This window comes from Eurosta solidaginis, chromosome 4, assembly GCF_040869045.1.
Source record: "Eurosta solidaginis isolate ZX-2024a chromosome 4, ASM4086904v1, whole genome shotgun sequence".
Taxonomy (NCBI): domain Eukaryota; kingdom Metazoa; phylum Arthropoda; class Insecta; order Diptera; family Tephritidae; genus Eurosta; species Eurosta solidaginis.
In genome coordinates, this window is record NC_090322.1 from 65,722,537 (window position 1) to 65,866,715 (window position 144,179).

A 144,179-nucleotide genomic window follows, 5' to 3' on the forward strand; every position below is an offset into this window, starting at 1 on the left:
AAAGTGGGCGTGGTTTTGGTCCTATCTCGTTCCTTTTAAATAGCGATCTGAGAGGAGTGCCCAGGAACCTACATACCAAATTTTATTAAGATACCTCAAAATTTACTCAAGTTATCGTATTTATGGACAGATGGACGGACGGACGGGCATGGCTCAATGAATTTCTTTTTTCACCCAGATCATTTTGATATATAGAAGTCTATATCAATCTCGATTAGTTTATGCCGTTACGGGGTACCATTATGCGAACAAAGTTAATATACTCTCTGAGCTCTGCTCAGCTGAGTATAAAAATAAGGTACAAGAGAGGTACATAAATAATACTGTTTTTATACCCAGCTGTATTTTTAAACAGGTTATTATAACTTTGATTGGATAACGATTGGTTGTACAGGTATAAAGGAATCGAGATAGGTACAGACTTCCATTACAAAATCATCAGTATCGAAAAAAATTTGATTGAGCCATGTCCGTCCGTCCGTTAACACGATAACTTGAGTAAATATTGAGATATCTTCACCAAATTTGGTACGCGGGCTTATCTGGACCCAGAATAGATTGGTATTGAAAATTAGCGAAATCGGACGACCACTTTTTATATATATAACATTTTGGAAAACACAAAAAACCTGATTATTTAATAAATAATACACATAGAATGTTGAAATTTGACGTGTGGACTGATATTGAGACTCTTAATAAAAATTTGTGATAAAATCAATTTTACAAATATTATTAATCATAAATCAAAAATCGTAAAACCTATAGTAACAAAATTCGGCAGAGAGGTTGCCTCTACTATAAGGACTACTTCGAAGAAAAATTAACGAAATCGGTTAAGAATCACGCCCACTTTTATATAAAAGATTTTTAAAAGGGTCGTGGGCGAATAAAATAAGCTATATCTTTGCAAAAAATAGCTTTATATCAATGGTATTTCATTTCCCTAGTGGATTTATAACAATAAATAGGAAAAACTTCAAATTTCAAAAAAATGGGCGTGGCACCGCCCATTTTATGACTGAGCAATTTTCTATGTTTCGGGAGCCATAACACGAAAAAAAATTAGTTTAGAATAGAACCATATGTACATATATGTATTATTGCGCTGCCTTGTAACACTATTCAGCACACGAAACAAACAACAACAGCATTTCACAGCAGTTATGCCATGTTCGGTTTCACCCGAACTTAGACTTCCTTACTTGTTATAGTTCATTTTATATTTTTTAATAACAAAAATCCTTTTTTGTAACTTTGGTTTTGCCATTTGACGGTAAGGTATCGTTAAAAAGTAACAAGCCAACCTAATATAAACGCACGCAAGTCATTTTCTGTCAAAAATTTCTCATGCACATACAACTTGTATGAGAGCAACCCAAATTGAATTTGCTGCGTGAAAACCTAACCCGATTTCCAATTTTTGTTCTGCGTGACATTTAGATTTGACGTTTGTGCACTGCCTTAAATTGTCGCAACGCATGCTTATTTGGGTTGGGGCAAAAACGCCGGTTGTTTGCGTGCGCTAAAAAACGCAGTGCGGTTTTATTAGGTTGGCTTGTAAGCAGTATTTTTCACACTGCTACGATGACGGCACCGCTATAGGTTCGCCAAAAATATGACTTGCCAAAATGTTGGCCGATGAAAATTAACTTAATTTTTTCCAATTTTTTTATTCAATTTTAACGTCTTACGGGTGTACGAATCACCATTAAAATACACGTGTGTGATATTCAAGTTTGTGTTGGGACGAGATATATTTGAAGAGCCTTAGACTGCAAAATATATGATTTCGTCCTCAGAAGATGAATTATTATTTTTGCTACACTCATGAATATTTTTTGTGTTCATTAATTTTAAGAAATCGTTGTTTATTTCAAAGTTATGACAGAATTGATTCAGATCACTTCTTATTGTCAGAAGCGAATTCAACATAACTAAACTCATTGGCCCGTAATCATAGTCGAAATAAAATAGAGTTTTATTGGTTTAAACATGATTCTAAATTAAATATAATTTTAAGTATGTTATAATCCACTTAAACACTATTTTATCTCTAAAAAAGTATTTTAAATTTAAAATAACATGCGCCCGATTTAATTTTTTTTTAAATGGGTTTTAAGTTGGTGGTCTGCTGTCAAAGGTTGCGAGATATTAAACAATTTGCTATTTAAAAGCGATGAACTTAAAAACTTAAAAAGGCTTCCCCGACAAGACAATATATGTCAGGCGCTAATTTAGTATACCTAGAATGCGTATTAATATGTTTTTGAAGAAAATTGCACAATCTTAAAATGTGCGATGGTTACTTGGCTCCACATATGCGAAATCTTTAATTAAGACTATTCCGCATTCAAAGATATTTGTGAGTTTTGATAATTTAGTATCTTTTGAGGAAAAAGTAGCATCTTATACTGATTTTGGCATTAAATTTAGAAATAAATATTCAATGGAAGGAATTATTTACCACAGGCGTCGATTTTTATTGCATGTCAAAAAATTTCGGGAGAGGTGTCAAAGACGCGTTTTAATTTCGGAAGCAATAATCCGAAGGCGGCAAAGTAATACTTTTACTCTGTCAAGATAGTTTTGCAAAAAAAAGTTTAAGACTACATGTGGTCGATGTAATTTTGGTAATATTGTTGTACACAGAAAATAATTAACTAAAAAGGCGTTTTTCGCTGATAAAATTTTCACCAGTTTCGCAGCCGTTTGAGGGTAAGTATTCGGTTTTTTTGTGAATATCTATTAATAAAAGAACAATTTCTTATTTTCGACTTCTGATTATTGAATTACATTACAGAATTCTTGAATTCAATTCTGATGGCATTTCCTTTTGCGTCTTCTATTCCCCTTTACGTTTGCCAATTCCTCTTAAAAGAAAGCGTGAAATAAAACACGGAATAAAACAATAATTAGCAACAAAAATTTTAAGAACTGCTTGGTATGGGTGCTGCTGAACTACTTCCCCCTTTATCACCCTCTCAGTCTATGTCATGATCGACTTTGCAGGTCCATGTACAATGGTTCAACATTCTAGGCCACCTCTTTCCTATGGAAAACTATACTAAACACATTTAACCTGATTATCATTGAATGTCCTGCATACTCATCGAGGTTAGAGATATCCCTATTCGGTTTCGGGTCGATTAAATTAAACGGCTTTAACGGTTAGGGCCACCTAACATTTAAGGTTTGCATCATTTTGGCCGTCACATCTGTCTTAATGAATACAACTTTTCTTTACAACATTCTTACAAACTATATAAACTATTCAACATGAATACGAGTGTATGAGTGAATACCCTTGTTGCTTCCTTTGGTTTAATAAGCCCAAATCCGCTTAAACTTTCTATTCCTTTATGTTGCGAGATTTAAATAATTTTTTAAGAACGAAATTAAGTAAATTTTCTTTAACCCTCCGATGAGTGACAGTTCTGAACTTCACAGCCGTGTGAAAAGGTCCCTACGGACCTTTTTTTGTAAATCATGTTTTTATACTCAGTTGAGCAGAGCTCACAGAGTATATTAACTTTGATTGGATAACGGTTGGTTGTACAGGTATAAAGGAATCGAGATAGATATAGACTTCCATATATCAAAATCATCAGTATCGAAAAAAAATTCGATTGAGCCATGTCCGTCCGTCTGTCCGTTAACACGATAACTTGAGTAAATTTTGAGGTATCTTGATGAAATTTGGTACGTAGGTTCCTGGGCACTCATCTCAGATCGCTATTTAAAATGAACGATATCGGACAATAACCACGCCCACTTTTTCGATATCGAAAATTTCGAAAAATTGAAAAAGTGCGATAATTCATTACCAAATACGGATTAAGCGATGAAATTTGGTAAGTTAGTTGAACTTATGACGCAGAATAGAAAAAAAGTAAAACTTTGGACAATGGTCGTGGCACCGCCCACTTTTAAAAGAAGGTAATTTAGAAGTTTTGCAAGCTGTTATTTGGCAGTCGTTGAAGATATCATGATGGGATTTGGCAGGAACGTTACTTTTATTACTATATATCTGCTTACTAAAAATGAGCAAAATCGGAGAACGACCACGCCCACTTTAAAAAAATTTTTTTTTTTAAATTCAAATTTTAAAAGAAAAGTTAATATCTTTACAGTATATAAGTAAATTATGCCAATATTCAACTCCAGTAATGATATGGTGCAACAAAATACGAAAATAAAAGAAAATTTCAAAATGGGCGTGGCTCCGCCCTTTTTCATTTAATTTGTCTAGGATACTTTTAATGCCATAAGTCGACCAAAAATTTACCAATCCTTGTGAAATTTGGTAGGGGCTTAGATTCTAGGACGATAACTATTTTCTGTGAAAAAGGGCGAAATCGGTTGAAGCCGCGCCCAGTTTTTATACACAGTCGACCGTCTGTCCTTCCGCTCGGCCTTTAACACGATAACTTGAGCAAAAATCGATATATCTTTACTAAACTTAGTTCACGTACTTATCTGAAGTCACTTTGTATTGGTGTAAAAAATGGCCGAAATCCGACTATGACCACGCCCACTTTTTCGATATCGAAAATTACGAAAAATGAAAAAAATGCCATAATTATATACCAAATACGAAAAAAGGGATGAAACATGATAATTGGATTGGTTTATTGACGCAAAATATAACCTTAGAAAAAAACTTGGTAAAATGGGAGTGACACCTAACATATTAAGTAGAAGAAACTGAAAAAGTTTTGCAGGGCGAAATCAAAAGCCCTTGAAATCTTGGAAAGAATACTGTTCGTGGTATTACACATATAAATAAATTAGCGGTACCCGACAGATGAAGTTCTGGATCACTCTGGTCCACATTTTGGTCGATATCTCGAAAACGCCTTCACATATACAACTAAGGGCCACTCCCTTTTAAAACCCTCATTAATACCTTTAATTTGATACCCATATCATACAAACACATTCTAGAGTCACCCCGGGTCCACGTTTATGGCGGTATCTCGAAAAGGCGTCCACATATAGAACTAAGGCCCACTCCTTTTAAAATATTCATTAACACCTTTCATTTGATACCCATATTGTACAAAAAAAAATCTAGAGTCACCCCTAGCCCACCTTTATGGCGATATCTCGAAAAGGCATCCACCTATGGAACTAAGGCCCACTCCCTTTTAAAATACTCATTAACGCCTTTCATTTGATACCCATATCGTACAAAAAAATTCTAGAGTCACCCCTGGTCCACGTTTATGGCGATATCCCGAAAAGGCGTCCACCCATAGAACTAAGGCCCACTCCCTTTTAAAACACTTATTAACACCTTTCGTTTGATACCCATATCGTACAAACAAATTCTAGAGTCACCCCTGGTCCACCTTTATGGCGATATCTCGAAAAGGCGTCCACCTATAGAACTAAGGCCCACGCCGTTTTAAAATACTTATTAACACCTTTCATTTGACACCCATATTGTACAAACGCATTCTAGAGTCACCCCTGGTCCACGTTTAAGGCGATATCCCGAAAAGGCGTCCACCCATAGAACTAAGGCCCACTCCCTTTTAAAACACTTATTAACACCTTTCGTTTGATACCCATATTGTACAAACGAATTTTAGAGTCAACCCTGGTCCACTTTTATAACGATATTCCGAAAAGGCGTCCAGATGTAGAACTAGGGCCCACGCCCTCTTAAAATACTCATTAGTACCTTTCGTTTGACACCCATATTGTACAAACACATTCTAGAGTCACCCCTGGTCTCCTTTATGGCAATATCACGAAACGGCGTCCACCTATGGAAATAAGGATCACTCCCTTTTAAAATACGCATTCACACCTTCCATTTGATACCCATATCGTACAAACAAATTCTAGAATCAACCCTGATCCACCTTTATGGCGATATCCCTAAATGGCGTCCACCTATAGAGCTATGGCCCACTCCCTCTTAAAATACTCTTTAATACCTTTCATTTGATACACATGTCATACAAACACATTCCAGGGTTACCCTCGGTTCATTTTCCTACATGGTTATTTTCCCTTATGTTGCCACCATAGCTCTCAACTGAGTATGTAATGTTCGGTTACACCCGAACTTAACCTTCCTTACTTGTGTACATATAAAAAGTTTTTTTTTTATTTTTTTTTTGTTGTTTTTATTGTTTATACAAAATTCTACATACAAAAATAATTTTTTCAATTTTTTTGTTTTTTTTTTTTGCTTGAATTTTCTTAAGACTATTATAAAAGAGTTTAAAAATTATTGTTGTTGAGCGTGTACTTCTTGTCCCCCGCCCTGTGCGCAAGTGTTGCAGCGATGTAAAAGGTGTGCTATGTTCTCCGCAAACAGCGTTGCCGCAGCCGAAGTAGTATGCCCGCGTTTTCCGCTGCCGCCCGTACTCAGAACGGCAAAGGCGACATGACGGTCTACTTGACCTAGCCGCAAACGACGGTGCATGGCCTTCCATCGGTCTTGATAATACCTGAAATGAAAAGAAAAATAAAAAACAAATAAATATATATTCTATTCTTGAATTTGAAGATGTTTTTCTTACCCTGACATCGAATGCATCCATCGCATTGCGTATCCTTGGATATGAGGTTATATGGTTGTTCAGGGCACGTTCTTCGATATTTGGTGCGGCCAATTGTTTCGTTAGCAGTAACAAGAACGACCGCCGTCTGTCACTCCTTTTTATAGGCTTCATTTTGTTTTAAATCGTAAAAGCAGCCAATGCAGCATATTATAAAACATGGCCAACGGCCATCGTTGTGTTGCTCTATTGCAGCTGTAAGTGCCTAGCATTTTATCCACGGTATCAACGCCGCATTTGTTGGCGTTGTAATCTAATATGGCATAGGGCTTCCGATTCTCGGTTTGCTCGTCAACGCGGCAGGTGTAGTGCATTGTGGAGAGAACGTTCACCACTTTATTTTTTTTCGGCACGTATGAGCATAACGCTATATCCCCTTCGTTGAACCCAAATAATGGACTATTGATGGTGCGCTTCAGGTTCTTCTTGAACTCCTGTGGAACGAATTTTTGGTTGTAGTGCACTGTACCAACATATGCGGTCTTCCTCCTCATCAAAATACGCGCCAAGTCAAGAGTGGTAAAGAAATTATCCGCGTATATAGTACGGCCAGCATCTAAATATAATGTGTGAAGTGGGTGCGGCCTCTGTAAGGGAACAACTGCTCATCAACTGTTAGTGCTTCATGAGGAGTGTAAGCTGCTGCCAAGTTATGTTGCAACATTTGCCAAATATCGTCAATAGCCGCAGTTTTGCTGTTGATGACTTGCTGTTGTCGAGTATTTCCATTGCCGAATCGAATAAATTGCTTTATATACATGAAGCGATCGTACGACAATGCAGCTTTGTATATTGGGCAACGCGTCGCGCCCCATAATTCCATAGCTGGTTCATGGTTTGATCTTGTGAGTCCAGCATAAAAAATAATAGCTACAAAGGCGTCAAACTCTTTCACTGTCACTGGCTTCCACTCCTTTTTTTTCGTGGGATTCGCCAAAGTGGCCGAAGTAGGAGTAATTTCAGTTTGAAAAGGCAAAAAGGTCCCTAGGGAGCTTTCCACTCATCGGAGAGTTAAATAAGTATGTTCATGTTCGCCCAAAAGATTGTGCACTCATTTCTAAATTAACGGCTGATAAAAAACAGCGAATTTTTACAAAACGTTTGCTAATAACTTTTAAAGAGAATTGAATGATAATTATCCGCCACCGGATTATGATCAAAACGCGTTTTCAGGTACTCCTGTGACAATTTTTGTGGTATTGTAAGAGTTTTTTGTAATTTTTTATACTTGGAGTCAAGTAACCACAGTTGTAAGGAACAGGGTGAAATTTTAAAATTTCTAAAAAATTTCTTATTAGCGCCAATCAATAACTTGTTTTCATGCGGATACCCTGTCCATGCTTATTTTAGCTGAAAACTGTGTTTAATATGTCTATGACAGACCAAAATTTTAAATCCCATTTTTAATTTAGGTAAGATTTTAACTAGAGAGTATTTTAGTCAGCGACTATGATTACGGGCCATTTTGTTTCCGTATTTGCTTTTAATCAAACTCATGTTTGAAAACGTTCTTGCAACTGTATTACAATAGGGACATTTTTGAGTAGGGTTGCCATTTAAGGTTGGGATAGTTAGACGAAATAGTACTCTACTTACACATATTCTGTTAAAGCTTTAAAGGAGAACATTCAAGTTAAAAATCTTCGTAAAAAATCTTACACATGATTCGACTTAATTTTCTTAATTTCAAACACGCTAATAAAATTGAAATGCAATATCAAGGCACCGTGGAAAATTCTAGCAAAATATATTTAAATGCATATTTTCGGCAAATATGTAATGAAAATTGCAATTTCTCAAAGATTACTATTAGAAAAATTTCTCACCATAGCAAAAATATGTATATCTCACCATAGTAATTTGCTACCGTTGAACACTAGAGGCATATGTTCAATTTGAAAACGAAATCTAACCATTTAACTACTTACCAACAGATGGCGCTTAGGGAAGTAAGTTGACATTTAATTAAACTAACTGATAGTTGTCATTCGTGAAATTTACAAGTTTTTGGAATGTAATAAAATTGTGAGCCTTTCACAGTGTATAACTAAAAAATTTTTGAAACTAATAATTCGGCGCATGAAGATACTCGACCTAAATAACTTAGTTCTCGATTTCACTAATTGTCACAACAATCCCTTATGCTATGGGTTGGAATTATACACCACTCTGTGCAATATCATATATTTGATCCCGACATCGGCCGCAGGGACAGTGTCTTAGAACATAGAGGCCTATCTGTCCGGTCAGGCGATGCAAACCTAGAAATCTCTAACATCTACATCCCTCCTGCCACCTGTTGCCCCAGTGGATACCGCCCTAATATTAGTGCCTTATTCACCGGCAACAATCGCACTATCTTGGGCGATTTCAATGCCCACTTGCGTGCGGAAAGTAGGGGTGAGATGTTGGCGGATGAAATAGAAGAAACGACATTCTGCACAATAAACGGGGACGCCCCCACACGTATGGTAGGAAGCTGTCACAGTTCGCCGGATATATCAATCGTGAGCGCAGAACTCGTAAACTGGGTCAACTGGCAACCGATGGTAACATTGGCATCCGACCACCTGCCTATACTTATTTCACTCGAGCGTACCGCAGACTTCATCGTCACAGAAAAACGCACTTTCATAAACTTTACAAAAGGAAAGTGGGACGAATACAAATCCTTTACAGACAACCGCTTTGCTGCACTCCCTATGCCGACTGATGCCCGCCCAAGGTCATTGAATCCGCCTCGGCTCGCTTCATTCCCGCCAGTAGAATTCCCGAAATTCGGCACCACTTTCCGGCGGAGGCCGCAAATTTAGTGAGAGAAAGTGACCTTATAAGACAGCTCGATCCCGGCGACCCCCAAATAAGGGATATAAATCAACGCATCAGATTGCTTGTGGATGAACACAAGCGGGCGAAATGGGAAGAGCACCTAAGCTGTTGTAACCTCTCTGCCGGCGTAGGTAAACTTTGGTCCACCTTAAGGTCCCTATCGAATCCGTCTAGGCACAATGACAAAGTTTCCATCGCCTTTGGCGATAAATTGCTGTCGGATGCGAAAAAATGCGCGGGCGCTTTCTGCCGACAATATATAATGCATTCTACGGTCGACAAAGATAGGCGGAGGGCCAACAGACACGCTTATAAACATAAATTCAGCGCGTCACCAATTACCATCACCGCCAAAGAGGTTGAGGATGCCAGCGGTCATGCTAAACCATCCAAAGCAGTGGGCCCAGACGGCATAGCCATGCCGATGCTTAAAAGCCTAGGTAAAGAGGGTTTCAAATATCTACCGCATGTCTTCAACTTGTCTCTTTCCACCTTTGTCATTCCCGAAAAGTGGAAAATCGCCAAGGTTTTCCCGCTACTAAAGCCTGGGAAACCAGCTAACATAGGAGAGTCATATCGCCAGTAGCCAAGACGCTTGAAACCATTCTGCTGCCCTTCTTCAAAGCGAATTTGCAGCTAGCCTGTCATCAGCATGGCTTCAGAAAACTCCATAGCACCACCACCGCGCTAAATGCCATTAGCACCCAGATAAATTGTGGTTTAAATCAAAACCCCCACCACAGAACTCGTTACGCTAAACCCATTAAAAGCTTTTGATACGGTCAACCATGGCACGTTACTACCCTTCCCCCAAGTCTTAAAAGGTGGACCTCAAATTATCTATGTGGTCGGCAGGCATCGGTGCAATTTAGAAACGAAACATCAAAACCAAGAAGAATTAAACAAGGTGTGCCACAGGGTGGTGTCCTATCCCCACTTTTGTTTAATTTCTACATATCTAAGCTACCTTCGCCACCAGAAGGAGTTACTATCGTTTCCTACGCCGATAACTGCACAATAATAGCCACAGGCCCAGGCCCACAGATCGATGAGCTTTGCAACAGAATAAACGGCTACCTATCTGATCTCCCCAGTTTTTTCGCCTCGCCAAACCTGGCATTATCACCGACTAAATCCTCCCCGACCTTATTTACAACATGGAGGTCCCAAATGTCGACTATTTTGAACATCCACGTGGATGGCACTACGCTACCGACTGTCCTACACCCCAAAATCTTGGGTGTGACGGTTGATCAGGATCTAGATTTTGGTGAGCATGCAGCCGCAATTGTACCGAAAATCCATAGCAGTAATAAAATCCACAAATCCCTTGGTGGAAGTACTTGGGGAAAAGACAAAGAAACGCTCATTACCACATACAAAGCAATTGACCAACCGATTGCATGCTACGCGTCCCCTATATGGTCGCCAAGCATAAAAACTACTCACTGGAAGAAGCTACAGGCCTGCCAAAATACTGCTCTCAGAACCGCCACGGGCTGTCTTCTTATGTCACCAGAACACCATCTACATAATGAGGCGAGAATACTCCCCATCAGGGAGAGAAATGAGATGTTAACCAACCAGTTCCTGTTAAATACCCAGAAACCTGGGCATCCCAAAAGGCACTGATTGATGAGCCAACACCGCCCAGGGGCTTAAGGAGTAATCTCCGTAAGCATTATCAGGAAATGTGGCACCTGGGAACTCAGCCGTATGAAGCAAAAACACAAGCTGGTCCTCAGTGAACTCCATAAACAGGCGTCGGCCCTTTATGCCAGGAATTGCCCGGTGAATCCAGTACCCAAAACTTGCGGAAGAGGAACGCATACTCCCCAGGGAAACGCGAGTCACCCTAGCTCAACTTCGTTCTGGATACTGTAACAGGCTAAACTCTTACCTTTCCAAAATCAACCCCGACATACAAAATGTATGCCCCGCTTGCAATGTGTCCCCATATGACACCAACCATCTCTTTAATTGTAATGTGGAACCAACGCCCCTCTCGTTATGGTCCAGCCTGTTGAAACTGCAAGTTTCCTTGGACTCCCGTTAGAGGACATTGATGGCAATTTTTGATCGGTCGCACCTATTAGGTGGGGCGAAGCACAGCTACAACAACAACAACATAGGCTGGAATTACCCATTTCTAATTTTTCATTCCAGTTCATTTTGCGGTTATGTTTGATATGGTTTTGAAACATATATTTAAGGAAATCAAATATTGGTATGTAAGTAAAAGTATATAATATATGTGCATATAAAAAAAGTTGAGCTTGATTAATGATGACATGTAGAACAAAGTATGTTCCGCGGTATACTCGAAGATTGCCGAGCAAAGCTCGGTCGCCCAGGTACTTAAAATTTAAGTAGCTTCCCGATAAGCTACAAGCTTGAAACTTGGAATATAGTTCATAACCCGATGACAATGCAATAGCAAGAAAAAATCGTCGATAGGTGGCGCAAGGATCGAGATATTCACAAAAATCGTATTTGTGGTCCGATTTGGTTCATATTTGGAACTCATAATACTGTAACGAATTTACTTGCAAATCCTCTTATTTGCAATCCTCTGCTAAGTTCGAATCACTAAACTGTTGAATAAATAACTCCAATATGTAATAATGCAAAATGGCCTTTACTAAAGTACTTCACTCAAACTGTGCACCGAATAGCTTGCTTAATAACCAAACTGATTGATAGCTCAAATGAAACTCTACTATTCAAAATAATACTGCTCTTTCTCGCTAGACAGCGTCTTAGTCAAAACTGCTTGACAGCTCAAATCAAACTGAATTCCAGCGCCTCTACACTTGTTGCCTTTTATACTCTTTGATTTCAACGTTCGCATCTTCTAGGCGCTTCCAGAATCTACTAGTCCATCAGCTCTCAAACTTCTCAGCTGTAACTACAATTGCACAATTTTATAGCTTTTCTCATTGCATATTTTCAGGAGTATCTCAGATATATACATGTGTTTGTGCATTGACTCTCCGCTGCCCGTATACGTACATGGTACATATGTGTAGACGCAATTATTGTTTCGTTTATGTAGATATGTACATAATGATTGAGTTATTGATGTGAATTCGCGTCACTGCTTAGCATCGGCTTAGAGATAGCAGCACCCCTTAGTTTTGCTAATATTCGTAACAATACATACAAGAATAGAAAGCGACCTATGAAAAATATCGCCGCTAGGTGGCGCAAGGATCGATATATTCACAAAAATCGTATTTGTGGACAGATTTGGATCATATTTAGAACACATAATACATACATGAATAAAAGCGACCTATGATGTCCGATTTGGCTCATATTTGGAACAAATATTACGTACAGTCCGGTAGAAGTGACATCAAAATATTTTGGAGTTGCAGGAGGGACAAGTATGCGAGGCGCAGAGTCGAGTAAAGTCTTTGGAAGGATTATGTATTGAGGACTTAGCTTGTAAAAAATTGCCAGAAAGAGTGCTTGTAATAATGAGTCACTAAATGAACTAAATAGAATGAGAAATAATAGGCAATAAAAACTAAAAACTTGAAAATAAAATAATTAAAAACAATTTTTTAAGTTAAACGGTTTTATTGAAAAAAATACTTACATGAAATAATAATAATACTAAAAGCTAGAAAATAATTAGGTAGGCCCTAGGTACTAGTCATCACACTCCTCATCAGTCTAGGTCGTTGATCAGACAATTAAATAAAAGCGTGGGACCCGTCAAATTTCTATTGATGGTCATATATAGGAACAGCTGAACCTTAATCAGGGCATGCTACGCCTCACATTTTTATAAATTTGACGCGCCCAACGCTTTTAGTTAATTGTCTGATCAACGCCCTAGATTGATTTAGAGTGTGATGACTAGTACCTATGACCTACCTAATTATTTTCTAACTTGTGAACTTCGAAGTTGGGTTACCTGCCTGCGACTGCCTCCTGGGTGTTATTTGGAGGGCGCCGCCTCTAAAGTATCGCCGTATTATCCACCTTAACCACTTGTTACTATCGTGGCGGTAGTTTTCGCCACACTTTAGAATTAATTAAATTAAACCACGATCTTCCAATTAGGCACGTCTGGCCAGCTCAGTATCAAATTTATTATCTCTCATTTTTCTGTCAGTGACGGGGGCCGCAGTTTCCTATGACATGCGCGTCGCCAACTGCTCGCGCCTGTCAAATGCAACTAAAGCTCCACGCACATAGCTTATCTTATATTACGGATGTGAGGGTTAGTTTATCCTTACATCATCCTCCTTTAAAAAGAAGAATTTGGCAAATAGATCGATCACATTTCATTTGTCACATTCTTCTTTTCATGTTATCAATTGTTTCGAACGAACGAATATTAGGGTGCACCTTCCTTTTTTTCTAATTCGTTCGTTCGGACCAATTTTACATTTTTATGGCTAAGTAAACTTTCTTTTAGTATCTAATATTACATTGGTGCTTGTTTGTGTTTTTTGTTTTGTTGTTTTAATAGTTTTTGTGCCTTCTTGGCTATTTAACAAGGTGATTATGTTAGCAATAAAATTATTAGAAAATTTTGAATTTTTCTACGTTGATATGAAATGTTACTGTACTTTTATAAGTCGATTTTTGTGTACTTCTTTTTCTTTTTTTATTACCTCATCAAAGATTTTAACATTAGGGCCGTTAATTTTAGTTACAGCAAAAGGACCCTGGTATATATGTTCATATTTGTGGCGTGGTTCTTTTTGCAAAAGAACTTTGTCGCCTATTTTAATAGCTAATGGACGAGCCATTTTATCATAAAAAGTTTTGCTTTGTATTTTATTTTTAATTATTAAATTTTTCGCCATTTCATGTGTTTTTTGCATTCTAAATTTAATCTCCTTAGCATAGTTTTCGGCATTATAAAGTGGGTCAATTTTTTCCTTTCGCAATTCATGAGGCAAAGTTGCCTTTTTACCAAATACTAACTCGAATGGAGAAAATTTATTGTCGAAAACTGTGCTAGTTGTTGTATTGTGTAGGAAAATAAAATATTTTAAGTAAATATCCCAATCATAAAAATTGTTGTTTAAATGTGCACGTAAGTATTCATTAAAAACTTTATGATTACGTTCAATTGTACCAATAGCTTCGTGATGGTATTCAGTTGAAAAATTATGTTTAATATTTAAGAGTTTAGTTGATTCTTCAAATAATTCATTTTTAAATTCTGTACCTTAATCTGATTTTATGGCATTCATTGTGCCGCATGTTAAAATGAATCCTTCAAAAATTGCTGAAGCGATTTTTTTTGCCGATTTGTCTGGCACAGCGACTGTTACCAGGTATTTAGTCATGTCGCAAATCATGGTAAGTGCGAACTTGTTACCATATTTGGACTCAGGGAGAGGTCGTATTGTATCTATAACTAGTAGATCAAATGGTTCACAAGAAGTTGGTGTTAAAACGAGTTTTTCTTTCGTTTTTGGTTTAGCCTTGTTTAAAAGATAATCATTACAACTTTTGATATATTTCGCTATATCACGAGTCATGTTCTTCCAATAAAATTTTGTTCGAAGTTTTGCGTAAAGTTGTTTCATTCCGCAATGTCCACCTGAAATTGGGTCGTTATGGTAAATTTTCGTTAGTTTTAGTTTTGTATCCTCGTCTGTGACTGTCTCCACTGGATCTGTTAGAATAATTTCTAATGATTCTAAAATCTTATTTCTAATATCATTGAAATTTGTAATTGTATAATGTTTGAATAAAGTATCGTTTTTAGGCCATTCAATTTGTATAATTTTGCGTTTGCTGGCTTCTAATTCAAGCCTCGAAAATAATTTTTCTAAACTCATTATTTCGTTAACAAACTCAAAACTAAGTAACTCGAGCTTTTTATGTTTTATATGCGCAATAATTCTCAATTTTGTTGATTTATTTTTTTATCGTAAGTAATTTCAGATTTTATCCGTGGTACTTTTTTTGAAGAATTAAATGAAAATTTGTCGTAGACATGTAAAGTGAGTTGTTTTTCGTCGTTTTTGTCTGTTTTCCTTGCTGTTCTTGACTCATCATAGCGCCACATCCAGTTGTGAAAGCATCAACCGTAATAAAGAATTGTTTTGTAAAATCTGGATATTGAAGTAATTTTGGTGAAAGTAACGCTGTTTTCAAAGATAAAAATGCTCTTTCGCACTCAACATTCCAAACGAATTCAACTCTTTTTCTGCTTAATCGGTTTACAGGCGCTGCCAGAGACGCAAAATTTGGTATAAACCTCCTGTAATAGTTTGCAAACGCGACGAATCGTCGTACCGCGTTTTCATCAGTCGGTTTTGTAAACTTTTTAATTGGGTTTATTTTGGAGTCGTCTGGCAACAAACCTTTGGCTGAACATTTGTGACCTAAAAATGTGACTTCTGGTCGTAAAAAGTTGCACTTATTTGGGTTAAGTTTGAGATTGAAAGACCTACAAGTATTGAAAACTTTTGAAAGATTTTTAATATGGTATGCTTCACTACAACCGATGACGATAATATCGTCGACGTATAAAAATACGACATTAAGTGGTATACCCGAAAAAGATATTGTCATCATTCGTGTGAATTAATTTGGTGCTATATTTAAGCCGAATGAAACAACCTTCCATCTAAATGCACGTCTGTCAGTGCTGAAAGAAGTAATGTCACGTGAGTCATGATGCAAGGGGATTTGATGAAATCCCGAAAAAAATCTAATGTGGAAAAGTACTTTGCCCTGCCAAGATTGTCTAAGATATCGTCAGCTCTAGCTAGTGGAAATTTATCAGCAATGAGTTTCTTGTTTACTGCCCAAAAATCTACGCATATACGATAAGCTTTTTGACCATTGGTATCTTTCTCTTGGACTTTTTTGTATTGAATGTAATGAAGTATATAATACAATTCTACATAGTAGTTTCTTATCACACAACGGATTTTTACTAATTTTTAATTTTTCTTGCTTTTTTACGTTATTATTACATATATTTAAAACATGTAAAGTATGTTTAAGAGAAAAGTTTGAAAATTTTAAATTTACGGTAATCTTACCTAAAGTCGAAACTGAATTTGAAGTGAAACCGGTAATGTAAATAATGTCGTTTGTATTTAATGAGATATTACTGTCTATACATGATAATTTTATTAAAGAAATGTCTGCTTGAGTGTACTAAGAAAGAACAAAATTTTTGTGACTCGTTAAGTTGTAATTCTATGAAATCTGAATAATTTAAATTTAAACAATAGATGCCTATTGGTGAGGGAAATTTGCTTACTCGCTTAGTTCGTCCTCCCTCAGTGTTCTCTCCTGAGGGGCACTCGCGTTTAAAGCGCGAACGTTTGCATCTCTACCTCTACCGTTTGATGATCTTGAATTGTTATTTCTATTGTTACTGCTATTTGTATTTGAATTGGAATTTGGACGTGTATTACTATTGTTGCTATTCGGGTATCTATTTCCGTTATAATTTCGATATCTCTGATTATTGTTACCGTTACGGTTGCTGTTGTATGCAAACGAACTATTGTTTCTATAACCAGTATAGCCGCGGTTTGGGTAAAAGCCACGGTAACTACCACCTGAATTTCTGAATGTATTGTTGCCACGCGATCGAAAAGCTAAAACCTGGCGCTCTGTTTCTTCGTTGTTTTGTTCTACAATTAATTTCGCTACTAAGTCTTTCGGATCAGTAAATGCCGTTGAGGCTAAAATGGTTTTGACTAAATTTGATTTTGCGTTTAAACGACACACGTTAACCGTTTGTTAGACTGCCATTTCATGAGCTTTCGCTTGAGTGATCCCTTCAATAATAACAGACCGCTCAAGAAAGTCAGCTAAATCTTCAACTTTTTTGGCAAAATCTGTATAATTGTTATTGTTAACGTGCAACGCCGCAATTTTCCCTGCTACAACTTTCTAGTTGTCTGGTTTGATCCTACACGTAGAGCTACTTTGATTTCATTAACTGAAGTTAATTGCCTTGGTATTGCTTCACGGGCTTTACCCTCTAGTTTTGATTTTAAAAATGCTATAACGGTATTAGTTAAATCTTCAGTAGCGAACTGTCTATAAAAGTCTCAAGTGCTAGAGGATCACCGCTGTAGTTTTCTGTAATAGAATTAGAACATGTGTTAATGAAAGTTTTCTTTTCGTCAAGTGTTGGCATGATTTGATAGTTAAGATCTGAAGCTGAATTAGAAGAAGGTGAGGCAACGTCTGTTCTAAGTGGATCGTTAAGATCTGATTTTACGTAAGAAGAAGAGGTAAATAAGTTTGCACTATTTGAGTCGTTAAGATCTGATTTTAAAGTAGGAGAAGTTGAAGTTAATTTTGCACTATTTGAATCGTTATGATTTGAATCTAAATTAGAAGTAAAATTTTTACTAGAAGAATCTTCGAAGCCTGGGAAATTTGTCGACATGGATAATTTATTTTTCTGATTTGTGACTGTTTCTGTCGAAGATGAAGTTAAACTTACGTAGCTTGAAGCTGATTTATCGGAATCGGATTCTGAATCTGAAGCTTTTTGCACTTGTTTACCACTTCTACGGTTGTACATATGTATCTATGAGAACAGCAAAAAGAATTCAGTTAAAACTATGAAATTAATGAAGCACTTGTTTGAATGTCTGAATTTATATTTGAAGCTGAGGTGTTGAGGAGAAGGGGAAACAAAATTTTGTAAAAGGGAACTAATTTACAGGTGAATAGTCGCTTAAGAAATATTTAACAATTTATTGGAAGAATTAATTGAAACTGCAGTATACTTGTATGAAAAATCTGTAAAAAGTAATTGAATTTAAAATGGCTCAAAAGTGTGTAAGTATGAATTGATAAAAATCTCAAAATGTGGTAATCATGGACGCATCGCTTTATTCAAAAAAATCTTAATTGGCTTTTCACGGACGCACCGCTTTATATCAAAAAAACAATCTTAATTGGTTTTTCACGGAACCACCGCTTATATCAAAAAATCGTTTGGTTCTTCACGGAACCACCGCTTATATCAAAAAATCGTTTGGTTTTTCACGGAACCACCGTTTTATATCAAAAAAATCGTTTGGTTTTTCACGGAACCACTGCTTTGTATCAAAAAAAATCTAATTTATAGGGTACCTGCAGACTGCTTATCTAGTTCACTCAGCCTTATATGGTGATATTTTGTCGGAAAATGTACGTATTAAAAAACTGAAGTAGAATGAAAATTTTGAAAAATGGAAATTCAGGCATGTGAAACTTTAAATGGAAGATTTGTGAAATGATTTGAAAATTTGAAAAATTAAAGCTTGAAAGTATGAGAATTTGTAAAATGAGCTGAGAAGTTTTAAAAATATGAAAAATTTGAAGAAATTGTAAATTCGTAAAAATGAGTTGAAAAATTTGAGAAAAACTAAAAATTGCAGACTTAAAAATGTTGATATTTATAAAATAGTTTGAAACTTTTAAAAATTGTTGAAAACTGAGGAAGTATTAGTGATGAAGTTTAGAATTTGGACGCACGCACCGTTTTAGTAAAAAAATCCAAGTGTTTTGTATAAACGCACGCACCGTTGTTATCAATAAATCCAAAATGTTTTACATAAACGGACGCGCCGTTGTAATCAAAAACATGTATCATAGTTAATGTGAACGCACCGCACTTAATAAAAATTGTAAATTTTTGTATACAATATATGTAAAAAAGCCCTTAGGAAAAATTTTATTAATCCATACATACATATATCATATACTTATTTTTCTGCTTCACTGCTGCTATGATGATGGCTGCAGCTGATGTTAATGCTGGCCTTCGCTGCCGAAGGTGGTTGCTGCTGCTGGGCTTTGCTGTAGATGTTCGCCTCTGCTGGTGTTCGCTGCCGCTGGCGGTGGTACAGTTTGTGGATCCGTCATCTGAGTGGCGTGGGTTTTAACATGCCGTTATTATGTATGTTAGTTAAATAATTGAAAATTTTGTAGAAAGTAGAATTTACTTATTTTTATTAACACCATAGTTTTAGTTTTTAGAAAATTTTTTGTATTGTTGTATTAACTTTTAGTAAAATCTAGTACCTCCGCTTTTTATTAGGAAGTTTTATTTGGTAGATTTGATTATGTTAATTTTGTAAAAAATTGTAATTGTATTTAACTCCGTATTTTATTATAAAATTTTACCGAAAATTGTATTAAAATTGTATTTAATTAGAAAAATTTCTATTTTCTCTGTATTTTATTTATTGAATTTGTGGCAAAATCGCGTTTACTTAGTTTTATAATCTCCGTTGTATTTGGTTTTTATACTCAGTTGAGCAGAGCTCACAGAGTATATTAACTTTGATTGCATAACGGTTGGTTGTACAGGTATAAAGGAATCGAGATAGATATAGACTTCCATATATCAAAATCATCAGTACCGAAAAAAAATTCGATTGAGCCATGTCCGTCCGTCCGTCCGTATGTCCGTTAACACGATAACTTGAGTAAATTTTGAGGTATCTTTATGAAATTTGGTACGTAGGTTCCTGGGCACTCATCTCAACTATATCGGTCAATAACCACGCCCACTATTTCGATATCGAAAATTTCGAAAAATCGAAAAAGTGCGATAATTCATTACCAAATACGCATTAAGCGATGAAACTTGGTAGGTGAGTTGAGCTTATGACGCAGAATAGAAAACTAGTAAAATTTTGGACAATGGGGGTGGCACCGCCCACTTTTAAATGAAGGTAATTTAGAAGTTTTGTAAGCTGTAATTTGGCAGTCGTTGAAGATATCATGATGAAATTTGGCAGGAACGTTACTCTTATTACTTTATGTCTGCTTAATAAAAATTAGCAAAATCGGAGAACGACCACGACCACTTTTTAAAAAAATTTTTTATTAAATTCAAATTTTAAAAGAAAAGTTAATATCTTTACAGCATATAAGTAAATTATGCCAACATTCAACTCCAGTAATAATATGGTGCAAAAAAATACAAAAATAAATGAAAATTTCAAAATGGGCGTGGCTTCGCCCTTTTTCATTTAATTTGTCTAGGATGCTTGTAATGCCATAACTCGAACAAAAATTAACCAATCCTTGTGAAATTTGGTAGAGGCTTAGCTTCTAGGATAATAACTGTTTTCTGTGAAAAAGGGCGAAATCGGTTAAAGCCACGCCCAGTTTTTATACACAGTCGACCGTATGTCCTTCCGCTCGGCCTTTAACACGATAACTTGAGCAAGAATCGATATATCTTTACTAAACTCAGTTCACGTACTTATCTGAACTCACTTTGTATTGGTATAAAAAATGGCCGAAATCCGACTATGACCACGCCCACTTTTTCGATATCGAAAATTACGAAAAATTAAAAAAATGCATAATTATATACCAAATACGAAAAAATGGATGAAACATGGTAATTGTATTGGTCTATTGACGCAAAATATAACTTTAGAAAAAAACTTGGTAAAATGGGTGTTACACCTACCATATTAAGTAGAAGAAAATAAAAAAGTTTTGCAGGGCGAAATCAAAAGCCCTTGGAATCTTGGAAGGAATACTGTACGTGGTATTACATATATAAATAAACTAGCGGTACCCGACAGATGATGTTCTGGATCACCCTGGTCCACATTTTGGTAGATATCTCGAAAACGCCTTCACATATACAACTAAGGGCCACTCCCTTTTAAAACCCTCATTAATACCTTTAATTTGATACCCATATCGTACAAACACATTCTAGAGTCACCCCTGGTCCACGTTTATGGCGATATCTCGAAAAGGCGTTCACATATAGAACTAAGGCCTACTCCTTTTTAAAATACTCATTAACACCTTTCATTTGATACCCATATCGTACAAACAAATTCTAGAGTCACCCCTGGTCCACCTTTATGTCGATATCTCGAAAAGGCGTCCACCTATAGAACTAAGGCCCACGCCTTTTTAAAATACTTATTAACACCTTTCATTTGATACTCATATCGTACAAAAAAATTCTAGAGTCACCCCTGGCCCACCTTTATGGCGATATCTCGAAAAGGCATCCACCTATAGAACTAAGGCCCACTCCCTTTTAAAATACTCATTAACACCTTTCATTTGATACCCATATCGTACAAACAAATTCTAGAGTCACCCCTGGTCTACCTTTATGGAGATATCTCGAAAAGGCGTCCACCTATAGAACTAAGACCCACGCCCTTTTAAAATAGTCATTAACACCTTTCATTTGATACCCATATCGTACAAACAAATTCTAGAGTCACCCCTGGTCCACCTTTATGGCGATATCTCGAAAAGGCGTCCACCTATAATACTAAGGCCCACACCCTTTGAAAATACTCATTAGCACCTTTCATTTGGTACCCATATTGTACAAACGCATTCTAGAGTCACCCCTGGTCCACGTTTATGGCGATATCCCGAAAAGGCGTCCACCCATAGAACAAAGGCCCACTCCCTTTTAAAGAACTTATTACACTTTTCGTTTGACACCCATATTATACAAACGCATTCTAGAGTCAACCCAGGTCCACTTTTATAACGATATTCCGAAAAGGCGTCCACCTATAGAGCTAAGGCCCACTCCCTTTTAAAATACTCATTAACACCTTTCATTTGATACCCATATAGTACAAACAAATTCTAGAGTCACCCCTGGTCCACGTTTATGGCGGTATCTCGAAAAGGCGTCCACATATAGAACTAAGGTCCACGCCCTCTTAAAATACTCATTAACACCTTTCATTTGATACCCATATAGTACAAACAAATTCTAGAGTCACTCCTGGTCCATCTTTATGGTGATATCTCGAAAAGGCGTCCATCTATAGTACTTAGGCCCACGCTCTTTTAAAATACTCATTAATACCTTTTATTTGATACCCATATCGTACACAATAAATTCTAGAGTCACCCCTGGTCCATCTTTATGGCGATATCTCGAAAAGACGTCCACCTATAGAACTTAGGCGCACTCCCTTTTAAAATTATCATTAACACATTTCATTTGATACCCATATCGTACAAACAAATTCTCGAGTCAGGCCTGGTCCACCTTTATGGCGATATCCCTAAATGGCGTTCATCTATAGATCTATGGCCCACTCCCTCTTAAAATACTCTTTAATACCTTCCATTTGATACACATGTCATACAAACACATTCCAGGGTTACCCTAGGTTCCTTTTACAACATGGTGATTTCCCTTACTTTGCCTCCACAGCTCTCAACTGAGTATGTAATGTTCGGTTACACCCGAACTTAGCCTTCCTTACTTGTTATTATTAAAAAATTTCTTTAACAAGTTATTTTGACACCACACGCACTCAACTCACCTGTACCACCACCAAAGACCATCATGGTCGCCATGTGAGCTTCGAAGTTAGGTTACCTGCCACTGTCTTAAACGCTGCCGAAGTCGAAATTGTTGCGACTGCCTCCTGGGTGTTATTTGGAGGGCGCCGCCTCCAAAGTATCGCCATATTATTCACCTTAACCACTTGTTACTACCGTGGCGGTAGTTTTCGCCACACTTTAGAATCACTTAAATTAGACCACGATCTACCAATTAGGCACGTCTGGCCAGCTCAATATCAAATTTATTATCTCTCATTTTTGTCAGTGACGTGGGCCACGCCTGTCATATGCAACTAAAGCTCCACGCACATAGCTTATCTTATATTATGGATATGAGGGTTAGCTTACAGTATTATTATTATTTCATCTAAGTATTGTTTTCAATAAAACCGTTTAAATTAAAATTTTTTTTTTAATTATTTTATTTTCTTTTGTGAAATTTTGAGAATTTACAATTCTCAATGTGTTTTCAACCGAAAAGAAATCTATTTTGCGTTCCTATATTGTGCGGGAAGCGTTGCCCTAATTGCTCTATTAATTTAATTATGAATTCGCGGCATATATTACGTATCTTTCTTTCAATGAATTCGTCTATAAATTTATTCTTCAAAGGTATAATGAAAATAAGGTACGGGAGACCAATATTTATTATAATCTGAAGTTAAAGGGTCGAAACTCTCAGAAGGTGACACTATGCTGTTGCACAAGCTGGAAAGCAAATATACAACCTCATGACACAGTTTATCAATTAAAGTTTTTGTTATCAGTTGAGTACCGAGTTGCCACATCTTACATAACGAAGCAAATAAAATAAAACTTCGACACACATAAAACACCTTACAAATTTCACAATACCTATTGCCGAAATAGATTTGGAGCCAAACAGGGGCAAATATTTTAAAAAGGGCCAAAAAAAGAGCTAGGGACTAAACCGGAATTTTTGGAGGCAAACGCAAAAAAAAAGAGCTAGATATGACTCCAAAAGCACCAAAATGGCAATACTGATTTACTTACTTCTTATTTATTTATTTATATCTTATTGGTATTTTTATATATTGGACAATTCACAAGAGTGTTGTATTCATTGTGAATTCCTGCAATTGAAGAATCTTTCTATTCCTCCATTGCCATACCTACCTGTCAGTTAAGGCTGACAGGAAGAATCGCTGTCATGAATTGTCAGATAAAAGAAGAAAGGTTCGCTTTTTGCCGCCGTAAAAAAATTCAATCCCCATGAATTGCCCATTTGTGTTTCTATCCAAATTTTATTTGAAATTTGTCTATAGAAAATCAGACTACATATAAATATTCGTTAATAGAGAAAATATAAGCTGGCAGTTAAACAAACATATTAAAATATATGTATAAGTAATACAATGTAGCAGCCGCTTACAAAAATGGTCGAAAAATATTAGTAAACAAATGATTTAAGTAACCGAACAGCCATTTTACAGGTGATCAATGCTGTTTACTATTGTGAACGTTTTTTTCAAAAATGCGTCAATTGTAGGAATTCACAATGGACTCAATTTAAAACGAAATTGCTTCAATTTACCTTTCTGTTTGAACATAGGCAGTATAAAATTTATTTTTCTTAATTGGCAGCACTTAAAATTCCAATCTTAATATAAGTGAAGTTAAATTAATTTGCATAAGTTTTAACAGACATACATATACACAAACATGTTTACTATTTGGCACATTTCTCTCCTAAACGTTCAATTATTTCAAATGCTACCACATAAGCGTTAGACATTACTATCACCGAAAAGCACTATTGAAAATTATGTAAATGAAGCAATTTGCTTTTGTATAAAAAATAAATAAGTGAAAGGTGTCCTTAAGCGCATACTTTTTTAAATTGGCTTTGGTCGAAATGACCATATCAGCTGGTTATCAAATAAAAGTGTTCCATTAAAAGCTGTTATATTCATATTGCAGTATGCAGATATGTATAAAGAGTGGATATTAAGAAAGATGGCACATTATACACATAAATACAAGCATATGCAAATGACCTCATTTTAACCAAATTAAGTATAATACCACCCTACTAGAGATGTGTCCTTAACCTGGTAATTTAAAGGAAATAGTTTAGTAGTGCACACGGTAGCGATTTTCTTTCGGCATGTAGAATTTTCTGTGCTCTGTGGTAAATTGCCACTGCAGAATTACAATTGGGTTGCAAAAAGCACACCAGCAGCAGGAGAATGGCTCGTCTATATTTAACTTGGTCGGTAATTTTTGCATTTTCTTCAAAAGAATTACAAGAAATTTGTTCGCCTCTGGCTGGTTTGTGATGACCTTTACAGATAGACTTATATATTTCCATATCGAAACTATCAGTATTAGAAAAATTATCGATCGACCCTTCTCGGTCAGTCAGTTTACCGAAATGTACCAACTAGGTTCAATCGTACTAAGTATTAATTATTATTGAAAATGAGTCTGGAAGACAAACTCCGACCACTATTTCTGTAGATGAATTACGAAAAATACAAGAAACTAAAGTACTCAGCAGAGTTTAAAAGTGGGCCTCCTCCCTATCACCTCTCTCTACTTATTTTCCTTCCCTCCTTTTGTTTTTTCTAAATGCGATTCATGTTTTTCAAATAATAAGCTTGTCAGGGAAGTACCTCTGTACCAAATTTCAAGGAAATCGCACTATACATTATTTGTTGTTTAGAATATATCGGCCTGGTCTACTTCTCGAGATATCCCTGTACCAAATTTCCAGCCAATCGCGGCATTAATAGGATTTTTGGAATGGGTCGGTTCCTGGTTCACTTCCCGGACCAAATGCTGAATGCTAAGCATCTTCAAATAATCTTGAACACACAAAATTTCATCAAAATCGTTCTATTCGATTAAGAGTAGTACAGTCACAAACACACGTCCCTGCAAAAATCCTTGGATCATGTCGTCCACTTGTGTCATACTCCAACACTCCATGGATTAATCTGATATAATGCTGAGCTGGAGTATATGGTCCAGTCCTAGAACATCGCAATGTTAATTGGACCATATTTTTTTAATGAATTGTGGTTAATTTTGGAGCACTCGCTTGGTCCATAGCGAGTACTCCATACATGCATGCATGGAGTACTCGCGATTTTTGCAGGGGTACAGAAAAAATATATATTATGATGTGGAGATTTTAAGTGATTATTTGACGAAATTTACTTCAATTTCAAAAATGGTGGGCCTGCTCTTATATCAAGGAACAAATTTCCATAACATTGACTATAATTTTGATGAAATTTTGTGTGTGTTTAAAGCAGGTATTCAATATTCGGTGAAGAAATCGAGGTGAGGCAAGTAGTGGAAGTGAGAGTGGGAATGGATGTGGGAGAAGAACTAGTAGCTTGTGGAAGTAGGGGTGAAAGTGGGACTGGAAATCCCAATGGGAGTGTTAGGGGAAGTAGGGGTGGTTATGAGAATAGGTCTGGGAGTCAAGAGAGATAAATGGAACCAGGGAGGAACAAGAATAAAAAAATGGCAATGTTAAACTTTAACTGGAGCTTAAACTCTCACTGAAAAACCAAAGTAAAGTACTTTTATTAAAAATACTATCAGATCTGGCAGGCGTTGCTCTGCCCTAGCATTGGTCTATCTGCATATATAACTTTCAAGCAATTTTTACCTCGTACTCTCACTTCCTCTCTCTCCCCTTTTCTTTATCTTTTTATTCACTCTTCCGTCTGCCTTTCTCTTTTCCGCTCCATCTATCCATATCTCTCTATCTACGTCTAACTCTATTCCTTTCTCCTTCTTTCTTTTCTCTTCTCTCTAGTTCTTCTTGTTCTTTTCCATCCCTTTTTCCCAGTCCCAGTCCCACTCTCAGTGCCACTCCCAGTGGCAGTCCTAGTCCCAGTCGGTCACTGCGCCATTTGCAGAAAAAAGTGTCATACATACTAATCTAGGCAAGACGCACACGGTGTGCAAATTGGATTGAAATCGGTTGAGTAGCTTAGGAGTCCATCGCGGACAAACAACGTAACACCAAATTTATATATACATATTAAGATTCCAGCTGGGAAACAATAATTTCGGTATCCTCAAAAGCGTTTTGGTCCGTTTTTTGATAAGAAGAAAAATATGTGAGCGGCAACACTGGTTGCATAGGAAATATTATAATATCACTTCTTATCATATTCCCTGCAAAAATTGTTGGATCATGTGGTCGACTTGTGTCATACTGGAGTACTCCATGGATTACTATGATGTATTGCTGAGCTGGAGTATATGGTCCATGCATGCATGCACGGAGTACTCGCTATGGACCAAGCGAGTGCTCCAAAAGTAACCACAATTCATACAAAAAATATGGTCCAATTAACATTGCGATGCCTAGGACTGGACCATATATTCCAGCTCAGCATTACATCAGAGTACTCCACGGAGTACCCAGTATGACGCAATTAACATTGCGATGTCCTAGGACTGGACCATACACTCTAGCTCAGCATTACATCAGAGTAATCCATGAAGTACTTCAGTATGACAAAAGTGGACCACATGATCCAACGATTTTTGCAGGGAAGGAGCTACTTCTTGGAGGACAGTTTTTGAAAGAAATGCCAGGCTTTGGTTCTGGAAAATCCTCGGCCGCCGACGATTTTGCAACAATTTCTTCAGTTTTAAGTCGACAATGTTTTTTTATATTAAAAAAGTGCTCTGCACCTAAATAAATTTTAATTAAAGGGCAACTGACACAGCACTCAATAAAACTTATTAAAACAAAATAACTGAGTCAACAACTTTTGCAATTTCACGGCAGAAAGCACAACTTTAGTTTTTAGTATTTTCATGTCAAATATTTGCATTTGCGCTGTGGTGGAGTGCCCACAGCAAATGTTTCATGTTGGTCAAACCAATTTTGATCTGCGATAAACATTGATATGTATTGCATGCTGTTGCGCCGAGCATTTTCGATGCTGAATCTACAAAGCAGACATAAATATTCGTTTATGTATTTGAGTTTCAAATGTATTGTATGTAGTTAGTAGGATTTTAATGAGATTTTGCCTTTAACTTTATGAGTGATATATTTGGGTGAGCTTGCAACTGGTGTTATATTTAAATTTTGTACACATCCAGCGTCCATCTACTATCTTCTTTATCACCGCAATGTATCATAGCTAATCACGACAAACTCTGGGCGTACTCGATATTTAGAAAAAAACATCGATAATCGCATCATGAACCTAGTACTCGATGTATCGATATTTATATCGATACTTTTGCAGCTCTATGGAGAATGTGCAAAACCCTAGCAACGTAACTATAAAGCAATATCTGAGGTCAGCAGCAAAGTTCTAAAAATTTTTGTTTTTATCCGCACGAGTAGCTTTCAACACTTTCCCCGTTTTACAACTCAACTTGAAGGAAGCAATTGAGAGCGCTAATATTTTATTAAAATGGAATTTATTCTTGAGCTATTTTAAATTATGATGAAAATCAATATTTTCAATATAAATAAAATGAAGGGAATTTTTATTTCCCGAGCCAATGAAACTACTGTTTATCTTATACTTTTAAATGACCCATTCTTGTATGCTTGAGTTTCGTTAATATTTATGCATCACTGAAGCGGCATGGACAATACTGTCAATCACAATGATATTTTTATACTCAGCTGAGCAGATTATATTAATTTTTTCGCATAACGGTACCCCGTAACGGCATAACCTAATCGAGATAGATATAGACTTCTATATATCAAAATGATCTGGACGAAAAAAGAAATTCATTTAGCCATGTCCGTCCGTCCTCTGTCAGTGAACACGATAACTTGAGTAAATTTTGAGGTATCTTAATGAAATTTGGTATGTAAATTCCTGTAAATTCATCTTAGATCGCGATTTAAAATGAACGAAATGGGGCAATAACCACGCCCACTTTTTCTATATCGAAAAATCGAAAAAGTGCGATAATTCGTTACCAAAGACGGATAAAGTGACGAAACTTGGTAGGTGGGTTGACCTTATGGTGCAGAATATAAAACTAGTAAAATTTTGGACAATGGGCGTGATACCGCCCACTTCTAAAAGAAGATAATTTAAAAGTTTTGCAACCTGAATTGGTAGGAACGTTACTCCTATTACTATATGTGTTCTAAATAAAAATTAGCAAAATCGGATGACGAACTTTAAAAAAAAAAATTTTAGAAGTCAAATTTTAACAAAAAATTGAATATCTTTGCAGTATTGTAACGTGAATTTAGTGAAATTCCGCTTATTTGCAACCTTCTACTGTTGAATAAATAACTCCAATATTAAATAATGCAAAATAGTCTTTATTATACTACTTTGAAAATACTTCACAATAACACTTATACTTCGCAACTGATAGCGTGCATAAATCAAACTGATTGCCCATGCCTCAGCTGGTGCTGCTTTTATAATCTTCGGTTTCCTCGTTCGCATACTTCTAAACCTTTCTCCTTCTAGAATTTACTACTTGTTTACCAGCTATAAACTACGGATGCACGTTTATAGCTTCTCATATGCGCGTGTATATGTGAGTGATACTTCGACCGATGATTGCATACCTTTTTGAACATCTCAGATATATGCATGTGTTTGTGTATATCTCTCCGCTTCTTTTATGTTGTTCGGCCTGAGTGCGTCGTAAACCGGCAGTGGGTAGGCGCACACGGGTCGATCTCGTTCAATGGGTGATTCACTCAAAAGGAAACAGAGAAGAACACAGGAGGATTTTCTTCGTTATAATAATGCACTTTATTAGGTTACAATAAACTAACGTGGGTATAATATTACCTGAATATTTTGGAACACGGCGGAGATCGCTGGCGGCAGATGTGTACGCGTTGGCTGTTGAAATCAAAGAGGCCGGTTGTATAGCAAGCTACAACCGTTGACCCGCAAAATCCTCCGTTTTGGAGGGGAAAGGCACCCACACATCAACCCCGACATGCATATGCATGAGTGCTGACAAAAAGCACACATACACGTGCATGTACATGCATGCACATGCATGAGGGTGATGGTGTGGGTGGTTATAAATTAATTCGAGTATCGAGTATCGATTTGCAGAGTTGCATTGGGGGGGTCGCAATCAGATGCGGAAAAGTTAGGCATCCTGCCTAAACATGCCGGCCCCCCTTGCGATACGCAACATCGTTTTCCGCCAATGACCTCCGCTGAAACGAGAAAAAATTAATATAAGACTTACATACTAAACTTAATCTAAATGAAGAGTTCGCCTGCGACGCAAAATGGCCGGGAATCCTTTCCGACTTGCTTAGCATGCCACCTGAGCTAAGATGAAAGAATTAGCGGTTATGAACAGTGAAGTGAATATTTCTTGCCATTGAATTATACATACTTCTTAAATATAGAAATTCAGAACGTAATATATCTATAGTCGATGGCCAGTAAGGCTGGACGAAGAGGCCGAGGTCTCCGTTCCAGAGTGGCACCATTTTTTGTTATTCTTTGGTTTTTGTCGTTTCGGATGGAGAGGCCGAGGTCTCCATTCCAGATTTGCGGTTTTTTTGTGTTGGTTGGACGAAGAGGAAGAGGTCTCCGTTCCAGACTCGAAGGTTTTTAAGTTTTTCTGGGCTGGACGAAGAGGCCGAGGTGTCCGTTCCAGCGTATAACGTGTCGTATCGCTCTCAAGGCAACTGTGGCATTTTTATGGATGTACCGGGGCGAGCGGCCGTGAGGTTGGTTGGGTGAAGAGGACGTGTTTTATTACAAAACGTATGTTAGGCTAGATAACTTAAGTGCATACGCGAAGCATATTATTAAATACAATCTTTACCAAGCAGAGATGCGTTATTTACGTTCACCTGACATAAATTTGCAGATTGACGATGCGTTCTCCGCGACGCGTTCTATCTGCGCGTACCATTATGCTAAATGTACCATGCAACTCTGTCGTGTATTTCTTGGTTAGCTGACAGCTGGTATGGTGAATTTGTGGTGTGCGAGTATATATATCCATATATGTGTTTGCTTGCCCTTGAAAAAAAACTAGGTCACTGGGGCAGTAGCACACTAGGCCGGTAGAAACAGTTGACTTTTTCTAATTTCGGGACTTGGTCTTGTCGGGATTCTTTAATTTCGGGACTCGGATTGTTTTTGTACCGAGCCCTTATAATGACTGTTTGTGATGTTTGTTGTCGAAAAACAACAAGTCCTGCCCCCAGCCAGAAAGCAGGCATTACCGACGGCAAAAAAAATCAAAAGGAAAAAAAAAATTTTTTTTTTTGGTCCCTTTTTTTTTTTTTGTTTGTAAATGCGAGCAATTAATTTTTAAGGAGGTGTTTGCCTTTATTTTTTTGTGTGTAAGTATTTTTTGGGACTGCCCGGTTCAAAACAGCCGATCCCGATTTTGTTCCTTTTGCGGGTTTTCGGTACCAGGGTGCGTCATTTGATGCAGCACTAATATGATATGCCGGACCAAGTAGGTATACATACATACATATGTACATACGTTGGTTACAAATATGCCAATGGCAAAAGACAAAAGAAACGAACATTCCAGTGGAGAGAATGTGAATTTCAAACGAATTGAAGCAAACGGTAAAATAAATCTTTCGATTCACTTTTTGTCGTTGCTTCATTCATTTGGTTTTCACGCGTTGCTGGAAAAAAAAGGTAAGTAGTGAAAATTTTTTGAATTAATTTTATTTCAATAACGAGACTTTTTTGAAATCTATAGTTAAATTCCAAACACCTACGTCTAACAACCGATAAAATGTGTGATGAACGTAAGTAACTCGCTCTTAAATTATATGAGATAAATGCTTTCAAATTTGATGATTTCAAGATGACGACCATAGTGTACCTATACAAGTGTGTTCACTAAGCGATAAACGTCAAAACTATAAACAGCCTCGCTCACCTGATGGAAATCTTAGGTCTAGAGTCGCATTTTTGGTCTCAACGACAACATTTTTGCCACCAATCGTCTCGACTTTTTCAATTTTTCAATGATTTGGCGCATTCGGTAATGGTATCCATTTTGAATTCGCTGTCATTCCGAATCCAGCGAGTGCCTGTCAGAATGCTTGACAGATAAGTCAACACACTTGTACTTGTACACTATGATGACGACGGGCATTAATTCACCTGTATATTTTGACTTGCGCGTGATAGTCAGTTACCCACATGTGATGAAAAATGTTGCCGATTTGGTTGCATCGCATATAAAAGAGCATCAACTGACGGCAAAGCATATATGCGGTTGCCAAATATATAGCAGCATCGCAAATAAGCAGTGATGTCTCGCTTTCAAATCTACAACAAAACGTTCCCACTGACTTCTCACGTACGAAACTATCATTTGAAAAACGCGCCACACTTACAAAAAGTGATGTAGCCAAAAAACTATTCAATTTAATAATGTCCAGTAAAAAGACAAATCTTTGTCTAGCCGCTGATCTAACGAAAGCCGAAGAAATTCTTAATATCGCTGATATTTGTGGACCTTACATTTGTGTGCTCAAAACACGTCGACATTATCGACGATTTCAATGATGCGTTCATCAAAAATTTACGTCTTCTTGCAGAAAAACACAATTTTCTACTTATGGAAGATCGCAAATTTGCTGATATTGGCAATACTGTGTCATTGCCAGGCATGCTTAACCAACTAAACGATATCATTTCGTTACGATAATCAACGTTAATAAACGAAACGAAGTCATTTCGTTTCGTTTATTAACGTTAAGATCGTCAAATTAACGAAATGATTTCGTTTCGTTTTCTGCCATATCAAAACGAAATCAAATCGTTTATGTTGATTATTAATTTCAAACTATGCTGGCAAAGCTGATTGATGGCGGAGTCATTAAAGGTGAAAGCATTATCCAAGCTGATTGCAACTTTTCTCATGAATTTTGACAGTACGAACATTTCTCAGAGTATTTTTGACATTACCACCAACGAATTACACAAACAAATTACATAGAGTTTGTGTGTGTATGTGCGCTCGTTGTTGCCACCTTACGGCTTCACCATGGCTATAGCATTGCCAGCATAATTCAAACATAAAGTATCAAGTTTTCGTTAACGTTTTTAACGTTAACGAAAGCTTTTCGTTTCGGTTAAAAACGAGATACAATTTATCTTGATAATTTCTTTATCGATAATATTTCGAAGTGTTTCAACGGAAACGGTGGAAATTTTTTGATAAACGATTAGCTTAACGTTAAGGTGCATCCCTGGTCATTGCAATATGGTAAAGGCATTTACAACATTGCCGATTGGGCTGATTTGGTTACCGCACATACACTCACCGGTCGTAGCATATTACAAGGTCTAAAAGCTGGCTTTGAAGATAGTGCTGCAGATGTTCAAAAACGTAGCGTTTTCTTGTTAGCCGAATTATCAAATTCGGGTAATTTAATCGATGATAAATATTCGGAAGCATTTAATAAAATAGCAACAGAAGGGGCAGATATTGATTTTATTGCCGCCGTAGTTTGCCAATCCGCGAAGTGTTTCAATTTTCCTGGTTTAGTGCAATTGACGCCTGGTGTAAAGATCGATGATAGTGCTGATCAGCTGGGTCAACAATATCAAACGCCCGAAAATGTGGTTAAGGAGCGTGGTGCTGATATTGGTGTAGTTGGACGTGGAATTATACAAGCAAAACTGTTGAAAAGGCAGCATCGTTATATCGAGATCGCTTATGGGCGGCCTATACTGATCATATAGCGTTAGAGAAATAGCAAAGTTTAATTTGGAATTGAAAATCCATATACTGTGTGCGCACGAGTTGCTACTTATAAAAGTAGACCTTAGCCTTCCTTAAGAAAATTTGACAGATGCAAATCTGAAGAAAAGTTTTTCAAAATAGATCCGATAAATACGATTTTCAGCCACAAAAAATATAACTCACTTTCATTTTGTGCGGCATTCCAAACATGGAACGCTCTTAAATTTGTTCTTTTCTTTTTTTTGTTTGTTATCATAGGATAAAGGATATGTACTGACTCAATATGATATGTAACGGCTCGCTGTAGATGTTTGAAAGCTTTCACTTATATTATCTAATGTAAACATAATATAGATACTATTACTCAACATTCCATATTAAGTTCCAAACATGCATTCAATAAAAAAAATTTTAAAAATTAGCTGCAGCAGCAAACATTAAAAGCTCGTTTTGGACAATATTAATACTGTGGTAGTGCATATTTTTATACTAATTAAGCTGAGATATTTGTTAGAAAGTGCGTGAAGCGTATGGCCCAGATTTTGATGATCAACTAATACGATTGGGGCGTGATAATCCGGCAGTTTACGATGTTAATCTTGAACACCAAAGGCGTTATGAAGTTAGGGTCGCCATCCGGGAACGTATTGCTGCCAAATTGCGTGTCGCATCGAAATTTCTTCAAACAAAATGGAAGGCCATAAGATGTAATTATTTGCAGGAAGTGAAAGGCTTGGAAACTGGAATTCGAAATGCTCACACTCGTCGGCGACGATGCACAGAAGATTCATCGTTCCTAGGTAATACCTCACAATTATACAGTAAGATAATGCAAATGAATACATCACTCCCGGCCGATGCTCCAAAGCTCTATCTGCGGTTAAACTCAGCCCAAACGGTGAGTGGTTGGCAAGCTCTTCAGCTGGTGAGTTAATCAAACTTTGGGGCGCATATGATGGCAAATTTGAGAACACTATATCCGGTCATAAGCTTGGTATAAGCGATGTTGCCTGGTCATCTGATTCACGTCTTTTGGTAAGCGCCAGTGACCATAAACGGTTAAAAAGAGGGGAGCTGAGTTCGGGCAGATGTTCTCTAAAAGGACATAGCAATTATGTCTTCTGTGGCCACATTCACCCGCAATCAAATTTGGTTGTGTCTGGCAGTCTTTGGGATGTGCGCACTGGCAAGAATTTAACACCTTTGCCAGCACATTCTGACCCTGTGCCAGCCGTTCATTTCAATCGTGATGGTTCATTGATTGTGAGTTCCAGTTATGACGGACGCTGTCGCATTTGGGATACAGCCAACGGACAATACTTGAAAACTCTGACTGATGACCATTAGCCTACAGGTCTCTATTATTCGATATTAAGTGGTTTTACTTTTACAATTTTATCTTTCCTTTGATTTTCGATTTCAGGAAGATCGCAATCGACTTTTTACCTGGTGGATTAAACTCATTACACCTCACTTTAAAAAAAACGCAAGGACTCAATCACAATTGGCACTGATGATGACTGCCAGGAATTGGAATGAGCTATTGGTGAGTGATATCCATAATTAGCGTGTGTTTATTCTTAGCCATAGAAATAAATCGCTTTATGAAAACTATATCCTTGGCCATTTATAGGGAATTGCAGGGTTTTCAGAAAAAGGCTTTTCTAACCATTTACAATTTTTTGAACATGGGGTTGGGTTGGTGATTTTGTACAATTGTGGTAAATTCCTTTTAAAATTGATTGACTTTCCGTTGTTCATCTTTGCTTCAATTGAAATCGGATCTTGTCTTCTGAACTTGAGAAGATCAGAATAGCTTTTTAAAATTGATGAAAACAAATAGAAATACTTGAAAAGTTAAACATGTCTTTGTCTGCCCTGTTTCAAAATGTTTCCGGTAAAAGAGATCTATTTTATTTTTTCCGTGAATTTTCGTAGACATGTATCTTTGGGAGTATATTAGTAGCGATAATAAATTTGGAAATGCCAATAATTCATTTGCTGCTAAAGATTTCGGGAATTGATAAAATCATGTTGTTTTGGTCATTCTTTCAGAAATTCTTTGAATAATGCCGTACGTTAGAATTTTATTCAAAAATGCACTATCTCAAATTTGTTGCCAAACCTCCCAATAGGAGCATGAGTGCAATGCATTTTGTCGTAAGAACTTTGTCAGCCGAGCAAACTTCTTGTGATTTTAATGGATTTCACTATGATACTTAAAGTGACGTAGTCACAAATACAACTTTTAGCAAACTTTTGAATCGGCTTATGCAATATCACCAACGTTGATGACGCCTCTTTTGTGTATATGCATTGCAGTACATATTGTCCAACTATTTCCAAATTAAGTTTGGAGCCATTTTAAATTATTTATTAGAAATCCAATAAGAGATGTTATGGCACATCTTCAGTATCTTAATTTTCGACTTTATTTCTATTTGAATATTTTTGGAATCGCTGGATATTCTGGTGACGATATGAATAAATTTCTTTGGGGGCGTAAAATGCAAACTTAATTGCAGATACTGTGGCAGATAACGAATCTGCGTTAGGTTATGTTGGCCTCGTTCGGGGGAACGATGCAGGGTTATACGGGTTGTTGGCCTCGCTCGGGGTGAACGAGAGCTGGGTTAAGCGGGTTGTTGGCCTCGTTCGGGGTGAACGAGAGCTGGGTTAAGCGGGTTGTTGGCCTCGTTCGGGGTGAACGAGAGCTGGGCATTAAGAAAGATAATGGGCTGAACGCCTTTAGGTTCCGTGGCAGATCGGTTCGCCCTTCTGTTGTAGATTTTTATGATGTCCTCGTTATGGGATAACGAGTGAATGGGATGGTTTCTGGTGTCCTCGCTCGGGGCGAGAGAGTGAATTTGGGGTGGTTTTTTGCAAGGGGCCCCCGGTTAGTATTATTATGAAGCCTCAGTTTTGCTTTTTGTTTTGCGAGCTTTTGGTAAGCTCCCGTGCGCCCTCGTGTCTCTAGCTCCCTTTCCCCATTGCCCACAAGTAGCTAGGTGTAGGATTCCCCCTCCGGCAGACCCGGTATGAGACCGGGGGTGAGAAAAAAAAAGAAAAATAAGATGTAGGATCGCCCTCCGGTAGACTCGCACCATCACGAGACCGGGGTGGTTGATTATAATTAGGGCCTCGGGATCGACGCAAGCTTAGGGATAGCGGGGCATCACGGCGCGTGGTTGAACGCGTCTTTATGTCCCGCGCTCCCTTTCGCCATTGCCATCGCGTAGTACGCCTTAGGTTTCCCCTCCGGTAGACTCGCACCCTCACGAGACCGGGGGGTTGATGATAATATATGGCTCGGGAGAAACACAAGCTTAGGGATAGAGAGACACGAAGACGTGGGTTCCTTAATATGCTTTCGATGCTATCACCAACCGTGGGCCTCTAATTGTAGGTAGTCGGGGGAAATAGTGTTGTGGTTTTCTGGGGTTTTGTGAGGCGGAATTTTGCCCCTTACATTTCCTCCTCCTTGTCGTGGGACGGAAGGAGTACCAATTTCGAAATTGGTCTAGTTATTTGTCCCTTGGTTGTCTGGACGTCAACAACACGAACACGGTTGTCAGAGCCTGGGTGTATGTTGACGATTCTCCACTCGTTAGGTTGGAGGTTATCCTCCTTGATAACGACCAGGTCTCCGGATTTTAAATTGGATTGTGGATGTTTCCACTTATATCGTTTCTGGATCTCGGTGAGATATTCCGATTTCCATCTTTGGCAGAAAGTATGATGCAAGGCCTTCATTTTTTGCCATCTGTTGACTATTGAGGCAGGATTCTCGTCACAGTCGAGTTCGGGTGGAGCTAACAGATGCCCACCCACGAGAAAATGGCCTGGAGTAAGCGGCTCCAGGTCGGAAGGTTCATTTGATGAGGGACTCAGTGGTCTAGAGTTAAGACATGCCTCTATTCGGCATAACAGGGTCGTAAACTCCTCGAAGGTATATTTATGGTCGGACGCGATTTTTTTATAATGGGTTTTAAAACTTTTTACCCCTGCCTCCCACAAGCCTCCCATGTGAGGAGCACCTGGGGGTATGAAATGCCATGCGAGGTTTTGGTGGCTATATTTATTCATGGTATCGTCCCTCGCTTCCCAAAGAAATGCCTTGAACTCCGATCGTAAGGATCGTGAAGCTCCGACAAAGTTTGTACCGTTGTCGGAGTAGACGTTTTTTGGGCATCCTCGTCGGGATACAAATCTGGAAAAGGCAGCCAAGAAGGACCCGGTACTAAGGTCGTTTGTCGCTTCAAGATGAATAGCTTTCGTTGAAAAGCAGACGAACAAACATACATATCCCTTTGAGGTCCGACACCCTCTCTGTGAAGGCCCTGGCAAAAGTGGTGCGCTCCTTGGGAAGGATGCCCATGAGTTGAGTTTGTGCCCGCTTCTTGTAAATAGTACACACTTTACATTTGTGGATGACAGACCTAATCATGGTTTTAACACGCGGTATCCAGTACTGAGTGCGAATAAAGCGCAGCATCAGCTGGTTTTCTCCATGGAGGGAGATCTTATGTATAAACTCAACTTGGAGTCTGGATAGCCTACAAGTGTACGGCAGGATAATTGGGTGTCGTTCGTTGTAGGGCATATCTTTGGATGAGTCAATCCTACCACCAGTTCTGATTATACCATCAGAATCGATAAATGGGTTTAAGGGTAAAATTTCACTCTTCCCATGAATTGGTTTCCCTGACTTCAAGTTGGCATACTCTGCTTGATAATATTTCCTTTGGCATATAGCTATCAATCGTTGTGACGTAGTTTCGATTTCATCAGGTCCGATTGTATGAGACTGCCTATTGAAGGAAACTCTAGTTTTGGGATGTGTTCTGCGGGCAAATCGAAAAATGTAAGATATAACCCGCAGCGCCCTTGAAAGGTCGGAGAACCTATCAAGGATGTTAGGGTTGTTGTTTACTGACGCTGCATGAACCTTTATCCACTTTTCCTCAATTGACGTGTTGTATTCGGTGTCTTGTGCTGGCCAGTGGGAATTGTCTTCTTGCAGCCAAGAAGGTCCCTGCCACCACAACGAATTGTTGACCAAATCTGACGCTAGTAGTCCTCTGCTCCCTAAGTCCGCTGGGTTAGATTCCGAGTCAACGTGAAGCCAGTCCTTATTACCTACCATATCGGGGATCTTGGTGATTCGATGTGCGACGAAGGTTGACCAAGTACAGGGCGGCTTGCGTATCCATGCGAGTACGATGGTTGAATCCGTCCAGAGGTGAACTTTTACTGGTCCCAAATGAATATTTCGGAATATTGATTCCATCATTTCTGCGAGAAGCACGGCGCCGCAGAGTTCTAAACGTGGTAGCGAGATGGTTTTCACTGGAGCTACTCTGGTTTTTGCTAAGAGTAAGTGTATGAAAACCTGATCGTCTCTTTTTACGCGCATATATATCGCTACAGCATATGCTTTCTCGGAAGCGTCACAGAAACCGTGGATTTCTATTTCGCCTTCCGGGGTAAAATTTACCCACCGCGGTATCCGTATGTTATCTATTTCGCCATAGTGTTGGGTGAAGGTTTTCCACCGTTCTAATGTATTTGTTGAGACAGGCTCATCCCATCCGGTGCCTTCTAACCAAATATTCTGCATTAATATTTTCGCCACTATGACCATTGGGGCGAGCCACCCTAATGGGTCGAACAGCTTGGCGATGGCTGACAATATTTCTCGCTTAGTTAGTTTTTCTGGATCCTCCAGTGGTCCTGCTTTAAAATAAAAGAGATCGGAGTGCGCATTCCATCTTATGCCCAATGCCTTCACGGTGCTGGTGTCTTCGAACGCCAGAAAGTCTTCGCTTAGTCGATCAGTTTTCGGGATGTCTTTTAGAACTGCCTCCGAGTTTGATGTCCATTTCCGAAGTGGAAAACCAGCTGACTGTAGTACCTGTCGTATTTCATCCCTTGCCTTAATGGTCGATGCGATGGTGTGTCCTCCCGCTAATACGTCGTCTACATACATGCACTCTCGCAGGATGCTCGATGGTGTTGGATGGGAATGTTCCACATCGTCAGCTAGCTGTAGAAGCGTTCTGATGGCCAGGTATGGAGCGCAGTTAACTCCGAACGTTACAGTCTTTAACTCGTAGAGGCCTATTGGTTCACTAATGTCCTTTCGGAAAACAATCCTCTGAAATTTGGTATGGTTGGCATCCATCCAAATTTGCCTATACATTTTCTCTATATCGCTATTAAAGACATATCGATAGAGTCTCCAACGTAGAATAAGAATTGGGAGATCTGCTTGTAGCATTAGACCAGGTAGGAGAATGTCGTTTAGACTGCTGCCATTAGCCGTCGGGCTTGAGGCATTGAAAACGACTCGGACTTTCGTCGTTATACTTTCTGCTTTGACAACGGCGTGGTGTGGCAGAAAGTAATTATTTGTTTCATCTGCTGCGACGACACTGCTGATTTTTTCCATATGTCCAAGAGTCTCGTATTCTGAGAGTACCCTAATATATTCTTTCCCTAAGTCCGGATTTTTTATTAACCGGGACTCGTTTCGGTAATATTGTGAGAATGCGCGCTTAAGGGATCCTCCTAAACTCAGCTCTTGTGAGTAGCCTTGCTTGAATGGGAGGGATACTATATACCTCCCATCTTCGTTTCTTCTTGTTGTTTCTTTATACAGCTGTTCCTCTGCATTAATGCTTTTGCCTTTTGGCAAATTTTCTAACTCCCAGAAAGCTTTTAGTTGGTTGTCCAGCGCGACTTCGTTGTAAAAGGACACTATGTTCTTTGTTGCATTCGGTGCTTCAATACGACCGGTTAGTATCCAACCGAACACTGTCTCTTGGGCCAGAAGTGTATTAAGTACATTCTTTTTTAGACCGCTTAGTATAATTTGGGGATATATATCGCCACCAAGTATGAGGTCTACATCTTCATTGACGTAGAACCTCTTGTCTGCCAAAACTAAGTCTGGGAACGCCTGCATCGTCATTGTTTCGATATGGCAGGATGGCAGATTCCCAGTTAGTTTGGCTAAAATTAGAACAGGAGTAGTCAAGCTAAAGCATGGGTCCACTGGTGAACGTAGCTCGATGGTGGATGCCTCTTTAACTTGAGCAGATACTGCGTTGGTGATGCCTGAAACTTGGGCATGCATTTTCCTTGCCGGCAAATTGATTCTGCGTTTTAGTCTTTCTGTCATGAAAGAGCATTCAGACCCTGAATCAATTAATGCCCGCGCGGAGAAGTCGGTACCATTATGATGAATGTGTACGCGAGCAGTTCCTAATAGTACGCCTGTGCTGGAATTAGCATGACAGGATTTTACATTCTGGTTCGCAGAAGAATTTGGTTGCCCCGATTCCTGTCTTCTTTGTGCTTGTGCTGAAGTCGACGGGATATTATCCGCGTCTTTGAATGGATTGCGCCTCATAGGTTGCTGAACTGTATCCGCATGCAGGAGCGTGTGGTGACGAGAGTGGCATTTGGCGCAGTTGTACGAACTGGTGCACCTCGTCACTGTGTGTCCTGGGGATAAACAGTACAGGCATCCCCCCGTGGATTTGATGAAGTTGATTCTCTCCACTGGGGTTAGATCACAGAATCGGGGACAATTCCGTAACCTGTGTTCAGCTTTGCACATTTTACAAAAAACTCTAGATGTTGATTTTGAAGTAGGTTTTGATACCTTCGTTTGGAAGGCACCAAGTCTTTTTATGGGGGTTTCGGTTGGATGCCGAGTATTTGATGGCTTTTGGCCCTTTTGGGCGTTAGTGCCAGTGAAGCTAGACACTGTTTCCAGTGTCTGAAACCTATTTGATAGAAATTTGTCCATATCTTCCCATTTAGATATGTCCATTTTATGGTCTATGCTTTGTTCCCATAGAGCCAGGGTACTTTCCGGTAACTTTGTCGAACACAAATAAGTTAGTATTGCATCCCAATTGGATGTGTCGATTTTGTGACACTTGAGGGACGATAGACAATTGTTTATATCGCTATGTAATTTCTTTAACGCGCTCCCACACTCACTCTCTACCTTCTTTAAATTAAAAAGAATTTGAAATTGCGTGTTGACTAATATACGCTTGTTTTCATATCTTTCGCAGAGGTTTTTCCAGGCCATATCAAACCCATCATTTGTTAGAGGGCATTTTTTTACAATATCTTTGGCCTCGCCCTGAGTCTTGTTGTTCAGATGGAACAATTTCTCCACCCCCTGTAGGTCGGAATTATTTATGTATATAGCAGTAAACAGGTCACGAAAGGTTGGCCATGATAAATAGTCACCTTTGAAAATCTCCGTGTCGCAAGGAGGGAGGCGGATCTTATGCCCGCGAGGTGCAGCTGGGGGTGCTTGCTCAGAGATAGCACTATTCTCTACTTTTTTAAATTTCTCTGCCTCGGCAGATATTGTGGATAAGCACCGCATATATATTGCGTAGGTAGAGATCTGTTTTTTCCGGATGGCCAACACATCATTTGCGTCGACATCTTCTGATCCCATCAGTGAGTCAAACACAGACTTAACCGTCTTCCATAAGGAGCGCAACTCTTCTTGCTGTATCGCAAGAGTGTGCTTATTATGACTTTCCTCTGGAATAAGGCTGTACTGCTGTTCAAACTCTGAGATTAACTGAGCTGATCGGATATATATTTCCATATTCTCAACAAATTATTCCTACCCAACTAAAAACAAATTAATTCTTTGAACAAAAAAATGGAAACAATGCTTTGAAAGGTCGCTTTTACTTATTTATTTATTTCAGATTTGGCCGACTCGTCTGATATTTTCTCAAAAGTGAAGATAGGTAATGGTGTAACCTACTCGCCACCCGCACGTATATATATGTATGTATGTATAGGTGTGTGTGTAAATAAATTTGCTGATTATTTTTGTGCCGTAAGACAGAGAGCAGAGGGGAGCAACACCAATGTGTACTGTGTGAAGCAAAAGGGGGCCACTCGCCACTTCAACCTTCAATTTTATTATAAGAAATAAGTGCGCGCGTTGATATAAACTCGACGAAAAGTGTAAAAACTCAGTGAAAACTGTTGTAAAAAACTGTGTCGATTGAACTAGTGAAAATTAAAGTGCTTGAAAAGAAAATGAAAAATGCTACAGCCGTGTGGCGTTAGATTTTAATATGAATGTGAGGTTATGTGCACCTCTACCTTGTGCTGTGTCCGGAGAGCCTTACCGCTGGTGGGGGGACAGACCAGATAGTCACAAGGAATCTTAAACGAAGTTAATGCAACGCGTTTGCACTTATTTTTCTTTTCGGCACTAAGTTTTTTACACTTTTCGCGGTTAATAACAAATCACTATGCGTGTGGCACTGAGAATCTTTATTTTCTTTTTTACTCGGTTTTATTTATTTTTTTTTGTGGCAAGAAATATTGCACTTACTGTGACCTTTTTTGTGATTTGCTGTTCTGGTGATGATGTGGCAAGTTGGTTTGCGATGTTAAAATTGCTTTAGCTGGCAGTGTTTTACCCAGATGTTGTTAGCCAATTATAGGTTATCACCAAGCGTGTTTATCAGCTCCTGTTTAATATCACCAAAAGAATTTTACCACCAAAGTGTACCACCAAGCGTGTATTTCAGCTTCTCAAAATAATTTTACCACCAAAGTGTACCACCAAGCGTGTATATAGAAGATTTTGTGTGGATGTGGACTGAATATAGGCGCTCTGTTCTAATTCCCGGCTCGAAGGACCAAATGTTCGGCCTGAGTGTGTCGTAAACCGGCAGTGGGTAGGCGCACACGGGTCGATCTCGTTCAATGGGTGATTCACTCAAAAGGAAACAGAGAAGAACACAGGAGGATTTTCCTCGTTATAATAATGCACTTTATTAGGTTACAATAAACTAACGTGGGTATAATATTACCTGAATATGTTGGAACACGGCGGAGAACGCTGGCGGCAGATGTGTACGCGTTGGCTGTTGAAATCAAAGAGGCCGGTTGTATAGCAAGCTACAACCGTTGATCCTCCGTTTTGGAGGGGAAAGGCACCCACACATCAACCCCGACATGCATATGCATGAGTGCTGACAAAAAGCACACATCCACGTGCATGTACGTGCATGCACATGCATGAGGGTGATGGTGTGGGTGGTTATAAATTAATTCGAGTATCGAGTATCGATTTGCAGAGTTACATTGGGGGGGTCGCAATCAGATGCGGAAAAGTTAGGCATCCTGCCTAAACAATGTACATATGTGTAGACATAATGATTTATTTGTTTATGTAGATAAAAGTGACTGCTTATTATCGGCTTAGAGTTGATAGTATGTCTTAGTGTTGCAAATATTCGTCACACTGCCCTCCACCTAAGTCTGATCGTCCCCATCAGACAAATTTCCTGATCTAAACGCCGCTAGCATATCCAAATGAACCACCCTTCTATTTCGTGGTTTCCCAATGGTTTGTATGCGGTAGATGGTATCACTGATCTCCTTCACAACTTTGTACGAGCCTTCCCAACTGCACCAAAATTTGGGTGGAACACCTTTCCGCCAGTGAGGGTTGTATATCAGTATCAAATCTCCCTCCCGGAAACCTTCCGAATTATTGTTCTTTTCGTACCTGTGTTTCATCCTAGTGCTTATTATCGTGATTCGTTCCCTCACACTCTGTTGTTTGGTCAATGAACTACTTCGTAGAGCTCGCGCTTTACGGATTGGCTTCGCACAATCAGTATCGTTCCCAGGTTTCACAACGGTAGTGCGCCCTGGCTTGAAACTACCCTCGCATTCATTTTGGGAAATTTGTTTCTTCGTTTTTGTGCGTCCATTTGGTTTTGTCAATGCCAGTGTTTCTCTCGCAGGTACTTTTGATTTCGCTTTATTTGGCCCATTCGATCCATGAACCTTTGCCTTTAACTTTCGTGGTCTTTGTCGAGTCTTCTCCACCAGTACTCGATTACTACTGAACCCTTTCTCAACACTGAAGTTGAATGGTACCTCCTTGTTCTTATAACGCGTAACCTTTCTCTGCATATCGATCCTGATGTCATGGCCAACTAAGAAGTACACTCCCAATATAACTTCATCAACAATCTCCGCCACAACGAATTTGTGTACAACCATGACCTTCCCAATTAAGACTTCACAGATCACTTCTCCCCGGACTTGCTTACACTCGCCAGTGACCGTACGCAACCTTGCTCCAGGTAATGGCTTTACTCTCCTGTTGACCAAGTCAGATCGGATTAAGGGATGAGATGCGCCCGTATCTACAGTCAGTACATGTTCCTTGCCATCCACATTTCCTTTGATGGTAAGACTGCTCGAGTTTCTTCCAATTTGCGAGATAGATATCACAGGACATTCAATAGCTGGGGCAAGTTTTCGATATTTACATCTGACTCGCTCTTGCTTATCTCCTCCAGTTTTACGTTTACGACCAGCCAAGTTGGAACTACCAGGACCTGTCCTGCAATGACGTGTAATTTATCCCGGGCTACCGCACTTGAAATACTTCATAATTCCAGCATTTTTCTGTTGTGATCCCTTCAGTGCTTCCAAAATTGTGTCTACCCAATCTGGCCTTTCTACTTCCACACGGCGTGCTTTGAAAGCTGGCTTACACAGAAGCGATGCTGTTTCCTGAATAAGAGCATGCGATACCGTTTCTGTGAATGAAGGTTTTGGGTTTGCGTATGTCGCTCGCTTCGTTTCAATATCCCGCATTCCATTAATAAAGCTCTGGATTTTTACCCTTTCGGTGTAATCCACGGGTGCGTCCACATTCGCTAAATGTGCCAGCCTTTCAACATCCGAAGCAAACTCCTGCAAAGTCTCGTTCGCTTTTTGGTAGCGATTTTGCAACTCAATTTGATATATCTGTTTCCTATGCTCGCTTCCGTAACGTCTTTGGACAGCGGCCATTAATGCTTCATAACTGTTCCGTTCGTACTCTGGAATAGTCTGTAAGATTTCAGCTGCAGGCCCTTTCAATGCCAAAGTGCAGCAACTTTATCTTCAGCATTCCAGTTGTTCGTTGCTGGTGTCTTCTCAAATTGAACCTTAAAGACCTGGAAAGGAACAAATGCGTCAAAAGATGGAGTTTTTACCTTCGAATTGCTTGCTGAAACAGGCGATTTAGTTGCAGCTCCTGTATACGACCTTTTAAAGCATCTACCTCTGTCGGAAATTGATGCATTTTTGCAACCTGCGCTTCCAGTTTTGATGATACCTGTTCCAAAATTTCTGCCGACATTTCAGATATACGTGCCTCTTGCGCTTCCAATTGAGATGCCATATATGCCTTTTGATCTTCCAGTTGAGATGACACTTGCGACGTCATTTCTGAAATACGTGCCTCCTGTGATCCTAGTTGAGATACCATATATGTCTTCTGTTCATCCAGTTGTGATGACATGTTGGTGGATATTTGTGATGACATTTCGGACATTTGTGCCGCTATTGCAGCCAATATCATGCTCAAGTCTGTGTTCGCCATTGTCTGTGGTATTTAGTTTTTCTCTTCAATTTTTGTTGTTGTCTCGTCACCACACCCATCGTAGTCGTGCCTGAAGTTCGAGTTTATTGCTGGTTGTATTCAATCCACGGCTCTTCAACTTCTTCTTCAGTTGCTGGATCCTCAATTCACTCAAATTTGCCATGTCCAAGTTGTATTCGCAATCTTCGGAATTTATTCAACAATTCCTCTTCTGACACCAATTGTAACGAATTTAGTGAAATTCCGCTTATTTGCAACCTTCTACTAACGTTAGTATCGCTTAACTGTTGAATAAATAACTCCAATATTCAATAATTTTAAATGATATTTATTAGACTACTTTGAAAATACTTCACAATAACACTTATACTTCGCAACTGATAGCGTAATTAAATCAAACTGATTGCCCATGCCTCAGCTGGCGCTGCTTTAACACTCTTCGGTTTCCTCGTTCGCATACTTTTCGGCGTTTCTCCTTCTAGAATTTACTACTTGTTTACCAGCTATAAACTCACCAGCTATAAACTACAGATGCACGTTTATAGCTTCTCATATGCGCGTGTATATGTGAGTGATACTTCGACCGGTGAGTTCATACTTTTGTGAGCATCACAGATATATGCATGTGTTTGTGCATATCTCTCCGCTTCTTGTATGTACATATGTGTAGACATAATGATTGATTTGTTTATGTAGATACAAGTGACTGCTTAGTATCGGCTTAGAGATGATAGTATGCGTTAGTGTTGCTAATATTCGTCACAGTATATAAGTAAATTATGTCAACATTCAACTGCAACATTCGTCTCCAAAGCACTCAGCTGAGTATGTAATGTTCGGTTACACCAGAACTTAGCCTTCCTTACTTGTTTTAATAACAATCTATTCCATTGTATATTATTACATTGTATTACATTGTGCCGAAGTAAGTTGAATTTTAAAACATCAAACAAAATTCGTGAGTTTCTATGGACATTTAAACTCTAAAAACTAAGAATTTTAATTTTTCTGAATATGCAGTTTTATAGCTCGTTGATAACTAACGTACGGTGTGCCTAAGTGGCTAGATAGCGAGGGAGAAGGCAAACACGATACTCTAATCGCCGATGATGGCAAACACTTTCCGGTACCAGACTATGATGAAGTGAGAATGCTAATATCCCGAATAAAGAAAAACCAGTCGGTGGGTAATGATGGAGTACCCACCGAGCTGTTCAAAAACAGAGGTGAAGCGTTGGTAAAGAGCATACATAAACCTCTATGCAACATATGGTCGGATGAGCGCATGCCTCCTGATTGGAATCAAAGTGTGCCTGAACAATCGACAAGACGGGTGATCACGCAAGTCGTGCCAATTACATTGGAATCAGCCTGCTTAATATCGCATATAAGGTCATATCTAGCGTACTGTGCGAAAGACTGAAGCCGAAAGTTGATGAATTGATTGGACCTTACCAGTACGGATTCAGACCTAGTACCAGATCTTTACTATGCGTCAGATCCTGGAGAGGACTCGCGATAAAATAATCGATCACCTTCTTTTTGTCAACTTCAAATCAGCCTTTGACAGCGCGAAAAGAAATTGCTTATTTGCCACTATATAATAATTATAATGTTATACTTACACTGCAGAGGATAATTCTAGCAGCGGAACTATACCGTGATGGCACAATTTTTTATAAGAGCGATTTTTTTATTGGCCCTATTTAACAAGCCGTGAGCTCTGCCTCATCCGGACTAGATAGAGGCCAAAATTGGGTCATCTGAGAAAAAAATGTAATAAAAATATAAGACTTTGAGGGATTTGATCTATTTGGGAGCCAGCTTAATAGTCAAAAAAAACTCAGCTTATAAATCAAACGAAGAGTAACTCTTCCCATAAAGCGCTATTTGGACTGAATAGGCATTTGTAAAATCAACACAAACTACAAGTAACGCATCATACCTGTCCTGATGTATGGCTCGGAATCATAGACGGTGTCAAGAGAAGATGAGATGGCACTTGGATTGTTCAAAAGAAACGTTTTCATGAAGCTTTATGGTCCTGTAAGTGATGCCAACAGCGCGTATCGAATGAGATATAATGACGAGCTGTATGAGGTCTACGCTGATGTGATAATAAAGCAGTGAATAAAACTCAAAGTTTTCGTTGTTTAGGTCATGTTATGCGAATGGACGAAGACGACCTGGTCAAGAAAGCATCATTCGGTACGTGAGTGTCCAGGTCGCCGTTATCATTTCTGCAGGAATCTGTTCCGATCTTGAAGCCTATCATCATTCACCGTATTTTTTTGCAGAGTTTTTGGGCATTATTCCTATCAGCCAGCATCAGAAGTTCCTCGCACTCACGCTGTTATGTCTCAAGTTTTTTCCTTCCTTACGTCACGATAATGCTCCAATATACCTTACGCTGACACGCCCGTACGCAGCGTAACCTATAGGCAGCATTATATTTTCAAAGGCAGCACGGCATTCCTCTTCGTGCCAGGCTCTCTGGAAACCTATGATGGCAGCAGCGGCGCTACGTTATGAGAGAGCAATATGCTCCCACTGCACGGCACATCGTCAGGTAACGAAGAACATTCCACACACATAACCAGCAGCTTAAAGCGAAGAAATTATCTCACATACACATATGTATGTAGTAATCAGCTAAGAGACGAAGTTCTTACTCACCCATGCACATGCATATAGCTAAGTAACCAAGTATGCGATACAACTGTTCCATCTTCGTGAAAAGTCTAGACCTTGGGAGATATATGCGAACTAAGCAGCAAAGAGTATAAATGCAGGGCAACCTGAGGAATAATTAATCAGTTTAATTTAAACACGCTGGGAAGTATAATTGAATTTCTGAAGTACTACTCCCAAAGTAGTCTAAATAAAGACCATTTGCAATACTAATTATTGGAGTTATTTATTCGACAGTTCAGCGATTCAAACATTAGCAGAAGGTGCATAACTATCACAAATCCCCAGAATTCGTTACAATACATACATAAATACGAAAAATCATTAATTTTGTATAAGCCGCCAAATAAAATAAATTTCTGTCGTTTTTTATCGCTTAGATGGCAGTTCACCAGCTTCATAGATGTAATAATTTTATTTCTTACAGTTTTTTAACATTAGCACTACGCCAATTAGACTTGTGAACATTAAAAAGTCATTGGGCATTTTTATGAAGATGCCCCACAAAACTGCCCCACAAAAACTAGTATAGGCGGTAACAGATAAAACTCAGAATAAAATAAAAAGATTACATCATATGCCTTATATTAACCCCTTATTTTAGGCTTACTTACGCTACAAATCAACCCTATCCTAAGGTAAACCAAAATTTACAAATTTGATGTTGCCTAAACTCAAAGATACGTGATAAATAGAACCCAGCTCTAGTCGATAAACTTTCCTAGATCTTTATTCCTGATGCTACCTGGTTCATAAGCCTTATAATCAGGTTATTATTACCTTGTTTTAATGTCTTATGTAAGACTGATTTTTATTTGGCTATAAGCCTTATATCGAAGCTATTAATACAACAAGCTGTAACTTATAGTAAGGGGTTAATACTCTTCCTAATTGCTTATAAATCCCTATGTAAGCCATATTTAATATAGCTGGCGCGGTACCAGCAGCACTTCTAGTGGAGGGGGTGCATTTTTTTTAAATATATATAGTGATAACTTAAAATAGTAGACCAAGCAAGAAAAATTAAAAATTAGTAAAAATCCGTTTTGTGATAAGAAACTACTATCTATGAATTATTACAGTCAATATTTACTATGTACATGATGCAATTGTTGAAAAAAATAAAATCATAAAACAAGGCGATGTGGTCCTATTTTCGGAAAACTGTATTTATTTAGCTTCTAGCCTCACAGCCTCAATTTCAAACTACAATGAAATTCTGCACACTTTTTGATAAATTAATATTTTAAGATTTTGAAGAGAAATTAAAATATTGTTTATTTCGAAATATCTCTCATAATTTTTCACAGTCGAAAATACAAAGCTCTAAGGGGGGGGGGGGGGGGGGGGTTAATTTCCCCCAGTTCCTCCCCCCCTGAAACCGCGCATGAATATAGGCTATAAGCCTTATACATAAATTATCTTTCAGATAATCCTTATGCCTTATGACATAAGTACAGAAAAATAAATAGTATTATAAGGAATACGCCATACAACTCATATTCCCTATAGAATTAAGTCCTTATACCATAAGCCTTTTGGCCATATAAACAGTGGCGCATCTAGGTCACCAAGGGCCTTTGTGCAAAAAACAAACTAGGGCCCCAATCTTTGGGTTGTGTCAATATATGCCAAAATATGAATACTTGGTTAAATTAATTGTGTTTTTGTATTAACGTTTCAATATTGCACATAAAATGTGAAACATTATTTATTTAGTATATTCTAAATTTATTATATATTATAATAGTTTCCGAGCTTTATTTTTTCCAAATGTGTCAATGACTTCGGTTAGATCCAAGTGTGATGCGACTTGGTTTTCGATTGCTATTAGTGATAAATGCCGGAGTCGAGCTTGGCCCATGGTATTCCTTAAATAGTTTTTTATTATTTTTAATTTGGTAAATGATCTTTCAGCTTCCGCGGAAGTAACAGGAATTGTATGGAAAAGCAACATTGCTGTAAATACTTCTGTTATGTCACATTCTAGTACTCCATATTTTCTCATTATTTCATTACAAAATTTGTGAACAGTCCATGTTTTTGCCTCAGTTAATCCAGGTAAAAGTAGGTGATAAATATTGTCACGGATATTAGCATCACTAAGCTATACCATCACTAAGGCCATGCTAAGCGATATTTACGTCAATAATCAAATCATGTATACACATATATAAGGCAGCCGAGAGATGTCACACACAGATGCATTTACTTATACGCCTATGTGTGCGCGAGATACTGTAAACTACAAACATTCACATCAATAATTCAATCATTATGTATCTACATAAAAGAATAAATAATTGCGTCTACACATATGTACCATGTACGAATACGAGCAGCGGAGAGTCAATGTGCAAACACATGCATATATCTGAGATACTCCTATAAGTATGCAATGAGAAAAACTATAAAATTGTGCAATTTTAGTTACAGCTGAGAAGTTTGAGAGCTACTGGACTAGTAGATTCTGGAAGCCCCTAGAAGATGTATAAAATTGTGCAATTGTAGTTACAGCTGAGAAGTTTGAGAGCTGCTGGACTAGTAGATTCTCGAAGCGACTAGAAAATGCGAATGTTAAAATCAAAGAGTATAAAAGGCGACTGATGTAGAGGCGCTGTAATTCAGTTTGATTTGAGTTGTCAAGCAGTTTCGATTAAGAAGATATCTAGCGAGCAATAGCAGTATTATTTTGAAAGTCAGCTATCAGTGTGGTTATCAAGCCAGCTAATTGCAAAGTATAAGTGTTATTGTGAAGTACTTTAATAAAGGCCATTTTTCCATTATTCAATATTGGAGTTACTTATTCAACAGTTTAGCGATACGAACCTAGCAAAAGGGCAAATAAGAGGATTTGCAGCAAATTCGTTACAATTGGTGTCAGAAGAGGAATTGTTGAATAAATTCCAGAGGACAACAAGGACATGGCAAAGTTCAGTGAATTGAAGATCCAGCAACTAAAGAAGGAGTTGGAGAGCCGTGGATTGAATACAAGCGGCGTTAAACTTGAACTTCAGGCACGGCTACGAGAGGCAATGGAAGCAGAAGGAATTAACGTGGAAGAGTATGTCTTTCATCTTGGTGGCGACGAGACAACAAACATTGATGAGAAAAACGAAACATCGCAGACGGTTACCAGTACAGACTTGAACATGATTTTAGCTGCAATATCTGCTCAAACATCGACAGTGGCATCACAACTAGAATCGCAGTAGACACGTTTAACATCCAAAATGGAAGCGCAAGGGGCACGTACAACAGAAATGTCATCACAAATATCCACAAATATGGCATCCCAACTGGAATCGCAAGAGACACGCATAACATCCAAGATGGAAACTCAGCTGGAAGCACAGGAGGCACGTATTTCAGAAATGCCATCCCAAACGTCATCTCAACTGGAAGAGCAGAAGACATATATGGCATCCCAGCTGGAATCACATGAGACACATATTTCAGAAATGTCGACACAGATTACATCAAAGATGGAAACACAACTGAAAGAGCAAGAGGCGCGTATATCATCAAAACTCGAAGCGCGTATGGAAGAGCAAATAACGCAGTTTGAAGATAAATTCGAGGCAGAGGTGGATGCGTTGAGAGGTCGTATACAGGAATTGCAACTTAATCGGCCGGCTGCTTCAGCGAGTAATACGAAGGTAAAAACTTCATCTTTTGACGGTTCTGTTCCTTTCAAGGTCTTCAAGCTACAGTTTGAGAAGACCGCAGCAGTGAACAACTGGAATTCGGAAGATAAAGTTGCTGCACTGTTCGTGGCATTGAAGGGGCCAGCAGCGGAAATCCTACAGACGATTCCCGAAGGAGAGCGGAACAATTATGAAGCATTGATGGCTGCTGTAGAACGACGTTATGGAAGCGAGCATAGAAAACAGATATTCCAAATTGAGTTGCAAAACCGCTACCAAAAAGCAAATGAGACATTGCAGGAGTTTGCTTCAGATATTGAAAGATTGGCTCATCTTGCAAATGCGGACGCACCCGTGGAATACACTGAAAGAGTAAAAATCCAGAGTTTCATAAATGGCATACGGGACGTGGAAACGAAGCGAGCTACATACGCAAACCCAAAGCTGACATTTGCTGAAACGGTATCACATGCATTGACTCAGGAAACGGCCTCACTATTGAGTAAACCAGCATACAAAGCACATCGTGTGGAAGTTTAAAGACCAGATTGGGTAGACACAATTTTGGAAGCACTGAAGGGATCACAACAGAAAAATGCCGGAGTTATTAAATGTTTCAAGTGCGGCAACCCAGGTCATATTGCACGACATTACAGCAGCAGTCCCAATAGCTCCAACAATGTGGGTGGTCATAAACGCAGAGCAGAAGGTGATGAGCAAATCTCCAAGACCCCTCAATCGTTAAACTAATCGAGTGGACTTCTTAATCGACCAGGGCATCAAGATCGACATGCAAATCAAGACGATGCGATATAAAAACATGCATGTACCACTTAATTTCGGCTACGAGAGAGGCTACAGCAGTAAACGAGTGCTGGTGGAAGAGAGTCAGCAAATACCACCAAAATCCGAAGCAGTCATCTGGGCAAAGGTTGATGGAGATTGTGCGACAAACAAATTGTGAGTTGTCGAAGCAGCAAACAAATTAGCACTAAACATGCTTGTAGGAAAACCCTGGCTATGACAAAACAAGATGGACGTATTGCGGTAAGAGTACTCAATGAGTTCAAGTCATCACTCAAACTGACTAAAGGAGCTATTTTGGGAAGATGCCAAGAGACTGAAGTAGTTATTAACTGTGAACAGCTCCAGGAACACGTTTCAGCTAGTAATACTGATCTTTCAAATGACATCACGGCATGGACGCAGGGGCTAGAGGAAGCATATCAGAGTAAGGCAAAACAACTGCTCCTAAAGTACGCGAACATATTTGACCAGGATGATTCTAAACCAGGCCGCACCAACGTTTGAAACATCAAATTCATATCGTACAAACACATTCTAGAGTCACCCCTGGTCCACATTTATGGCTATATCTCGAAAAGGCGTCCACATATAGAACTAAGGCCCACTTTTTTTTTCAAATACTCATTAACACCTTTCATTTGATACCCATATCGTACAAAACAATTCTAGAGTCACCCCTGGCCCACCTTTATGGCGATATCTCGAAAAGGCATCCACCTATAGAACTAAGGCCCACTCCCTAATACTCATTAACACCTTTCATTTGATACCCATATCGTACAAACAAATTCTAGAGTCACCTCTGGTCCACCTTTATGGCGATATCTTGAAAAGGCGTCCACCTATAGAACTAAGGCCCACGCCCTTTTAAAAAACTCATTAACACCTTTTATTTGATACCCATATTGTACAAACAAATTCTAGAGTCACCCCTGGTCCACCTTTATGGCGATATCTCGAAAAGGCGTCCACCTATAGAACTAAGGCCCACGCCCTTTTAAAATACTCATTAACACCTTTCACTTGATACCCATATTGTACAAACGCATTCTAGAGTCACGCCTGGTCCACGTTTTTGGCGATATCCCGAAAAGGCGTCCACCCATAGAACTAAGGCACACCCCCTTTTAAAGCACTTATTAACACCTTTCGTTTGATACCCATATTGTACAAACGCATTCTAGAGTCAAACCTGGTCCACTTTTATAACGATATACCGAAAAGGCGTCCACCTATAGAACTAAGGCCCACTCCCTTTTAAAATACTCATTAACACCTTTCATTTGATACCCATATAGTACGAACAAATTCTAGAGTCACCCCTGGTCCACCTTTATGGCGATATCTCGAAAAGGCGTTCACATATAGAACTAAGGCCAACGCCCTCTTAACATATTCATTAACACCTTTCAATTGATACTCATATCGTACAAACAAATTCTAGAGTCACCCCTGGTCCATCTTTATAGCGATATCTCGAAAAGGCGTCCATCTATAGAACTTAGGCCCACGCCCTTTTAAAATACTCATTAATACCTTTCATTTATTTATTTATTTACTCATCTTGAAATTGTTACATTTCTTACAGACTAATGACATATATAAAGACTTAACCACTAATTTAGTATTTCGTTAAGTAACAATTTAAAAGTATTTTCAGAGTAGGAAAAGTCGAAAATTGACGAATTTGAGAGCAAGTTAAACTCTTTAAGAGCTCTGGAAGGAGGAGCATTTGCAGCATAATTAGTTCTTGCCAATCCCACAAAAAAATACACATTATTTCTTAGGCATATATGTGGAATAGCAAGGAAAATGCGTTCTAACAGGTACGGACAATCAACAGCCCCACGGATTAAATTAAAAACAAATATTAAAGAGAGAAAAGTTCTCCTGCAGTTCAAAGTCTTAATATTGATAAGCAAACATCTGGATTCATAGGAAGGAGAAGGAGGATCAAAATGAAGGGGACGTAGAGCGTACTTAATAAATACTTTTTGAATTTTTTCCAGACGATAAATATGACAAGCATAATACGGCCGCCAAATAAATACGGCATATTCCAATTTCGAACGTACGAAAGTAGTATATAGTGATTTTAAAGTATATGGGTCAGTGAAATCAGAACTGAATCGTCGAACAAAAGCCAACACCGAGTAAGCCTTAGCTATTGTAAAGTTTAAATGACTATGAAAAGAAAACTTAGAATCAAAGACCACCCCAAGATCAGTGACCTCGGACACAGTGCTTAGTTGCGCGCCCCCAATGTGGTAGGAAGTAGGAATGAGTAAACGGGATTTATAATAAGGGACATGATAGCATTTTTTAATATTTAACGCAAGTTTATTATTTTTGCACCAAGTAACTACATTATCTAGGTCCCTCTGAAGTTTAATTGAATCGGAGGGGCAAGTAATCTTGTTGAAAATCTTCATATCATCTGCGTATAGCAGGAATTGCGAAGACTCAAAACAGCCGGCAATATCATTAATGAAAATCACAAAAAGAATAGGGCCCAGTATGCTTCCTTGAGGAACGCCTGAAGAAGCTATGAAGGGATATGAGGTCATACCATCAACTACCACGGTACAACTACGGTTGGAGAGATATGATTTAATCCATTTCAAAAAAACAGAATGAAAACCAAAACAATGTAATTTCGATAGTAGAATACTATGATTAACCTTATCGAAGGCTTTTGAAAAGTCGGTATACACGGTATCTACTTGGGCTCGATTAGTAAAAGCGTCGATGCAGTATTCCGAAAACACTGCCAAGTTAGACGTGGTTGATCTTCCCGACATAAAACCATGCTGATCTACAGAGATTAGACGACTTATTGAGAAAATAATTTTTTCTTTTGCAATACATTCGAAAATTTTTGAGACAGTAGATAATTTAGAGATCGGTCTGTAATTAACAATATTGTTTTTATTGCCAGTTTTGAAAATGGGAGTGATAAACGTAATTTTCCATGCATCAATGAACTCCCCTTGCGCGAGGGATTTATTAAAAAGCAGCCATAGAGGGTAGGCGATAGCAGAACTGTTTTTGAAAAGGAGAGACGACAATCCATCAACATCAGTCTGTGATGACAATTTTACTTGTTGAATCCCCCTTTCAACATCGTCTAAAGTGAGCTCGAGACCACCAAAATTTAACATAGAATCAGCAGGAGGAAGCCAGTTATTACTCACGGCCGAGTCTGGGTCAAAATTTGAACTAAAAAAATCAGCGAAAAGATTCGCAGCATCAGATGAAGAGTCTGCTTGCTTATCAGTGAAGAACACAACGGAGGGAATACTTGAACAGGATTTTATAGACTTAACATAACACCAGAAAGCATTGGGATTCATTTGATACCCATATCGTACAAAATAAATTCTAGTCACCCCTGGTCCACCTTTATGGTGATATCTCGAAAAGGCGTCCACCTATAGAACTTAGGCCCACTCCCTTTTAAAATTATCATTAACACATTTCAATTGATACCCATATCGTACAAACAAATTCTAGATTCAGGCCTGGTCCACCTTTATGGTGATATCCCTAAATGGCGTCCATCTATAGAACTATGGCCCACTTCCTCTTAAAATACTCTTTAATACCTTCCATTTGATACAAATGTCATACAAACACATTCCAGGGTTACCCAGGTTCTTTTTACAACATGGTGATTTTCCCTTACTTTGTTTCCACAGCTCTCAACTGAGTATGTAATGTTCGGTTACACCCGAACTTAGCCTTCCTTACTTGTTAATTCGGAAAATTATATAGTTTTTTGTTCAGATGTGCAAGGCCTCCTTCTCAAAATGGGTCATTCAGAATACCACCCAAATGAATGGCGTCTCTTCATAGACAGCTCTAAACGAAGCCTTAAGTGTGTTCTTTTACACAATGGCAACCAATATGGTTCAATTCCCATTGCTCATTCAACCAAATTAAAGGAAGAATATCAAAATATTGCACTTGTTTTAGACAAAATCAAGCATAACGAACATAATTGGAGTATTTGTGTAGATCTAAAGAGGGTTAACTTTTTGTTAGGACAACAAAGTGAATAAACCAAATACCCATGTTTTTATTGCCTGTGGGATAGTCGTGCCAAGCACCAGCACTGGACAGAAAGGGCTGGCCTGTACGTGAGATGTTGGAAATGGGAAAGCAGAATGTGATTGATATACCCACCTTTAGTTACAAGAGATTCAATTATTTTGCCATCCTTACACATTAAACTGGGTCTACAATGAAACAATTTGTGAAAGCGTTAGATAAAAATGGACAATGTTTTCTTTACATAACGAGAAAATTTCCTAGGCTAAGCATAGAAAAAATAAAAGCGGGCATTTTTGATGGCCCACAGATAAGAATGTTGATAAAAGATACTGATTTTTCAAATTCAATGACCAGTTTGGAACTGCTTGCGTGGAATTCGTTTGTTGAAGTTACTAAGAACTTTCTGGGAAATCATAAGTCAACTAACTACTCTGATATTGTTAACAACATGCTAGAGAATTACAAAAACTTAGGATGTAACATGTCCATCAAAGTCCATTATCTCCAAGCCACCTTGACCAGTTTCCGGAGAAGCTTGGTTCCTATAGCGAAGAACAAGGCGAACGGTTTCACCAGGACCTAAAAACTATGGAAGAGAGGTACCAAGGCCGATGGGACCAGCATATGATGGCTGACTACTGCTGGGGAATGCAACGTGATTGTCTTGCTATACCTCATTCACGAAAATCACGTAAACGAAAGTTTTTATGTAAATAAAAAGTTAATAACAAAATATATTACAAAAAACTGTTTCTTTTTCACAGTATAAATTTACTAAAATAGAATATATTAGGAAGATCTACGCGGATATAAAAAAGTTATATGGCTTTGAAAACAGAATTAATAGGAGATTGTTTTAAAATAATTTACATATGCGCTGGTTGACAAATTATTCGAGAAAACCGTGATTAAAATAGAAACAATTTAACAAGAAATTTAATTTTTCACATTATTTTTGCAATTTCTCTGACGTTTATGAAGATATATTAACAACTTGTATACTGATAGAAGCGGCGAAATGTACTCTTTTCAACGAAATCACAACTGTGTTGAATAAACAGAAACAAAGTTATGGAGTCATACATGCCTTAACCTCTTAAAAAGGGGTTCTTGTCCCTATCTAGAAAACTGTACGTAGCATTAAAAAAGTAAGTATACAGTTTTTATCAGGGTATCGAGTACTACCAAATTTGGTTATGAGTAGAGCTGCACCAAAATCACTGTTGACCAGTGTAATCTACGCAATGCTTGTCGTAAAGCATTCAATCTTGCTAAAGCATTCAGGGAGGCTGAAATGGGATTCATATATAATGATTCTCGGGGATTATAAGAAATTGCTGAGGTCGTCGAAGAGGACCTCCTGGCGGAAGTTTTGTAGCAAAATGGAAACGGTGCCTGAGGGATCTAGGCTCAGAAAGGTGCTCTCTGGTGCTCCAAAAAGTGTGATGAGAAATGGACGGATTCTGTAGAGAGCACCCGCTGTCTACTCCTAAGTACGAACTTTCCGGGCGCTAGTGATGAACTGGAGGGATACTCATACTGGCAAACAGTTTGGGGCGAAGTTCATTACTATGGGTAAAGTTAAATGGGCTATAATGTCGTTTAAGCCCTTCAAAGCACCAGGACCGGATGGGTTGGCTCCGGTACCACTTCAGAAAATAATCGAGCTGACTTCTTTGTGGTTGTATAACATCTTCAAAGGAGTTTGTGCTCTTAACCATATTCCACGGGGTTGGAACGATTCAAGGGCCACCTTTATACCAAAACCTGGAAGGACGTGTCACGTGACCGATAAAGACTTCAGACCGATTTCTCTGATATCCTTCCAGCTGAAGACACTCGAGAGGTTAATGGACTCTACACTAATAGATTTTCTCGACATTGAGGGAGCTTTCAACAACGTTACGCCCTCTGCGATAACTGATACACTAATAGGCTTGGGACCAATTCAGGGCTAGTGAAACTTGTCCAGCAGTTACTGTTATGCGATCTAATGTTCTGCCAATATATTTAATGGCCAAGCAATGTGCGGCCTTTTCTGCTCTACGTCTGCGAGTTATCCGATTGGAGAGACAATGTGGATGTCCATGCAGCCATCCTTAAGAATCTGGATTCGCCTTCGTTGGGCTATTGCGCTCCGACTCTATTTTTCGATATGAAGTACGAGGTTGTTATCCAGGATAGAGATTATTGGTTGAAGGAGTCGCCGGACCTGAGCGATGGGCTGCAGCAATATACTGACGGATCAAAACAGGATAAAATGTGGGTACCGGGGTCTTTGCACCTCAACTAGGGTGTAATATATCCATTAGCCTATCCGATCATTGCAGCATCTTTCAGGCGGAGGTGGATGCTATAAATGAGGCCGTTGATCACCTGAGAAATGCTGTTCACGGCTACAATCAAATTTGTATTTACTCTGACAGCCAGGCTGCACTCAAAGCGCTTGGGTCGGTCACATGTAAGTCCAGGATAGTAGAGAAGTGCCGCAATTCTCTTAACGAAATCGCTGAGCAAACTTTCCTCAATCTGGTATGGGTGCCTGGACCCTCGGATATACCGGGCAATGAAGTCTTTAATGGGTGACGGACTTACAAGGGGGGAACATCCGTTCCGCTTTCGTCGTCCTGAAAGGGATTGAGCATGCCGCTTCATTCCTGTAAGCTCACTTTGAAAGGGAATTTCCTTAGAGAAGCGGGTGTGAGATGGAGCAATCTCGAAACCTGCTACTAGCTAAGCTCGTGTGGCCTGAATGGGACGTAAGACGCACAAGAAGTCTCCTTCTTCTTGGAAGGGGGACATTTCTCTGGTGGTTGCACTTATAACCGGCCACATAGCAATCGGGAAGCATGCACAACGGCTGGGTGCTTCCTATAATGATTACTACAGGAGCTCTAAAGACGAAGAAACAGTCAAGCATTTTCTGTGCGAGTGTCCAGCGCTTTGGCGCAAGAGGAAGAAATCTCTGGGATCTCCCTTCTTTGACCATGTTTGAGATCTGGCTAAGTTGGAACGTAAGAAATTCCTGACGTTTTCTGAATCGACCTGGTGGTCTGGGAAGGGGAGAGATCCACGTGGTATCACCATGGGAACTCTTTGGGCCTAAGTGCACTGGTGCTTGCACTGGTGGCCACTCTAACCTAACCTAACCTTCCATCCTCGGGGAGTATTCTTATTATGCTAGACAATCAGACGTAAGTGCCTAGCAGTTTTACACAATTACTTCTAAGCTATTGGATGAATGCATGCGAAAAACAAGGTTTTTCATGAAGGTATTGAGCATGCAGACTATTTTTTCTTCCCTTTCCTTTTCTTTTTTTCTGTCCTTTTCTTTTGTTTTTTCCCTCCTTGCCTTTTCTTTTCTTTGCTTATCATGCCTTAAGACGCTTTGTGATTTTCCTCATATACGACACTGCATTCAGTATTCTCCCATACCGCGAACAAAGATGTTTACACAGCAAAACACCTATAAATATTTGACGGTGCTATGAACTAGAAAACTTGAAGATTTTGAAATCCGGGTCTCTTATATTAATTTTGTTCATCTACAATCCGAGCTTAAAAATGACATGTGCCTGTACTTTTTAGCTATTTTTTGACGGTTTTAATATGGCATGTGTCTTTAAGTAGGGCGAAAAGAAAGCTTAAATATTTTACTTTAATTTCCAAGGATGCTTATTGTACGTACACTGCAAAGCATTTATAGCAACAATAATATTTTTCAGCGAATAAAGCATACACAAACTCGACTCATTAGCTTTAAAGCATAGATGGGCAAAGCTTAAAGACCCATTACTGATACTTAGCATAGACTTGACTCGACTTGGCGTAAACTTGGCAACTTAGCCACGATTATACTCCACTTAGCGCATACAATCTCGCATCATAATCAATAAATGACAATTTGTATGACAAAATGTCTCAAAATGAAATGGAAAAAAACAAATGGCATCTCAAAATGTAAACGTCACTTAGAACTTACATAGAAAATCTAAATTCAACAGTCTCTTAAAGGGCCTATTACTGATACTTAGCATAGACTTGACTTTACTTGAGAACTGTCACTTACAGTTCAGTTAAATGAACATTGCATGTTACTGATTACTCAAAACTTAGCAACACTTTACTTGACTTAGAAGTCTGTTGAATTTTGATTTTCTATGTAAGTTCTAAGTGACGTTTACATTTTGAGATGCCATTTGTTTGTTTCCATTTCGTTTTAAAATTTTGTCATACAACTCGACATTTATTGATTATGATGCCAGATTGTATGCGCTAAGTCATCACACGTAGTCTTTCGCTCTACATTTCAGCCGTTGTTGAGAGCGAAAAAGCAATTGCGCCACAGTGGCGTAAAAACATAATTTCCATATCAGTCGTTTCACAGACAGCAACGAGCTAACAAAACAGTCGCTTAGTTCCTTACATTTTATGAGATACCAGTTTATGCGAGATTAAAAATAAATGACAAAAACTTTTTATGATTTCTCTTGTGTTACGCTTCTATATAGGGGGCAATATAATTTTAGAAAACATTATAATTATTTCCATAAAGATTTTGATACATTTGATTCGAAATTTATGACTCTAGTTCGATTCTCATCTCGGGAGAATATAATTTAAAAAAATACAAAGACATCTGATGAAATCTTTGGCAGGATGGAGATAACTGTAATGTCAGCCGATATGTTTAATTCTTTTCAGCTTTTCTGTCATAATAAAGCATAATAATTTAATAAAAACAACTATATGTGACCCGGCCTATGAAAAGGTGGCTTATGACTCAACAAAAGAATTTGCTAGAAACAGCTTTTAAAGATAAACAATTAATTTCTTCAGTTTCTTAGTAGTAGTAATTTCTTCTTTTTTTTTTTTTTTTAAGTCATAAGCCACCTTTTCATAGGCCGGGTCACATATAACTCATTAAAATTTACAAACGTATAAGATGAAAAGACGATAAAAATTCAAGATCAGTCCTAGAAGTTAAAAAAAAAAACAGTTTCCAATAGCTTAGTGTTACATTTTTTTTATTATGCACATTTCCCTTTTTACACCACTGTAGAGCAATTCCTCTCCCGTTTACCAATACATCCTCACGTTTCAATTTGCCCACCTATGCTTTAAAGCCAAACGGAAAGCTTCATTGCACACAGCTCCCCACATAAATATTTGTATATATAATATATTTATTTTTTAACATAATTCATGATTTTAAGTCAAAAACTTATAATGCATTCTAGCGTGCTTAGAAATGCATGCTTCTTCTTCTTTTCGAAAAGTCAACTGGTACACTGCCATTTTAGAATTAGCTCTGATACGTCTTCCGAATAATTTAAGATAACCTGTTTCCATAATTTATATATGTCGCCTCAAATAAATGATATTTTAAGACACTTCACTAATAACATAAGTAAAAGAGATGGCTTCACGCCGTCATATCCATGCACGTAGAATATGCCCCAAGTTCATACATATCTGTAGATATATATGGGGTATTCCATCCCTTTCGCCCAATTTTGAACCTGACGCCTTTAGAATTGGCTGAAAGTTTTTCTTCTTTTTCTAGCTTACGAAAGACGGTTCGGTTCATTTTCCTACATGGTTATTTTCCCTTATGTTGTCACTATAGCTCTCAACTGAGTATGTAATGTTCGGTTACACCCGAACTTAACCTTCCTTACTTGTTTTTTTTTTTTTAATTTGTTTTTAAATATACTTTTCGGAAAAAATTCAAAAAAATTTTTAAAGTTTTTTTTTTTTTTTTGTATTTTTCAGTTTTTTGAGATTTTTCGAATTTCGCCATTTTTTTTTCCCATAAAAAACTTCAATAACATCTCCAATCATCCCCACTAATCTCGGAGTGGGTCGATATTTTTTTTTTATTTAATTGAAAAAAAAAAAACTAAAAATTTTTTTGTATTTTTTCCGAAAAGTACATTTAAAAAAAAATTTAAAAAAAAAAGATCCCAAACGGTAAATTTTTGAAAAAATTATAACATTTTGAAAACAAAAACGGTGTCCAACTCAAAATAAGTTATGAATTAAAAAAAAAAAAACGGTGTTTTTTTCAAAATGCTATAACTTTTTCAAAAATTTACCGTTTGGGATCTTTTATTTTTAAATTTTTTTTAAATGTACTTTTCGGAAAACATACAGAAAAATTTAATAATTTGGGAAAAATTTAAACAACGTGACATCAGGACGGACAAGGCGACAGCTGTTTCGATTATACCTTGTAAATCTCTTCAAAGCCTTTTCTCCCGGGAGTGGGAGTCGAACTCGCACCCCTACGATAGTTGAAATGGTTGTAAACGCATTCAGCTACGTCATGCCTGTTGTGAAGTCTTTCCCAATTGCCTTCTTTTTGCATATTTTAATCTTTTACACATTGCATACTTCGTATGCAATTATGTGTTAAAGCTATGCTTGGTACGGCGGTTTTCAAAGAAACTTTGGTTTTTGTTGCTGTTTTCGTTCTATTTATAGAACTACAACGAATTAACCAATTTTGTCTGTTTGTATGATTTTTAATAATCGGGGATTGCCCATATTGCTTTTTTTTAAATGTATGAAAACATTTATTTGAATGGGCAATCCCCGATTATTAAAAATCATACATACAGAAAAATGTTTAAAGTTTTTTTAATTAAATAAAAAAAAAACACAAATATCGGCCCACTCCGGGATTAGTGGAGATGATTGCAGAATTGATTGAAGTTTTTTATGAAAAAAAAAAAATGGCGAAATTCGAAAAATCTCGAAAAACTGAAAAATTACAAAAAAAAAAAAAAAACTTCAAAAATTTTTTTGAATTTTTTCCGAAAAGTATATTTAAAAACAAATTAAAAAAAAAACAAGTAAGGAAGGTTAAGTTCGGGTGTAACCGAACATTACATACACAGTTGAGAGCTATGGTGACAACATAAGGGAAAATAACCATGTAGGAAAATGAACCGAGGGAAACCCTGGAATGTGTTTGTATGACATGTGTATCAAATGAAAGGCATTAAAGAGTATTTTATGAGGGAGTGGGCCATAGTTCTATAGGTGGACGCCATTTAGGGATATAGCCATAAAGGTGGATCAGGGTTGACTCTAGAATGCGTTTGTACGATATGGGTATCAAATGAAAGGTGTTAATGAGTATTTTAAAATGGCGTGGGGCTTAGTTCTATAGGTGGACGCCTTTTCGAGATATCGCCATAAGGGTACCAGGGGTGACTCTAGAATGAGGTTGTACGATATGGGTATCAAATTAAAGGTATTAATGAGAGTTTTAAAAGGGAGTGGTGGTAGTTGTATATGTGAAGGCGTTTTCCAGATATCGACCAAAATGTGGACCAGGGTGACCCAGAACATCATCTGTTGGATACCGATAATTTATTTATATATGTAATACCTGCCAAGATCTTAGGGGTTTTTATTTCGCCCTGCAGAACTTTTTCATTTTATAAAGTTTTTTCTAAAGTTATATTTCGCGTCAATAAAACAATCCAATTACCTTACCATGTTTCATCCCTTTTTTCGTATTTGGTATACAATTATGGCATTTTTTCATTTTTCGTAATTTTCGATATCCAAAAAGTGGGCGTGGTCATAGTCGGATTTCGTTCATTTTTCATACCAAGATAAAGTGAGTTCAGATAAGTACGTGAACTGAGTTTAGTAAAGATATATCGATTTTTGCTCAAGTTATCGTGTTAACGGCCATGCGGAAGGACAGACGGACGACTGTGTATAAAAACTGGGCGTGACATCAACCGATTTCGCCCATTTTCACAGAAAACAGTTAACGCCATAAAATCTATGCCCCTACCAAATTTCAAAAGGATTGGTTAATTTTTGTTCGACTTATGGCGTTAAAAGTATCCTAGACAAATTAAATGAAAAAGGGCGGAGCCACGCCCATTTTTAAATTTTCTTTTATTTTTGTGTTTTGTTGCACCACATCATTACTGGAGTTGAATTTTGACATAATTTACTTATATACTGTAAAGATATTAAATTTTTTGTTAAAATTTTACTTAAAAAAATTTTTTTTTTTTAAAAGTGGGCGTGGTCCTTCTCCCATTTTGCTAATTTTTATTAAGCGTACATATAGTAATAAAAGTAACGTTCCTGCCAAATTTCATCATGATATCTTCAACGACTGCCAAATTACAGCTTGCAAAAGTTTTAAATTACCTTCTTTTAAAAGTGGGCGGTGCCACGCCCATTGTCCAAAATTTTACTAATTTTCTATTTTGCGTCATAAGCTCAACTCATCTACCAAGTTTCGTCGCTTTATCGGTCTTTTGTAATGAATTATCGCACTTTTCGGTTTTTCGAAATTTTCGATATCGAAAAAGTGGGCGTGGTTATAGTCCGATATCGTTCATTCTAAATAGCGATCTGAGATGAGTGCTCAGGAACCTACGTACCAAATTTCATCAAGATACCTCAAAATTTACTCAAGTTATCGTGTTAACGGACGGACGGACGGACGGACATGGCTCAATCAAATTTTTTTTCGATCCTGATTATTTTGATATATGGAAGTCTATATCTATCTCGATTCCTTTATATATGTACAACCAACCGTTATCCAATCAAACTTAATATACTCTGTGAGCTCTGCTCAACTGAGTATAAAGAAGAAAAACTTTCAGCCAATTCTAAAGGGGTCGGTTTCAAAATTGGTCGAAATGGGATGGAATACCCCATATATACTATATATTAGTATTTAAGAATAAACTCTGTAAACTCCTACTCAGATGTGGTTGTTTAGCTAAGTTTGTTGGTGCAAAAACAAATGAAAATAACAACATAAACATATGAATCTCATAAATCGTCATTTGTCTGCTTAGTAGCTTACAGCGGTAACGCTTGTAACTTAGTACTTTCACAACATATGTTTATGATATGTATATATGTATGTATGTGTATATAAACTTTGGGGTAGGGCAATTTGGCAACGAAATTAGGATTCCTTAATCAACAGGATTGTGCGAATTCAAAAAGTAAGCTTCCTTCATATAATGCTTGTTTACTTGTTTTAAATCTTAAACCCATAGAAGCCAAAATGTATATTTATACTCAGAATGCTTTGCGCACAGAGTATATAAACTTTGATTGGAAAACGGCTGTTTTTAAAGGTATAAAGGAATCCTGGTGAGATGGTAGCGTGCTCCGCCATCCACACCGAAGATCCTGAGTTCACGCCCCGGGCAAAACAACATCAAAATTTTAGAAACAAGTTTTTTCAATTAGAAGAACATTTGTCTAAGCGGGGTCGCCCCTCGGCAGTGTTTGGCAAGCACTCCGAGTGTATTTCTGCCATGACAAGCTCTCAGTGAAAATTCATCTGCCTTACAGATGCCGTTCGGAGTCGTCATAAAACAATTGGGTCCCGTCCCGCCAATTTGGACCCAAATCGGACGAGAACCACGCCTACTTTTTCGATATCCAAAAATAAAAAAATTAAAGAAATGAGATAATTCATACCGCCAAGCTAATGAAATTTGATAGGTGGATTGGCTTTATGACGCAAAACATAAATTCCAAAAAATTTTGGAATATGGGCGTGGCACCACTCATATTTAGAAGAAGAAAATTTGGAAGTTTAACAAGCCCTAAATCAAAGCCATTACAGATATTACATTGAAATTTTGCAGAGACACTATCTTTGCCAAATTATATAGACTGAATGAAGATAATCAAAATCAATTAAAGCCCACGCCCATTTTTCCTAAAGGTCTAACCTTAACAAAGTTTGCAATAACTCTGTGGTATTTAACTACATTTGACTGATACCACTGGATCACAAATTCCAAATTTTTTTCTCCACCAGATACGCCATTATGAAATTCCTATGTAAAATCACCCCCTAATTACGAAAATCAAAGTTATTTTTACTTCTATGGTAACGTTTTTGAGATATTTGCGAATTACCATTTTTTCAAAAAAAAAAAAAAAAAAAAATTGGGTCCACTTCATCATATATACCTCAAGAACGAATTGACCAATTCCATAACGGTTTGAAGCTTTTAAAAGGTACTAAAATTTGCTATAAGCTGTGCATACAACACTTTTTGCTAAGCCCTGCAGATTCAAAGATGACGAATAATCATTACGGATTTTTAAAATTTTTTTTGTAAAAATATTAAAAAAATTGTAGGTACTTTGCGAGGAAGGAGCGTGAAAACTTTTTATTTTTTTGCAGATTTTTTTGTCTCTCTAAGCTCTGTTTTATTAAAAACAAGTAAGGAAGGTTAAGTTCGGGTGTAACCGAACATTACATACTCAGTTGAGAGCTATGGTGACAACATAAGGGAAAATAACCATGTAGGAAAATGAACCGAGGGAAACCCTGGAATGTGTTTCTATGACATGCGTATCAAATGAAAGGCATTAAAGAGTATTTTATGAGGGAGTGGGCCATAGTTCTATAGGTGGACGCCATTTAGGGATATAGCCATAAAGGTGGATCACGGTTGACTCTAGAATGCGTTTGTACGATATGGGTATCAAATGAAAGGTGTTAATGAGTATTTTAAAAGGGAGTGGGCCTTAGTTCTATAGGTGGACGCCGTTTCGAAATATCAACACAAAGGTGGACCAGGGGTGACTCTAGAATGTGTTTGTACGATATGGGTATCAAATTAAAGGTATTAATGAGGGTTTTAAAAGGGAGTGGTGGTTGTTGTATAGGTGGTCGCATTTTCGAGATATCGCCATAAAGGTGGACCAGGGGTGACCCTAGAATTTGTTTGTACAATATGGGTATCCAAAGAAAGGTGTTAATGAGTATTTTAAAAGGGAGTAATCCTTAGTTCCATAGGTGGACACCGTTTCGAAATATCGCCATAAAGGTGAAGCAGGGGTGACCCTAGAATTTGTTTGTACAATATAGGTATCAAAAGAAAGGTGTTAATGAGTTTTTTAAAAGGGAGTAATCCTTAGTTCCACAGGTGGACACCGTTTCGAGATATCGCCATAAGGGTGGGCCAGGGGTGACTCTAGAATTCGTTTGTGCAATATGGGTATCAAACGAAAGGAGTTAATGAGTATTTTAAAAGGGAGTGGGCCTTAGTTCTATAGGTGGCCGCCTTTTCGAGGTATCGCAATAAAGGTGGACCAGGGGTGACTCTAGACTTTGTTTGTGCGATATTGGTATCAAATGAAAGGTGTTAATGAGTATTTTTAAAAGGGAGTGGGCCTTCGTTCTATAGGTGTTCGCCTTTTCGAGATATCGCCATAAAGGTGGACCAGGGGTGACTTTAGAATATGTTTGTACGATATGGGTATCAAAAGAAAGGTGTTAATGAGTATTTTAAAAGGGCGTGGGGCTTAGTTCTATAGGTGGACGCCTTTTCGAGATATCGCCATAAAGGTGGACACCCCTCTAGAATGAGTTTGTACGATATGGATATCAAATTAAAGGTATTAATGAGAGTTTTAAAAGGGAGTGGTGGTAGTTGTATATGTGAAGGCGTTTTCCAGATATCGACCAAAATGTGGACCAGGGTGACCCAGAACATTATCTGTTGAATACCGCTAATTTATTTATATATGTAATACCTGCCAAGATTTTAAGGGTTTTTTATTTCGCCCTGCAGAACTTTTTCATTTTCTTCTACATAATATGGTAGGTGTCACAACCATTTTATAAAGTTTTTTCTAAAGTTATATTTCGCGTCAATAAAACAATCCAAATACCTTACCATGTTTCATCCCTTTTTTCGTATTTGGTATAGAATTATGGCATTTTTTTCATTTTTCGTAATTTTCGATATCGAAAAAGTGGGCGTGGTCATAGTCGGATTTCGTTCATTTTTCATACCAAGATAAAGTGAGTTCAAGTAAGCACGTGAACTAAGTTCATTAAAGATATGTCGATTTTTGCTCAAGTTATCGTGTTAACGGCCATGCGGAAGGACAGACGGACGACTGTGTATAAAGACTGGGCGTGGCATCAACCGATTCCGCCCATTTTCACAGAAAACAGTTAACGTCATAAAATCTTTGCCCCTACCAAATTTCAAAAGGATTGGTTAATTTTTATTCGACTTATGGCGTTAAAAGTATCCTAGACAAATTAAATGAAAAAGGGCGGAGCCACGCCCATTTTGACATTTTCTTTTATTTTTGTATTTTGTTGCACTACATCATTACTGGAGTTGAATGTTGACATAATTTACATATATACTGTAAAGATATTAAATTTTTTGTTAAAATTTTACTTTAAAACAATTTTTTTTTTAAAAGTGGGCGTGGTCCTTCTACGATTTTGCTAATTTTTATTAAGCGTACATATAGTAATAGGAGTAACGTTCCTGCCAAATTTCATCATGATACCTTCAACGACTGCCAAATTACAGCTTGCAAAGTTTTAAAATACCTTCTTTTAAAAGTGGGCGGTGCCACGCCCATTGTCCAAAATTTTACTAATTTTCTATTCTCCGTCATAGGTTCAACTCATCTACCAAGTTTCGTCGCTTTATCTGTCTTTTGTAATGAATTATCGCACTTTTTCGGTTTTTCGAAATTTTCGATATCGAAAAAGTGGGCGTGGTTATAGTCCGATATCGTTCATTTTAAATAGCGATCTGAGATGAGTGCTCAGGAACCTACATACCAAATCTCATCAAGATACCTCAAAATTTACTCAAGTTATCGTGTTAACGGACGGACATGGCTCAAATTTTTTTTTCGATCCTGATTATTTTGATATATGGAAGTATATATCTATCTCGATTCCTTTATATATGTACAACCAACCGTTATCCAATCAAACTTAATATACTCTGTGAGCTCTGCTCAACTGAGTATTAAAATAAGCTTTTATTCAGCAAAATCGATGGAGTAATATTAACATTCGTGTAAATATATCCATTTAATACCTAAGTACGTTACTGGTACATACGTGTTGGTATTCGTATATCAGTTAGTTAGCGGGGCTATTAGATACAAAAAACTGTTAGAGACGTTTTCTCAAATCCACGTACATTTCAAGCAAGAGCATATTTTAAGGGCGCGAGAGTTTGAGTGTACAATATGTATATAGATATGTTCTGCTTCATCTGCGGTCAATTTATCGTTAAAAGCATGCGAGTGTGTTTTCAAATCCTTTGAAAGTTGCATACTATAAGTATTTTGGAATTGAGTCTAAAACAATGAAAAACCATGGACACCGAATACTGTGTGCACCACATGTCGAGTCGAATTGATTTTTTCGGAGATCGGAACAAAAAGGTGCGTTGTAGAAATTAGGAATTCGCTCCCTTTTAATGCAGAGCTGACTAATTTCTGAAACTATCTATTTAGGCGACATATGAAATTTACTACACCAATGAAGTTGAGGGAACCAACTTGCCATTCAACGGACTGCTATATTTGTACTACAAAAGTACTTGGGGTTGGAAAGTCAAGAAAAGTAACCTATTCGAGCGTATCTACAGTGTCATTACCAGAACTAAATTCAACGGAAGCTACATTGCCAGAATCAAATTTAACTTTAGTTCCGGCTCCAGTTTCATTGTCAACAGCAGTATCTGATTACGCGGCATCATGTTGTACTGAATTTCAAACAGAAAACGAAAGAAACTCTTTGTCACAAGCACAACCCAATAATTGGTTAAGGGATTTGGAGTTGTCAAAGGAAAAGACCGAACTACACGCCTCTCGTATGCAACAATTTAAATTTGTTTCATCCGATGTTAAGGTAACATATTATAGAACTCGTCATGAACAATTTTCCAAGTACTATACGAAGGAGGACAGTGTTTGTTACTGCAAAGACATTGCTGGTCTATTCAAACAGTTTGGTAAACCATATGATTCAAAAGAGTGGCGATTGTTCATAGACGGCAATAAATTAAGTTTAAAGGCCGTATTATTGCACATTGGCAACCAAAAGCCATCTATCTCGATCACGCATGCAGTAAATACGAAGGAAACGTATGAGATAATGCAAAAATTGCTCAAATTAATCAAATACGAAGAAAATGATTGGAAAATATGTGCCGATCTTAAAGTCGTTGAAATGCTATGTTGTCTACAAAGTGGATACACAAAATACTGTTGCTTTTTATGCAAATAGGATAGCCGAGCTCGTCAAGACCACTAGATCATAAAGGATTGGCCAGAACGAATTGAGTTTCAAGTTCGGGTGGATAACATAAAATACTCCCCACTTATAAAGAAGGAAAAAATAATTGTACCTCCGCTCCACATCAAGCTCGGCCTTACCAAAAACTTTGTCACGACTTTGGAAAAAGAAGGCGAAGCTTTTCATCATTTGAAGACAATCTTTCCAGAGATTTCAGAAGCAAAAATAAAGGAAGGGATTTTTGTGGGACCGCAAATAAGGAAAATGATGACCAATAACCATTTCAAAGAACTATTGTAACCAGTGGAGGCAGCAGCGTGGGATTATTTAGGTCGTTACTCCTCTTTTAATCAAACATAAAAGTCCTAACTACGAAATGATAGTGAACGACTTAATCAAAAACTATGCGGAAATGGGTAAATAAAAAAACCCATTTAAGACCGTTTTTTCAGTTAACTTTAAAACCTATCTGCCCGATAAACAAAAAATTTCTATCAAAATTTTTAAATTTATATGAGAATATATAGCCTTAAATCTGAATTCATCGTCCAGTTCCGAACAAACTAGAACGAGAAAAATGTAAACAGAAAATTTGTTATGAATTGAAAAATAAATCCAGCCTAAGAAAGTTATATACTAATGTGTCACTTATGTATTTATCTAATATACTTTTTTATTTTCTTTCAGGAGTAAATATGTGTTTAAAAATTCATTTTCTACACTCCCATTTAAATTTTTTCCCGCAAAATCTTGGCGACGAAAGTGACGAACATAGCGAAAGGTTTCACCATCAAATGAAAATGATTGAAAGTCGGTATCACGAATTCCAGGATGTCGCTATGATGGGTGACTACTGTTGGTTTCTCATAAGAGAAAACGATCCTAATCCAAATAAGCGTAAAAACAAGACACATAACTTTTTCAATTATAAAATAAGATCATAGAGTTAAGACAGAATCATATGTACATATGCTATTATTTGTAGGGTACTTAAGTTTTACTATATGGATATATTTATTTGAATGCTTATAACTTTTGTATTAGTTCATCGATTTTGTTGAATGAAAGCTTATTTTTTTGTAATAAAACAGAGCTTACAGAAAGCAAAAAATTAAAAAGTTTTCGAGATCATTCCTCGCAAAGTAGAATTTTTTTATACTTTTACAAAAAAAATTGAAAAAATCCGTAATGATGGTTCGTTATCTTTGAATCTGCAGGGCCTAGCAAAAAGTGTTGTATGCACAGTTTAGAGCCAATTTTAATACCTTTTAGAAGCTTCAAACCGTTTTGGAATTGCTATTGAGATATATATGATTAAGTGGACCCAATTTTACCATAGAATTAAATATAACCTCGATTTTCGGAATCAGGGGGTGATTTTACATAGGAATTTCCTAATGGCGTATCTGGTGCATTTTGGCTGTAAACCAGTGTATTCTACCTCATTAGTGATATGGTTGAACTAAGAATATACCTTATCCACCCGCTTTTTTATTAATATTTCCAAAAATTTCCCGATCTGAAAGAAATTTGGGATAAACATTTTTTCATAGCTACTGTTTGCTCTGGGAATGAACGAAATCGCCTGAAAGCCATTTCTACTTTCTACAGTCAATGTGCTTTGAGATAAATATAGACTTCCATATATCAAAATGCTCAGGAAAAAGAATTGATTTAGCCATGCCCGTCCGTCCTTCTGTCTGCACACACTATAACTTGAGTAAATATGGAGATATCTTACTGGAATTTGGCATATGGGCTCCCTTGCTCTCACTTCCCATCGCTGTTTAAAATGGGCGAAGCCGGATGATAATCACGCACACTTTTTTCACATATTACCTTTTGGAAAACACAAAAACCTGATATTGAGACTCCTCATAAAAATTTGAAAAAAAAAAATATAAAAAAAATCATACTAAATAAATAAAGAAATAAAAATCAACGAAATTTAAGTTTTTTTATGAAAACAAAATCAAAGCTTCAGCACTTTAAGCAGTTCATCATAAATGTTTAGGTGATATGGCAAGTGTGAGTGCATAACCGTCTATCTACCATTCGTTCAATTATGCATTAACATCAACATAAAAATGCTTACATATTTTCCATCCAATTATGCAGTGCAAAAATTTATCTAATTTTTTGCTTAATTAACTGGAAACTGGGGATTTAATAAAAGTACCACCATTCTTTTTTACTATCAACATTTTTATTTAACTAAACAAAACGCGAACTCATTCATATGAAATAAATGAAATTTTTAATTTCTGGTACAGTTTTCTATAGCGGGATACCAAAGCATAATAAATAACCACGAATATTTTTTATATCCAGTTGTTCTTTTATTCCTGGGTATTAAAACTTTAATCGGATAGCCGTTTGTAGTAACAAAAAGGAATGACCATAGATATTAACTTTCCTTTATCAAAAGATTTTGATTGACCTTCTGTCTGTTCACACGATAACTTCAGTCAAAATTGAGATAGGATAGGATAGGTTAGGTGGTAGCTGCCCTGATAAGGATAGCTCACTTGGACAACACGAAGGTCCGTTGTGATACCACATACACCAAAAATAACGGTGACTTAGATCTAGCTACTTAGAGAATCGTTGGGTAGCAACGATAAAGCTCCGAATGATACCGATCTCAACTTTGGATATATCCTCGGGAGATCCAAGTGAGTCGCGGCCGAAGTACTTTCGCCTAGTTCTGGCAAAAGCTGGACAATCAAGCATAAAGTGATTTGGTGATTCCACCTCATCATCCTCCATATAGCTGCAGCAGGATGGAGTTTCCAGTATATTGAGACGTACCGCATGAATACCCATGGGACAGTGCCCTGTCAAAACCCCAATGACCATTGATAGGTGAGCGTTAGTGAACCCAATTACTTCAGCAGACCTCCTGCCATCCACTATTGGCCAGAAAGATCTTGCTACCCTGCAAGACGTGGTATCCGCCCAACGTTTGCTGAGCTGATTCGAGGCCCAGCTATGGAGGAACAATCCACAGGTGGCCAGCGGGATCCCGAAATCCCTACAGCCATCTTCATCCGGTTCAGTTGTACCGATGCGGGCTAAGAGATCCGCTTGACAGTTACCCGGGATATCACTATGGCCCGGGACCCAGACAATATTAATTGTAAAATAATTCGATGCAATCGCAAGCGAGGTCAGGCACTCCCAGACCACCCTCGATCGCACTGTAGTTGAGCTCAAGGCCTTGATAGCCGCTTGGCTATCAGAGTAGATGTTAAATTCCCCCAACTGTGGTAGCATTGGATAGCATTCCATCCACCGCATCCTTAATCGCAGCAATTTCCGCTTGGAATACACTGCAGTGATCAGCCAACTTAAACTTGCAGCTTAAATTTAGCTCTTGACAAAAGACCCCCCCACCAACCTTTCCATCCAGCTTTGACCCATCCGTGAACAAGTTAACCGGTCCCATGCCCCAGATAATTCCTCTTCCCCAATCCTTTATCTCTGGAATAACTGGGGTGAAGGTTGTATAGGGAGCAGTTATCGGCATACAGTAGTCCGTTCTGTCCGGGATGAAGTCGAAACTGGTAAGAAGGCTAGAGTGTCCGCGGTCAGAAACTCTATATCCCATATAACGAAGCCTGACCAACGACCTTGCCGCGGCCGCCTTTCCCGCAAAAAAAAAAAATTGAGATATGTTTGCCAAATTTGTTACAACCACGCCCACTACTTCAAATTATAACGGTAATTTAAAAAAATAAAAATTAAGCGATAATTCATAATCAAAGCCTGCTGAAGTGGTGAAACTTGGTTTATGTATTGACTGGATGACTCAAAATAGAAATACTGAGTTAAATAATTAATATGGATGTGGCACATCCACAATTAGCAGAACAGTCCCCCTGGGGTTAGGGGGCTTACAATATATTTGCGGCGGGTATAGCTGTCGTAGGAAGCGACTAAAATACCCAAATGATTCAAATGGTTGTATAGCGCAACCCTTTCAAGGGGTTGCCAGCGTAATTTAAAGTTTTTCCAACCCAATGGTCGACCTTACCAACAGTGGCGAATCCTGTTTCTTTAGCAGCCGAGACCCCAAATTCCATGGAAATAGCGGGTGGGAGAGAGATGGCCTAGAAGATTCAATGTGGTCATATTCAATTGTTCCTTAGGTGCTCGACTAGTAGCTTATTGGTGCTTGTTACCGAAACGTACCGGATCTATATCCGGCAAAAGCCCATCAACATCGATTGCATTCCAAAAAACCTTCGGAGAGTATCTTTATCTCTACAGCAAAACAAATAAATTAGATTGAAAGCTGTTACTCAAAGGCCGTTGTTATCATTCTCGGTTCTTCTATACAATATTAATCTAAGTGAAATTGATTGGCGACCATGGCAACTTTTTCAAAAAAAAAAAACAGCTGTTTAACGGTTTAACCTTATCAACATTTTGAAATAAGTTTACAGTAAGAAACTACTAGTGATGACAATTCCGGGATCCCGATCGTTCCTTAGTCTCAAAAAATCCCAAGGTTTTGAAGCATCTCTCACGCGATTGTTGAATGTAGCGTTTTGCTTTAAGAGCAAAAGAAGCTTTACAAATACAAAATATCTGTGATTTTTATTGTCCAGAACCTAAATCTGAGGTCAGATTTTCCGAATTGAATCAGTTTATATCACAGTCCGATGAAAATCTAAGCAAATTGTATAACTAGAAACAGGACTTTCCTTTATCGAAGGTCTCGACGTGAGGAACACGAAACTGTTATTTTTACAAAATTCTAAAAACCATCATCCCTAATATCTGAATTATTGAAGGTGACATTAAAGTGCAAAATCTAAAAGTTTTAAACGAATTTTTAATTGGCATGACCTGCCGCTTTAAAGTTGATCTATAAGAGATTTCTATCCCAATGCTGCACAACCACAGCATATATATAAGCAGATCAGACAAATAGCTACGCAGACATGAACACAGCAGCTACGAGCGTAGACGACATTAACCACGCATACATCGCAACAAAGAGCTCTGATCACATTACTTACGCATGTACATAGAAGACAATAGCGAATATGAGATTTAGCAGATGAGAGAAGAAATAAGTAGCTAATCGAGAAGGCTGTTCGCGAATAGTTTAAACTCTGACGTAGAAGTAGGTGAACAAGGCAACTGAGAGTATAAAGAGCGCAAGCCCAGTGAATGTTTCATTTTAAAACTTTGTAAGTGAAGTAAACGAATAATTTCAATTGTAAAGTTCTACTTCCATAGTAGTGCTGTAAATAAAGAACGTTATGATATACTGAAGATTTGAGCTTATTTATTCGACAGTACAGTGATTCGAACGATATAAGACGGTAACATTTATAGAGAATTCTTACGGCACGCAACAATATATATGTGACAGCACACAACTGGGTATATCATATTTGGCACCGTCCGAACTTTGGTTTCCTACGTGATTTTAACATATCCATTTGTAGATAGGCAGATTTTGATTTCAGTTCTTTGCCCGCATCGAAAGAAAACCAAAAAACTGAAACACACTTTTTGCTCTAAAATCTCTCTTCATTGAGTTGATGGGCGAACATAGTTCTACAAATAGTCGTCTAACGTACTACATATCTACAATGCATATTTTGTTTATCTTTTTGCTTTGCTACATGTTTTGGAATTTTTTTCTCTTTTGCACAACAAACGTCCGATTGCAGATTTCTGGCCAGCCAAGCAATTGCTACAAACATTTTGTTGGGCAGACGTTTCGAATAAATCAAAATCTAAGTTTATTATTTCCATACAATTACCTTTAGATTGTATCAATGGAAGCAACTTGGTGCGTTGAATGGCATTGAACAAAGTTTTAAGTGAAATAAATTAGAATCTTCAAAAGGGGTAAATTACAACAAAATACTTAATAATACTGGTAAAATTAATGCAGTTACTTCTGCGCGCTATTGCGGAAAAGGAGATTATATCAAATACCATTTCTGGATTAACATTGCAATGAAACTGAAGAGGTCAAATATCAAGGAATGGCTTCAATTTATCAATACATTTATCAAAGCTGCATCTACATATGTTTGGCAGTTTGGCCATTAAAGTGTAATGCTCGGTTTTCATAAGGTGGTCATTTGGTGTCAAATTATTTTCCACATAAAATTGACTCGAAGTCGATAATGCAGTGTATGGTTATTACCGGTAAATACCCCGAACTCGCAGTGTAAGCAAGCTTATCTCCAATCCCTAAATAGTCACACTCGTGCTGCCTGCTGTTGTTATATCGCCACTATTGCATTTCGAGGTCTTGGCTTCATTTACCGAGAGTTTCTTTGACGACTGCATGAACCCATGCCAAGTGCTTACTCTCCTGGTCTCCTGGGTCGACCACTGCTGCCAGGAGCGGGGCAATTCTTGTACAGCAAGAGGCAACATTTATCCCCTCCGACCTTTCCTTGCTTTTTTTCTCTTTTCGGACTCGCCTTTTGCTTCCTCATCGAGCTCATTGAGTTTCCGTTACTCGCTATCCACATCTGCGGAAGAAATCATCTCCCTGGGTTGCGACCTATTCTGTTCATATCTCCTTCTTATCTTCACGAAATTTCGGGCGATTCAAATGTCCAACAAGGTTGGCTTAGTGGTTGATTGAATAAATAAAGCTCGATAGGCTCCGAAGAGATTTAAGGCTTCTCCTACAATTAGGGGGACGCGACCTACATACTTTTTAATTGAAAAACCTTTCGTCTAAATTTTTGATGATTTGCCCCCAGGATCTTGTGTGGTAGACGGAGCACGAGTGGCTCGGTGTCCGGAAGGCTATATCGGAATAGAGCCCTGGCTGCAATATTCAAATCGGCATGGAGCATATAGCCACCTATGAGGCTCAATGTCGCAGCAGAAAGCTTTTTCACCGCTCATCCACATAGTTGAGCGCTGTAGAGTTCGACTAAGCCCTCACATTGTGGACAAGGAGCCTATCCTAGCGAGGGAAGAGTATGTGTTAATTTAAAAATTTACTGGCAATTTACTTTACTTATATCTTAAGAAATCCTAGATAGCTCACTAAATTTATAATCCGACACTTATCCGAATAATATCCAAAGCAATGGAGGCTAACTAGTTAATACCAGAAGGTGATAGTCCGTAGCGTACCTGATTAATTTTTGTCAAAGGACCATTCCCCTAAACTTTTGGGGACTATTTTTGCCGTTAAAATAACAACAACAAAAACAAAACTTCGCCTAATATTAGAAATTCCTGCGGAAGGGTTCTGAATCGCATTGCGACCATATCCCATAATATTTACATGAAGCCATAAGGATTAGGTTTCTTAAAAATTAAAATTTAATATATGTCTAAGGTATCTACCATTGTGTACAAAACATGTGCGATATCTAGTACGCCAACTGCATGACAGGCGTTTTGGCAGTGTTTTGACAGGATGTTCAATATGGCGACACATCTTCGGGTATCTCGGGAACGATTTAATATGACCTAATTGAACCTTTTAGGCCATCCCACCGCCAAGTTCATGAGGAGCTTGCTAGTGGAGCTAGAGCCTCGGCTGGTCACGGATAGGTAAGGTTGACGATTGGGTTGGAGAATCTATAAATTGTGAGCGCAACCCTTTAAACACAACTCCATGAATCATTTCGATAGTTTAGTCGCCTCTAATGACAAGCATACTTGCCGCTGGTATATTCTAAGTCCCCTAATCTGCTGTAGGTAAGAAAAATCAGGTGATCGTTCTATTTGTTATTCTGACGCCTATGCTGAAGATATAATCACACTCGTTCTTATCCACAATGGTATCTACATGTATTTTTGTATTTAGTTGAGAAATGGAATAAGATAAACCTTCTATGATATCGGTTTCATGAAGTGTACTGTTCATTTAGTACTTATCTACATTATTTTAACAAAGCTTACTCGCTTAGGGACTCGCGAGTCTTTTGTTTTACTTTTTATTCAAATTAAGACTTAAGCATGGGTTTATCCTCAAAACAAAACAAAAAAGCGCATGATATGGAAAACGGATTTAAATACGCAGAAAATCACAATAAAAACTCATTTAAAACTAGAAAAAATTCGAATGAATAACATTTTCCTATTGCTATTTACATACCAATTACTGTTTTTTCTATGTTAATTCTATCCAATTTGAGGTCAATTAGATATTATTTATGCAATGTCGTTCTCTTGGGGCTAATTCATTGATTCATTATAATTAACAATTGTTTAATCACGCAATTTTCAAATGCTCGTTAAAAGGAAATGAACTAGCTAGGTGCATATGTATATGTACATATCCATAGATATATTTACTAATGTGGGTAAATTTGTGAGAGGCGATTTCTTCTGACAGTGGATAAGTGAACTATTGCAGTTTGTAAGAAAGGATATAGGCCGAGTGAATGGCTAGGTGAATCACGCGTCAACTGGTGAGGGTTGAGCAGACTCAGAGACAATGCTTCAATGGGTATACGCAAGGGTGAAATGAGCCAGAAGTTTGCTCAACGACCAAACTAGAAAACCATATCAGAAACAAGGACCTTAACTATAAAATAACTCCGTCCACTTGGCAAATACTACATAGAATATTTCTAGGACCAATGTTACTTGCTGTTTCTAGATCTGATAACAATACCACTCCTAATAGCTGGACTCTTAGCCTTGCCAGCGCAGGGAACGGGCACTAAACGTGCTCAATCCTTTCCTCCTCCAACTCGTACTTCCTACATCTTCTATCACTGACAAGGCTTAATTTAAAGAATGTGACGTTAGAAGACAGTGTCCAGTCAGAATACTCGTCATGAACCTACAGGCCCCTCATTTAAATGATGAAAGTTACCTTGTTAGTCTAAGGTTGTAAAAATTGAACATGTTATTCGGCACTTTGCGGCGCTGCCTTGCTAAGTCGACTATGTGCAGCTACCGCGTTCTTTTAATTTTGCCCAATCTAATTGGGACATCAACGGAGCAAGCTTCGATGCACCCTGTTTAGCTCATCCGCTTTTTCATTTCATTATATTCCCTTATGCCAGAGGATTCAAATGCTGACGCTTAGCCGCTTAAACGGTTATGGCCGTCCAAAAAAGGCGCGCCGGTAGCTTCTTCTCTCCACCAACTGACGCCAATTGGTCACACCAAGGGAGAACAATATAGTTGTATATTTCTCCCTCTCCCCATTTTGTCCAGAGATTGCTTGCACTCTAAAACACGTACTTAGATGTTGTTTATTGCCTTAATTGCTGCTTGGCTGTCAATGTAAAAATTGATGCGGCTGCAGTTAAAGCATTTTCTTCCAGCGATCCACTGCTTTAGTCACGGCTACTACTGGCAACTGAAAAACACTACAATAATCTGGCGGAGCATACCGCAGACCCTACTTTTTCCATTACAGCCATATACTTACGCCTTTGCCTTTTCGTCTGCCATTTGAGTGTCCTTGTGCTAAACAACCACAACTATTGTGACGCAGGTATCGCTAGGTAGATGTCCGTCCAACATTTTATGACGCTTCACTACTATGGCTGTACGGTCTGCGCTCAAGCAGCCCCAAGGCATTGAGTCTCGTTGCCGTTGCTAACGCTATTTTCTTCGCACTCAGATCTGCAGGTGGAATGTGCAAAATAGCATAGAGTGCCGTCGGGACTGTTTTCAGGGGTCCAGTCAGTTTTGTCGTTAAGAAAACTTTTTATAACAATTTGGACTCATTCAGTGTATGTGAGGCCCTTACGGACCGGCCAGTTCAACCTTACATTTCCTAACGACACCGTCCCTATAGTCAAATAATAAAAGCTACACAAGAACAACAGCAATTTTCCAGCGATGATTAGGTGAGGTTAGGCCGAAGTGACTGCACTAGGGCACACTTAGGCCAGTGACATTAGGTCTGTTGCGATGTCACGAAAAACATCATTACTTCTCCTCTTCGAACCCTTTTGAGAATTTGAAAAGGGCTACCAATCCCTTGACAGCATACTCCACGATCTTGCGCAGATTATTCATTGAAGTACTCTCAGAAAGCGCTGTTTGCGCCAATTTGCGCCAGCCAGTTACATATGAGGTGAGCCAATATTTCCTCTTTTTCGTCCTCTTTAAAACTTCTGCCGGACAGACGATAAAGCGCCACTAACTTTTCGGCATGCCTACCTATAAGGCAGTACCAATTCAGTACTCCTGAAAGTGGGTAAATGTTAATTCTGCTTAGGGTGTAAACGTGACGGCATTTTTTAGCCATCTTCCGTAGTCGTTGACGATGGATGTGCCACTTTTAGCATAAGTTTGCCTGTGGCAAAGGTCATACCTAAGTGTTCTTTGTCATGAAGCGTATGTCAGATCGTACCTTGCCTTGTGAGTTCGTCTGCAATGCACACTCAAAAAAAAAAGTATCACTATCATTTTAATACACGATGTGCAAAAATAAAATTATAAACTGTATCATTTTCGTGGTATCAATGGAACAATAAATATTATAAAAAGTATAATTAAAAGTATTAATTTTGTATCTTGACTATTGATTTGCCCATGTAAAATATTTGTTTCGCCCTTAAAATATATCAAAATGATAACTGTATAAATTTCATGGTTTCATTATGATAACATTTAATAGTAGATTGATTATAAAACGCATTACATTTGTATGTAGTCTATTAACTTGACAAATACAAGTATCAATCTAATATTTCGAAAATGTCAATAACATAAGATCATTGATGACGAGAAAAAGATAAGCAAAAATTGCACATTGATGCCTAGATGGCATCGCCTTGATGATAACTTTTTTTGAGTGCAGTTTCACTCGATTTCGCTGTGCCCCGGGATCCATGGAAAGTGTACACGGTTCTATTGGCCGATTTCTCGAAGAGATAGGCGACCGTTTGGAGTTAGTTCAGAGTTGAACGAGTAAGGGCCAATATATTTGATAGCACCTTGTGGGCCTGGATGACATTGAAAATAAAGATTTTGTTGCCGATATTGTGTGTCCCTATCCTAACTCCAGCTTTCATGATGGCTGATATTTTTGCCTGGAAGACACTACAGTGAACGAGTTGTCTGAAGGAGAGTTAGTGGTCTGCATCCACTAAATAGACTCCACCCCCAAATCTTCCGTTGAGCTTGCAAACGTAGGTGTATATGAAAAAGCTGCCGTCAACAGCAAGGTACCTATCCGAATTCGCCCAATCATCCCTACTGAGAAAGTTTACCGTAAAGTTGCTTTCCGCAACAGTTTTGGTCGTACAGCAATCCATGCTAGGAGGAAGAAACCTGTATTTGTTTAGCATGCTATTGTTTTATTATTCCAATTGTACTACTCTGTAAAATGCAGGGCTGACGTTGCCACTGCTCGCCAGCCAGCTGGATCCAATTGTAGAATGTCAAGAATGATCTGAAGAGCTTCACTAGGCGTTGTTCTCAGAGCACCACCTATGATGATCATACTAGATCTGTTGCCTTTTTTCAACAAGTTTAGACCTTACGCTGCAGCAGAATGAGCCAGCTACTCGCGGTATAAATCCATCTGCATATATTGGGTGTGAGTCGCCATTTTTTGCGGATTGCTCTTATACGCGTATATAAAGCAACCTACGCTTTCTTTTGGCGCTAAATGGCGTTTTCTTCCAGTTGAACTTTTTTCCGGAAATACGCCTAGCATTTGACCTTATTTGCCAGGTTTAGGTGAACAATATCTTTTTTATGTATTAAATAGCTCAACGGGTCGTACTCTGAAGAAACAGTGATATATTTTATTTCGATATTGCCCGAGATTTTCTGGGCGCCCAAAACTGCTTAAAAGGTTTAATGTCAACAAAGTAAGTTTGGTGTCCTGATCTGATCCTTTTTATATGATTGAATTTATTAGAAATGCAATTCGCATGCAAACTTATTGTTTACCAAACTTCAAAATAATTCAAATTATTCTCCTCAGCTGTGAACGATTAAACTGCACTCAGCAGAGCACAAAATGGCTCAATATGCCAGAGCAAAAATCAGCGCAAGCGTTCCATTATTTTGGTGAATTAAAAGCAACGAGAATTTTTATCAGAAGTACATATACACATACATACGTACAAAGTTTGCAAATAGTAAATGCAAAGCATTTTTTTCGGTCTTCAAACAATCAAACTGCCTTCTTTAAGAGTGCATAGAGGCAAATGGGAGCTGAGCATGTGTTTCTACTTATGTGCATTGTCAGTTATATTCGTTCATGTGCCCATGCAAATACACTTCATATTTAGATAAAGTTTTGCTTTCTGCTGTTGAAGTCTGTCTACATGTCGTATACGTAACTTGTGCAATTGTAAGTTTAAATGGATCATAGCGTTTGTGTACATAAAAAGCATTTCTCTTTCATACAACACCCGTATACACATAATTTAACATACAGATACATATGTATAAACTTCTATAGTTAAAGATAAAAATCATAGTGTACCTCTACAAGTGTGTCAACTAAACGATAAAAGTCAAAACTACAAACAGCCTCGCTCACCTGATGCAAATCTCAGGTCTAGAGTTGCATTTTTGGTACGTAAGAGTACTTCAAGCAGAGTTGCATTTGATAGTTTAACAAAACTGTAGTATTTACAAATGAAATAGTTGCATATATTTCCGTGGAAATAAGAATACTAAAAGATTTGTAGCCTGCAACAATGCGGAAACATACGGAAAGCAAAATTTATTTAAATTAGAGTCAAAATATAAAGCGCCACACGTGTAACATGGAAAAATTTCACTTCTAAGGCTGTTTACACAAATGTATAAGAGCAAAATTATATAAACGCTTTGGTCGCTTCAAAGCAAAGATAAGGTACGGCGTTTCATTGTTTTTCGTATGACGTTGTCAAAGCGTAGGTACGCAACCAAAGCATTCATGTAAATTTTTGTATACTTCGCCCGACAGATGAATTAATGAATGCAACACAACCAAAGCGTCTGTGTAAATCCGCCATACAAGCCAACCTAATAAAACCGCACTGCGTTTTTGTAGCGCACGCAAACAACCGGCGTTTTTGCCCTAACCCAAATAAGCATGCGTTGTGTGCAAACGTCAAATCTAAATGTCACGCAGAACAAAAATTGGAAATTGAGTTAGGTTTTCACGCAGCAAATTCAATTTGGGTTGCTCTCATACAAGTTGTATGTGCATGAGACATTTTTGACAGAAAATGACTTGCGTGAATTTATATTATGTTGGCTTGTTAATTTTTGTAGCTGTGAAAGTCTCCTGCAAATAAAATGGTACTGTAAGTGCAAAGAAATCAAACTCCTATATGACACTACTTTATTTTCTATGTATTGTAACGAATTTCCTGCAAATCCTCTTATTTGCCCTTTTGCTAGGATCGTATCGCTAAACTGTTGAATAAATAACTCCAATATTGAATAATGGAAAAACGGCCTTTATTAAAATACTTCACAATAACACTCAAACTGTGCAACGAATAGCTTAATAACCAAACTGATAGCTTAAAGGAAACTGACTTTCAAAATAATAGTGCTATTGCTCGCTAGATATCGTCTTACTCGTAACTGCTTGACAATTCAAATCAAACTGAATTACATTTTACTCGCTTGTGCCGCTTTTATAGTTTACGCTGCATACATCTAGGCTCTTCTATTTCCAGAACTTACCAACTATTTCGAGTGTTTATAGTTCTCATATAGTTTCTACTTGTTTACAATTTTCTACTTTTCAGCGTCTCTCAGATGTATGTGAGTTTGTAGTTTACAGTCTCTCGCACACACATAGGCGTATAAGTAAATGCATCTGTGTGTGACATCTCTCGGCTGCCTTATATATGTGTGATTTGATTATTGACGTGAACATCGCTTAGCATCGCCTTAGTGATGGTATAGCTTAGGGATGCTAATATCCGTGACAGTATTTTTCTTGTATTTTCTCTTATATTTTTTGTCGAGGGAGCCAATAAGGTTTCAGTACTGGTGTAAGTGTGTGAACTATATTTAAAAAAACTAACGAAATACAAGAAAAATACAACGCAGTTCATTAAAAACAAACAAGCCAGTTTGTATTTCATAGGGGTTTTTGACATTAGGCCATTTTTTCTTTATATTTTCTGACAAATGAAAATTTTGTGCATAAAAACAATTAAACTCAAAGTGTAAATTGTGTGTGCAAATGAATTTTCAATAAGTGTACATTTTTCAGTTTTTCATAGTTAAGGAATTAACCTCCACATTCTTGTGTTACACAAATATAGTGAACTTGGGTACAGAAATTCAAATTAAAAAGTTTTTCACAATAATTTAAAAAACTCTACGTTTTCTCTGCTTTTTACACTTAAAGGAGTAACCTTCCGTAATAAATTAAACTTTTAATGATAATCAATAACTCTGAACTGCACACTTTTCGCCATGATATACAATTAAAATGCTGTGGAACAGGAGCAACACTTTTGTGACTACATAAACCCTGTTTCAATCTTTCATGTCTCTGCACAGAACCCTAATTGACCGTTTTCAAACGAAACAACAATGGCAACCCAGATTTTCCCGTTAGGCTCACTTAAGCGAGTGCCTGTCAGAAAGAAGTCAACACACTTGTACTTGTACACTATGTTAAAAATATGTGTAGGTGTTTGATGGTTTGTATTGTCGAAACTAAATTACGTCTTCATTATCATATCTTTGCGTGGGACTTTGCACAAGGGATTTAAATTTTCTCGCATATTTAGGTGGCTAAGAAAATACTTGATGAACATTCACTGATAAATACAATATGCATATATGTATCTGACGAGCGTATATTTGCAGGCAATAAGGTATTTGTTAAATTCCATTATTTTGTGATTGTAAGAATAATTTTATATGCGCTCTCAGAAAAATTAAGGTTAGGTTGAACTGACCTCAAATGGACTGAATGTCTCCATAGTTTCGCCAGAATTTGTTTGACGACCAAACGGAAAACCCCTAAATAGGTGCCAGTACATATGGTATAGAGTAACTCCGTCCTCTTAGCAAATACTAGAAGTTTTATAGGACCTAGCTTAATTGCTGCCTCAAGATCTGTTACAGCTTTGACCTCGCGACCGCAGGGCACGGACATAGAACGTGCTCAAACGTTTCTTTCTGCAGCCGCACTTCCTTCATCTACTGTTACTGGCGAGGCCTAACTTATAACCAAGTGACGGCAGAAGGCAGTGTCCAGTTAGTATGCCCATCGTGAGCCCTAAGTCTACTCCCTTAAGTGATATGAGCTACTTTGTGAGACAACGCTTTTCCTGCTTGATGAGTGATATGCAACTCCTATTTCTGTTTGGTTACTCTCAAGCGGATTCGACAGTATACTGTCGATCAATCGAGTGATGCAGCCTCCTTTGCCCACTCATTGGTCTTTTCGTTACCTTATATCCCTTTATGTCCGGGAACAAAATAAAAATGCATGACCCGACCAGAACAATGTCCAGCAGATTTTTTATGAAGTACTGTTTTAGATTATTGCCTTAATCGCCGCCTGTCTATCAATTTATATATTGACGCGACTGCAGCTTAAGCACGCTTCATCCAAAATTTCCGCTGCTTTCTTCTCGGTTACAAATTCCACCTGAAAAACCCTGCAGTGATCTGGTTGCCTGCATGATATATTTAATTCTTCATCGGCATAGTAAACAGCGAACGCCATACCTTGCGTTAATTTGGAACCATCGACCAAATGTTTTTTTATATCGGACCATGATTTGCTTTTTTGTTCACTTGATGTGTCATTTAATTGTAGTACTTTCGTGTATCGTGACTTGAAGTCGGTGAACGTCAGTGATTTGCACGCTAGTCTGTCTTATGTTAATTGGTCTGAATGTTGGTTATATGAGACCGTAGACGAAAAACTTGATTTTTTAAATACAAATTTAACCCAATTATTTAATAAGCATGTACCCCTTAGAAATATTAAAGTTTTAAATACATCTTGCCCCTGGTACAACAATGTAGTTAGGTCAGCAATACAAACTAAAAATAAATTATATGCCAGATGGAGAAGAACTAGAACAACATATGATTGGGCACAGTATAAGATTGGCCGTAACAAAGCAAACGTATTATAAAAAATGAAAAGAGAGTGTATTGCGATGCCAAACTTAGTCCATTGTTACCGACAAGGGAACTCTGGAGCAATTTGAAAAGGCTGAATGTTCATGGTGAAGTACAGGAGGAATGTAAAATAGACCCCAATGTACTGAACAATTACTTCGCAAGTGCTACTAGAGATATGCCCATTCCCCCTCCACAGATATTTGCAGATAACCTTAGCACAAATGAAAATTTTCAATTTGAAGGAGTAACCGAGTCTGAGGTGTTAAAATCCCTCACTATGGTTAAATCAAATGCTATAGGCAATTATGGGATATCTCTTAAGTTTGTAAAGCTAGCATTGCCGTTTATTATAGGAACTCTGACTCATATAATAAATCACACCTTCACAACTGCGATTTTCCCAACGGAATGGAAAAAAGCTGCCATAATACCTATTCGAAAAAAGAGGAATGCCACGAGCCCAAGTGATGATAGACCGATAAGCATACTGCCAACTTTTTCGAAGGTGTGTGAATCCTTAATGGCAATACAAATTTCTGCTTTTGTAAAACGGAATAAACTGCTTTCCCCATTGCAATCTGGATTTCGGCTTAAACACAGCTGTTCTACAGCTATGATAAAAATAATGGACGACATAAGGATGGAGTTCGACTAAGGACATCTTACACTCCTTTGCCTTTTAGACTTTTCGAAAGCATTTGATTTAGTGAATCATGATATTCTTTGCAAAAACTCAAGTATTTTTTCGGGTTTTCTGATAGTGCTCTAAACCTTATAGTTAGTTACCTTGCTGGAAGAACTCAGAAAGTGACCTGCAGCTCTACGTCCTCTATGTCTAGTATCGTTACCTCTGGTGTACCGCAAGGATCTGTTCTTGGTCCCCTTTTATTTAGTCTCTTTGTCAATAATGTATTCTCTGTATGTCAGCATGTACAGGTCCACGCCTATGCTAACGATATACAACTGTATTTGTCCAGTCGTGTCGGTCTTGTTGAAGATTTGTGCTAAAAAATTAATTGTCATCTGTCATCTATTTCACAATGGGCTACTGTTAATTGTCTGTGTTTGAATGCTGTTAAGTCATATGTGTTGCCTATAAGTAGCAGTGTAGTGCATGTAGAAGATATCCCAAAGTTGTATATTGGAAAGGTTAAAAATTTGGGATTTGTTGTAAACTCTACGATCACTTGCTCAGACCATATAAATAAAGTTGTAAGCAAAGTGTATATTGTTCTACGTAGATTACGAATGTCCGCTTCATTTACGCCTCTTGAGACGAGAAAGAAACTGGCACTTCAACTAATTCTACCCCACATCACCTATTCTGAGCTTGTATATAGCAAGCTAGATTCTGCTTCGTCGCGCAAAATTGATGTTGCGTTTAACAATGTTACGCGTTACGTCTACGGACTCAAGAGATATGATCACATTACTGCATGGAAGACCAAAATTCTGGGGTGTACTATTTCCAACTATCTTGCTGCTAGAAACTGTACGTTCATGTATAAGCTTTTGGAATATAAAGCTCCCGAATACCTTTACGTTAAATTAATACTAACAAGATCCAGAAGGCATCAAACTCTGATAATCCCTAAATATAAATACCTGTCCTCTTCACGGCTTTTCTTCGTTAATGCTGCTAGGCTCTGGAATTCAATTTCAGAAGATGTCAAAGCTGTTATGGGTAGATGTAACTACAGAAGGGAAATTCACAATTATTTTATTTCTACAGTGTGAAAGTGATTGCGATCTGACTTGCTCTATGCATATTTCATTCCTCTATTTTTCTTTTACTAAATTTTTCAAATTCTAACTTTAAAATTACAAATATAATATTAATATTAAATATGTTTTTAATTTAAAATACTACGTTTATGTTGTAAGTTACTTGCGAATTGTAATAGACCTAAGATTTAAAATTTTGTTTTTTTTTTTTTGAATTTCCAATTTCGTATTGTACTTTAAAAGACTCAGTCTTACATGTACACCCACACATTCTAAATAAATAAATAAAAATATACACATGTATCGTATTCTGCCGTTTCCGCACCCTTGCTCCAACCCTCCGGATTTTTTGTAGCCCCAAGTTCTTTTTCGAAGCTCAGGCACTGGACCATGTATTGCGTTCTCTCTATATTTAAAGGCACTATACTGCTATGGCCATACGGCCTTCACTCAAACTACTCAGAGGCCTTAAGTCTTGCTGCAGTTGCTAGCGCTCTGTTTTTAGCCATTAGGTCTGTAGATGGGACGTGCAGTATGTCATGCAATTCTGCTGTCGGGGTTGTTTTCTGAGCAGTTCTAAACTCTCACGACACCAATACAAAAATACGCCAAATTTGCAATCTACTGATATAACACTGATATAAAAAACAGAAACGATTTAGCTACTCTGGGTACCAAGCCACAGTGGAATTCCCGGCAACACACTCTCTGATTTCAAGAATGCAGTACATAAAATGTATTTAGATCCGCAAGCGACCTTTGAACAAGCTATTCACACAGATACATATAAGTCACCCACGTACGCTATCCTCCTATCTTTCGAACTGAAACATTAAGAAAGCAGTTAATCATCTATACACGCTTCCGCTAGGGCCATACTTGTCTGACATACTTATAAATTTAAGTAAAAAACATAACCACCAACCTCTAATTTTTGCAGCTTTGACCCCGTTATTACTACCCATATCCTATATTTCTTTCTCCGAAAGGAATATCTAAGACAAGAGATTTTTGTGCCAAACCACTGCCGAGAGGCGACCCCGCCTAGAATACTGAATTTAATTTTAATATTTCTTAATTCGTTGGACTATGTCCATGTAAAGCTCGTACAGCTCACCATAAAAATTTCGAAGAACTTTTCTCTCGAACACTCCCAGAGCCATTTCCTCTGATGTGATTGCCTTCTGGCGTCACATGCTTATAAGTTAGGCAGATGTAGGAAGTGCGAGTTGCAGGAAAAAACGGTTAAGCATGTTCTGTGTTCGTGTCCTCCGCTTGCCAGGCTAAGGCTGCAGCTATTAGGGGCGGCAGTATTTGCCAAGAGGACGAAGTTTTACTATAGCATAAGTTCTGCAAATTGATTAGTGCGTTTGGTTGGTTGGTTGGTTGGTTGCTGTGCTGCCCGGATGTAGCGTACGTGTTGCTTTACTCACACCACTTGGTTAAAACTATAAACTTACTGATGTCCTTGATGCGGCAGTTTGACACCGCCCTTAAGTCGGGAAACACATAGTTGCCTAGAGTTCGGGACCGAAAGTTCGCGAGGGCTGGGTACTCGCAGAGGAAGTGGGTAACCGATTCCTCGGCACTCTCCTGTCTACAGCTCCTACAGCTCTCATTGTAGGGGATACCCATTCTACTCGCGTGCGGGTAAAACGGACAGTGCCCTGTAATAGTGGCCGTGGGTCTGTGTATTTCCTGCCTAGACCTATTTAGTAGATCATCGGTTCTTTTATGGTTGTACTCTGGCCAGATTAGTTTGGTGGTTCTATAGGTGTCCGTAGAGTACCAATCACGGATTGCTATTTTCCTAAGATAGGTGAGAATGTCTCTTTTAATTGATGTGAGTGGTCGATGCACCGCGACTGCTTCTGTGATGTCTAACGATGCTCACGCCTTTGCTATTTCATCCGCTTTTTCGTTGCCGTCAATGTTCCTGTGGCCCGGTACCCAGCTGAGTGTAATAGCTGCCTGGTTAACTGCTTCACGTAGCACTCTCTTACAGTTGTCGACGGCTTTTGAGGATGTGTACGATGATTCTAGCGCTTTTAGCGCCGCTTGACTGTCGGAGTATATGACTACCTCATCGTCTATCCGGTTCTGCAGCAGGAAGATGCAGGCCCTCTCTTATTCCTTGCAGCTCTGCTTGGAACATGCTGGCTGTGTTTGGAAGGCGGATGGGGATCGCGACATTTAGTTGGTTGAAGAAGACACCTGCGCCGACACCGCAGTCCATTTTGGATCCGTCAGTGTCGGCCGACTAATCCGTTCTAGAGGGTATCTGCACCTTGTAATTTCTGTCGAAGATCAGTGTTTTTGAAAGGTAATCTGTTGTCGTATCCACATCGGCGAGCCTTGTTAGGATGTCACGTATCGTTTTTCTGTCCAGCATCCAGACTCCCTTAGCCTGATGGCTGTGCTGATCGCTGTATATCTGATGTGAAGGGCCAGTGGCAGCAGGTTAAGTATAACATTTAGTGCGTCCGTCGGGCACGATCTAAGTGCACCTGTTACCTCTGCGCATGCTGCCCTTTGTATTTTGTTTAGTTTTTTAGTGTTGTATTGCTTGTTCAGGGCAGGCCACCATGCTATGGCTCCGTACGTCAGGATAGGCCTTATGACCGCCGTATAGAGCCACATCATGAGTTTTGGCTTTAGCCCCCAATTTCTGCTGACTATTCTCTTGCACGAGTACTATGCGGTATACGCCTTCTCTACCCTTTTTTCGATATTGGATTTCCAATTTAACTTGTTGTCTATTACGACGCCTAGGTACTTAACACTAGTTGAGAGCGAGAGTTCCGTACCATCTAGTGAGGGCAGTCGAAATGTTGGTTGTTGTTGTTGTTGTTGTAGCAATGCGCGCCCCACCTAATAGCCGCGACCGATCACAAATTGTCATCAATATCCTCTAACGGGAGTCCAAGGAAACTTGCCGTTTCAATAGGGGTGGACCATAAGGAAAGGGGTGTTAGAGGCGTTGGTTCCACATTACAATTAAAGAGATGGTTGGTGGCATGTGGGGACACATTGCAAGCAGGGCATACATTTTGTATGTCGGGGTTGATTCTGGATAGGTAAGAGTTTAACCTGTTACAGTATCCAGAACGAAGTTGAGCAAGAGTGACACGCGTTTCCCTGGGGAGTATGCGTTCCTCTTCTGCGAGTTCTGGATATTTTTCTTCAAGTACTGGATTCACCGGGCAATTCCCGACATAAAGGTCCGACGCCTGTCTATGGAGTTCACCAAGGACCTGCTTGTGTTTTTCCGCTTCATACGGCTGGGTTCTCAGGTGCCGTATTTCCTCAAAATGCTTACGGAGATGACTCCTTAGGCCCCTAGGCGGTGCTGGTTCGTCAATCAGATGTCTGTTGGGATGCCCAGGTTTCTGGGTATTCAACAGAAACTGTTTGGTCAGCATCTCATTTCTCTCCCTGATGGGGAGTATTCTCGCCTCATTATGCAGATGGTGTTCTGGGGACATAAGAAGACAGCCCGTGGCGATTCTGAGAGCAGTATTTTGGCAGGCCTGTAGTTTCTTCCAGTGGGTGGTTTTTAGGCTTGGCGACCATATGGGTGACGCGTAGCACGTAATCGGCTGGCTAATTGCTTTGTATGTGGTCAAGAGCGTTTCTTTATCTTTTCCCCAGGTACTGCCAGCAAGGGATTTGAGGATTTTATTACGGCTCTGAATTCTTGGAACAATTGCGGTTGCGTGCGCACCAAAATGTAGATCCTGATCAAACGTCACACCCAAGATTTTGGGGTGTAGGACAGTCGGTAGCGTAGTGCCATCGACGTGGATGTTCAATATGGTCGACATTTGGGGCGTCCATGTTGTAAATAAGGTCGCGGAAGATTTAGGCGGTGACAATGCCAGGTTTCGCGAGGCGAAAAAACTGGAGAGATCAGGGAGATAGCCGTTTATTTTATTGCATAGCTCATCGATCTTTGGGCCTGGGCCTGTGGCCATTATTGTGCAGTCATCGGCGTAGGAAACGATTGTGACTCCTTCCGGTGGTGAAGGTAGCTTAAAAATGTAGAAATTAAACAAAAGCGGGGATAGGACACCACCCTGTGGCACCCCTTGTTTAATTCTCCTTTGTTTTGATGTTTCGTTTCTGAATTGCACCGATGCCTGCCGACCACCCAGATAATTTGCGGTCCACCTTTTAAGACATGGGGGAAGAGTGGACCCTTCCAGGTCTTGCAGTAACGAGCCATGGTTGACCGTATCAAAAGCTTTTGATAGGTCTAACGCTACGAGTACTGTTCTATGGTGGGGATATTGATTCAAACCGCAATTTATCTGGGTGCTAATGACATTTAGCGCGGAGGTAGTGCTATGGAGTTTTCTGAAGCCATGCTGATGAGGGGCTAGCTGCAAATGTGCTTGGAAATAAGGGAGCAAAATGGCTTCAAGCGTCTTTGCCACTGGCGATAGGAGAGATATCGGACGATATGACTCACCTACGTTAGCTGGTTTCCCAGGCTTTAGTAGCGGGACCACCTTGGCCATTTTCCATTTCTCGGGTATGACAAAGGTGGAAAGAGACAGGTTGAAGACATGCGCTAAATATTTGAAACCCTCTTTCCCTAGGTTTTTAAGCATCGGCATGGCTATGCCGTCTGGGCCCACTGCTTTGGATGGTTTAGCGCGACCAATGGCGTCCTCAACCTCTCTAGCGGTGATGGTAATTGATGACGCGCTGAGTTTGTGTTTATGTGCGTGTCTATTGGCTCTCCGTCTATCTTTGTCGACCGTAGGATGCATTATATATTGTCGGCAGAAAGCGCTCGCGCATTTTTTCGCATCCGACAGCACCTTATCGCCAAAGGCGATGGAAACTTTGTCTTTGTGCTTAGTCGGATTCGATAGGGACTTTACGGTGGACCAAAGTTTACCTACACCGGTAGAGAGGTTACAACCTCTTAGGTGCTCTTCCCATTTCGCCCGCTTGTGTTCGTCCACAAGCAATCTGATGCATTGGTTTATATCCCTTATTTGGGGGTCGCCTGGATCAAGCTGTCTTATAAGGTCGCGTTCCCTCGCTAAGCTCGCGGCCTCCGCCGGGAAGTGGGCCGGATTTCGGGAATTCTCCCGGCGGGAATGAAATGTGCCGAGGCGGATTCAATGACCTTACGGAAGGCACGCTCCCCTTGGCGGGCATCAGTCGGGATAGGGAGGACAGCAAAGCTGCTGTCTGTTGCAGATTTATATTCTTCCCACTTTCCTTTTTTGAAGTTTATGAAAGTGCGTTTTTCGGTGACGATGAAGTCGGCGGTACGCTCGAACGAAATAAGTATGGGCAGGTGGTCGGATGCCAATGTTACCATCGGCTGCCAGTTGACGCAGTTTACGAGTTCTGCGCTCACGATTGAGATATCTGGCGAGCTATGACAGCTTCCTACCATACGTGTGGGGGCGTCTCCGTTTATTGTGCAGAACGTCGTTTCGTCTATTTGATCCGCCAACATCTCACCCCTACTGTCCGCCCGCAAGTTTGAATGCCATAGGTCGTGATGGGCATTGAAATCGCCTAAGATAATGCGATTGTTGCCAGTGAGTAAGGCCTCGATATTAGGGCGGTATCCACTGGGGCAACAGGTGACAGGAGGGATGTAGATGTTGATGATTTCTAGATTTGCATCGCCTGACCGGACAGATAGGCCTTGACGTTCTAAGACATTGTCACTGCGGTCGATGCCAGGATCAAATATATGATATTGCACAGAGTGGTGTATAATAAACGCGAGGCCGCCTCCATTTCCGCTCTCGCGGTCTTTCCTGTGGACATTATAACCAAATAAATGTTGGTATTTTCGTTCTGTTACTGAACAGTATCAGTTTTGTTTTGCTAGGGCTGATGTTGAGGCCGCACGATGCCGCCCAGGTATACAGCCTGCTCAGCGCACCCTGAAGGATGTCGCTTAGCGTGGAGGCAAAAGCCCCCTAGACTGCAATGACCACGTCGTCTGCGTATGCTACTGCCTTAACACCATTCTTGTCGAGTTCGAGTCGTATCTCGTTCAGTGCAATGACCCAGAGTAGTGGCGAGAGGACCCCGCCCTGCGGTGTACCTCTACCAACTTTGCGGGTCATTGTCACTGAGCCCATATCCGCTTGTATGGTTCTGTTTTCCAGCATTGATTGAGTCCATCCACAAATGTGGTTGTCAACTCCGGCCCTTTGAAGGGCTTTCACAATTGTGCCGGTTTCGATGTTGTTGAAGGCAACTTCTATATCTAGGAAAGCTGCTAGTGTGAATTGTTTGTAGTGTAGTAATCTTTCCACAAAGCCCGTTAGCTCATGGAGGGCGGTCTCCGTAGATCTTCCCTTCATGTAGGCGTGTTGTGCCTTTGACAGGTTTGGTCCTGTTATTATTGATCTAATATATATATCCAGAAGCCTCTCAAGGACCTTGAGCATGAGGGATGTGAGTCTTATTGATGTGTAGTCTTTGGCATTTTCGTGCGGGCGTCTACCCGCTTTTGGCAGAAAGATTACTTTTGTTTTATCCAGCTTTGTGGGATATAGGTCAGGGCGATACTCGCTCTGTATACCACTTCCAGCCAAAGAATCATTGGATCACCTAGCCTTTGTAGCATTACCGGGATAATGCCATCAAGAACTGGCCATTTGAATGGAGAGAAGCCATTTATGGCAAACCCGATCTCTTCGCTGTCTATTATCCTGTCCAGTAAGCCTTCTGACGGCTGAGAGTCCCTGCAGAGAGATTCTTTTACTGGTGCTAGATCGCATCCAGGGAAGTGAGTGTTGATGAGTGTGCCCAGGGAGTCCTCGGCTGAGTTTGTCCAATGGCCTGCCTCACTTCTTACGAGGTGATTGTTGCGGTGTTCTTTGGACAGAATTTTATTCAGTCTGGAGGACTCACGAGTGTTCTCTATTGAGGAGCAGAAGGATTGCCAGGACACAGCCTTCGCTACCCTTATAGCTTTTTTGAATGCTTTGAGCGCCTCCCTATATGGCTGCCACTCCTTGGTTATGAGGCACACATTAAATGCTTTCCGTACTGTCGTTTTAAGTTTCCTAAGGTCCCCGCTCCACCAGGGTTGGGACTTCTTTTTACGAATACTAAATGGGGTGCACTTGTTGTAAGAGGTAGTTAACGCGAGCTCTTCCTTGCCGACTAGCTCATCGAACTTTTGCGGGCTGTTTATGTAAGGTTCGCTTATTTCTAAAGCTGGCGTAGATAGCCTTACAAATTTATCCCACTTTGTTCTTCTTGGGTTTCTGTAGCGGTGAGTCTGGTCATATCCAAATTTGATGTCTAAGAAGATCCAGCGGTGGTCCGAGAGAGAGGCTTTGTCTGACACTCTCCAGTTTTCCACTAGCGCCGGGTCCTCGTTGGTTGTCAAAGTTAAATCTAGGACTTCCTCCCAGCCCTGAAAGCTGTCTGAACCAGGGAATATAAAAGTGGGCTTGTGGCCGCTGTTGCAAATACTGAGGTTAGAATTAAGAATAAAGTGTAGAAGGGACTCACCTCTTTCGTTGGTTGAGGAGCTGCCCCATATCGTGTTTCTTGCATTGGCGTCGCAGCCTATAATTATGCTGCACCCGCCGCTATTATTTATAAAGTGCGCCAGCTCTGGAGGTGGAGCCATCCCCTCATGGGCCATGTAGGCCGAGACCACGTAGATGGCCTGGTTGGACACGCGCTCTAGCTTTACCACTGTTAGGTCTGCTGTGCTGTAATTTGAACATAACATAGCATTTATACCTTTTTTGATTAAAATGCCTGCTCTTGGCTTACCTGCATCCGTTTTGAAGAACAGATTGATTTCCTGATTGTGGACCCAGGGCTCTTGGATTAAGGTGATGTGGATGTCCTCCTCACCGAGAAGGATTTTAAGATTATCTGTTGCATTTAGAGTGCTGCAGATTAATCTGCATACACTTAGACTTCTGTTGTGACCCCGTCCCTGATATTGACACCTTGCAGCAGATTACCTGCCCCTTCAACTTCATCAGGGTCGTCTTCAGCAGGGATTGTGTCGCCTCGGAATACCTTTACCTTGGTCATGCGAAAAGCAAAGCAATTTTGTAATCCGCCTTGGCCAGAGCCTCTAGGGACTCCTCGCAAATGGCCACCAGGATTGGTTTGCTGGTTTTCGACGGCGTTTCTTCTTTTATTAGCAGCCATTCTGCAAATGGCCGGAATGTTGCTGTTATAAAGCTTGATACAATCCAGCAACTCCTCTCCCGAATCCTCCAGGGGGAGCCAAATGCGCGCACGAGTTCTCTTCGGAACCTCTGAGGCAGGTATTAGCCTTAGCTGGAGGTTGTTTACCTGTCCGCTAATTGGTGCTATACACCTTGTCAGAAATTCCATCGAGACCTGGTCCGCACACCTGATTATCCTGTATCTTCTCAGGGTTTCGGAGGAGTCAATGACTGGGAGAGGTCCAGTCGGGTTGTCGCGCACGTGCCGCGTATCAAGTTTCGACAGCCCGACCTCGATCTCCACCCAGTTCTCCTGAATTGTTGCTGGCGATCGACTGTCAGCATCCACTATGGCCACTTGCAGGTGGTCTCTGGCGGCTTCACTGAAGTGTCTTCTGGATGTCTGTTCCGTGTCCGCCCGTTTGGGCTTTTTCGAAACAGCCTCACTGCTATTTTCATGGCCGGATCTGTTTCTCTTTTGAGAAACGTCCCCAGCCGAGCTGGGTTGCCTAGGTTGTTGAGGAGTCGGATGCTCCCTTTGAAAGTGTTCGTACACCTCCACAACCGATGTGAGAGATGCGACGTCAACAGAACCGCTCGCGATCTCGCCACTTTGTATTCTCCGTAGAGCATACAGCACTCGCTGGTACCTGTTACGCCTAATCTGTCCTTGACTTTTTTTCCTCTTCATTCCTTTGGAGGCCTGTGTACTGTGGTTGGTACCACCAGCCTCTTTAGGGTTGGAAGTTTGTCCCTGGGTATTGTGGTTGGTACCCATCTGGACCTTTTTTACTGTTGTTGTTGGTACTGATTGAGCCTTTGGTGTACTGTGGATGGTACTACCGCCAGCACTGATAATCGTCTCCTGTCTGGAGGCGAGAAGAGTCTCCTCTTCAGACTCCGTCGCATGCGGCAACGGGCCCTGTGCGAAATAATGTCCGTAGTCGTTGTCCTTATCGTCGTCGTCGTCTCCGTCTTCGTCAGCGTAGCGTCCATTGTAGAGCCGTTTTCGTCCAGTGAAAAAGGTTGGTCACTCGTTCGCAGAGCCGGTATGCGTTGAGAAGGCACCTATACAACCGACCTTGCCCGGGCGTCGGAAGGGACCGTTCGGGATCAGCAATTGTATTAACCCACCCGCTGACCATTCATCCATCGGCACGGGTACCTCAACGCCTTGGATTGGGGTGGTGCTGGTGCGGCAATCCTCCCATCACTTACAGTCGCAGGAGACGTAAACTGACGTGTTGAGATCTGCTTACAATCCCACGGTTGCAAGCCACGAAAGGCATTCCTCTTATTTCACTACCGTCTGAGGTTCTCTAATAGAGAGATTCTTCAGGCAGTCGTTTAAGCCCCCTCGCCAGCGACAAGGCGACCAGCACCAGAGGGAGTGCGTTTGGACATCAAACAATTCTTGTAACACTATGGACACATTCAGTCTATGTGTGGTCTTATTGACTGGGCAGTTCAACCTTACCTATTCTTCATTAAAAATTAAAGAATAATTTTTCCTTTTATCATTTAATAGAAATTTTCTCCAATTAAAAAAGTTTTGTTTTTAATATTTAGCTCATTTTAGGTAAGTATTTTTTGAGAGTGTAAATACAGAGACTATTTTTAGGTCGCAGTCATTAGTAAACTACTAAAAAGAATGCAATGCTTTGTTGTCGTTATTATATGAAAAATTTATTAAAAGTGAGTACTTATGGCCGCCAAACTTTATATTTTAGTAGACACAATAAAGCAATGGCAATGAGTTGTTGAAACTATGTAGCAGTTCAAAACTCTAAGTGCTCAGACTGAAAGGAAAGCGTTTGCCAAATTGGTTGACTACTTTTAGATTTACGAAAATAGCAATGAAAACAAAATTGAGTGCTTTTACTTAAATGCACAACAAAATTTTCCACGACTTTACTAAGAAACTTTGGTACACAAAGATTCATACAAAAACATTGCTTAAACAATCAAAACTATACGTACTAGTAGAAGAGAAAACGTGATTATTTTTATGAGTTTATGTAAGAAAGGCAACTTGAAGTAGAACTGAAAGAGCATTTTGCAAGGTCGATACTCGGCTTAGATGTCAATGGCGTCACTGGATAGGCCGTATTATTTGAGGGATAAAGACGTTCTGCCTAAAGAGTATTCATCTCGAAACCCAACTTTGACAGCAGTGGATAGGTGAAGGAAGAACTTATCCTTCTTAGAGCAGCCAGCTAGAGTCAATTATTCACTTCCCAAGATAGCATGTCCTGTCTTCCCGTGCGACTGGGGATTGTTCCCTTAAATGTAACTTTCTTTAATTTCCTTAGGTGTAATTTCATTTAATTTTTTAACCACTCAAATTGCCATCCTAATATTTGCTACTTAATTACTCTCTTATTCCCCGAAGGTTTAGAACGTTACCCTGGTTCAAGAAAATTATTTCGCGGCATTTGTCACAAAATAATATATTTAGGACGCTCCCGCCCGTGTTAATGCGTCATTCGCATTTTATAATCTTGTAAGATAGTTTGTTCGAATCGATGGCAAGGACATAATAATTTTTTTTTTTTTTGTAATTTTTCGAGTTTTGATATGTGTACGTATGTATTTATTTCGTAATTGAAAAAATATTAAAATTAGAATCGAAGAAAAAAAAGCTTATTATTATTTTCTAGAAAACATGTTATATAGATAGCCCTTTGCCTAGGTTAATGTTTAGATACCTCTTTCCGGGAAATGGATCAGGGACTAATCTATTCTATAAAATTGTATTTATGGTCTGATTTAATTAAATATTGGTATGTGCCTACCATTTTCTGTCGTGCTAAGGAGATAATGTACTTTCCTACAAAACCAGAGGGGGCAGGGAATTACAGAAGAGACGTAGACATGGAGATAAAGATGCACAAGAAGAAAGTAAACGGGAGATTAACCGGGCGGAAAAGAAATGCAGACAGAGTGGATGCATTAGGAGAGGGAGAAGGATTTTTTCTTTCAAGAATATTTTGTAAGTCAAGGTGAATTTTTTGTGTACTATTTAAAAATAATAGTGAAATATGCCACCTATATCAATTTGAAATGGATTGACGCACTTCAATAAAATTTAGAGAGCGATGGAATCGTATCGGTACTGTTTCGTGGGAAATATAAAAAAGATGCATAAAATGTCACATATCTCCAGTGGTCTTAAAAATTATGAAAATTGTTCTTTAGAAACGTTTCTAGATTTCAATTTTGTATCACAAACAAGGCAAACTTTAACTGATTGTTTACATTATTTTGCTTAAAGTGCAATTTTTTCAATATCAAAAGATTTGATTTGGCAATAATTTTATACCAATTTCACACAGACATATTATTTTTTTTTTTTATTTATTTATTTATTTATTTATTTATCAGTCTACAAATTAAACAATTATACAGACCAAATATACCGACACTTAAATCTCAGATGTAATACACGATATAAACAACATAAGCAGTCATCAATTTTAAAGTAATATTTAAACAGTATTGAATTAAACGCTTGACAATTTCAATTAAAAACTTAGAAGAAAGCAAAAGATAAAATGTTGAAAATGTGTTAAAATGTACTCATGAAGGAGCTAGTAAATAATAATTTATGAAATTGACAATAAAGCAAATTAATAGTAGATAAAATATATACAGAATAGAATTTATACAGAGTAAATTTGATTGCATACATATAAAAATAATGATCGCTACGCGATTTTGCAAACAAGTTTCAAGTAACTGGTACTTCAAATTTGAAACAGAGGGTTGAACAGTATATCACGGTTTAGCGTTCTTTGCTTCATTTCGAATTACAAATTTAATGTAGTTAAAAGGTATTTTTTAATACCAAGAAACGAGTCGCAGACGTCTAAATTTTTACAGTGTTTATTAAAATCACGACATAAACAGTGAAGTGGTTCGTGCATTTCATAATTCGACCTGCATGTAGCTACAAAAATTGATTGAAAATGTCTAGATGGCCTAATAGGAACGTTAAACTTAATTTCACCAAGCAAAAATGGACTATTTATTGACCCTCTTATTAATTTAACAATAAATAAGACACCAAGCATCTTCCTGCGGCTCTGAAATGTAGGTAGCTGTATTAGTTTTAACCGGCTGCAATAGGGGGGAAGATTTTTAGAAGGATCCCATGGCAAGTGTTTTAAAGCGAAAAGCAAAAATTGTTTCTGGACCGATTCCAGCTTGTCAGAATGAACCTGATAACGCGGATTCCAAATTATTGAAGCATATTCCAAAGTAGGTCTGACCAATGTGGTAAAAAGGGTTTTGTAACGTATGGGTCATTAAATTCTTTAGACCAACGTTTAACGAAAGCCAAAGTACCTTTCGCGCTATTCACGCAAGATTCAATATGAAGTTTAAAATCGATTTTCGGGTCCATTGTAACACCTAAATCAATAAAATTAGTAACTTGCTTGATTACATAGTCGCCAATAACATAATCATGGGATTGGAAGGACTTCCTTGTAAAACACATGAACTTACATTTAGGTAGGTTTAGTGACATGGCGTTTACATTACACCAGTCACCAAGACTATTCAGATCAGCCTGAAGACATGCCCTATCCACGGCTGAGCGGATAGGCATTACAAGTTTGACATCATCAGCGTACATCAACGGCTTACAGCTCTTCAAAACACTAGGAAGGTCATTAATGAACAACAGGAACAAAACCGGACCAAGATGGCTGCCTTGGGGAACACCAGAAGTTACGTTTATGAACCGAGACCAACAATTATTAAATATAACTGTTTGTTTTCTTTCCCTCACATAAGAAGAAACCCAAGATAAAAGCAAAGGAGGAAATCCTAACCGATCAAGTTTGAATAAAAGTATAGAATGAGAAACTTTGTCAAAGGCCTTACTAAAATCAGTATAAATAACATCAACTTCACAATTAGTCTTAAAACTTTTGGATACAAAGGTTGTAAACTCGAGCAAGTTGGACACCGTTGATTTACCCTTGCAAAAGCCGTGTTGTGAAAAGTCAATTAATGAAGATACTCTAAAAGCAATCTGTTTTGTGATAATCAATTCAAATAGCTTAGGAATAGTGTTGAGTTTGGCTATTCCTCTATAATTTATAACCCACGTTCTGCTTCCATTTTTATGCAGTGGTATTATGAATGATTCTTTCCATTTCTTGGGGAATACCCCTTGCTTCAGGGACGCATTAAACAAACAGATTAGAGGTCGATATAAGAATTGAGCACAAGATTTCAGCAATACCGACGGAATATGATCCGGACCACTAGAGTAAGAAATTTTTAGATTTTCTAGATGAGTTAAAACACCATCAGTACATATATATGGGACTGCCTGGGAATCCAGAGGAGACAATCTGAAAGGATAATTCGATGGCGGGTAATCATAGGTGTTTGAATAATTAGATTCGTAGAAATCCGCAAACATGTTAGCAATTTCGAAGCTATCGTTGGAAATCTGATCATTTAGCTTCATTGTAGAAGGAAACCCTTTTATCTTCCTTTTTGAATTAACGAAGCTGTAAAACGACTTAAGATTGACAAAAATTTGGCTTTTAATCCTACTGATAAAATTCTTGTAACAAATTCTGTTCAATGTGTTATATTTGTGACGTAAAATTGAGTAGGCCGCATAGTCAGTCATTGATCCAGAAAGTTTGTGATGGTTGAATGAACGCGTCTTCTGGTTTCTCAGGCGTTTCAATTCATAGTGCTCCAAGCCGATGATGATATAGCAGTGTTTTCTGACGTAGGTATGCATTTTTTAAATATTCCTTATAATACATTATTAAAATGGGATATACTGTCATCAATATCCCCATCGTACTCAGGCCAATTTATTCTCGATACTTCGAGTATTACTTTAGACCAATTGGCTTTTCTAAACAGAAATCGGTGAGGGGTCTTTCGCACTACGTTGGAGGAACGCTCAGAAAAATTGTAAGATTCCATAAACATCGCGAGAGCAGGATGATACACATCTTCGGGCAGGGCAAGGGGGTCACATCGGTTTACAAAACAATTTTAATCGTCTGAGAAAATTAAATCCAAGCATTTACCGACTTTATTCTGAATGTTGTTAACTTGAAAAAGTCCAACATCTGCAAACTCGTTTAGGAAATCATAGTCGATAGCACGAGAAGAAGTAGGAACTAGCTTCCCATCGATAAGACTCCATGACACACATGGCAGATTAAAATGGCCAAGTACAGTGACAGAATCACAGGCCCTGACAGTACTGCACACAGATTTCACTATTGAGGAATGATTCAAATATAAGGAAATGTCAGATTGTGGGGGAACGTAGTTGGCTATAAAATATTTGTAGGTTGAGGAAAGTTTTACTCTTACACAAAGAATCTCAGCATCCTCAAAGTCAGGAAAATGTAGTTCCTCCGCGGAAAACCTAGTGTGAACGGCAATTAACACACCTCCACCAGCTCTGGCCAGTCGGTCTTTTCTAAACACTTGAAACGAACTCGATAAAACTTCAGCATTAAAAACTGTTGGTTTAGCCAAGTCTCAGTGAAAACGAGTACATCATAAGAACTCTCATGACTCCGTAGAAAAATTTCCGTTAGTTTGGTATTCAACCCCCTAACGTTCTGATAAAGTATACTAAGTGAGATATTATTTACGTTTGATAAGACATAATTTAAGTTTGTACCACTTCTGGAGTGTTGTCTGGCAAGTTTTTTGATGCATTTAAAGTAGCGCGGTCACGGTTTGACTTTCTAGTAAACAAATGCACCACAGAGTGCTTCGGCCAGAAAGTAGAATCGAGTACCCTATCAAAAAATGTGTCAGGAACCAAGATTCTGAAAGAAGATATCTCTCTCCCAGACTTAAAATTAAATTTATAAACATTAATATTGCTGTTAAGTTCAACACCAAGCTTTGAGCATACGTAGTTAGATATATCAGCTTCCGTCAGTGATGCGTGGAGCCGTGATACAAAAATGAACCTAAGGGGGGGGCAGCAGTCACCTCCCTAGGAGCACCAGTTTCTAAAGCAACCGATTCAGAAACAGGGGCTGTGATTGGGGCTGCGAGTGCGGTTGTTGTTACAGCAGTCGAATCATTACCAGAATTGGAATGCATAGCAGGAACATTAACAGCATCAGAATCATCAGCATTGACAGAATTAGTGCTGTTCCCAACAACAATCACTTTGTTTTTTGAAGCTGGAGTCTTGTTCTTAGTAGACATTGCAATGTTAGCAGCAGCACTGGGTTTAACAGTTGTATTGGGAATATCCGCAGTATTAACAGGTACAGGAACATTAACACTATCAGAATCATCCGCATTGACAGAATTAGTGCTGTTCCCAACAGCATTCGCTTTGTTTTTTGAAGCTGGAGTCTTCTTCTTACTAGACATTGCAAAGTTAGCAGCAGCACTGGGGATAACAGTTGTATTGAGAATATCATCAGTATTAACAGGTGCTGTCAATCGTTTAGCATAAGACATTTGTGTATTGAAATCATGCGAGGTGGTGGCTGAGTGTACGCAAAAAGGCTCACTATTGTTATCAGCAGAAATTGGACTTGCATAAACAGGTGATCGGGCGAGCAAGTGGCAATGTATACATGGCTGCATTAGTGTAGGTGAAATCGATAGAGTATGAGGTTTGAGCGCGCAACCAAAGAGGATAAATACAATAAGAGCCGTCACTCGTTATTTTTTTGGCATTTACTCGATGTATACTGAGAGGTAGTCGCTACTTTTATTTTGGGCGAAATGTTTATAAATGTCTTCTATACATTTTCGTGGGGTATTTGTGTTTATTTTTCCGACCGTATTTAATTAATTTATTTAATTCTCTTTCCAAAAATCACAGTTGCACAAGGGGCCTACACGGCATGGATAAATGCGAGACAATTAAAAATGTCCCTCTCGGAAAACATTCGGCATCAATTTTTTCAATTTCCAGCGAGATACTCGCCACAAAATAACGAGTGAAGGCTCTTATTGTATTTATCCTCTTTGGCGCAACTAACATTACCACTACTCAACGAGTTCGTATTAGTGATAGAGCTAACAAGATTTTTTATTTTATTTATGCCATCAGCCATCACCTCCACACACCTTTCATTGTTTTTGTTAGAGTCGTCCTCATTATCTTTAAAATGTTTTTTGATGACACTTTTCATATCAGCCATCTCCGCAAACAAATCCTGTTATGAAGTCACAATATCGTTTAATGAAATAATTAATTTTTCCATTTGTATGAATTAAGCGGGGATTGCCCTAATTGCTTTTATATGTATGGAAACATTTATTTGAAGTAATTTTTTAACTTAATTTATTTAAAAATTTTTTCTTTTCACACAGGGCCACTGGCTGTATTTTTAAAAAAATTGTGAAAATATATAGCATTCGTTTCCTCCTTAACTTCAAATACAATAAAAACAAAATGCATGCGCAATTCTTCAGAGATGTTACAACTAACCAAATATGTGCCTATTTTTAAGAAAGCCATATTATTTTTTGCTGCAAATATAAAAACTTTCTGGTATTTTTCTTGAATTATCAAAAATTATTTATTTTTGCTTGTCATTTGTAACATTGGTAATAAAATGCGAAACAAGAAGCAAACCCGAATAGATTTATCACTTCATTGTGTATTCAATACAGCAAAAATAAATAATTAAGAATTTGAATTTTGTGTGAAAGATAGAGTTCAATAAGAGCCTCAGGCCCACTTGCAGAACGGAAAGTTATCTTTTTAACTCAGAGTTAATTTGAACAAGTCAAGGTGTCTAAGTTCGGGTGTAGCCGAACATTATATACTCAGCGTGCGCTTCAATTGCACACTTCATTACAGATAAATTAATTTTCTACATAACACGTAGCACCACCCGTTTAAAAAAAATGTCTCCCCATTTCCTCTTAAAATAAAATTTGATAAGTGAAATATCATTGATTCAAAATTATTTTTTGCTAAGTTATAGCGGCGGCCACCGTGGTGTGATGATAGCGTGCTCCGCCTGTCACACCGTATGCCCTGGGTTCAACTCCCGGGCAAAGCAACATCAAAATTTTAGAAATAAGGTTTTTCAATTAGAAGAAAATTTTTCTAAGCGGGGTCGCCCCTCGGAAGTTTCTGGCAAGCGCTCCGAGTGTATTTCTGCCATGAAAAGCTCTCAGTGAAAACTCATCTGCCTTGCAGAAGCCGTTCGGAGTCGGCATAAAACATGTAGGTCCCGTCCGGCCAATTTGTAGGGAAAAATCAAGAGGAGCACGACGCAAATTGGAAGAGAAGCTCGGCCTTAGATCTCTTTGGAGGTTATCGCGCCTTACATTTATTTTTTTTATTTTAAGTTATAGCTTATTATTCTAGTCTACGACCCTTTTAAACTTGTTTTATATTTAAGTTGCCGTGGTCTTTAATCGATCCCGTCCATTTTTACTAGAAATATTTTCTACTATAGGGAAAATCTGTGTACCCAATTTTATTACGATCCGTTAATTTTTCTTCGAGTTATGGCTCCCGAAACATAGAAAATTGCTTAGTCATAAAAGGGGCGGTGCCACGCCCATTTTCTTAAATTTGAAGTCTTTCCTATTCATTGTTATAAATCCACTTGGGAAATGAAATACCATTGATATAAAGCTCTTTTTTGCAAAGATATAGCTTATTTTATTCATCCACGACCCTTTTAAAAACCTTTTATATAAAATTGGGCGTGGTCCTTAACCGATTTCGTAAATTTTTCTTCAAAGCATTCCTTATAGTAAGGGCAACCTCTCTGCCGAATTTTGTTACGATAGGTTTAACGATTTTTGATTTATGATTAATAATATTTGTAAAATTGACTTTATCACAAGTGGGCGGTGCCAAGCCCATTTTAAAAAATTTTTTAAATTTTCATCAAGAGTCAATATCAGTCCACACGTTAAATTTCAACATTCTAGGTGTATTATTTACTAAATAATCAGGTTTTTTGTGTTTTCCAAAGTGTTATATATACAAAAAGTGGGCGTGGTTATCATCCGAATTTCAATCTTCATTTTCAATACCAATCTATTCTGGGTCCAGATAAGCTCGTGTACCAAATTTGGTGAAGATATCTCAATATTTACTCAAGTTATCGTGTTAACGGCAGACGGACGGTCGGACATGGCTCAATCAAATTTTTTTTCGACACTGATGATTTTGATATGTCGAAGTATATATCTATCTCGATTCCTTTATACCTGTACAACTAACCGTTATCCAATCAAAGTTAATATACTCTGTGTGCAAAGCACGCTGGGTATAAAAATTGGCCAAAAATTTATGAGCTTATCCCCTCATGTCAGGTTAAGTCTGAGTTAAAAACATACTCTTTCGTTCTTCGAAGGAAGTGGCAAGTCGAGTGATTATTTTCTGAATGCGCTATCAAAGCATCAAAGCAGGGAGTTTATGTAGATCCGCCTTAAGACATATCCCCTCTTCGGGGATGTATACATAGCTCCTGCCCATGCCAGCATATAAACTTCGACTTTTCTGAAAAGCAGGTCGCCATTATTTTTATTATTGCTTAAAATCCTTTCATTTAGCTTTGGATCCTTGCGGCAGAAAAAACATCACGGATCAAAAATGGAAATAAATGATTTTCTTTTAATGCATGAAAAACGTGATCCAGCTAGGAATCCTATTTTATTAAATTTCCTGGGTTTATTAAATATTAAATAAATATTTACAGTTAAGCAGTGTGCTGAAATTTATTCACATCTGTGCTTTCAACGCAATTGGTTCCACCCGTCCCAAGCTAAAAGGAGCTTCTATTTTTTTTTTTCTGTAAGACATACAAGTAACGTTAGGGCATAAATTGGATGTTTGCTTTTGATTTCAACATATGGTACAGCCAATTTCGAAAAGATTTTTATGTTTGTCTGAAATTGGAAAGTGAATTCATACATTTAAATAAGCCAGTGATTTCGTAGTTCCACCCATTCTAAAGGTTTACAAGTAGGATATGTATCAGCTGCGGATTAACAGCTACGCTCACCTGATCAAAATGCTTCTTCTTGTTTGTGGATGCTATTTGTCACTGTTGTACTCTTAAGCTGCAGACATTGGTGCTTTATAGGTAACCGTATCGGTAACCTTATAACAGCTGATTCGACCAACCTTATGGGAATCAATGCAATCGATTATTGGTGCCGCTAAGGTCGTAACCGTATCGTAGCCAACCAATTGGTTTTTGGTTTACCGTCGTAACGATAAACAGCTGATTACGTTAGGGATACTACTACAGCGATACGACATACGGCACCGATGACTCCCGCTTTAGGTCCAAAAAAGGTGTAGTACCTGCTAACAAAAACTGCGTAAAAATTTAATTGTAAAATTAGAAAGGAATATCCTTATTTATTTTCATTTAACTACATATCTCTTTAAAATCCATATGTTTTGGACAATTTTAGTTAACATATTGTAACGAATTTTTATTTGCAAATCCTCTTATTTGCCCTTTTGCTAGGATCGTATCGCTAAACTGTTGAATAAATAACTCCAATATTGAATAACGGAAAAATGGCCTTTATTAAAATACTTCACAATAACACTCAAACTGTGCAACGAATAGCTTAATAACCCAAACTCATATCTTAAAGGAAACTGACTTTCAAAATAATAGTGCTATTGCTCGCTAGATATCGTCTTACTCGTAACTGCTTGACAATTCAAATCAAACTGAATTACTTCTTACTCGCTGGCGCCGCTTTTATAGTTTACGCTGCATACTTCTAGGCTCTTCGATTTCCAGAAGTTACTAGATGTTTCGGCTACAAAATCGCCAGCCACAACTACGTGCACAAATTATTGCTCTCTCTTGTGACAACTCAGATAAGGTATATGCATGTGTTTGTAGTTTACAGTCTCCCGCACACACATAAGCGTATAAGTAAATTCATCGGTGTGTGACATCTCATCTCTTGCTGCCTTGTATGTAAATGTTGCTCGTCGGAATGTGTACATATGTGTAGACGCAATTATTTATTCGTTTATGTAGATACATAATGATTGAATTATTGATGTGCATTCACGTCACTGCTTAGATCGGCTTAGAGCTGGCAGCACTCCTTAGTTTTGCTAATATTCGTAACACTGCCCTCCACCTAGGTCTGATCGTCCCGATCAGACAAATCTCTCGATCTAAACGCTGCTAGCATCGCCAAATGTACCACTCTTCTACTCCGTGGTTTCTCAATGCTTTGTATGCGGTAGATGGTATCACTGAGCTTCTTCACAATCTTGTACGGGCCTTCCCAACTGCACCGAAATTGGGCTGGGACACCTTTCCGCCGGTGAGGGTTGTTTAACAGTACCAAATCTCCATTCCGGAAACCTTCCGAATTATTTTCCCTGTCGTACCTGTGTTCCATCTTACTACTCATTATTCTGGATCGTTCTCTCGCACTCTGTTGCTTGGCCGATGAACTACTTCGTAGAGCTTGCGCTGGACGGATTTGCTTTGCATAATCAGTATCGTTCCCACGTTTCCCCACAGTAGTGCGCTCTGGATTGAAACTACCCTCGCCTTCCTTCTCGAAAATTCGTTGCTTCATTTTCCTGCGTCTTTTAGGTTTTGTCAATGCCAGTGTTTCTCTCGCAGGTACTTTTGATTTTGATTTATTTGGCCCATTCGATCTATCAACCTTTGCCTTCGACTTCCGTGGCCTTCGTCGAGTCTTCTCCACCAGTACCCGATTACTGCTGAACCCTTTTTCCAAACTAAAGTTAAGTGGCACATCTTGGTTCTCATAACGCATCACCCTTCTCTGCATATCGATCTTGATGTCATGGTCGATTAAGAAGTCCACTCCAATTATGATTTCATCAACAATTTCTGCCACTCTAAAATTGTGTACTACCATGACGTTCCCAATTGCGACTTCACATTCTACTTCTCCAATTACCTGGGTGTCCTCTTCCGTGGCTGTACGTAATCTTGCTCCAAGCAATGGTCTTATCTTTTTGTTGACTAAATCCGCTCGAATGATGGAATGAGATGCACCCGTATCTACAGTCAATAACCGTTCCTTTCCGTCCACATGTCCTCCAACAGTAAGGTTGCTCGATCTTCTTCCAATCTGCGAGATAGAGATTATGGGGCATTCAATTGCGGGAGCCAACTGTCGCCCCTTGCGGCTGACTCGATTTAGTTTAACGATTGAGTGGTCTTGGATATTTGCTCATCACCTTCCGCTCTGCGTTTACGACCACCCACATTGTTGGAGCTATTGGGACCGCTGCTGCAATGTCGTGCAATATGACCTGGGTTGCCGCACTTGAAACATTTAATAACTCCGGCATTTTTCTGTTGTGATCCCTTCAGTGCTTCCAAAATAGTGTCTACCCAATCTGGTCTTTCCACTTCTACACGATGAGCTTTGTATGCTGGTTTACTCAATAGTGAGGCCGTTTCCTGAGTCAATGCATGTGATACCGTTTCAGAAAATGTCAGCTTTGGGTTTGCGTATGTAGCTCGCTTCGTTTCCACGTCCCGTATGCCATTTATGAAACTCTGGATTTTTACCCTTTCAGTGTATTCCACGGGTGCGTCCGCATTTGCAAGATGAGCCAATCTTTCAATATCTGAAGCAAACTCCTGCAATGTTTCATTTGCTTTTTGGTAGCGGTTTTGCAACTCAATTTGGAATATCTGTTTCCTATGCTCGCTTCCATAACGTCGTTCTACAGCAGCCATCAATGCTTCATAATTGTTCCGCTCTCCTTCGGGAATCGTCTGTAGAATTTCCGCTGCTGGCCCCTTCAATGCCACGAATAGTGCAGCAACTTTATCTTCCGCATTCCAGTTGTTCACTGCTGCGGTCTTCTCAAACTGTAGCTTAAAGACCTGGAAAGGAACAGAACCGTCAAAGGATGGTGTTTTTACCTTTGTATTGCTTGCTGAAACAGCTGGGCGGTTTAATTGCAACTCTTGTATACGACCTCTCAAAGCATCCACCTCGGCTTCGATTTTTTCCTCAAACTGCGTTATTTTCTCGTCCATACGTGCTTCGAGTTTTGATGATATACGCGCCTCTTGTGCTTCGAGTTGTACTGTTATGCGTGCCTCTTGTGCTTTCAGTTGTGTCTCCATTTTTGATGTAATCTGTGTCGACATTTCTGACATACGCGTTTCTTGTGCTTCAATCTTGGATGTTATGCGTGTCTCCTGCGATTCTAGTTGTGATGCCATATATGTCTTCTGTTCTTCCATCTTGGATGTTATACGGTTCTCCTGCGATTCCATATATGTCTGCTGTTCTGCCAGTTGAGATGACACTGTCGATGTTTGAGCAGATATTGCAGCTAAAATCATGTTCAAGTCTGTACTGGTAACCGTCTGCGATGTTTCGTTCTTCTCTTCAATTTTTGTTGTCTCCTCGCCATCAAGATGAAAGACATGCTCTTCCACATCAATTCCTTCTGCTTCCATTGCTTCTCGTAGCCGTGCCTGAAGTTCGAGTTTAACGCCGCTTGTATTCAATCCACGGCTCTCCAACTCCTTCTTCAGTTGCGGGATCTTCAATTCACTTAACTTTGCCATGCCCTTGTTGTCCTCTAGAATTTATTCAACAATTCCTCTTCTGACACCAATTGTAACGAATTTTTATTTGCAAATCCTCTTATTTGCCCTTTTGCTAGGATCGTATCGCTAAACTGTTGAATAAATAACTCCAATATTGAATAACGGAAAAATGGCCTTTATTAAAATACTTCACAATAACACTCAAACTGTGCAACGAATAGCTTAATAACCAAACTCATATCTTAAAGGAAACTGACTTTCAAAATAATAGTGCTATTGCTCGCTAGATATCGTCTTACTCGTAACTGCTTGACAATTCAAATCAAACTGAATTACTTCTTACTCGCTGGCGCCGCTTTTATAGTTTACGCTGCATACTTCTAGGCTCTTCGATTTCCAGAAGTTACTAGTTGTTTCGGCTACAAAATCGCCAGCCACAACTACGTGCACAAATTATTGCTCTCTCTTGTGACAACTCAGATAAGGTATATGCATGTGTTTGTAGTTTACAGTCTCCCGCACACACATAAGCGTATAAGTAAATTCATCGGTGTGTGACATCTCATCTCTTGCTGCCTTGTATGTAAATGTTGCTCGTCGGAATGTGTACATATGTGTAGACGCAATTATTTATTCGTTTATGTAGATACATAATGATTGAATTATTGATGTGCATTCACGTCACTGCTTAGATCGGCTTAGAGCTGGCAGCACTCCTTAGTTTTGCTAATATTCGTAACAATATTATAATACTTTATTACTGGGGACGAATATTAGACGCGTTTTGGCCACGGTTTCAATAATCTGAACACGTTTTCGCCTTTGGATTATTGATTTACGAAACGTATAAAAAAAACGAAAGGTATTAATGAGTATTTTAAAAGGGACTGGGCCATAATTCTATAGGTGGAGGCCTTTTCGAGATATCGCCATAAAGGTGGGCCAGGGGTGACTCTAGAATTTGTTTGTACGATATGGGTATTAAATGAAAGGTGTTAATGAGTGTTTTAAAAGGGAGTGGGCCTTAGTTCTATGGGTGGACGCCTTTTCGAGATATCGGCATAAAGGTGGATCAGGGGTGATTCTAGAATTTGTTTGTACGATATGGGTATCAAATGATAGGTGTTAATGAGTATTTTAAAAGGGAGTGGGCCTTTTCGAGATATCGCCATAAAGGTGGGCCAGGGGTGACTCTAGAATTTGTTTGTACGATATGGGTATTAAATGAAAGGTGTTAATGAGTATTTTAAAAGGAAGTGGGCCTTAGTTCTATAGGTGGACGCCTTTCCGAGATATCGTTATAAAGGTAGACCAGGGTTGACTCTAGAATGCTTTTGTACAATATGGTTATCAAACGAAAGCTTATAATGAGTATTTTAAAAGGGAGTTTGCCTTAGTTCTATAGGTGGACGCCTTTTGAAGATATCACCATAAAGGTGGACCAGGGGTGACTCTATAATGTGTTTGTACGATATGGGTATCAAATTAAAGGTATTAATGAGGGTTTTAAAAGGGAGTGGTGGTAGTTGTTTATGTGAAGGCGTTTTCGAGATATCGACCAAAATGTGGACCAGGGTGACCCAGAACATCATCTGTCGGGTACCGCTTATTTATTTATATATGTAATGCTACGAACAGTATTCCTGCCAAGATTCCAAGGGCCTTGGTTTCGCCCTGCAGAACTTTTTCATTTTATTTTACTTAATATGGTAGTTGTCACACTCATTTTAAAAAGTTTTTGCGTCAATAAACCAATCCAATTACCATGTTTCATCCCTTTTTTCGTATTTGCTATAGAATTGTGGCATTTTTTTAATTTTTCGTAATTTTCGATATCGAAAAAGTGGGCGTGGTCATAGTCGGATTTCGGCCCATTTTGAAATTTTCTTTTATTTTTGTATTTTGTTGCATCTTATCATTACTGGAGTTGAATGTGGACATAATTTACTTATATACTGTAAAGATATTAAATTTTTTGTTAAAACTTGACTTTAAAAAAAAATTTTTTTAAGTGGGCGTGGTGGTTCTCCGATTTTGCTAATTTTTTTTAAGCATACATATAGTAACAGGAGTAACGTTCCTGCCAAATTTCATCATGATATCTTGAACGACTGCCAAATTACAGCTTGCAAAACTTTTAAATTACCTTCTTTTAAAAGCGAGCGGTGCCACGCCCATTGTCCAAAATTTTACTAATTTTCTATTCTGCGTCATAAGTTCAACTCACCCACCAAGTTTAATGGCTTTATCCGTCTTTGGAAATGAATTATCACACTTTTTCGGTTTTTCGAAACTTTCGATATCGAAAAAGTGGGCGTGTTTATAGTCCGATATCGTTCATTTTAAATAGCGATCTGAGATGAGTACCCAGGAACCTACATACCGAATTTCATCAACATACCTCAAAAGTTACTCAAGTTATCGTGTTAACGGGCAGACGGACGGACGCACATAGCTCAATCAAATTTTTTTTCGATACTGATTATTTTGATATATGGAAGTCTATATCTATATCGATTTCTTTATACCTGTACAACCAACCGTTATCCAATCAAAGTTAATATACAAAGTAAATAAAAATTAGAGGGGGTATGCAGACTATCGATGCTTAGCATTACGGGAGCCATGAAAACAACCCCGACGGCTGCACTGTATGCCATTCTGGACATTTCACCAGTAGACCTGGTAGCAAAGAACACAGCATTAACAACCGCAACCAGGCTCGGTGCCTCGGGGCAGCTTGAGCGCCGACCATATGGCCATAGTAGAATAGCGTCATCAATCACAAGACGAACAGACTACCTGATTCCCTATCTGCGCTTCTGGCGCGAAGGATCGAGATATTCACAAAAATAGTATTTGTGGTCCGATTTCGCTCATATTTGGAACACATAATACATACATGAATAGAAAGCGACCTATGAAAAAAAATCGCCTCTAGGTGGCGCAAGAATCGAGATATTCACACAAATCGTTTTGTGGTCCGATTTGGCTCATATTTGGAAATCATATTTCACATACATAAATAGAAACCGCTTTAGTAAAAAAAAATTCACGCTAGGTGTCGCAAAATTGAGATATTCAAAAAACTCGTACTTGTCTATCCGATATGGCTCTTTGAACAAATATTATATACAGTCCGGTAGAAGTGACATCAAAATACTTTGGAGCACATATGTAAGTTCAAATTTTGTTAGTGAAATTTCTGTAAAAAATTCATTTCCCGGTAGAAGTGACGTCAAAATACTTTGAAGCATATAAGTTCAAAATTTGCTAGTGAAATTTCAGTATACAAATTCTAGTCCCGTTAGAAAAGGCGTCAAAATACTTTGGAGCACATAAGTTCAAATTTTGTTAGTGAAATTTCATTACAAAAATTCCTTTCCCGGTAGAAGTGACGTCAGACTACTTTGGAGCACACAAATTCAAATTTTTCTAGTGAAATTTCAGTATAATAAACTAATTTAAAAAAATTGTAAGTTAAACGGTTTTATTGAAAACAATACTTACATTAAGTAATAATAATACTAAAAGATAGAAAATAATTAGGTAGGTCCTAGGTACTAATAATCACACTCCTCATCAATCTAGGGCGTTGATCGGACAATTAAATAAAAGCGTTGGGCGCGTGAAATTTCTAAAAATGTGAGGCTTAGCATAATCTGATTAACCCTCTAATGCATGAATTTTTGTTTGGCTTCAAAAAATTTAATTATATTAATTTCATGTATCTGAGCTCGAATCTGCTAATAATTTTTTAATTTGACTTTTCGTTTTCGGGAAATATTTAAAAAGTGCAGTCCGCCTTGAGGCGGACCCATGCAACAACGCCTGGATAGTTATAAAAAAGAAAACAGCAATATATTTCGAATCTTAAACATTTTTCAGAGATTTATTTCAAAATTGTTTTTATTGTTTAGTGTGGAATTCTATAAAACATTGTTTTTTTTGTAGAAACATACATTTATTTCACATTTTACACAAAATGCTTGGGTTTCTGATTTACAACCTGGATACTTGCATATTTTCTTTCCGGATCTATCTAAGAACTTGCACCAATGTCCTGATTGTCATAGCGAATGTCTATTGGTGGCATGTACGCCTTTTCGCCTTTGGTTGAGGGGAAGCTAAAGGGGGGCGACCACGTTTCGGAGACGGAGTTGAACGCATCCAACATAATACTTCTGCAACTTCTGTCCTGAACTCAGGTAGGGTATACTGCTTTTCATTAGGATTTTTATGCAACCTCTTGTACAATATATAGGAATTAACCTTAGCCACATCTAGTAAATGATAGAATAAGCGAGCTGTCCAATTTTTTGTCTTCATTCGAATATGGTATCGTCCGATAAGTCCATCCAATAAGTCGACTCCACTCATTTGTTTGTTGTATTCTTTGAGTATTGCTGGGCAGCTTAAATCAATTTTTTCTTTGTTTTTCGATCCCAAAGTGTTATTGTTGAGGGGTATGATGCGCCTTATAAAGGGTTCTGATCCCACATAACTAGAAAGAATACGAACTGGCCTTGTATCGTACCACAGAACATTGCTTACTTCCACGCCACAAACTGCTCCAACATACTGTTCGTAAAAGCCACGACTTATATTTTTCTTTTGAAGCTCAGCATCAGTAGAAAGTTTAATGTTCGGAACGCGATTTTCCCGCACTGTTCCCAATCCCTAAATCCCGCGGCTTTTCAAATAAACTAGTAGTCCTACTGATTTGTGGAAAATATCGAAGTATAGGATGTGATTTATATTGTTCGGTAAGTTTTGTGACGATCTTACAACTACGTTCGAAGCAGCTCCTAGATCACGACACTCAGGAAAGACTTTATTGTCCCCAGCGCCGCAATATAATTTGAAATTGTAAGAAAACCCCGTATAGTCGCAGAGAACAAATAACTTCGATATGGGGTTTTGCCGGCACATACTGCTCAAAAGGTTTTTTTTTGCATTTTCGAAAAACATATCTGTTCATCCACAAAAAGACGCTGAAACATAGGAATTGACCCGAAACGGTTATTGAAATGTTGAATAAGAGGTCTCGCTTTATACAATGGGTCAATCCAAGTTCACACTTCTTGTCACATAAAAAATTGTCATTAAAATGAAGTTTTGATCGGAGCTCCTCAAAACGATTACAAGTCATTGCTAAGCGTACCGGTTCCAGAGAATAATGTCCCCAATACAAGCGAGAACTCGGATACCGGAAAACTGACATGAAAAACAATATCCCCAAAAATTTTCGAAGTTCCACTTCGTCAGTTTTAAACTTTTTAGAAATATCGCTTTGGGTGGTATAAAGATTCATTTGAGTAGTTAAAGTCTGGATAAAAAAATGTATCAAACACCTGTAATATCTGGATTTACGTTCCATTAATTAATTAAAAACATACCTTTAGAAAATCGTTTGAAACAAAGTATTGAAAACAATCATATGGTGTAAATTTTTTCGAAAATCTGGGGTGTCCTTATCACCTCGAAAAAACAGTTCGTTAACGTGAAGCTGAAGGTGTGTGTTTTTCCATAAATTCATTGTCAGATGGTAATTGTTCAAAAAAATTTTGTATTTCATCATCAGATAAGTTTTTATTATTTGATCGGAACATTTCTAATAATAAAACGAAAATTTAAACAAATCGTAAAGTAGTAACGTGGCTCTTTTTCAGCAAAGGCTACGAACATAAACACACGTATCTGCATGGGTCCGCCTCAAGGCGGGATTATTTAAATTCAATTTACTTACCTTCTTACCATAAATATTTTCAAAAATAATGCTTCTTATGTATAAATAATACTATTTAAATTCATATTAAATTTTTCCTTCCACTCTCCAGCACCACTAACTATTTTTGATTTTTTTTAAAAAAAGCGAACTAAAACCTCGCGAATTGGATCAACCGCAATTTCAAACTGATATAAGCTTAAAGTCAACATTTGAATGACAAAACTAATAGCACATAAATGAAGCTTGAGATATTCTGCTCAGACTTGTATAAAATTTATTTAAAAAATTTTAAAACTTTTATATTAATTAAATGATTTTGTATTGGCCGTCTAAAGGCGGGAGTATGCACTAGAGGGTTAAGGTTCAGTTGGTCTTACTTATGACTATCAATAGAAATTTGACGCGTCCAACGCTTTTATTTAATTGTCTGATCAACTCCCTAGATTGATGAGGAGTGTGATGACTAGTACCTAGGACCTACCTAATTATTTTCTATCTTTTAGTATTATTACTACTTAATGTAAGTATTGTTTTCAATAAAACCGTTTAACTTAAAATTTTTTTTTAATTATTTTTTATACTTGCATATACATCGGCCACCGTGGTGTGATGGTAGCGTGCTCCGCCTGCCACATGTATGCCCTGATTACGCACTCCGGGCAAAGCAACATTAAAATTTTAGAAATAAGGTTTTTCAATTAGAAGAAAAGTTTTCTAAGCGGGGTCGCCCCTCGGCAGTGTTTGACAAGCGCTCCGAGTGTATTTCTGCCATGAAAAGCTCTCAGTGAAAACTCAGCTGCCTTGCAGATGCCGTTCGGAGTTGGCATAAAACATGTAGGTCCCGTCCGGCCAATTTGTAGGGAAAATAAAGAGGAGCACGACGCAAATTGGAAGAGAAGCTCGGCTTAGATCTCTTCGGTGGTTATCGCGCCTTACATTTTTTTTTATTTATATACATCTGGGTTTGCGACTAAAAAAAAGCTCATCGGCAGTTACACATAGTAGTAGGGTATGATGAACTAGTGGAGACACGCACTTTTTCAGCCATAGAGAATCGCAAGTGGTGAGTAGTGGATAGTATTGTAACGAATTTACTTGCAAATCCTCTTATTTGCCCTTTTGCTAGGATCGTATCGCTAAACTGTTGAATAAATAACTCCAATATTGAATAACGGAAAAATGGCCTTTATTAAAATACTTCACAATAACACTCAAACTGTGCAACGAATAGCTTAAAAACCAAACTGATATCTTAAAGGAAACTGACTTTCAAAATAATAGTGCTATTGCTCGCTAGATATCGTCTTACTCGTAACTGCTTGACAATTCAAATCAAACTGAATTCTTCTTACTCGTCTGCACTGCTTTTATAGTTTACGCTGCATACTTCTAGGCTCTTCGATTTCCAGAAGTTACTAGTTGTTTCGGCTACAAAATCGCCAGCCACAACTACGTGCACAAATTATTGCTCTCTCTTGTGACAACTCAGATAAGATATATGCATGTATTTGTGCATTGCCGCTCAGATGTTCGTATACGTACATATGTGTAGACGCAATTATTTATTCGTTTATGTAGATACATAATGATGAATTATTGATGTGCATTCACGTCACTGGTTAGCATCGCTTAGAGACGATAGCATCGCTCAGTGCTGCTAACATTCGTTACACTGCCCTCCACCTAAGTCTGATCGTCCCGATCAGATAAATCTCTCGATCTAAACGCCGCTAGCATCTCCAAATGAACCACCTTTCTATTTCGTGGTTTCCCAATGGTTTGTATGCGGTAGATGGAATTACTGATCTTCTTCACAACCTTGTACGGGCCTTCCCAAATGCACCGAATTTTGGCTGGAACACCTTTCCGCCGGAGAGGGTTGTTTAACAGTACCAAATCTCCCTCCAAGAACCCTTCCGAATTATTGTTCTCATTGTACCTGCGTTTGATCTTACTACTCATTATCCTTAGTCGTTTCCTCACACTCTGTTGTTTGACCAATGAACTACTTCGCAGAGCTTGCGCTTGACGGATTGGCTTGACAGTATCGTTCCGCCGTTTCCCAACAGAAGTGCGCGATGGCTTGAAACCACCCTTGCATGCTTCCTGCAAAATTCTTGCAGTCGTTTTAGTGCGTCCATTAGGGTTTGTCAATGCCGGTGTTTTTGTCGCAGGTACTTTTGATTTCGCTTTGTTTGGCCCATTCGTTTCATCAACCTTTACCTTTGACTTTCGTGGCCTTTGTCGACTTTTCTCCACCAGTACTCGATTACTGCTGAAACCTTTTTCCAAACTGAAGTTAATTGGCACATCCTGGTTCTTATAAAGCATCACCCTTTTCTGCATATCGATCTTGATGTCATGGTCAACCAAGAAGTCCACTCCCAATATGACTTCATCAACGATCTTCGCCACAACGAATTTGTGTAAAACCATGACCTTCCCAATCAGTACTTCACATATCACTTCTCCCTGGACTTGGTTATACTCCCCTGTGACCGTACGCAACCTTGCTCCAGGTAACGGTTTAACTCTCCTGTTGAGTAATTCAGATCGAATCAAGGAATGAGATGCCCCCGTATCTACAGTCAGTACACGCTCTTTACCATCCACATTCCCTCTGACGGTAAGACTGCTTGATTTCCTTCCAATTTGCGACACAGATAACACAGGACATTCAATAGCCGGGGCAAGTTTTCGTTCTTTACATTCGACACGCTCTTGCTCATTTCCGCCAGCTTTGCGTTTACGGCCACCCACATTGTTGGAACTATTAGCACCAAGATCGCAATGACGTGCAATGTGACCTGGGTTGCCGCACTTGAAACATTTAATAACTCCGGCATTCTTCTGTTGAGATCCCTTCAGTGCTTCCAAAATTGGGTCTACCCACTCTGGCCTTTCTACTTCCACACGGCGTGCTTTGAAAACTGGCTTACACAGAAGCGACGCTGTTTCCTGAATCAGAGCTTGTGACACCGTTTCTGCGAATGTTGGCTTTGGGTTTGCGTATGTAGCTCGCTTCGTTTCCACGTCCCGTATGCCATTTATGAAACTCTGGATTTTTACCCTTTCAGTGTATTCCACGGGTGCGTCCGCATTTGCAAGATGAGCCAATCTTTCAATATCTGAAGCAAACTCCTGCAATGTCTCATTTGCTTTTTGGTAGCGGTTTTGCAACTCAATTTGGAATATCTGTTTCCTATGCTCGCTTCCATAACGTCGTTCTACAGCAGCCATCAATGCTTCATAATTGTTCCGCTCTCCTTCGGGAATCGTCTGTAGAATTTCCGCTGCTGGCCCCTTCAATGCCACGAATAGTGCAGCAACTTTATCTTCCGCATTCCAGTTGTTCACTGCTGCGGTCTTCTCAAACTGTAGCTTGAAGACCTGGAAAGGAACAGAACCGTCAAAGGATGGTGTTTTTACCTTTGGATTACTCGCTGAAACTGCTGGGCGATTCATTTGCAACTCCTGTATACGACCTCTCAAAGCTTCTATCTCGGCATCAATTTTGTCCTCGAGCTGCACAATTTTTGTATCCTGTGCTTCCAGCTTTGATGTTACCCTTATCTCCTGTGCCTCCAGCTGCGAGGATATGCGGGCCTCCTGTGCTTTCAACTGCTCAGCGAACTGAGATGTCATATATGTCTTTTGCTCTTCCAGTTGAGTTTCCATCTTGGATGTTATGCGTGTCTCCTGCGATTCTAGTTGTGATGCCATATATGTCTTCTGTTCTGCCAGTTGAGATGACACTGTCGATGTTTGAGCAGATATTGCAGCTAAAATCATGTTCAAGTCTGTACTGGTAACCGTCTGCGATGTTTCGTTCTTCTCTTCAATTTTTGTTGTCTCCTCGCCATCAAGATGAAAGACATGCTCTTCCACATCAATTCCTTCTGCTTCCATTGCTTCTCGTAGCCGTGCCTGAAGTTCGAGTTTAACGCCGCTTGTATTCAATCGACGGCTCTCCAACTCCTTCTTCAGTTGCGGGATCTTCAATTCACTTAACTTTGCCATGTCCTTGTTGTCCTCTAGAATTTATTCAACAATTCCTCTTCTGACACCAATTGTAACGAATTTACTTGCAAATCCTCTTATTTGCCCTTTTGCTAGGATCGTATCGCTAAACTGTTGAATAAATAACTCCAATATTGAATAACGGAAAAATGGCCTTTATTAAAATACTTCACAATAACACTCAAACTGTGCAACGAATAGCTTAAAAACCAAACTGATATCTTAAAGGAAACTGACTTTCAAAATAATAGTGCTATTGCTCGCTAGATATCGTCTTACTCGTAACTGCTTGACAATTCAAATCAAACTGAATTCTTCTTACTCGTCTGCACTGCTTTTATAGTTTACGCTGCATACTTCTAGGCTCTTCGATTTCCAGAAGTTACTAGTTGTTTCGGCTACAAAATCGCCAGCCACAACTACGTGCACAAATTATTGCTCTCTCTTGTGACAACTCAGATAAGATATATGCATGTATTTGTGCATTGCCGCTCAGATGTTCGTATACGTACATATGTGTAGACGCAATTATTTATTCGTTTATGTAGATACATAATGATGAATTATTGATGTGCATTCACGTCACTGGTTAGCATCGCTTAGAGACGATAGCATCGCTCAGTGCTGCTAACATTCGTTACAGTATCCATTGGATACACACAATTTTCAGTACTAAAATGCGCAATAATTGTATAACCCTGCAAAAATCGCGAGTACTCCATGCATGCATGTATGGAGTACTCGCTATGGACCAAGCGAGTGCTCCAAAATTAACCACAATTCATACAAAAAATATGGTCCAATTAACATTGCGATGTCCTAGGACCGGACCATATACTCCAGCTCCGCATTATATCAGAGTAATCCATGGAGTACCCACAGTCCAATAAACATCGTGTAGTGATTACAATCGTTAAAAACGAGCAATGATCGGCTTACAACATGTTCGTGTAGAAACATGAGTTGGTCCATCGCTGCATTACAGTGGAGTAGAATGGTAAGTACTCCAGTAGACCACATGGTCCAACGATTTTTGCAGGGAAGTGCAGACAAACTGATCCACCTAGCAGGTTATATAAATTTTAAGTGCATATGTACATACATACAAATATGCGCGTAAAACGTAGTTTTAACGTTTCTGCCTCAAAACATATACATTTAAAATATTAGCCGGTTGCCCGTTTGGTTACACCCTTACAACCTTCTCAGCTACGATACAAATGCTCTTAGTGAAGCACCGTTAAACTTTTCATTTAGGTTTTAACAGACGCATGCATTGTTGTACTTTTGGAATCAGGACACACAAGCTGATTCGCTGTCCACCAGATAAAAACATCATGTAAGTTTTGATACAGATCATAACGTACGATGTCAACTGACTCATTTTGTACTATTTGTATTTGTAAACGCGTGCATGAATATTCAGTTGTTATCTCCTACAACAGGCATAACAACGCACATGAACATAAATGTAAATATACATACTTACATACAAATGTACATACAGAAGGTTTTTACATCATGCATATGAAAGTGGATATTGTTTTCAATTTTCAAGTCGATGACACAATATTTTTGGGTGTGAAAGTTACAACCATTTGCACCTTTGCCACTCTTGTTATAGCTGTTGCAATATGTTGTTTTTATTCCATGAAGGTTACAGCAAGTGTCAAAACTTTTTAGTGCTTGTTTAAGGGTACAAGGCTTTACATGTACAACTTTACCGTTGGGAATGAAGCTGCTTGCTTCTAGAAAAATAATTACTTTTAATCCCATAAATAGAGAGTAAGAGATGTATTCATATAAATATGTTTGTATACATATGTCTATTACCTTTATTTGTGAATTGAAGATTTCTTGCAGATGTTCCAAAAAAAAAAATAAGCAAAAAGTATACTTTATTTTATTAAAATTGCAATGAGTTGGCTCATATTAAGACTTTATTCCTAGAAATTTATGTTCAAAACCATGATTCAATTACTAGAGGGTTGTTCTTCAATGATGACATATCTTTGACACTCCCAAATTGAAAAATTTGGACGGGTTGCTTTTACGAAGTAAGGAAAATGGGGAATAATTCAATCCCTTTCAGTGAAATTGTAGTAGACAAGTATCTTTGATAGTGTATTAGTAGTGATAATAAATTTGTAAATGCCAAACGTTTTTGGGGAAATAATTCATTTTCTAATAAATATTTCGTGAATTGATAAAGTTGTGTTGGTTTGGTCATTCTTTCCGAAATTATATGAAGAATGCCGTATGTGAGAATTTTATTCAAAAGTGCACTACTCAAAATTTGTTTCCAAAACTGCCTACATGAGCATAAGTTCAATGCATTTTGTCATAAGAGGGAGTTAATGAAAAGCATTCTGAGATGAAGCGTTCTTCAATGTAACTCTAATATAGGGGGGTTTTCTGACAAATCCTGAATTGGGAAATTTTTGAAAAATATTTGGAGATAGCATGATTTTGAACAGGCAGCCGACATGGAGTGATACGCTACTCAGCAGCCGTAATGAACTGACAAAAACAAAAATAAAGAAAATGGCTTATTGTCTTAGAACTTTATATTCCTACCTTGACTTTAACAGAAGAGTTAAGCTTTTGTGCGGTTCTGCTACACAGGGACTATTCACCTTTTTATTCTGAAATTTCGGAAAGTTTTTTTCCGTTAAGTATTTATGGAAGCGTTAGGGATAAACCGTTAATTTCGAATATTCGGAATACATTCATTTGATACTACCTCACGAGGTCCGAATATGCATAATATTCCAAAGATAAACCGATTCTCCAAATTCTTAAATGGAGACGAATGTTCCGAACATACGGAATTCATAGAACAGAAGGTCGACTTTTAATACGCGCCCAAAAATATCGACAGAAGTGTCAAAAGACGCGTATTGACCTCGATAACAATAATTCGAAGGCCGAAATAAAAATATTAGCTCGTTCAAAAGATATTGACGAAAAACCGAAAAATAACCCCTGGTGGCATTGGCGGCCTTCAGCCGAGCTTATAAAAATTACCCTGGCCGATCCACCAATGAGGTGGGATCAAAATTAAATGCTTGCAAAAGCCCTTTGTACATAACATATTTTTCAGTGCACAAAAACATTAAAACCACATGAAAATTGCCAACTTCTACTGCAAATATCTCCGGCAGATATACAATTTTTCTTTTCCGCCTTGGGTTATTGTTGTCGAGGTCACCTCTCTCGATATTTTTGGACGCGTATTAGCAATAGAATCCTGTTCTACACTTTTACCTGAATAAGTTAACATGCCCAATGAGTACATTTCGTTATGGCATCTCCATTATTTACTAATGACATTTTTACGTGAATCGATTTAATAGTCGATGTTTTGACGTTGAACGATGTATTTTGAATTGGTTTAGTTTTCGTATGTTCATAGGTTTACGAAAGTGCACAATTCCTTGGTGTCCGTACTTTTCATAAAACCTGTGTTCAGCCATACTAACAGATCATAGCATAGTAAATAAATTCATCTTAATTAAAATAAATTTTCTAAGGAATTATGCAGTTAAGTACTTATCGGGTATTTGTAAACTGATTGCTTCCTATTTCTACTACTAATATTTTTCGAAAATTCGCAAAGAAGCAACACAGTTAACGGATGTCAATTCGATTTGGGAGCGAAATGGCTGCAATTGTCAAAAAATGGGTCTGTCGAGGAAACCTCTTGTGATTGAATCATGGTTCAAAACTTTTAATGTCTGATAACTTCCACATTTTGTTTTATTACTATGGAAAGCTTAGTTAACATATAATAACTATCTGTTGGGGCCCTGCCAAGACACTCTTCAGAGATCTCTGTATTGAGGCTATTCGATATTTGCTCCCGTCAAGCGGAGGCTTGAACTTGGGCAACCTAAGTACAACTGTAAAAAAATTGAGCTTTCTATTTCTTCTAGAATGCACGCGGGAAGTACTCGGGACTTTTTCGAATTAGTTTCTTGACTGCCTGTAATAGTATCATAATCATTTTGGTATTATTTAGTAACTATTTCGGAACTAAGATATTAAAGACCATGGTTTGAGGGCATGTAGCAGAAATGTCCTAACTCTTTTAGGAGATTGGTTCGATTTCGGTTAGTTGATATCTTTGTCAAGGCAAAGGCCGACATCACCGTCATAAAGGAATCACGATGTACGATGTAAGACACATACACGACTCTGCGCAGCGAAGAAAAAACTTTTAGTATGAGCACTGCCTCGGAAAAGCAGAACGCTCTTTATAGGGCCACGCTTCGTACGGGCGCGGCAACACGTGGTATACTGGAAAGTTATGCTGAGGAGGGAAGAAAGAAGGACGCTTATGCTGTATACTGCCGTGCCTGAATTTAGGATCCCTGCAAAGTTAATAAGGCTCCGTCAAATGACTTTCAGCAATACCACGACCTTCTTAAGGATTGAGAAGGGCCTCTCCGAGCCATTGGAAACCAATCGAAGCATCAGATAAGGCGACTCCTTTTCGTCCGTGATAGTAGAATCCATTCTAGGAGCTAAAAATTAGTGACGTATGATATTATTAGCCTGAATTTCGTCTATTTGGGAACCAGCATTAATGGCAAAAACAATTCCCTCTTCGAAATCAAACGGAGAATAACTCTTGCCAACAAGTGTTACTTTGGAATGAGTAGACATTGAAGTAAAGTCCTCTTCCTACGAACAAAAGTTACGCTCTACAAGTTGCCCATCATACCTGTCCTTGTGCATCACTCGGAATCATGGACGCTGTCAAGAGAAGATGGGAGTGTTCGAGGTAAAAGTTCTCCTTATGGCCCTATCCGTGATACCGACGGCGACTATCGAAAGAGTTATTATGATGAGTTGTATGAGCTTTACATAGGCATGACGATAGTGCAGCGAATAAAAACCCAAAGACTTCGCTGGCTGTGTCATGTTATGCGAATGGATGAAGACGCTCCGCTAAGAAAGTATTTCGGTCGGCACCGCAGATTGGAAGCAGAGGGAGGGGGAGACCCCCACCGAGTTGGGGGAAGACTTGACCTCCCTTGGTGCTCCCAATTGAGGTCAGCTATCGCGAAACAGGGATAGCTGGCACGACTTGTTACGAAACGGCCAAAATCGCTTAGGCGATTAAATGGCAATTATTGATGATAATGATGTTTTCAGGATTAATTTTTGGGTTGTTTTTGAGATTACTTTGACTGATTTGGACCGTTGCAGCAATATTTTAAGATTTTTTAGGAGCCATTTCCAGGCCTTTTAAGAACTTTAATAATATAATAATTTCTCGTTAAGTGCTCACCTATTTGCCAAAATAAAAATAACCAAATCAGCAGATTTTCCAACACTACAAGCTTTCTCACTGTCAAATATCACCAATTTGGTTCGCCCTTCTGGTTCGATCGAGTTCAAGTAGCAAATATGTAAATATTCCGTGATCTAAGCATCCAAGCTTTCACATTAATAATATATGTATAGTACAAGCTTCAGATAGATTTGACTATATACCATTTTGTTTCGGATAATTTCGGGGCGATTCACGGCTGCATGTATATGAAGTCGTTTTCTGATTTAAAATTATTTTGAGATTATTCCGGAAGCATCTATTGATCATATGGGACTTTTTTCAGACAAATTTTTTTTAGCGTTTCAAGATTATTCTCTGAACTGCTTCGGAAATGCTTTAATTATCATATTTAACTATGTGGCATACTTTATGTTTTATTTTCTTCATTCATAACTAGCCGCTGGTAAATGCTAATTATAAATAAATGCAAGTATTCATGCAAGCTCTAAAATATTCATAAAAACAAATTAAAATATCGATAGTGGACCCGATATTTCTCAAAGAATAACTAACCTAAAGTGGCACTTCCGTGTGAAATATTTTATGAAACCATACAAGTAATGTCAGTCAATGGCTAGTGCACACTTTTATTTATATTTATTGTTAAATTTTACTAGGACAATATATTAAACATTCTTTACTCGACGTTTCGCCAAAAAAATTGTCAGCTTCTTCCAACCAAATTTAAGTCAATCCCATGGCTCAATTATATCATCTCATCAGCTGATTTTATTTTTTTCATATCTCTGGTATAGGGATTGTCAAAATGAGATGGCAAACCCAAAATGTAACCAACACATTTACAATCATTTTCTGCCGTGGTGGTACATCTTTTATAAACAAATAATTTCACATCGCTTTAAGATATTTTTTAGTGAATGCATCTAATTTAGCTCATTATATTCCCACAACCCACAAGAATTGCAAAGTTTTATGTTTTCTCTCCATTCCATTCGCCTAACACCAACACGCAGATTTTGACAATCTGAACAAATGTGTGTATGTTGTTGCTGTAGAGATGATCCAACCATATAGTTGAACAAGGTCAATCCTCAGCACATGTACACATTTCCATAAGCTAAATGGTAAAATTTCAAATCAATTCTCTGTTTCAACAGAAGCTAATAATTTTTCCGCCGGGATTTTCAAAATGTGAACTACAGGGTTCGCCAAAATTAACTGATGAAACATTTGAAATTAAAAAGTGAGTTAAAGGGTAAACGGTGAAGAAAAAAAAAAGTATGTTTTGCCATTATGCAGGGAAATTAATGCTAGTAGAAGCACTTTCTAACAAACATACTGCACATTTCCTTTTTTTTTTTGTTATCATATTTGCAATAGAGCTTCTTTTTCAATTGTTTGAAGTAGGAGTCGATTAAGCGCAGTCAGTCCTACAATTAAATTGCAAACCGTCGGTTATTTCAATTAGTTCCATATATACCCCCACTCAAAAAAAGGGTTTCCATCACAAAACATATTGGAAGATCCGGCCATAATTTTTTACCATATCAAAACGAATAGTTCTAGAACCGAAGAAATATTTCAATAAAACTACTACTAACAGAAAAACGTTTGACGTTTGAAATGTGCTGCTAAGATATGTCTTTTGAAGGAATTGGTTTGGCTACAAATCCAAAAAACTAGGCAACGTGATTGTAGAGACCGGCATTGGTGTTTGTGGCTGTGTGAGAAGCAACGATGTTAAAGTAACGAGCAGTTTGTAGTTAGTTGAATATCGAACGTTAACCTGTAAAGTTACATTGTGTTTCAGCTGAATAAAATACCATTTTGTCATAGTAAGGTATTCCCAAATAATCACTGTATCAATCACCTAACAATTCAGGAGTAACCAAAGAGGTGAGTTATTTCAGTGGTGACGAGAAAGGGATAAAATTGACCCGGGAAAAAATGCAATTCATCCCACATTTTGAAAGCACAAATATGGCGGCGATGGCTGCCATTTGTCTTCGCTGCTCGTCGGTGTGACTCGTAGAATTGGAAATTTATTCAATCGGAGCTAAATAACGAGTACATATTTCGTTTCAGATTCAAATTAAATTGTTAGTGTGACACATTAGATTGTGTTATTGGTACAGAGTACTCAAACAAACACAAAAGAGATTAATCAAAAGTATGTATAAAGGAGCACATTTAATTGTGCAGCTAAGCAGACATTGTCAGGAATAGAAGTAGCAAATACGAACAGGGAGCGCATTAAATTGGGCCTATAAATCAGAGGGTGACGAATTCAATTTTGTCAGTGGATAACACTTTGCAAGAGATAAATTCAATTTTATCATCACACAGTTGATATCGTGCTCTCATAGCGTAAAGTCGTGCCTAGTCGAGCTCATTCAATTTTCTTTGACAGTAAGTGATACGTTAAACACACCACAGTCGGTTTTATTGTTGTTTTCTTCACAATCGTTTCTCTAATCGATACGGAGTGAGCAATACCTAAGTTTTACACCACCATGGCCTCCGCCTCCGGAGGCAATTACTTTGCCTTATTAGATCCGGATGGATATAATTCGGATCCAAAGAGGAGAAAAAATCAAACAAACAGGCTCAACTTCTCAAATAAAGCGGAGTATCCACTCCTCTCTACAACTAACAAAACAATTAAGACATGCTGCCCAAAATTCATTTTGATGAAGAACAAAAACGCTGATAAACCACTAAATACAATGAACATTTTTCTTCTATCGAAAGCGCTAGAAGGCATTACCTCTCAGCAACCAAAAAAAAATTACATTCACACGTGACGGTGATCTTTTGATATTGACACAAAACGAAGAACAAGCAAACCGGTTTCTACGGGCCACACAATTAGCAAACATATGCGAAATAACAACTACACTACACCCGACGCTCAACACCATAAAAGGCGTAATATTTGCACCTCCACTGAAGGAATTAAGTGAAAGTGAAATTGAAGAAGGCTTAAAAGACATAGTAGCATGCAAAAAAATCACTAAATTCATTGACGGCAAAGTCATTAATACCCCACTACATATTCTTTCTTTTAACTGCTTCGAACTTCCAAAGGAAGTAAAGATCGGATTCTTAAACTTTAAGGTAGAGGCCTATATTCCAACGCCACTTCAATGCAAAAACTGTTTCAGATTGGGTCACACAAAAAAACATTGCCGAACCGATGCTAAATGTGACGTTTGCGCCCTCAGCATACATGATCCTACTCCATGCGAAAAAGTTCAGTGCATCAACTGCGACCAACAACACCGCGCAAGTAATAGAAACTGTCCCACGTTCAAGAAAAAGCAAGACATTTTAAAAATAAAAACAATAAATAACTGCTCCTACAGCGAGGCTACTCAAACGGCAAACGAAACTACAAATAGCAGCTACACCTCACCCGTCGAATCGCTCGAAGAAGCAATAAATACAAGGCAAAAAAGAATAAAGGCAACAAAAATCAATAACGAAAACATGATCATCAATGAACACACACAAAACCAAAGTAAACAAATTCAAGAAGAAACAGGTATCCACTCAAAATTTTCAGACTCAAATCTAACAACAAAACACACGTTTAACTATTTAGACACCCTAAAATCAAAACAAAATAATTCACCAAATCCCCTTCCTTCATATGCAGGGGATAATGTATTACATTCACTCACTCCAAACAACACACTTACTCAACCACACTACTCATTATACACTAACACCTCCCTCCCACAGATCGTCGATGAAAATGAAATGCTCACAATATCTCCCAGTGATATACCAGCAGGTATATCAATGGAAAGATAATCTGAGCATATTTTTTAGTTTAATTATTATGGTCCTAAAAATTCTTCAATGGAATTTGAACGGCTACCTTAATAATTTACACGAGCTCAATCTTATAATAAAACAACAAAACCCAGATATACTATCCTTACAAGAGACTCACCTGAAACCCAATCAAACATGTAAAGATTTATTAAAAAACTTTAACTCTCACTTTAGCACGCAATATAATCCCATGCGTTGTAAAGGTGGTACAGCACTCTGCATCAAAAAATCGATTCAGTACAGAATATTAAGTCCACCTAGGGATATCCACGCTGTAGCTGTGGAAATCTGTCACGATATAAAATTCACAGTATTTTCAATTTACTTCCCCCCATCCGAAACATTGTCCGCGGTTAAATTAAACACTTTGCTAAGTATTAGCACTCAACCGGCCATTTTCCTTGGGGATTTTAACGCTCACAGCATTCTTTGGGGTTCACCCAAAACCAATTCTCGTGGAAAAACAATGGAAACTTTCTTCCTACAAGAAAATCTCTGCCTCCTGAACGACGGGTCTCCTACGCATTTATCCACCCACTCCACCTTATCGTCGGTCGATCTATCATTTGCAGCGGCCACCTTTTCGCCCCTTTTATCCTGGGGCGTAGATACCGAACCACACGGAAGTGATCATTTTCCCATTTGGATTACCATCAATGGCGGAATAACACCTCAGACCACAGCCCCCAGCGCAAAAATTCGTACACGATTTCGGACAGACAAAGCTGATTGGGAACGTTTCTATAATATTGCCTCAAGCAGCTTCAGTAATTCTGACATATCGGAAAATATCCTCAAAGAGGCGGCTATTTTTCAATCATATTTGCTGCCAATCAATCTATTCCCCGTTACGTACAACCCCACTGCAATAAAAAAAGGTACACTGGTGGAATAAAAAAATTGCAGAGCTTCGTGCGAACAAACAGCATCTTTGGCATATATTTAAAAATAATATCTTAAAGGAAAATCTGCTAGCATACAAAAAAGCCAATGCCATATTTAAAAGGGAAGCAAAAATAGCTAAAAGAGCGTCCTTTGCTGTTTTTACATCAACGATTAATCCCAATACCTCAATTAAGTATTTATGGAATGGCATAAATAAGTTATATGGTAGGGACAAACATTTCTCCATTAAGAACATAGTAACAAGAAGTGGCAATCATTTATCCAACGCATCCGAGATCGTTGAATTCTTCGCTGAGTCTTGGTCTAACAACGCTCGGGATACTAACTTCAGCCCGGAATTTATCAGAGAAAAATATCGCAACTTCGAAGTATCCTATCAGCCACCCCTATCGGCAAGACTAATAGAATCGGATATTACTATCATAGAACTAAATGCAGCCCTATCCACTGCCAAAGGTAAAACACCAGGTTTTGACAAAGTAAACTATGATATGCTCAAAAACCTGCCTGCGGCAGGAAAAATACATCTACTAAACATGTATAATTCAATTTTTAAACATACAACAATTCCACAAGAATGGAAAAATGCATTAGTTATTCCACTTAAAAAACCAGACAAACCAGCGATTAAAATAGAGGGATACAGACCCGTTTCCCTAATTTCGTGCACTGGCAAAATATTAGAAGAAATAATAGCCAGGAGACTAGCGTGGTTTTTGAAAAGAAACAGCCTCATTCATACTAATCAAGTTGCTTTTAAAAGTTCAAAAAGCACAATTGACGCTCTCTTATTCATAGATCTCAAAATTGCGAATACACTTTCTGCAAAGGAACATTGCTCAGTAATATCATTAGACTTCGACAAAGCGTTCAACAAAATTGGGAGCCACACAATTTTGGACCAGCTACTGCAATGGAAAGTAGGAAATAAAATTTTTTCATTTGTAAAAAGCTTCCTATCCCACAGATTTATAAGGGTTCCAAATAGCTCAGCTTACTCTAAATTATATCCAATAAACAACGGAATACCCCAGGGTTCACCCCTCTCCGTTATACTATTTCAGATTGCCTTTGTTCGGCCGGTGTGCGTCTAATCCTGGAGAGGTGGGCGCACCGGGGTCGATCTCAGTGGGAATGTGGCGTGAGGAATAGAATAGACAAATAGGCGAGAATTTCTCGTTATAATAATAATGTTTTATTGAATATAAGTTCAAGATTTTGGTGACAATATTACCTGTATTGACTGTATTGTTGAAAAACGGCAGAGATCCTTGGCGGCGGATGTTAGCTGGTTGGCTGTTGAAATCAAAGAGGCCGGTTGTATAGCAAGCTACAACCGTTGACCCGCAAAATCCTCCGTTTTGGAGGGGAAAGGCACCCACACATCAACCCCGACATGCATATGCATGAGTGCTGACAAAAAGCACACATACACGCGCATGTACATGCATGCACATGCATGAGGGTGATGGTGTGGGTGGTTATAAATTAATTCGAGTATCGAGTATCGATTTGCAGAGTTGCATTGGGGGGGGGGGGGGGGGGGGGGGTCGCAATCAGATGCGGAAAAGTTAGGCATCCTGCCTAAACATGCCGGCCCCCCTTGCGATACGCAACATCGTTTTCTGCCAATGACCTCCGCTGGAACGAGAAAAATTATTATAAGACTTACACACTAAACTTAATCTAAGTGAAGAGTTCGTCTGCGACGCAACATGGCCGGGAATCCCTTTCGACTTGCTTAGCATGCCACCTGAGCTAAGATGAAAGAATTAGCGGTTATGAACAGTGAAGTGAATATTTCTTGCCATTGAATTATACATAATTCTTAAATATAGAAATTCAGAATGTAATATGTGAATTGTCGATGGCCAGTAAGGCTGGACGAAGAGGCCGAGGTCTCCGTTCCAGAGTGGCACCATTGTTTGTTATTCTTTGGTTTTTTTTTTCTTTTTCGGTCCGGATGAAGAGGCCGAGGTCTCCATTCCAGATTTGCGGTTTTTTTTTTTTTGTTGGTTGGACGAAGAGGCAGAGGTCTCCGTTCCAGACTCGAGGGTTTTGAGGTTTTTCTGGGCTGGACGAAGAGGCCGAGGTCTCCGTTCCAGCGTATAACGTGGCCGTCTCGCTCTCAGGGCGACTGTGGCATTTTATGGATGTGCCAGGGCGAGTGGCCGTGAGGTTGGTTGGGTGATGCGCGTTTTCGCTGCAGCGCATGTATTTCGTCAGTTGTGTATTATATTATTACCCTACAAAACCTACCCACGCCCATGCAAATGTGACTACGAATATAACCTATCACCGTAAAATGACTAGTCAACTGACGTGGAGTGACGAGAGCGTTTTTGCAAAGTAGTTAGTGCTGTGATTTCGAGCAGCTTATGTATTTCAACAAAACCAGCAAAATTGCGGTGTGTGGGAGGTTGGAGCGGACGTGATTCCAAGCCACCCGCGCAAAATTAATTGGTTTCGTGATACGCGTGGTGTTTTATTAACAACCGTACGTTAAACTATATGACTAAACCGAGTTTAAAACGAACCGGAGAGGTTGACGACGGTATTGATTTAATTTTGTGCGACAGCTCATGACGAAGAGCGAACATCGTAATTAAATTGGAAAATGTCCCAACTGCCGGTGCTTACATGCAGATTGGCGATGCGTTTTTCATGACGCGTTCTATCTGCACGTAACATTATGCTAAATGTACCATGCAACTCTGTCGTGTATTTCTTGGTTAGCTGACAGCTGGTATGGTGAATTTGTGGTGTGCGAGTATATATATACATATATGTATTTGCTTGCCCTTGAAAAAAAAACTAGGTCACTGGGGCAGTAGCACACTAGGCCGGTAGAAACAGTTGACTTTTTTCCCATTTCGGGATTTTGTCGTGTCGGGATTCTTTTATTTCGGGGCCCGGATTGTTTTTGTACCGAGCCCTTATAATGACTGTTTGTGATGTTTGTTGTTGAGAAACAACAAGTCCTGCCCCCCGCCACAAAACAGGCAGTACCGACGGCAAAAAAAATCAAAAAATCAAAAAAAATTTTTTTTTTTGGTTGTTTTTTTTTTTTTTGTTTGTAAATGAGAGTAATTAAATTTTTAAGGAGGTGTTTGCCTTTATTTTTTGTGCGTAAGTATGTTTTGGGACTGCCCGGGTCAAAAAAGCCGATCCCGATTTTGTTCCTTTTGCGGGTTTTCGGTATCAGTGTGCGTCATTTGACGCAGCACTAATAGGATATGCCGAACCAAGTATGCATACATACATACATATGTACATACGTTGGTTACAAATATGCCAACGGCAAAAGACAAAACAAATGAACATTCATACACACCCGTGTATAGAATGTAGAATTCCAATGAATTGAAAGAAACGGTAAAAAAATCGAATGATTTTTTTCGTTCTTTCAACTCTTTGACTACGGCGTGTGAAGCATAACGCATGAACAATTGTGGAAGAAAATGGTAAGTTAATTTTAAGACTTGGTAATTGGATATCTTCTTTTATTTCATATTAAAAATTAAAATCTTCTATTTTCAGGTGGCTGGTGATGGAGATCCAGGACAGTGGATGGGTTTGATGTGTCGTTCCCTTTCAGGTTACCGGCATCGCAAAAGGGGTGCTACCAACTGCGGCGTCGGCCGCGCCGGCAGTTGTCACACCTTTACGATGTCTTTTGTAGCACTTAGTAATGAATTTTTTTCTTTCCTTTTCAGGTTTATACTGCGGGTGGACACACTATATCCCCCCAAGGACTTCCCACGTAAAATGCACGACACCGTTCTGCGAATGGGTGCGTCATTACCATATTAGATGGACACAAAACATCGATATTTATGTCACGTATGCGTTTTGTCGCACTTAAAGTAAAATTAAGCTTATAGGTAACAATTTTAAGCTATCTTTGCACCAAGGTTATACGTGTAGCTACCTTTTCTGGAGAAGATGCTACCTGTACAGCCGGTCAAATCATTGATAATTATGTTAATGGATGCGCTAAAGTTTGGTAGGTCGATGGACATATACGCATGTGTTGGCCGCAAGATTTATTTGAAGTAGGACGATATGATCATGCAAATTGGGGACACGAATCAGAGGATTCGTGGAAAACAGAATCAGAAAATAGCGAATTAGGTTGTATTACGCCAAAGATTGCATTCGACGAATCTCACATCGTAGCGAATATTGAGCGTACACGTATTGCTTTTGCCCGTTCAGAGGAAATCTTTAATATAAGTCCAAATTTACAAAATGCTAAGGTGATGCGTACTTTACTGAAATTATACAAAGGGTGTCGTTATTTAGATCGACTGTTGAACACAAGCTTCTTCCATGAGGGAAATTTTGGGGTCTCATTGAGCGCGGACGCAAAGGAGGAACTCGAATCAACTTCGGAACGAGCGCAGGATCGCAAAAATCGTTTATTTAGTTGGGTGCAAGCTAACTCACCAAGTTCAAAACAACAGTTACAAACGCTTACAAAACCCATCGCTGTACCTGTTAATCCACAACAACAATCTCACTATCAGGCAGTTGTCCCTTTGGGTGGCGTACAAAAAAAACACAAGGCATTAAGTCGGGTACAAATACTAACAGTAGCAGCATAAACCTAAATGGTAATGCCAACAGCGGCGCATCCGAACATGCACCAAAAATTCCTTTTAATATACCTTCAACGCCTTGTTAGCCGACATTAAATTTTTCCTGGAACGTGTAGTAGCACTGAAGCTGGTGTTACTTCCTCGGCTGTTACAACCTGTGATTAAGCTAAAATCTGCTGCATCAATTAAATCTACGCCACTGGCCACATCAACCTTAAAACCTAATGATAAAACAGGTGGCAAACAGTTGGGAGCAAACCTATCTGTATCCAATGCTGACGAGTTACGCTCGCATGCTCATAGCAATGTAAACGTAGGTAGTAAAACTGTTGTTAATTATGTGGGCGCGCGTAACAGTAACTCATTGGCGCATCAACAAAATATTTTTTCGCAAAATACTCAGCTACTCAATTCAGCTATGCTCAATTAGTAGGAAAGTAGGAAAAAGGTCATATTACCACTACATACTGAATCCTCGGGCCCCGCTCCCAGTGCCAATACTCAACACGGTATAATAGATGAGTCACTCTACTACTTCACGGCAAATGTATCCTTTCGAACATACGAGATAAAGTCCAACGTGGATCGAGTGCTCATGACCTCCAAATATTGGTTTTGAGTACTGGCACTAGGGTAATTTTTTTTTTTTTTTTTTTAACAGTATAATTATTTAGAGAAGTGAAGGTTAAGGGATTAATTTTGAAGAATGTCTCATGAACCGCTCGTTGCTCAAAGTCAAAGGATGAGGAGCTCGTGATAGATTCCAGACACCCTATCGTTAGAAGTAACGGCAGTATTGCCACATTTGGGTGTGGGGTTGTGCGTCGTGTATTACCACGTTATGACAATAGCGAGGGAGCAATTGCTGCAATACTTGACGAAAATCTATCACCTGATTTAGTTAATGTTGCTCAAAATGAAATTTATGTGCCACCAGCGCTGCACAACAAACGTATGCAGAAACGGGTGTTAAACATTACAACATTTATGGTGGTGATCAATATGTTATTATGACGCATGATAATCCAAAATGCATCATCAAACAAGGTGAAGGGATGCAACATACACCAAAAGATGCAGCACAATTGTTAGCTGATAAACGATATTTAGCACAAATAAAGTAACGCTATCAAGCTTAAAAATTAGTTAGCGAAGGTGAAAGTAGTAATGATGAATATGATGATAGTTCTGAAGCTTTGCTGGAGCGTGAATCCCGTGTAGTTAGATCGAAAACCGCTCAGCGCGGGATTCGCAAATATTGAAGGTTGCTCAGATGATGATGAAAGTGATAATGGTGATGGTGAAGAGCACCAAAATGCAGAAGATAAATGTTTCAAGTCTGATACATAACAAACCCGGTCGTAGTAATAAACAATTAAATTTCTGTGAAAATTCAGCGGATGTACGTGCGCGTTCTGAGGCACGGCGTCAAGTGAAATGGAGGGATCGTAATCATGGTGGTGGTACATGGACCAGGTACATGTTTAACGAGCGCCAATCGTGGGTTGGACAAAGCACTACAATTAGTTTTTTACTCGCAATGGCATCGGTGGTTTTCGTTATTAACATTCGCCAGCTGAAGGACAACCAATCGCTATCATCACGGATTATGTGTCCAAGCAGGTGTCCAATGCCAAAAACGATGAAATGGGTGCGCGGGGGAATATTGTTCCATTTTGCTGAGACGCGCGCCGAATGGATGATTGCAGCTCATGGTATATATTTTGTAGTATTCTTTTAAGGAAATACATATCTCTTACTTCTTTTATTTAGTCCGTAATTGAACATGTTTAGTGGATTATCCAAATTTTCGGCGTTATCGTATGGATGCCCTGCTTTGCCAACTATTACCCCTGTGAAGCTGAAGCTGTTTGTTTTGCCTTAATATGCTCATCTCTAACCAATGAAATAGAAGGAATCATAGATCAGGAATGGTAATAAGCGATCGGTGAGTCTTTTAATAATATCTTGGACGCTATCGGCGATAGAAGTTATGAATGTAAAATACATACATATGCATCCATACGGATACTCACTGTAGGAACAGAGACGAAGTCCTAACAAACTAAATGCCTGTATTGGCAGCTCAGTAGTGATGAAATGCTTTATCACGAATTCATAACCGAAAGGTTCACCCAAAACCAAAAAATAGAATAATTATAACTAGATTCACACATGAAAAAATATGGGATTTGGAAGTAAATTGAGAGCCAGTTTTCGGGTCGACATATTTTCAAACCAAGTATGGTGAAACTTAATTTCATCCCGGCACTGTTTATGGCTTAAGTGTCCATAAAGGCAGGGTTACATTGCGCTTATGGCTAAGTGAGTTAAATATAGTTTCAAGGTTCAAGCTTCAGTTACTGTTCTGAGCAAACAGCTGAGCTGAAGCAACTTCGAGCTTCCCTTTTCAACAGGAATCTATCTAAATCTCAATGTAATTATATGTATCTAGACGACATTTTCAAAGTGGCGAGTTAAATTAGATTACGGGAACATTTAACACAGTTGATGATTCTAACTACAGTTAAATTCACCAATCTTAAGCAGTTAAACGTTAGTTACTAGGAAAATTAAAAATCAGTAGTTAAATGGGTTAGAATGGAAGTTTTTTTTCTAACTGGCTAAAAGAGATATGTTACTACTCTGCAAATTGAAAGCCAGCTCCACGTCGGAGAGAAGTTACACATTAACTTGCTCCTGCCCAAAAGTGTATTAAATGGCATACCCCATTTTACAACAATAAGAAGTTGTCAAACGAATTGTTTCCTTTTTGCGATCCTTTGATTAAACTTGAGTTATGTAGTTCTTGTGTTTAATAAGTTATCGGTAATTTTTCGCTATTTCGTATCATTAGCGTTTGTTTTTTTCGAAGTGTTGAGTGTTCCGCCCTCAGGGTGAGGGGATGACTTTTGGTAAATTCTGTTGGCCTCGCGCCTCTGGCCGAGTGCTGATGCAATATGTGGCAGATCCTGGCTCTGCGTTAGGGTTCTGGTGTCCTTGCTCTGGGGAGCGAGTGACTTTTGGGTTAAATTTTTGGAAAGTGAGAAAGATAATGGGCTGAAAGCCTTTAGGTTCTGTGGCAGATCGGTTCACCCTTCTGCGGTAGGTTGTTATGATGTCCTCGTTATGGGATAACGAGTGAATGGGATGGTCTCTGGTGTCCTCGCTCGGGGCGGGCGAGTGAATTCGGGGATTTTCTGGTGTCCTCGCTCTGGGTGAGCGAGTGAATTATGGGGTTTTCTGTTCAGGGGGCCCCCGGTTAGTCTTGTTAAAAAAAACTTAGATCGGAAAGGAAAAATGTTTTTTTTGTTTGCGAGCTTTTTGTACGCTCTCCCGCGTCTTCGTGCGTCTCGCTCCGTAGTCAGGTGTAGGAGTCCCTCCGGCAGACTCGAAACGAGACCGGAGGTAGAGAAAAAAAAGAGAAGATGTAGGATCGCCCTCCGGTAGACTCGCACCATCACGAGACCGGGGGTTGATTAGGGCATAGCCACAAGCTTAGGGATAGCGGGGCATCACGGCGCGTGGTTGAAACGCGTCTTCATGTCCCGCGCTCCCTTTCCCCATTGCCATCGCGTAGTACGTTTTAGGGTTCCCCTCCGGTAGACTCGCACCATCACGAGACCGGGGGGTTGATTATAATATATGGCTCGGGAGAAACGCAGGCTTAGGGGTAGAGAGACACGAAGACGCGGGTTCCTTAATTTGCTTTCTATGCTATTACAACCGTGGGCCTCTAATTGTAGGTAGTCGGGGGAAAAGGTGTTTTGGGTTTGATTTTTTTTTTGAAGGGAGGGGTATGGAGGAACGGAGGGATTGTTAGGAGGAGCACTTAGCCTTCTCGCAATCCGTCTCTTCCGTTGGAAGAAGGATCAGTTTGACCAAAGGTCGTCTGACTTGACCCTTCTCGGTTTTGAGGTCGACTACGCGTACTCGGTCATCTTCGCCGGGGTGTACGTTGACAACTCGACCTAACCTCCATTCGTTGGGAGATAAGTGGTCCTCTTTGAGGACAGCGAGATCTCCCACTTTTATATTTTGTTTGGGATGCTTCCACTTCACTCTTTTTTGAAGTTCGGATAGATATTCGGTTTTCCATCGCTTGCAGAAAGTGTGATGGAGGGCTTTGAGTTTCTGCCACCGATTGATCATCGAGGCAGGGCTCTCACTAGCATCCGGCTCTGGCGGAGCCAGTAGATGGCCGCCAGTGAGGAAATGACCTGGAGTAAGCGGCTCAAGGTCCGTTGGGTCATTGGATGCCGGGCTGAGGGGCCGCGAGTTCAGGCATGCCTCGATGCGGCACAAGAGTGTATGGAATTCCTCGAATGTAAATTTGTGTGGTGAGGCTATCTTTTTGAAGTGGCTTTTGAAGCTTTTCACTCCAGCCTCCCACAGCCCTCCCATGTGGGGAGCGCCCGCAGGGATGAAATGCCAAGTGAGTGACTGGTGGCTGTACTTCGAGACAGCATTGTCTCGGGCTTGTGCCATGAAAGTTTTGAATTCCGATCGTAGGGATCGTGAAGCTCCGACAAAGTTTGTACCGTTGTCGGAGTAGACGTTTTTGGGACATCCGCGTCTAGATATAAAACGGGCAAAAGCCGCAAGAAATGATGGGGTGCTGAGGTCAGTAGTGGCCTCCAGATGAATCGCTCGTGTGGAAAAACACACGAAAAGGCAGACATAGCCTTTGGATAGTCGACACCCTCTGCCGCGGTAACTTTTAATGTCGAAGGGTCCGGCAAAGTCGACTCCAGTATTCGTGAATGCACGGCTGAATGTCGTGCGTTCGCGAGGGAGAATACCCATAAGTTGGGTCTGAGCACGCTTTCGGTGTACAGTGCAAACTTTGCAATTGTGAATTGTAGCCCTAATCATGGTTTTGATGTTAGGTATCCAGTATTGGGTGCGTATCAGACGCAACATGAGTTGGTTTTCCCCATGCAGACTTTGTTGATGAAACATTAGGACTGTCAGACGGGATAACCGGCAGTTGTATGGGAGGAGAATTGGGTGGCGTTCATTAAAAGCTAAGTCCTTTGACGCCCCGAGTCGCCCTCCTACCCGAATGATGCCATGTTGGTCTAGATAGGGATTAAGTGAGAGTATTGCACTTTTCCCTGCAATTGGTTTTCCGGCCTTCAGATCACTATATTCGGAACTATAGTGTTGTTTCTGATAGATTTTAATTAAGAGTTGGGTTACTGATTTGATCTCATCAGGAGAGATTAAAGGTGACTCGACCTGAGATGATTTTTTTGTTTTGGGGTGAGTTCTTCGGTAGAACCTCATTACGTATGAGAGCACCCGTAAAGCCCTAGGTAGGTCTGAAAAGCGTTGAAGAACATCGGTAGTATTTACTGTTGTTGTTGCGCAGGTCTTCGCCCTCTTTTCCTCTACGGAGGTGATGTAGTCACTTTCTTGTGCTGGCCATTGGGAAGTGTCTTCTTGCAGCAAAGAAGGTCCCTGCCACCACAACGAACTGTTGACCAATTCAGACGCAGGTAATCCTCTGCTACCTAAATCTGCTGGGTTGGACTCGGAGTTCACGTGCAGCCAGTACTTATTTCCGACCATGTCGATGATCTTGGTGATCCGATGTGCGACGAAGGTTGACCAGGAACAAGGCGGTTTCCTTATCCATGCGAGAACGATCGTTGAATCCGTCCAAAGGTGAACTCTCACTGGTCCCAATTTAAGGTTTCTGAAAATGGATTCGGTGATTTCCGCTAACAGCACGGCTCCGCAAAGCTCCAACCGTGGAAGAGAAAGGGTTTTCACTGGGGCTACTCGGGTTTTGGCTAGAAGCAGGTTTGTGCAGACGTTATCATCCGTTTTGACGCGCATGTAAACGGCTGCTGCATAAGCCTTCTCGGATGAATCACAAAATCCATGGATCTCGATGTCGGTTCCTGGAGAAAAGTTTACCTCTCTAGGTATCCTTATTTTATTGATCTCATGGTATTGGTCGGTGAAGGTTTTCCATCGTTCCAGCGTACTGGTAGATACTGGTTCGTCCCAAGCGGTGCCTTCTAGCCAAATACTCTGCATGAGTATTTTTGCCACAATAACCATTGGCGCAAGCCAGCCTAAAGGATCGAAAAGTTTGGCTATAGCGGATAGGACTGCTCTCTTTGTAATGTTTTCCGGGTTGTCCAGCGTCCCTGCTTTAAAATAAAATAAATCGGAGTGGGCATTCCATCGAATACCTAATGCTTTCACTGAACTGGTATCTTCGAATGCCAGGAAGTTTTCATTGAGCAGGTCTGCTTTGGGGATGTCCCTTAGAATGTCCTCTGAGTTGGAGGTCCATTTGCGAAGTGGAAAGCCCGCTGATTGTAGGACTTGACGAATTTCATCTCTGGCTTTAATAGTCGATGTGATCGTATGTCCACCCGCTAACACATCATCTACATACATGTATTCTCGCAGTATGCTAGCCGCTGTAGGGTGCGAGTTTGAGACGTCGTCTGCTAGTTGTAGGAGCGTTCTTATCGCGAGATATGGAGCGCAATTCACTCCGAAGGTAACCGTCTTTAATTCGTAAAGACTAATAGGGTCATTCGGAGAAGTGCGATGTACAATACGTTGAAATTTGGTGTGATTTTCGTTCACCCAAATTTGTCGATACATCTTTTCGATGTCGCTATTGAATACGAAGCGGTATAGTCTCCATCGTAAGATAAGTATGGGTAGATCGGCTTGTAGAACTGGGCCTGGGAGGAGAATATCGTTTAAGCTATTACCGTTGGCCGTAGGGCTCGAGGCATTAAATACTACGCGTACCTTTGTAGTGGTACTTTCTGCTTTAATAACGGCGTGGTGGGGCAGGAAGTAATGATCCGAATCGTCGGATGGGATATTCTTTTTTAATTTTCTCATATGTCCAAGCGTTTCATATTCTGACAACACTCGAACATATTCTTTTCCTAAATCTGGGTTTTTTATTAGCCGCCCCTCATTCCGGAAGAATTGAGAGCATGCACGCTTCAGGGATGGTCCCAAGTTAATATTGTTAGGGTAATCCTGACGGAATGGTAGTGACACGGTGTACCTTCCATTCTCACTTCGCTGCGTTGTTTCTTTAAATAGTTGTTCGCAGTACCTTTCATCCTCATTTAATATTTTATTTTTGGGTACATTTTCTACCTCCCAGAAAGCTTTGAGTTGATTGTCTAACGCAACCTCGTTGTAAAAAGACATAATGCTCTTCGTTGGATTCGGTGATTCGATACGACCGGTTAGTATCCAACCGAACACTGTCTCTTGGGCTAAGAGTGTGTTTAGCACATTCTTCTTTATACCGCTCATTATAATGTGGGGATATATGTCTCCGCCAAGTATGAGGTCTACGTCTTCGTTGACGTAGAACCTCTTGTCTGCCAAGACCAAGTCTGGGAATGCCTGCATAGTCATTGCGTTGATATGACAGGATGGAAGATTCCCAGTGAGTTTCGCTAGAACTAGTACTGGTGTAGTCAGGCTGAAGCAGGGATCCACTGGTGAACGTAATTCGATGTTGGATGCTTCTTTAACCTGAGCTGACACCGCATTTGTGATGCCTGAAACATGGGCATGCATTTTCCTCGCTGGCAAATTGATTCTGCGTTTCAGTCTTTCAGTTATAAAGGAACATTCAGACCCAGAATCAATTAATGCCCGTGCGGAGAAGTCGGTACCATTATGGTGAATGTGTACGCGAGCAGTTCCTAATAGCACGCCTGTGCTGGAATTGGCATGGCAGGATTTGACATTCTGATTCGCAGAGGAAGGTGGTTGTCCCGATTCCTGTTTTTCCTTGCCTGTGCCGAAGTTGATGGGGCATTATCCGCATCTTTGAAGGGATTTCGTACCGCCGGTTGCTGAAGTGTGTCCGCATGCAGGAGCGTGTGGTGGCGAGAGTGGCATTTGGAACAGTTGTACGAACTGGTGCACCTCGTCACTGTGTGTCCTGGGGATAAACAATTCAGGCAACCGTTTGTGGATTTGACGAATTTAATCCTTTCTACCGGATTTAAATCGCAAAAACGTGAACAGTTGCGTAATCTGTGCTCCGTAGATTTGCACATTTTACATATTGATTTTGTTGTTTGCTTGGTTACTTTGGTTTGAAAAGCACCAAGTCTTTTTGTAGGGTTTTCCGTCGACTGGCGC

At 39.0% G+C, this 144,179-nt stretch overlaps 2 pseudogenes; one reads left to right on the forward strand and one right to left on the reverse strand.

Annotated features, from left to right (window-relative positions):
• The first annotated feature begins 6,737 nt into the window (after positions 1-6,737).
• Positions 6,738-33,420, forward strand: LOC137248538 (uridine 5'-monophosphate synthase-like; annotated as a pseudogene).
• Positions 33,421-45,352: 11,932 nt separating this feature from the next.
• Positions 45,353-116,942, reverse strand: LOC137248539 (piggyBac transposable element-derived protein 4-like; annotated as a pseudogene).
• Between the last annotated feature and the right edge of the window lie 27,237 nt (positions 116,943-144,179).